The sequence below is a fragment of the Pimephales promelas genome, chromosome 4, assembly GCF_988280905.1.
Source record: "Pimephales promelas chromosome 4, fPimPro1.hap1.1, whole genome shotgun sequence".
Lineage (NCBI taxonomy): Eukaryota > Metazoa > Chordata > Actinopteri > Cypriniformes > Leuciscidae > Pimephales > Pimephales promelas.
In genome coordinates, this window is record NC_142772.1 from 32137703 (window position 1) to 32280515 (window position 142813).

Consider the following 142813-nt stretch of genomic DNA (forward strand, 5'->3'; position numbering starts at 1 on the left):
CATGTCGGACTCAGTTAGTGAATCGATTCCTCCTCAAGGTGGACCGAGCCAGACAGCAGCGATCACCCAACTGAAGAGTGGCTCTCCTGGTCTCGAGGAAACCGCAGACACTGACTGGAGGAAAGGGGAGGAGGGACACCGGTTGACAGATTAAAGCCCTCTCTTTCTCTCTGTTTCATTCCCTCCGAGTGAGGAGAGACAACTCTAGGAATTGCATGCTGTAGTCACACCGCTTCTGTGTAATTTGCTCCTCTCAATTACTTGCCCTTCCTACACTGCTGCGGTCTGAAGGAAAGGCACGATTCAAAAGGACTTTGCGTCTCTCTCTCTCTCTCTCAATATCTCTCTCTCTCTCTCTCAATGTAAGTGGAAGGTGGGATTGGGGGGAGTGAATTAGGGAGTGAGGATAAACCGTTGTGACCAGCTGGAGAGATGGGCAAATCCAGCAGTAAACTGAAGCCTGAAGTAGTGGAAGAGCTGTGCAGAAAGACCTACTGTGAGTACTGCTATTTAGTCCTTTCTGTCATGTCTTGTGCTGGTTAATTGCATGTTATTTCTACTTTTTACTTTTTTCCATCTCCAATTTAAAGTGGAAACTACCCGGTTTTTGTATCTACTTTGGAACCATTTAAAAAAAATATAGGTGTGTGTGTGTGTGTGTGTGTGTGTGTGTGTGTGTGTGTGTGTGTGTGTGTGTGTGTGTGTGTGTGTGTGTGTGTGTGTGTGTGTGTGTGTGGTGCATTTAGGCTATGTCCTTCCTGCTTATTATGTTCATGTCTCTATAAATCTAACGGGATCATTATTTCATCTCTGGGGTCATTGATTTTCCCCTGTCACTAATCATATAATCATTAAGGCTCGCACCTCTGTTGTGAGATGTCTACATGAACAGCTGGCAGCAACTCTCACGTCGAGTCAATAAGGTGTGGGGCTAACTGAAAATTGCATTGTAACAATCCTTTCCTGATCCGAGGTGGAGAAAACCTATTAGCATTGTCACCATTGTCACTATAACATCAACTAGCTTTGGCTTGATTTAGATTACTGAAATGAGATGAGGCTTTTTAGACCTTTAGAATAATGCTGATATTCATAGTATGAAATAGGTGAAGCAAATTTTAGAGGAGAAGGTATAACAGCGATGACATAATTAAATCTACATGACTGGGTTACCAAAAACGGTTTTTGTTTTGTTTTAGTGTATGTCACAGACACTAGAGTAGACCTTGTTGTGTTCAATTCATTTGCATTACACATACGAACAGAGAAGAGCAGAAACACAAGCACATGTGAAGAGGTTTTGTTTAGTCTCGTCACGCTATTTAGTGAACAGTATATTTTGTCGCGCACTAGGTCACATGTTTTTTGTTGGTCACAAATAATACATTTCAAATGTCAAAATAAATATACCATCTATTCTAATTTCTTGCAGACCTTCAGCTTTGATGGTTGTAATCTTTAAGTTCAGCCATTCAGCATAAACATTCAAAATGTGAATGGAAGTCAATGAATGAAGCTTGATGGATTTCACATATTAACCTTCTGGCTCAATACAAATTTCAAAAATACAAAAGCTGCATGCTTTGCATTGTTGCTGGAAAGTGTAGTAGATCAATATATTTTATTTATAATTTACTAAAACAGATTCCATAGTGTCCCCATATCCATATTTGTTCTTAATGTACTTGGATTAAAGGTACTTGGATTGAGGTTCACTCAAAAATGTAAATTTTATTATCATTTACTCACACTTCATTCCATATTATCTTCTGTGAAACATAAAGTATATTTTGAGATTTTAGTTTTTTGGTCAATAGAATGGTAGTATTTGGTCAATAAAGTTAGCTTGGTTACCAACAAAATATATATTTTTTTTGTTCAGCTGAAGATAGTAAATTATGACATAATCTTTACTCTGGAGGGAAGTACCTAAGTTGAACCTAAATTCATAAATTATGCATGTTATTAATTGTAATAAACCTATTTTCCCTCTTAATACAGCAGTTATGTCATTATCAGCAGTTAGAATGAAACAGTGGTACTAAAGAAACAAATTTCTCTCTAGGCCTACCATTTAACATTTTTAGTTTCCTGGGAAATTGTCAAAGATCCACTTGGTACAGGTACTGTAGGTATCTTGGTTAACATAAGTTCTCCTAGCCTGGATACCAGCCCGAACTCCGCCCACAACATTTTTTGGTCAGGAAGTTCGGTCTGGACTTGACCCATTGAGGAGTAATTATGATCAGTCAAAAAATGATAAAATAAATCGACAGCGCATTCATTTTAATAGACAAACAGAGAACTGCAATCAAGGCATTTGTCGATCGGAAAGATATTTTTGGCGTCCTTCCTACATGATTCGGGAAAAGTGTAACTTATCAGCTGGCTCTGACGGTCGTTAAGAAGATGGGACGTAATGAAAAGCCTGTGGTCGTTGTGGTTTCTCCTTTGGTGGCACTCATGGAGAAGTAAGTAAAAGAAGCAACACTCGTTATTTAACTTCTAAAATAAATAAAGTTAGGCTACGTTCTGTATTTGAAAATTGCGCTATGCAAAGGAGTTGACTTACTGCTTTGCTCTGATTGGTTGTAGGTCTACTGACTATCCAATTGAGTGCAGAGGTTGTTTTTTTTTTTTTCCTGGTTCGGTTACGACTCGCCTCATAATCAAAGCCCAATGGAGGAGTTTCAGACTCATATTCTCTCTTGAATATGAGTATGACGAAGTCATGCTAAAGTTCTCCTTCAAACTTTAATGGAATTTAAGCACATTCCCAGCGGTAGTGAACCATGTTTAATGAGCATCTTCAGAGGTTGGTTTTGTGCACAACGGGGGGTAAAGCAGGGCTGTCAGGAAATAATTTCCTGCTCATTCGCTGCAGGGTTAGATTAGTGTGTATGGGAGCAGTGCACAAATCTAACAGGCTTTCAATGAGACCATGTCTGGAAAACAAGCATCAAAGACGCATGCCGATCACTATTCAGACAACAAGTGTTAGCAAGTGACCTGAAGATGTTGTTGTTGTTGTTGTTTTCGGCATCATTTCTTTGAAATTGTTAAAGTTTATTACTAAGAGCAAATGATTGAAAGCAGCCTGGTCTAAGCTGAGATCCATTTCAACACTCTTTTTTTCTGTACTGTGGGCTAGTGTGGTCACTGTTTGTGAAATTTTGAAAAATCAGAATGTTTTAAAGACTTTGATTTTATGGATGTCACCCTAATATCACATCACATAATCCAAAGTGTGCTGAGGAAGATTTGGGTTGGAGTTGCACTTCTCTTTGTGGTCTCTTTCCAGTTTTCCAATGTTCAGCTCATTATAATGAGCCGCTGAACAGGATAACCTAATCAAAGTCAATTCAATGCGAATTGATGTCTACATCTGATTTTCTTTCCTTAATCTTAGATGATGCATTTATTAATACAGCAGGGTATAGGGTATGACTTGATTTTGGAATTGATTGAATGGTAAAAGTTGGCTGTTTAATACAATAATTTGCCAGATAATTTGCTACAACAATACCTTAAATGTCATTTGGCTATCTGTGAACATTATCTGTGAAGTAATGTCAAGCAGAAAAGAAAGGTTACCATTTCTACATTTTGTTTAAAAGTAACAAGGAGAAAACTATTAGGTTCTGTAAAAAAAGAAAAAGGAAAAAAAGTGCTCTGATGATTTGCTTCCATTGTGTAATCCCAGGAATATGCAATAAAATGTTCATGAAGTAAAAGAGTTTAAAGTCAGTATACTGAATTGGATTTTGTTTTGGAATTGGTTTTCTAAATGCATGTCATTGATCTTATTGTTAAGGATTCGTCCATGTTTATTTATTGTTTTGTCATGACTCGATTTTTACGGTGAATCAGCAGATTTTTCTGATGCTGGACTTCTCCAATCATTTACTTGATCTCGCCCTTTCTTAAAATCGACTGCAAGCTTGCATTCAGATCTGCCTCCATCTAATCTGACAGATAGGACCAAGTCCCTGCCCTTTTTTTTCTTTTTAGATAATCTGTTCACTTGCATTTATGTCACTCACAACACACAAAAGAAAAGAGCTGTCATGACTTGCTACATTATGAATTTGTCTATGTTCATATGAATGTATGCATATCTGCCTAAGCAGCAGCTTGTTTTCTCACTCAGCAGCATGTGTAAACTGTATACGGTTGTATTGTATATTTCTTCCATTAACTTGTGTGGGGTGATAAGTTGCTTTACACATGTATAGCAATGCTCTCTTTCAGCTGTGCTCCAAAATCTAAAGCGGCTGAGAAACTTCTGAGAAAAGCGGCTTTCCCACTTTTCTCATGTCTTATCTCATGCTTTGCTGGAGGGTTATTTAATGTATGTTACATGTGCAGCAGCAGCATGTGCTCACAGTAAATGTACTGGCAGTAGCAAGTCTTGGTTTTTGCTCTGCAGCAGCATGCTCTAACAGTTGTCATGACAGAATACCAGTTATTTCAGTATTAAGAGTGCATGCAAACATTAAAATATTTGCTTTGCCATAACAGATTTATGTACATGCACAAAAACAAACAAGGAAGCTATAATCAACAATTAGTCTTGTATCCTCTCTCTTCTCTCTCTCCTTCTCTTGTCACATTGTTTTTCAGTTTTTCTCCACTCCAGTCCTCTCTTGTCTTTTCTCTTTCAGCCTGGTTGCAGCTTGTCTCTTCTTGTTCTCTTTGCCTAGTGTCTACACTGTCTATTCCACTCACCTCTCAATCTTTGTGTCATTACCAGTGGTTTCACATCAGCTATGTTCTCTTGTCCAGAAATGTAACCTTTGGGTTCTCTTGATTGATTCACTTAACTTGTAGCAGACCAACAGCTGCCTGTTTCGCTTAACACATCCGCAAGCTCTGTGTAATATCATAATATTTTACTCCGTTTTTACTCCATTTCACCATGGCAATGAGGGAATCCAACCCGATCTCACGGCAGTTCGTACAAATTTTACGAGGTGGCTAATTCGTAACAATTCATACGACCTCACTCTGAAACCAACCGCCAACTAGGGTTGGGTATCGAGAATCGAGTATCGATTGGAACCGGGACTAACTTTTCGTTTTTCCCGGAATCGTTCAAAAGTTAAAATTTCAATTCCTAGTTTCGATATTCACAGTCCGCCGAGCGGAAGAATAAACCGCTGAACAACACCAACGAAGAAGCGTCTACCGGAAGTGTTGGCATAACCACGCGAGTCGAACATGAGTACCTTACGTCGGCGGTCCAAAGTGTGGCTTCACTTTTCTAAAAATTAACGAAATCTCTGCAAAATGCAAAATTTGTGACAAGTATTTGTGACAGTAGGAGTATTTCCTTCAGAAAGACCGTTGGTTAGCAAGGTTAGCTAAATTTTTTTGACCCTGCCTCTTAAAAGAATCGAAATCGAGAATCGTTAGGAACCGGAATCGAAACAAGGAATCGGAATCGGAATCAGAATCGTTCAAATTCAAACGATACCCAACCCTACCGCCAACTCACTTTTTCTCAATCGTACATATTTTACGAGTTACCCAATTCATATGAAATCGTACGAATGATATACCCCTGACCCCGCCCCTAAACCTACCCATCACATGGTTTTAGACAAATTAGCCACCTTTTAATCACTCTCAAATCACAAATTCGTACGAATTGGTTGTGAGATAGCGCTGGGGAATCCATTGTTCCATTTTAAAGAGTGCTATTATGTCTTCCACAGCAATGGATGAATGAGGCATTTATATAAGAGGTGTTAGGTGGAAGAGGTGGAAGGTGTGTTAGTGTGGCCAGCAGGGGGCGCTCACACTGTGGTCTGTGTGGGTTCCAACGCCCCAGTCTAGTCATGGGGACACTGTACTGTCAAAGAGCACCGTCCTTCAGATGAGAGGTACAACTTAGGTCCTGACTCCTGACTCTCTGGTCATTAAATATCCCTTGGCACTTCTCATAAAAGAGTAGGAGTGTAACCCTGCCTGGTGGTGGCGCTATTGTACTGTGGCTGCCGTCGCACTTTGGCTGCCGTTGCATCATTCAAGTGGATGATACTTACTGGTGGTGCTTGAGGAGAGATACATTTATATGATTGTAAAGTGCTTTGGGTGTACAGTTGTACATATTAAAGCGCTTTATAAATGCCTCGTTCATTCATTTATTCATGCATGTATGTTTGTTTTTATAGCATTAAGGCCTTTTCACAATAAGACAAATATTTAGAAAATGCAGTGCAATAAACATTTTGGAAAGTTAATCCTGTTTGTAAGTTATTGGTATGACAGGTTTTTTTTTTTTTTTTTTTCACAAAAATGGTAGTTGCTTTTCCATCAGTCTGTGAAGAAAACTGACCAACCAATAATATTTCTGCTTTTATTACATGCCAGAGCTGCTGCTGTTAAAAATAAAATAATAAAAAATAAAAAATTGGTGGCACTCATGGGCGGACTATTGTACTAAGTGACAGTGATTAGAAGTGGAAATGTACAGACAGTCTATTGTGTCTTTTATTTGGTGTTGTTTAATAAACACCAGAATACATTATTCTGAACTGCTGCTTGAAAACATGTAAATACTTTTTGACTTTCTTGAAAATCGGGTGTCAAAAATGAAAAGTTGCACAGAAATTGGTGGATTGGTGGAGTTATTTCTGCTTTTCTATCCATTATTCATTGTAGAAGTAAGATGTTTTCTGTAAACGTGCGAGACTTCTGATTTATTAGCCGCTTTAGGGAAATAATGAGAAGAATATTTCAAAGTACAGTATAATTAAGACAATACATAAAACTTTGCAATATCAAGCAAGCAGCATAACAAGCTGTTTTGTACAGCTAAAAATAACTAGAAGCAAATTACACCGGAATCCAGACATATAAAAATTACAAATGGTTACTCCCGTGCTTCCCTAAAAAATAAGTTCCACCTATTATCAGGGAGTAAATTTGCATTCAGCCAATCTTCTGGTTGTTGTTTTTTACACATTGATCTGAACAGATAAATCAAGTGCAAAATTTTGACCAAATTTTCATGTCAAACATTTGTATTGGTGTGAACCTGGCCTTTTAGAGGCACATATATGACAGATGATTCTTTCATTGCCCCATGCTGTGCCCTCTGTACATTGTGTACATGTGTATTGTGCGTCAAGGAAAGGCATCTGAAGATCCAGAAAGAGACAGACAGGATAACCCAGTAGTGGTGATGCCAGTCAGTCTCCTTCCCTGCCTTCACATTGAGTTTATGTCCACAAATAGCTTAATCAAATATAACAGTGGGTGGCCCAGGAGAGGAAATACAACAGGCGTTATGTGGAGGGAGATTTACCAAGAGTCTGCTTCACAGAATGTGGCCCACACAGGCAGCCTGCCTGGGAATGTCCTCTGATTCACATGATTTCATGAGATGTTTTTATTAATGGATTGACTCAGTGAGTCCTTTAACTCGCTTTAGTCACAGACACTATTGTATGCAAGTCCAATGGCACTGATATCTCGAACTTAACTCCTTATTCCTAGTGCACTAACTTTTGTTAGAAACCTGTGTCATAATTGTTGTTGGTGCTGCATTGAGGAGAGGAATGCTGCTGTTGTTTTATGGTAGGCTAGCCTGTTTTAAAGGTATTGTGTTCATGAAGTCCTTAATCAAATTGCTTTCTGGGGCTGTATGTCAGAAGTGAGAAGGTAGGAATTTAAAGAGGAAATTAGTGAATATTTCTCAGGTCAGACCAGCCTCGAGCCTCAACTAATAAGGAGGATGTTGCAGATGTTACAGCCAACATGGCTATATGAACTGTGCCACTCCAAATTTAAGGGGTTGGAGATCCACTACCACCACGAAAAAAGAGACCTAAAGTAAACTGGATGCATTGAGAAGGCTGAGGTAATTGCTAAACAATCTCTTGATTCTTATATCAAAATAATATAACAAAATAGGTATAACAAAAATGATTTTACAACAAAAGAACCATTTAGAGCAGAACTTATCGAATTCAGTGGTATTCTGGCTGTAGGGTTACTGGCTGTAGGGAACAGGAACAGACACCGGCTCTGGAGATACTGGTTTGGCGGTGGTCATCTTGTCCGTAGACACTGGCTCAGTGGCAAAGTTAGCAAAAACAAAAAGATGCATTTTGCTTTACCACAATAGTCCAGGTTAGCATAATTATACAGTTTATGTTCAGAATTGGGACTGATGTTTTGACATACTTTGATTTCGTTTATGGCTCCTCTCAAGGTACGAACAAAAAACACCTCAAACATCTTGCAAACGTCTTGCAATCATTTGAGTTGACATATGAGACCTATAAATGGCTCTGACTGTGCATTGGCTCCCAAGGCACCAGATTGTTCATTATTCTTCGCCTGTCTCTGTCTTTTACTCTTGTCTTGCTCTTTACTTGTCTTAATTTGCTGCCATGGCCCATGCTAGCTGACAGTGAGGAGGAGAGGCATTGTAGAATGAGTCGAATTGCCCTTCAGCGTGACGGGCAGATTAGATGAGATGTTTTGTCGTTTGTAACGGGCTGGGTTATAATGGTTTGTGAAGTTGCAGAGTATCTTATATTGAGTATCTTATTAATAAGATTTTTGATGGAGAAGGATGTTTTTCTTTTGTTTTCTCTCTCTCTCTCTCTCTCTCTCTCTGATATTCTTTGTTGTAGCAGATGCATTGGATGCTGGATGAAGTCATGTTGGGTCATGAGTGCTGATGAGACACACCTGTGTTACCAAGTGCTCTCTGCCCTCTCCTCTCTCTGTCCAGACATATTTTTGTCATTCCCACTGTTTACATTCATCCTTTAGTAATGTAAATATTTAATTCCGTTATTATAATATTTCAGCTAGTGTTCTCACTCCTCAAGGCTTGGTTGTGTCATAAATCTTTTTAAAGAATTATCTTTCTCCTCACCCCTAATCCTTTTTTCCCCTCTCAACCTTTCGCTCTACATTGATGCACATAACTAATCTTGGTAACGACTACACTCCTGCCCCAGACAATGAGGTCTGTGTGTGTGTGTGTGTGTGTGGGGACAATTGCACACCGTACTCAAGAGTATTAAGATGTAAACAGTAAACTAACACAAACTGCAATTAGCATTTGAGCCAATGACATAGGCTTATTGATATTATCAGGTCAGTAAATGCAAAAGTGTTGCATCAGCCTCTAGTGTATCATCTTACTGGGGTATTGTTCAAAGTTTTAAAAATAAGGGTTCTGTGCTTATTACGGAAGTTGATTCAGATACAGCGAGATGCAAATGCCAAACACACCTGTCTAGTATAGCGCGTGTGTACCAAATTTTTTTTAATTTTTTTAATTTAATTTAACCTGATAAAAGTGCCAAACAAATAAATATAATGTATAATGTTCTCGGTTACTAACGTAACCTTGGTTCTCTCTGGAAGAGGAAACGAGTACTGCGTAATATCTTACACAAGGGGAAATCCTCTTTTATATGAGAGATTTTGAATTACTGTAAAATGCGTTGCGGCAGCATGCAGACATAGGCAAGGCGGCTCACGTTCCTATTGGCTGTCCTGCGGCAACTGCAGCAGCCTATCGAGAGAGGCCTTTGATGACGTCAGATCCAATGGGGGCGCTTCGCGCGGTGTGGCCTAGGCCTATAAATACAGTTCGATGGGCTGATATAATCTGTTTTTTCATTGCCGAAACAAATCAGAGTGTGTTGCAGTCACGGCAAAGATACGCAGTACTCGTTCCCTCTCCTAGAGAGAACCAAGATTACGTTAGTAACCAAGTATGTTCTCTTACGAGAGGTTCTCTCGTACTGTGTAATATGTTACGCTGGAGGAACACAGTGTAAAACGTTGTGTGTGTGTGGTGGGATCCAACACCAAAGTCCCAAGGGCAGGTGCCCCGGGCTCATATAGTGCATAATTACCAGGGACTGACAGAGAGTCTGAGAAGAGAGGCTAGAAGCGCCATTTCCAATAAGTAGCATCCTAAGGGAGATAATCACATCAACAGAGGACCACACAGTCAGGGTGAAAATATTCTGCCTCAACTGGGTAACAGTATGTGTCTTACTCATTGCCCATGCGATGCGGTGCTCAAGCAGTTTCAGGATTCTGAGCCGAAGCAGCGGGGCAGACAGTACTAACCTTTAGACCGAAAGTAGTTTAGCCTGTAAGGCGGGACCCTCTAGGATATAAGGAGAAGTCTTGGGGACCCGCTGAGTATGGCGCTTTTTACAGCGCGGCACTATAGCGGGCAGTGCAGTCTCTGAGAAAAAAAGCCGCCGTCAGCGAGGGCAAGAGCTGCATGACCCTTATCCAGGCAGGAAATGCAGATTAAATGGTGGTCCTGTCGCTGAGTGCGGCTGGGCGCGACCCACAGGAACGAGGCATCTTTAAAAAGACGCTGCTCTTTTAGATAGCGAGAGTGTGAAAAATGGACATATACGCCAGAAAGCGGCTTTTTCTCAGACGACGTGGCTTCTTCACTCCAGTCCAGTGCCCCCATTGGGTCTGATGTCACCAGAGCCTCTCACGATAGGCTGCTGCAGTTGCCGCAGGACAGCCAATAGGCATGCGAGCCATTTTGCCTAATATATCTGCATGCTGCTGCAAAACGTTTTTCATTCATTCAGAATTCAGGATGTTTTTTGGCTTCAATATCTTGTGGATAAGAGGTTTTGCTCTAGCGTAAGATATTATGCAGCACGAGAGAACCTCTCGTATGAGAACTATACATTTAATTTATTGGTCCACTTACTGTAGCAGTGGATCTTAAAGTGTATATCTGCTTATGCGTCTGTATGAGCCATAAATCTTTGTGAAAAAGCTCTCTCTGCGATGGCTCAGAGGCTGTCAAATAGTGTGACAGGCCTGATGTTAGTTGTGTTGGCATGGCAGTCTGCCTCTAAGCTGTGAGAGACAGATATAGCTGTTCTCCTGTCAGATTTCCACGTTTCCCTGTCTCCATTCAGCTACTCAGCAGCAATATGGTATCTACTAGAAACGCAAAGAATAAAAAAAGTATGACTGGTTTGTTTCATAAAAATATTAAGCTGCACAGCTGTTTTCAACATTGATAATGATAAGAAATGTGATCTGCATTGCTATCACAGGAATAAAATATATTAAGATAGAAAAAGTTATTTTAAATTGTAATAATATTTCTCAATACAACTATTTTTACAGTATCTTTTTTATCAAATAAATGCCTTGTTGAGCACAAAAATTATATATATATATATATATATATATTATTTATATTCTTTTAGCAGCATGTCCTTTATGTTATTTTAACTAAGCTGAACAAATTATTGTATTTTCTCAGTAGCAGCAGCAGTGTAGCAGATCTCGTCTGCCAGAATAAAGCATGTATATTTCATGCCTCATGCCAATAAATGCTGGTTAAATAATTCACTTCGGGAGTTATTTATGAATTGTTAAAGGCTTTTCACACCTCAAGACTTTTTATTGAAACCTTCAAAATTAGGGTATGACAAACCATTCAAAGATTGTCTTGTCAAATGTTATTTTTCTTGTAAAAAAAAAAATTACGCTTCACAGTTCTACACATTTGTTTAATCTAAAGTCATTTTTTTCTCTACTTCCTTAAATTCAAATTCAATTTACTTACCTCATTTCAAATTTAATTCTTCATTCAACCATTAGTGGTTACATTGGTCCATCAGCTAGACCAGGTCCAAATCAGCATTACCCAGCACAAACCAGTCTGGACTAGTTTTCTCACACTTGCATCTAGTTTCTGTAGTTTGAACAAAAATCTTACTATTTTCTGTACTCTGTTTTGTTTTGCAGTCACTGAGAAGGAAGTTCAGCAGTGGTAAGTGTGCTCTTTATGTCCTCTTTCTGTGAACATTCCTCTCTCGCACATGTCATCATCATGAGTTCAACTGAGAGATCAAAATGAATATCAATCAATCATTTAAAATCTCAACAAAGATGTTGTTATCCAATGTTTCCATCCTCCTCCATTACTACCAATAGTGCGAGGTATTGTTTTCTCATCCACACTGAATGCATAGTTCTAATTTACCATATATGAAGTGCAAGTGTATTTTTGACAAAATATTAATAGATAGGAGAAAAAAAATGGCACACATCATTCTGACTGCAAACAATAGCCGTACCTCTCTTTACAACCCAGACTGGCTCATTTTGAAAATGTCTGCCACTAAGGAAGGGGATGTTGTTAAGTACATCAGTGTAGATATTCAGTGCCTTTTCAGAGCACAAAATCCCCATAAATTCTTAATTTCACATGCCAAAATCCATATGGCTGCTCTATGCCTCTCATGGCAGATGGGGAACGGTTGACTCTAGGCAGGGTGCCCAGTAGGGAAAGAGAGAAGGATGAAGAGAGAGCGAGTGAAAAAGCAAGAAAAAGGAACTAAAATCATGGATCAAAGAGTGACACTAACAATCCAGATATAGGCAGTTAACAGTAAAATAGTTTGGAAAATAGTTTTGATGACATTTACAAAGGTGGGCCAATCTTCTGTGGCTGTTCAAAAAGCCTTGTATTTTTATGTTTATCTGTTAGAGCAAGGAAATATACAACCTACCTTGACTTCTTGCCTTATTATTGTACTCACAGATGATGTACTGCACTGTACTTAATACACTGGCATTTCACTGGGGACAGCTCTGTTAATGACAGGCACTACGGTCTTGTGTTGAAAGCATAGCCCTGGAGCTCAGTATAGTGCTAATCAGATCGCAAAGCAGCAAGCCTTGACATGCACACAAACACATGCGCGCGCGCACACACACACAGCTGAAGGTGCGCATCATTTTCTTCTTCCATTTCTCTGATGATATTGAAGTATGTTTGTTGACACCAGAAGTAGAATTGCCTTTGAACTATCTTATCGAGTCCTCAGAGGATCAGTATGAAGCCTTGGAAAGGCAATTTCAGAGTATTCCAAGGGAGGTGTATCAGACACACAATTTTTTTCTGTTCCCTTGTTTAACAATACATGTACTGTACAGCAGATTAAAGTCGTAAACTTTTGACAGTTTCTTAAGCAAAGTGGCTGAATTGTGCTTTTGATAAAGAAAACAAGGATTTGCTCTCACATGGAGGGTCTTGTGGATTATAGCTGCATTGTTGATTTCGTGTCTTTCCGATTTAGTTAAAAATAGACATTTGAATCTAGAGGTAATTTGAGTTGGGAACTGAAAATGGATTCCAAATCTGGAATCGGATACTTAAGCTGAGGAATTGGATACTTTGGATAACTTTTACTTGGATAAATTTTGATTCCTCTTATCTTATCGACACATCCAAACCGCACTCATAGAAAATGTGATTTTATAAAATTTCCATTTTAAAACATGCGCACAGAAAATGTATATAGTGCTAAGTTCTCTTCCACGTCTTTTTGCACTTAAATGGACAAATACATACAAAAATGTCAAAATATGTGTAAACAGAACGTAAAACAGTTGACAAAGAAAGCGCATGTGTAACAGTCTAGTAGTTTATTGGATCCGTGCAACTTGGAAGTGACAGCAACCTAATATTTCTTCTGCCGTGTCCTTTATAATAACGTTAATCAAACAACAAAAGACAAAGCGAAAACCAACTAACTCTTCTTGACTGAATAACTTTTGTAACTACAATTTTAAACAATACCAAACCCTTATTTTTAATGGACTGTCAGTCATCCTGAATACATTTATTTTATGATAATGACTGACTAACTACACATTGTTTTGTGGCTAACAAGTAAATCCTTGTGCATTAAATAGTGATTTGAGTTTAGATTATTATCATGTGAAAGGAAAGAAGGTGTGGAGGGAAACATATTGGTTGCGGAAGCAACGGTCGAATATGCAATTTTGAAAAAAAATTCACCAGACAATTCTGCAAAGTATTCCAGACAGTAAACGTAAATAAACGTAATAATTCATAAATAAACGTTCAATAAACTTAATAATTAGGTCTGAAACGTTTATTTGACTGTATAACAGTTGTATTATGGAATATATTCCCATCTGAAACACAATTTAAAAGATTTTCTTGAGCTATTTAGTTTTGATCATTTAAAGCACTGGTTACTTATTAAATTGTGCTGCACATATGTTGTGACAGGATTCTGTCATCACTCTACTGTAAATTAGCATAATGTGAAAAATGTCTCTTTGAAAGCCCCTCTTAGGAGGTAATGAACAATTAGCTAATCAAGTATTTTAACCCCAACGTGCTGGAGATTTTTATAATGATTGTGAGGGCCATTTTGTACAATGACTTAAACTGACAAGTAATGAAAAGACAATTTTCTGTGAATACGTGTTTTTAAAAAGTGTTTGCATTTTACATGCTAAGTATTAGTATCAAACATTTCCTAAAATGCAGAATCCAAACTGAGGTTCCTGGAAATTCATTTGCAATTGAAGACTGACATGCACTGTAATATCCTGGGCAACAATTTCACCCTTTGCCCCAAATTGCCCGGAAATGATCCTAAATGATAGTCCTCGTATTTTTCAGGGATCAATTAGCATACAGAAAATAAACTGCGCTGAAGTGTTGTTTCTGAAAATTACAGGATAGAGTGACAGAGGTTCAATTTGTCTTGAAATGTCCTGACCACATGTTCTGTAACACTGCTAGCACTCTAACACTGCTATCAGTTTATCTTCACAGGGGAGGGAAGTCTGTGTTTTGTCTTTGGGTTCAGTCTTGCATAATGAAAGTCTCTCTTTTTTTTTCTTTCCCACTCTTCCTATCATGTTTATTTTTCCTGTCCTTTTGGCAGGTATAAGGGTTTTATTAAAGACTGCCCCAGTGGTCAGTTGGACGCAGCTGGCTTTCAGAAGATCTACAAGCAATTCTTCCCCTTCGGCGACCCCACCAAGTTTGCAACCTTTGTCTTCAACGTCTTTGACGAGAACAAGGTAACAAAATGCTGAAAAAGGAAATATCAATAAAAGAAAAGCACTGTTATATTAGCCTAGTGGGGCTTTTTAAAGTTGCAGTTTTACAATAAAAGTTTTGATATGCACTGTTTTGATTTCTAGTCTAGTGGCGAAAAATATACACCACTAGAGTCTCTCCCTGAAGAGATGTTTGACTAAACAGCAAAATAAAGTGTGTAAACACTCACATTCACTTTCATTTACTCTGCGACAGGGACATTTATGCATTTCCATTTTAGCTGTAGAAATGAGTATTTGTTTATGGTTAAACAATTTGCTTATGGCAAAAAGATGGTGCATTTAGGAGCTTTATAGAGAATATTACACACACTAAACAAAGTGTGACAGACAGACAGACAATGTCCCTGTATAGTATTCTCAGATGTTTCTATACTCCCAGTGGGACTGCGTGCTACAATCTTTTTAGACACACTTCAGAATCACTGTTAAAATGACATTTCCAACCTTTTGTAAGCTGGTATTAAACAACAGGTAACATAACAGCCTTCCCTGCTGCTTCTTTATTTAACCCTCTGGGGTCTGTGGCGTTTTTGGGGTCCTTGAGATGTTTTGACATGCCCTGACATTTGTGTTTTTTTTTTTCTGTTGCTTATAAACATATTAATGCCACAGGTGAAATTACACTCTGTTTAGCAGAAACAGGGCTACCGTCATATGTGAGCAAGATGTATGTATTTTTGAGAGAATATTGTTTATGCATGGTTATTGAAAAAAACTAAAAATGAAAGTTTCTGAAATAAGGCCACAAAACACATACTAAATATCTGTCCACAAATTTTTTGACAAATGGATGTTGTCGCCTAGAGTTTTTGCTTAAAAATGATCTGAAAGTCATCCTGCCTAATCATTGGCAATATGCGTGAAAGGGTGAATGAATAATTTGGTGGTTCACACCTGAGAAGCCAAAGACCCTTAATAATAAGCCTTTCATTTAGGTGTGTCACACAAGAAAGAATGCAAGGACTATATATGTATAAATACATGCGTTGGAACAAACACTATAACAGCTGATTAGTTTAGTTTTGATAAAATATACTATATATTTAACATATGAGCAGAAACTGTCTAACAAAGGCTTATTTGATGTCTATTTTATAGTAAAAACTACAGAATAATCTATCCAAAACTAGTCGACGAAATGTTGTCATTACAGATACTGTTCTATATTGTGATTAGAACAAATCTCAGTAGGCGATAGCAATATAGTTTGGATGTGTTCATGTAAAAATAATGTTTATTAATGTAGGAGTGAGAGTGAATGAATGCACAGATCCGATAGACAGCAGTAGTAAATAATATCACACCGTTCATTCATTCATTCCTTGACAGACACACAATTCATATTTAAACAGTCTTTGTGCAGTTTACAGACACTATTCAATAACGCGATTAGAACAAAGCACGTACGAATAAATTACTTAGTACATCAGCTGAATCCGTGCTCCTCGAAATGAAACTACCAGCACTTCTGAGGTAACTTTTCTAGGATTATTACGATAGTATTATTCATCACAGCCCAGTAAGACGAGGTAAAGTACAAGATTCTTATTAAACTGGATGTTGTTTTTCTTTTTCTTATTAAACTGGATGTTGTGATTCTTATTAAGCTGATGTGGGCATTGGCATGGTTTGCCTCAATATTTGCGTTTGAATAGCGCACATTTTCAGTGGCCAGGGTCACATTAACAAGCTATAATTAGCTGAAAGGAAAAAGACTGACACCTCTCTCTTTTCATACAGATTACATAAGCTGACAATATTTGTTTTTTATATAAATTACTTAATTTAAAAGAAGAGAATTTCAGCTTCATGACGAAAAATCTTTTGTGCCTGTGTGACAAGTATTGACTGAGTTACAGTTCATTTTTTATGAAAGCATTTCAGAATGAACTTCACTGACAGAGAGAAGGCAAAATTTGCATCATGTTTATTTTTCTTTATTTTACAAAAAAACACTTTGTTTTTATTGTGAATATCCACAAAAAAGAGAAACTTGACATGATCAAATGATGTACAACACTTATATGTAAGATCAAAATCAACAGAGTAATTTGAGTGTCTTTTGCACTGATAAGGAAAAAAGTGAGTTTGTCGCGCAGGTGCGATAGCCGACTCCAGGCAGTTAACTGCTGTTTTTTTGCTGTGTCACTCTGCAGTTGTTTTGCCATCTTTGCTGTCTCTTTCATTTTAGGTCTGAGCTGTATAAAATCAAACCTTGCTTGTTTTTAATCCTTTTTACATTTCACCTATCAGCAGCTCCCATGCCGTCTTTCTGTTGTGTATCCACAGGATGGACGCATTGAGTTCTCAGAGTTTATTCAAGCTCTGTCTGTCACATCTAGAGGAACACTGGATGAAAAACTCAGATGTAAGACCAGAATTTCTTTATAAATCTCATAATGTCGTCAGAACCTCAAGGCTTTCTTGTTTCTGCACCAGATATGTGTTTATTTATCTGCAGAAGACTGAAGACTGAGTAACATTTCAGTGTCCTATATTAAGACGGCTCTTTCCCCACACTGAATGCACTAATAGATGATCTGAACAAGTTTGTCACTCCATTTTAATTTATCATCTTGTCTAATGAAAAGATGATCACGGCAAATAATCAATAGGAAAGTCTGACATTAGTTTACGAATGAGAAGCTACACTATTGTTGTCAACTCTTTTGAAGAAGATGTGGCAGCTAGAGAGAGATAGAGAGAAAGTTGTCTTAATCTGCTTGATTGTTGCTATCACAGGGGCCTTTAAACTTTACGATCTTGATAATGATGGCTACATAACCCGAGATGAGATGCTGAACATCGTAGATGCCATTTACCAGATGGTGGTGAGTCATATGCTTCTCACTGAACTGTAACTTTCTATTTCAACTGAGTAAATGAAATTGATTTCTTGGAAGGCCAACATGCAACGATTATGAGCATCTGATTGATGAAGAGACTGCAATGACTACCTTTGCAAACACTAGCTTCCAGGAAGCTTAATATCATTGTGTGCTTTTTTTGATCACACAAGATGTTTTCACACGGTTCTGATCATATACAGTACAATTGGCAAAGAGGCCTGATTACCTGTGCTGTAAAATGAATTACAGGTGCCATTAATTTCTTTGAGGACATATGAAGATGAGATATTTTCAGTAGATTTGTTTTTTTTTTAAGTAAAACCATTTTTCTTTCATTTGAATGTATATATCAGTGAAGTGTAGTGGTGTTCTGAAATTAGGTTATATGTATGTATGCATGTATATATTATACATACGGTATATATAAAATGAACTGAAAGAACTGAGGGCTTAAATACATAGGGAGAACAAAACAGGTGTGGGAACTAATTAACAACCAGGGAAACAAATGATAAATGGGAACTCGGCCAAAACAGAACATAACAGAATGTACATGTTACAACAATATGTTTTTTTTTTTTTCAGATTAACTAATATATAAAACATTTACAAGTACTTTTTTCATAAATTACCATTAGTAAATAAATCTTGTTCATTGATAGTCCATTATCAAATACATCAAATAATGTTATTGAACCTTATTGTAAAAATCCATTTACAGCAGACCACTGATTTTTAAATTTGGCCATGTATTGTGTTTTACCTTTGAATGCTAATGAATTAATAGAATTTGCCATATTTTAACTGCTGAAATCGCTTACGTTGGTCTCCGTTAACCCCCCCCCCCCCCCCACCCTTCAACTCGGGTCTAACACACACAGTTAGCTTATATTTATTGCTGTGTTCTTTTTATCTATATAAAGAGTTTGTATTATTTTCCACATAAAGAGATGAATGGGTAACATGTTTCTGACTGAGTTTGTTTCTTATCCTGCTGTGAAAGGCCAGATGTCCCAGAAGTTCACATCTTTATGTCTTGCAGGGGAACACAGTGGAGTTACCTGAGGAGGAAAACACCCCAGAGAAAAGAGTCGACCGCATCTTTGCTATGATGGATAAGGTTAAAATGCAGTATATTATTGTCTAACACTTCCTTATTTCTCCCATGCACATCATTACTTGTAGAAATAGTTGTCTTTTTAAAAAGTAAACATGGAAAATGTACTGCATTTATAGTGAATTGCACTTTATGATCATTTTCAGTCATTGTTTAACAGTCCAATCCCATGACTTCCTATGACTAAGTATGCATAGCTATAGGCTCAATACAATGGCTTATTTTTGCTGTGATTGTCAGGAGAGCTGTCCTTTGTCAGGCACTAGAAGCACAGAAGGCACATCACATGAAAGACGCGAAATTGAAGCTCTTCTAGAGGCTCTCGGAAAGCTTTGATAAAAGAACCTTTGACAGAACGCGAAGCTCTTGAGAGAAAAAAAAGATTTGAATACATTATTAAAAAAATGTCTCTACCTGATTCCCTGCATTATATTCTGCCACCAACTGGAAGCATTTAATACCTAGTATTTGTGGTTGAAAACAATGATTTGACTTAAGACTAACTCTATTTCTTTTGTCAACAGAATGCAGATGGGTTGCTGACGCTGCAGGAGTTTCAGGAGGGCTCCAAGGGGGACCCCTCTATTGTACAGGCACTCTCCCTTTATGATGGCCTGGTGTAGGACCATCTCAAAGTGGAGTTCAGTGAGTCCCATTTCACATTTTCCCAAATGCTGATAACAGCAATGTACCAGCCTGCTTACTACAATGAAGTTCATAAATGAACACATCAGTGTTATTTTAATATATTTTATTAGGAGCCAAGCACTGAAAGAGCGTAGGCACCTATTGAAATCGTTGGCGTTCCTATTACTTTTCTTCCGCACTTCAAGTTAATGGCAGCCCATAGACCCGCTTGCGGGAAAAAATAAGTTAAGGTGTAGAAAGAAAACTCTTTTCCCCTCTTATTCTTTAGCTCTATGTAAATGTAAAGTTTCTGTCTTTCATTCCTATCTAGATAATCAATACAATACATTTACAATACATTATTCTGCTGGCACTGTGGAGGAAAGCTGACCTATCACCAATCTCTTTGGCCTGCCAACCCGAAGGTGCATTGTGGGTGCTGCTCTTGAGAGAGGATCAGCTGTCAATCACTCATCTCAGCTGTCACTGGAAAACCAAAAGCCGCTCTAGACAATGTGAACCCTTCCAGAACTCATTTTGGAAAAATGATGTGAACCTATGAGGTCTGATGGGTTCAGTGCCCTTTTTGTAAAGAAAAAGAGACAATCACGCGAAGAGTGACTTAGAGGGTGTCCACATCAGTGTTATTAAATGTATAACTCAAAGATCCTTAACACCAATGAATGAGTTCCTTATATTGCTGTGGTCTTTGTCAGAAGTGGGTGGACCTAGCTGGATTTTAGTCTAGTCTTCACTACTACATGAAGAACGAAGATGAAGTTGCACTGCTCCACAGAGCTTCAGCCAGCACTGGCATTAAATAACATGCTTTCAGTCGTATTTATTTATAAGAGCTGTCTATGTAAATCAGCAAACTTCAACAATAAACAAAGTCTGATCATTAGTCCTTATGAAACTCGAACAGCCTTATGAGATTCTGACAGCCATGATATTATATTGAACCTGTATCTACTGCCACGCTTGACCCACAGGCAGTCACTGTACACCTTGTGATGTTGAATGCAACTTTTCTACAGTATTGCATATGACTGTTGTGATGGTGTGGGCAATGCATTCAAAACTGGCAAATGTGCTCTTTTCAGACAGCTTAGCTTGTATGAAAGAATGAGATTCATGTTGTACAATAGCATTTATAGCATTCAGCAGCATTACACATGCCCACAGTTTTCGGAGGTCTGTACGGTGTTGGTATATATATTTAGATTTCAGGTCATGTTGAAATGAACAACCCTTATGTATTTTTTAAAGCTTAACATTTCATATTTCTAATATGGTCATCTCAAATGTTACAAGGTCTGTCTGCTCTCCACTTACAAATGCACTGTAATGTCACACACTGCAGTAAATGACATAGAATAATGTTAATGAAATATAATGTTAATGGGGTATCTTTAAATAAACATTTTTAAGAAAATATCTTGCTCTACAGGAAGTTATTTCGCACGTTAGATAATAATCACAACAAGGTCATGTTTTAAAACTACAGTCTTTGTTAACCCTTTTTCAGTAACAGTTGTTGTCTGTATTATTGTTTTGTCAAAAAGACTTTGTCAAATTTATCCCTTACTCCACCATCCAATAAAAACGGCTGTAATAAACATGCAGTATGAAAAGATTCCAGACTAAAAGGACCAAAAATGGAGATGGAAAGTTTCAAGTTGGCAGACAGAACCTCACTGCTTGCATTTCACAAATGAAACACTTGGCATTGTTCAATAATCATTTAAACCAACCAGATGTTAATCATGGAAAATATCAGTGCCATGATTAACGGAAGCTGGTTCAGAACACGAAAGGCACTAGAAAAGAGAAAATATATTAGGCCTTTTCACATTTGGTCTGACTTCTGTACTGTCCCTGTTACAGTAATATTACTAAACATCATTATCATTACTCAGTGCAAACGCTACTCCCAGTCAAAGCTCCCATTGCCCATAATGAGAACTTTGAGGACTGATTATACCAGATATCTAGACTTTCTTGCTATCTGGGTTCAGCCTCACCTGACATGGCATCCATTTTAATGGGCTGCTTGGAATGTAGGGTCACCTCGCTTTTGTCATGTCATGCCTCGGTGGACATGTTGCTAACAGCAGTTGGTAGGTATGGGAGAGGAGCGTGGTACTGTTTTGTGTTTACATGCAGCAGAGAGATCTTTTCAACAGATGCACAGCCATTCTACTAAAACTCCTCCCTTGTCACTTGATTGAGATGCTACCATATGTCCCACGTAGGCTATACAAAAAATAAAAGGGTTATTGGGCTGTTCAAAGTGTCATATACTATAAAAGAGCATGCAAAGCAACAGGAAAATAATAGAAATTAACACAAAAACCTGTCTAGTGCCTAGTTCACACAACACTGATGGTGAAACATGATTTAATATAATATACTCGGTTACTGTAACCTCGGTTCTCTCTAGAAGAGGGAACGAGTACTGCATAATATCTTACGGTAGGGGAACACAGTGTAAAACTAAAAATTAAACATAATTTTTGGCTTCAATATTTCGTGGAAAAAAAGGTTTTCCCCTAGCGTAAGTTTTTACGCAGAACGAGAGAAGCTCAATACAAATTTACGTTGCATTTACAATCCTGTGAAAACGGGTGCTGCACCCCACTTCCTGCGCTCCTGGTTAAGACAAAACTAATAAGTATTTGAACACCCTGTTATTTTGCAAGTTCTCCCACTTAGAAATCATGGAGGGGTCTGAAATTGTCATCATAGGTGCATGTCCACTGTGAGGGACATAATCTAAAAAAAAAAATCACAATGTATGATTTTTGAGCTATTTATTTGTATAATACAATTGCAAATACGTATTTGAGCACCAGAGAAAATCGTTGTTAATATTTGGTACAGTAGCCTGTGTTTGCAACATGGCCTCGGTCATCCTCTCCTTAATACAGTGCAGTCGCCCTGTCCCATGTGCAGAAAAATGCTACACAGTAGGGATGATGTTCTTGGGATGGTACTCATCATTCTTCTTCCTCCAAACACGGTTAGTGGAATTATGACCAAAAAGTTCTATTTTGGTCTCATCTGACAACGTGACTTTCTCCCATGACTCCTCTGGATAATCCAAATGGCCATTGGCCTTGACATGTGCTAGTTTAAGCAGGGGAACCTTCCGTGCCATGCATGATTTCAAACCATGATATCTTAGTGTATTACCAACAGTAACCTTGGAAACAGTGGTCCCAGCTCTTTTCAGGTCGTTGACCAGCTCCTCCATTGTAGTTCTGGGCTGATTTCTCACCTTTCTTAGGATCATTGAGACCCCAAGAGGTGAGATCTTGCACGGAGCCCCAGTCCGAGGGAGATTGACAGTCATGTTTCATGCTTCCATTTTCTAATGATTGCTCAATCAGTGGACCTTTTTTCACCAAGCTGCTTGGCAATTTTCCAGCCTTGTGGAGGTGTGCAATTTTGTCTCTAGTGTCTTTGGACAGCTCTTTGGTCTTGGGTATGTTACTGGTTGGATTCTTGGTCTTTAAGGGTTAGAATTCTAGCTGATAGACAGGTGTTCAAATACTTATCTGCAGCTGTATCATACAAATAAATAGTATATTGTGGTTTCTGGATTTATTTATTTTTTAGATTGTCTCTCACAGTGGACATGCACCTATTCAGACCCCTCCATGATTTCTAAGTGGGAGAACAGGGTTCCTCATATCACTGTTTTCATAAAAAAACATTAAGCTGCACCATTTGATACTCATATTTTTGAGCAGCAAATTGGCGTAGTAGAATGATTTCTGAAGGATCATTTGACACAGAAGACAAGTATGAGAGGATGCTGAAAATCCAGCCTTGCCATCACAAAATTAAGTTATATTTCAATGTATTACGATAGAAAACAGTAAACAATATTTCACAATATTCTGTTTTGTAGCCTTGTCATATAAGAGAACACATTTAAAAAAACATCAAATATCTTACCGACCCTGAACTTTTAATATAGAACGAGTAGCTATCCGAATTACGAGTAATTTGGGTTTACTAAAACCGTAAAATTAGCTATGAAAATTAGACGTAGCTACACTAAATTTGTCTGTTTGTTGGCATAGTGTGCCCCCTGTTGACCACCGAATGATGCGCCACAATAAACACTGTGTGACTTTAACTCGATTAAGATTTTTTAGCTACAGCATCATATGATGCTTTTGCATATGATTCACATCATTTTTGCATACAGTTTTTAAGGAATGCAAACTCATTCCAAGTCATGGTTTGAAAAAGTGACAGGCGGCGGACACTCCTCCTGACTTCCTCCCGCTCGTGTCAAATTGCTCATCCTGCAACTTCCTGTCGCTGTAATTCCTCGTTGCTAACGGAGGCTTCCTATCTTAGCCTATCCAGCTAACTCCAAAAACAGAAAAATAACCCACAACAATAATGTGCATTAAATTAACGTATGATATTACGTTCCGGAAATGTGAACGGACAGATATCGAATACATTTAAAGTCAAAGCGTTTTCGTTAGATTCATACTGTATTGTATGTTATAATGCTAGCTCAGGACTCTAGAGATTTGTTTGATGTCAGTTAGCTTGGAGTTTCGCCTTTTCTTTGTTCGTCGCTTAAATTAAATGTAAGGCCAGACTGTGAGTCAACCACAAAAACGAAAAGTTTCTTTTTTGTAGAGCGATATCGATTTGTGTTGACACCTGTTAGCTAGCGCGGCTAGCTAGCGCTCTCCACTGACTGATTCTACTGGAAATGGTGATTATTTCTGCCCTACTCTATTGTATATTCACCGTTAAGATTGTGTTTTTAATATGTATTGTCTTTGAATATCTGCTGGCCGTGTTATTGAGATTATTTAGTAAACATAAATGTATATACCGGTGTGTGTTTAATTAAGTCTCTGACCTGCTAGCTAGCGACTTTTTGTCAACAAATGTGTTTGGAATCCAGAGAGCTGCATTTCAATTACATGACATCCTGTCAGATTCAGTCAAGTAATTGTCTCAGTCTTGATTTACCGTTATATCTGTTCCCTCTTAGGTTACTGGTAGGGTTAGGTTTATGGTTTGACAGTCCATATGAAGCATAGGAGGAACACAGACTTTGAAACATCACCGTCATGGTTTGTTCTTCAGAAAAATGAGTAACGTTACTTTCACATCATGTTTTATATTCTGTGAAGCAATGTTGATGGCATTTATATTATTCAAAGTGTCCTTCAGAGTGGAAAGGGTTTTTCTCTGATAGACCTCCATTATCTAATCTGAATGTGTGTTTTTTTTTACGTTTTTTTTCTTTTCTCTTGATAGTTGGAATAGCCTTGTTTTTACTCCGTATAAAAGACACTGCTTAAATGTACATCATTGTTTGTTATATGCACTGCAAAAAGTATGTTTCTGATGTTAACCTGCTGTTATCTGTCAACAGGTTGACGCCCTCATGTGCCCATGGAGAAGGCGGCTTTCGAGAGGTGGCTGGAGTCGGTTTCCACCTCTTTCCTGGCGCTAAGCGACCAGCAGCGCAACCAATCGCTGGACCACCTCATCTCACTGAGCGGCGCTGCTCAGCTGCGACACCTGTCCAACGGGCTGGAAGCGCTGCTGAAGCGGGATTTCCTCCGCCTGCTGCCGTTAGAGCTGGCATTTTACCTGCTCCGCTGGCTGGACCCCCAGACCCTGCTCACCTGCTGTCTGGTGTGCAAGCAGTGGAATAAGGTTATCAATACCTGTACAGAAGTGTGGCAGAGCGTGTGTCGAGACCTCGGCTGGCGCATCGATGAGTCCATCCAGGATGCGGGGCACTGGAAGGGTGTTTATCTGAAGGCCAAACTGCGCATGAAGCAGCTGAATGAGGAGGATGCGTTTGAGACTAGCTCTCTGATTGGACACAGTGCTCGGGTATATGCTCTCTACTACCGGGATGGGCTCCTCTGCACAGGTGCGGAACCTTTTATAGAGGTTGTTTTTCCTGGTCTTGTGGTTAAAAGGAGATCCAGTCCGCATGGAAATTCATCTAATTTTTAAATGCATCTTATTGATAATTTTTTTTTAATCTAATTTTTTTAAATCAAATTGTCAAAGCGTTTGACATTCAATTTGACTTCCCTTACACCAGAGGGAAGTCACTTTCTGGTGTAATGTATACCAGACTTCTCCAATCTTAGATCCCATACCTTTGCATTCAGATCTTTCTTTGTCTTATGAACAAGCGATAGATAGAAAGTAGCCACTGCACGATTTTTTTTCTATAATCCATTCAAAAATCGTAGAAAAGATTACTACTTCTGTTACATCACGACATTAAGTGCTAATTTTCCCTTTCATAAGTTCAGTTTTTAATTTTAAATGTGGAAGAGAATGAGTTATAGTGCTCCTTATGGATTCTTGTTACATCCTGGGGTCATTCAAAATTATAGAACATGTTCGTCTGAAGGGCATTGAATTGTTTTATGTCTTTTCATAGATTGAACTCAATAAAGCCGTAGTTTTATTTTTACCTAGCAATATTTGCTCTTTCGCACTAAACTAACACTTTACATTGAATCCACATAATCATAATTTATTTTGAATTTAAATAGGAATGGCTGGTGGTTTACTGGTGGTGAAACATGGAGTTATTGCATGTTTTAAATGAGGATCACATTTAGTAGCTCCCTGATTGTAGATGTCCTTCCACTTAGGTTCTGATGACCTGTCAGCCAAACTATGGGATGTGCGTACAGGTCAGTGTGTCTATGGCATTCAGACCCACACTTGTGCCACTGTCAAATTTGATGAGCAAAAACTGGTAACAGGATCTTTTGACAACACCATTGCATGCTGGGAATGGAGCACTGGTGCCAAAATCCAGCAATTCCGAGGACATACTGGGGCAGGTTGGTGCCAAGCTTTGTTGGCTAATAGCACAAATTTTGCTTGTGATTTAGGTTTTGTCACTGCTGACCTTTAAGGTAATGTAATGTCAGCAAGACATTGCATATGCGTAAAAAACTGTTTTACTGTTGTTGCAGTATTCAGCATAGACTACAATGATGAGCTGGACACCCTGGTCAGCGGTTCAGCAGACTTCACTGTAAAAGTCTGGTCCCTGTCTGCAGGAACCTGTGTCAACACTCTTACTGGACACACAGAGTGGGTCACTAAGGTAAGACTTATTTTGACCAGATCTCATTGTGGAATGAAGTGTTGTAGTCTATTATTATTTAGATGTACTCTGTACATCTGCTCTGGTTTAGGTGCACCTTCAAAAAAGCCAAGTGGAGTCCATGATGCACAGTCCTGGTGACTACATACTACTGAGTGTTGACAAGTATGAAATAAAGGTAATGAAAATCACTTGTGCAAGTATTTTTCAGTCTCTATTAATGTCTTTCAAATTGCTGTTCAGTCTGAAGTTTGTCCAGAACAATTAGAGGTTACACTTTATTTCGATATTCACTTTAGACGTTCTACTAATTGTAAGTAACTTTTCAACTACATGTCAAGTAACTCTCATTGGAGTATTAGTATATTATTGTAGACTGTCTGTAGACAGTTATGGTTAGGTGTTAGGCTTTGGGTTAGTTGAATAAGTTTACTTGTAGTCGCCAAGTTACTTATAGTCAGTTGAATGTCTGTTGGGGGACCAACAAAAATTAAGTGTTGGAAGATATTAAGCTGACAGTCTACTAATAGTATAATGACAGTTTGTTGACATGTAGTTGAAAAGTCACTTATAGTTAGTAGAATGTCTAAAGTGGACTATCGAAAATAAAGTGTTTGTCATTACACTTAAAATAAAGGGTTTGCCCTGTCATTATTAGTAAAAAAAAAAATACTATCAGTAAATTTATTCTTGAACTTTGTTTATTGTTTTCTCTCTTTTTTTTTCTGGAATGAATCACATTCAAATCCTAAAAAAAACCTAACATTGGATCCTTAACTGTACAAAAAAAGCATACAAAAAGAACTTGCAGTTGAGCCAATATTGTGATATTCTGACTTCATAGGCATAATATTTGTCTGTTTCGGCCTCTGTTTCTTCATAGGTGTGGCCTATAGGGTGTGAGATCAACTGTAAGTGCTTAAAGACCCTATCCGTGTCAGAAGACCGCAGTGTCTGCTTGCAGCCACGATTACAATTCGACGGCCGGTACATTGTCTGTTGTTCAGACCTGGGGATATATCAGTGGGACTTTGCAAGTTTTGATGTCATCAGGTACATTCATTTCAGCCCCTCAATTATTTAGCCAAGCTGCTAATAACCATTTGAATCAAATGCTTTTAAAGGTATAATTCACTTAATTTTTTTAATTTAGTCATTTTTTTATTTATTTTTTTTTCATTTTCTTCACCCTCATGTTGTTTCAAACTTGCAAGAAATTTCTTTCAAACCTAAAGTTTCTTTCTTCTGTTGAACACAAAAGAAGATTATTTTAAATAATATTGGTAATCAAACTGTTTTTTCCTACAATGGAAGTCGATGGCTACCGTCAACTTTTCAGTTTTGTGTGAACTATCCCTTTAAGTTTGAATATTTTTATTCAATGCAGGCCATGTAAAGTTAAAAGAACTTTATATAAATATCTTGAGACTTTGTGGAGTTTTAAATAGATAAAATAACTAAATTGTTTTTTCATTATTGTTTATGCAATTTAAGAATTGATATTTGATTTGAACGTTAGTTTAACTGACATCACTATTTTTTGCTTTTTTTGGAATATATATTGCGTAATAAAAATTATTACACCAGATGAATTAAGTGCATCTGCATAGAAACTAATAAACAGATTACGAGCATTAGATAAATACAATAGAATAAAGATACAAATAAAACAAACACTATGTTTGTCTGTTCGGTCAAATAGCATTCTGGCATAGAAATTGAATAATCTAAACCTTGTAGTCTTCACTGTATAAATTAAATATAATTAATCTTTGTTAAAGCAGCAAAAGTGATTTTGGCCAATGTAGTCCAAGATTAACATGGCTTCCTGTTCGACCACATCCATGAGTGTTAACTCAAACGTAAACGCAAAAGGCGAAGCTTGAATTAACGGTTATGTCCCTCTTTGGCTAATGTACTTTCAAGATGGAGGGGCAACATGGCGATCGACATTAGAACCCGTATGTATTTTCAATGGCATATTATACACTCACGGGAATACTTTATTACTTGAACGAAGTAAATATACATTAATGTGGACATATTTTTTGAAAAACTAAGTGTTTTTAGCTAAGAATAAACTAAAAGAGTTACACAGTGTAGCTTTAACATTACAGACAGCAGCAGGAATATATTAGGCTAGTGTCACTTTAAGACCAAATGAATGGATCCAATTTACTGATGCATCTGTTTTAGTTGTTTGTAGTTTCTTAAGACAAAAGACAAAAAAATAGTTTTAATTAGAGATGCACTAATTACAGTTTTGATTCCGATTCCGATTTTTCAGCGTTTGACCTGCCGATACCGATTTTAGTCGATTTTTCGAACCACTTTACAGCACACACAAATGTTTATTTCCTCTCTTTTCTTTAGTAGAACATTATAAATTTTGCATAGAACATTTTTGAACAGTAATCACTATAAAATCGGACTATATAAATTACTCCTGGTGTGGGAAATTCACACACATCTTAAGTGCAGTGTTATGGAAGAACCGTTTCTTTCTTTTCACATCCAATATCCAACTAAAAAAATGTTCATTTCAAAAAGAAAATTCATTTTCTTTTCTGACGTATACTCCAGTTCTTGTTATAACACAGCAGACATGCAAATTTTGTGCATTTTGGGCACTTTTGTGTGAATTCATATTTATTTTGTCCATCAAAAGTGTGCTTTCACTTTTCAATAGTGAACATCATTTTAGTATGAGCAGTGCAGCAATAGATTGCGCCGAAATCCGCACTTCCTCTTCTCCTGCAAACGCTCGATTATTATGCTGGCCAGAAAGAGTGCGTGCTGCTCACATTTGCTGTGTGAAACGGCCCTAATTCACAATGTGTCCTACATGTGCGTGCCGTGTGCATGTGTGATACTGATGTTGCGGGATGTCAATCATGTGGCGCCCGAGTGCATTTGACCACCATTAAATCGGCATACGTCAGACTGACGATCATGGCCGATCACGTGAAAATTGGCCAATTCCGGTCACCTGCTGATCAATCTGTGCATCTTTAGTTTTAATATAAGGCGGCTTGTCTTTATTTTTTACTGATTTTTTTCGTTTTTACAGAGTTATCAAACCACAGCAGGAACCCTCTAGCCTCTCTCTGCTTGGTTTCGGAGATATCTTCGCTCTGCTTTTTGATAACCACCACCTCTATGTAATGGACTTGAGGACTGAGGTAATCGTGGGCCGCTGGCCACTGCCAGCCTACCGCAAATCCAAACGTGGCTCTAGTTTCTTACCGGGCGTCACCTCCTGGCTCAACGGACTGGACGGCAAGAACGATTCGGGCCTGGTGTTCGCCACCAGCATGCCCGACCATAGCATTCATCTGGTTCTTTGGAGAGAGAACGGCTAGAAACACAGAGGTGGTGAATACTAGCCCTGTGCTCTGAAATCAGGCAAAACTTTTGTGAACACAACAAAAAGAAAAAAGGGTGCTCTCAATTTGAGAAAAGAAATGACAGCCAACCAAGTTAAGTAATGCATGGACCAAAGTGTTTCCACCCCTCTTTGCATTTGTTTCCATTCAGATTAGGAATTTACTCTCTCTTATTCACTTGCAAGCTTCTACTTGTTGCGATTTCTAGAAAAGGAGACATCTGAAGATTTGTAGTACAGACCATAGCTTCTCTCCATTTTCCAGGTTTTCGAGAGAGTTCCTACTGACATTCAGATTTCAGCTCGTTTTGTTTTCACACCCTTGAGAGGTAGTGAAATGCTACAGCACATCTGAGCACAGATCGCTTCACAGCAAGCATGAGCAGTAGAGCTGGCTTGTTTAGTTTTTTTTCCTAGCACAATCACCAAGATTGACGATGAATTTTTTTGGGTTTTAACTTTTCAACGAATTTGCTCTATTTACAACATCAGGAATTTCTCCTGTAGATAGAGAAATGTTGCCTTAAATCTATGATTTCCTTTTGAAGAATTTCAATTTGCAGACCTCTGTGTCTGTAGGCGCTGGCTTGCACCCCAAACATCTGTGTTGGTCATTTTTCTGAGTTTAAAAAAGAAAAAAATACTCTTGATAAAATGCAGCCTGAAATTTCTTTTATATGAAGGTCATTCAGAGGTTGGATCTTGCTGTTACTGACCCTTGTTTTTTTGATTCAGTTAATTATTCATGCATTTATTTTAACACTTAACCCTTTGCATTTACAGTGTCACATTCTGAAAACCAATCTTACAATCCTCCCTCAATAAGAGAAAAATGTTTTATGCTTATTTTTTTAACCTAATGTAATGGACTTTGTAATAATTCGTCTTACCACTATTTAGCCAGACTAGATTGCACAAAAATGTTTCTTGTGAATGTCATGGAATGTTAATTTTTAATCTTTATTTTTAAAGACTGATCTTATTTTTTTGCATAATCCAGGGCTAACCAGCCTTTGTCACTTTATATAGCTGCTTCTGTAGTTCTGTATATCCTACTGGAACATTAGAACAATGAAACGTTTTATTTTCCCGAACCATCAAAACAAATCGGAATATGTGTTTTTGGGTGGGAAAGGGGGGTTTATAGTTGAACGTGTAACTCACCATGTTGCTCACACACATTTCAGTGGATAGATACTGGGTAAAAATATGATTATCCGAAAATGTCATTGGGGAGTTGCGATGTCTGTATGCACTGGTCATGTGTTACTTCACTGAAATGCCATCTTCACAGACAGTAATGGCATCCATCCATCATTAGCAGAATTCAGGTCTGTTGTTTGTATAACAAAATAACATGCTGTCTTACAAATAAATGACAGTAGCTAATGATAGAAGTTGACGTTCTTTTGACTCCTTATGTGGAACATCCAGTTATGTTCTCTTGTATGTGCTGTATCAATTTAATCCAGCTCTTAGTCAACAGAACCTCCAGGTTGCTGAACCACAATGCAAGTAACAATCGTATTATAAGATTAAAAATTATAAACCAGAATAACAGGAGCTTTTCTCGAAAATGCTTTTAAACTGTTTGTACACTAGAGGGCGATGCTGCAACACGTATAATGTGTTGTTGATAATGTAAATCATCCAATAGGAGGTGCTTTATATTTACCAAACCTGTTCATTGCAAACTGTCGATTCCAAAGACGTTTATTACTCATGTCAATCACAGTGTTGATCGCCTACATGCTACATCCCTAAACCTACCCTACACCCTAACCTTACACTGGTTTAGGGGGGGAGACTGTCAACTATGTATTGGATTTAATGCAGTAGGCTACATCATTGGACTACACAGGTTGTAGCGAGGACATCGTCTGGCAATAAGAATTAAATATATATAAAATAAAATAAAAAACCTATAGGAGAGTATGTGAATGATGAATTGTTCTTTTTGGGTGACTGTCCCCCTTGATTTAAAGTAGAAGTGTATAACAAAATAATTAAACGTAAATGTTAGTGTCATTCCCACAGTTCAACACTCTGCGTACACTCGGTCTGATCTCAGTTTTCCCTCTTGCTCAATTGTCCCTCAGCTAATTTATATTCCCCGTCTTCCATTCTTTGCCTTCTTTTTCTTCCCCCAAGCACCCCCTTGCGCTCCTCCCTTTAGCCCCTCCAAAGGTCATTGGAAGGAGTTAAAATCAGAAGAATAACATGGCATCTCTCTCTTATTACCTGTCTCTCCCTATCAATCTCAGTGCAGGATTAATAGGCTGTTTGGTTTAAGGATTAATATGGCGTAAACCCAAAACTTTCAACAGTTTACACAAATCCAATTAGTTATTCATTTTGTCCTTATGAAAAACATAGGATAGGACAAAAAATACTTGAAAATATTGTTTATAAAGCATCAAATTAGACTCCATTTTATTATCCACTTCAAAGAGTACCTTGAGAACTGATTTTTCATAGTTTTTAAGTCAAAAATTGATAATATACATTGTTATTATTCCTGGGAGAGGGACTCAGTCAGATATGAACTATAGCTGAAAGCCATTTTGGTAACTACAATATAAGGTTTCATTAGTTAACATAATATAGAATGAACAATGTTTCTTCAGCATTTGTCAATCGTGGTTAATTAAAATCCAAAAATGTATTATTTTTTAACAGTAGTTAATGCACGTTGAACTATGAACAAACAATGAGCTTTATTTGTATTATAGTTTTTCTCGATTGCTTAAACATATTTCTTGAAACTATGCCTCATATTCTTAAAACAGTAAACACAAACATCCTATTTTCAGGTCAAAACGAAGCTCTACACTTTTGCTGAAAAACCAAACTTTGCCCTCAGACATCACACACAATACATGGCAGACTTTTATTCATTCATGTACTAACTACACAGTACAGTGTTTTACTCTCTTTTTTAAAATCTCTCCTCTAAAATAAAAAAATACATATATTTACTTACTGTAAGATGTGTGACATCATCATATGACCATAAGAGAGCACTCACACAACCTTATTCTAATATGGAATTGTATTGTAATGGTTAAGAGTATTGGTACTTGACAGGATTGCCTCTTCTCAAGAATACAAGAACAAGAATATTTCACGTATTGTTGAAATACCATCATTGGCCTAAAAAAATAACATTCTTGGAGTCAAAACTAGAAATGAGAGGGATGCCTCTCATTTCTAGTCAACTAAATTGGCTTGAATTTCATCCGAGACTGCTTGTCCCCGTCCCCTCCCTCCTCTTCCTCCTTCTCCTCCTCTCCCTCCCTCATCGACTTCTTCATGTCTTTCTGGATCCATTGTTCCAAAACTCAATAAACTGACCTGGGCCCTTATCTATTGAAGGATCTGATCGATGTGTGTTCAATTTTGACTCTTAATTAGTGTTTCCACTTGGATAATTGTGTGCTAACTGAGCTGAAGCTGAGCTGACTTGAGTGAACAATATCGAATACCAGTGCTTTCTAAATTACCACATGGTCTAGGCAATGAGAAATGAAGGGAGTTGTGTTTTTGAAATCTGACTCGTGTGTCAAAACCAGGGAATAGTGTATATTGGCATTGACATTTTAGTTCAAAAGCCTGGTTAGTGTTTAAGCAATCGAGAAAAATATGGAACTAACTAACTAAATACTAATATTGTAACAAATGTATTGATCAGTGAGTTCATATTATTTTATACATTACTGCTGCAATGAGACCTTATGTGTTATCATCATTTTAAATACTAACAATTAATGGCACAGTACAAAATTCTTGAAGTTGTGAATTTAGTTGTGCATCCATATTACAGTTTAAGTAAATTATTATGAATTCTTATTATTTCAGAAATGTTCCTTTAATACTGCTATTAAAACAGTATTTGCGGGAAATGTTGCTTGAATGCTGATATTCAGCCAAATTGATGTTTTGTTTTGTTTTGTTTTTAATAAGTATTTGATCAATAACATTCCAGTACAGGAAGGATCAGGGAAAGCTGTTACCCACCCCAAACGTTGAATTATGAAAATGAAACAACAAAGATGAATTTAAAATGCTCAGAACATAAAACAACATAAAACATTTGACTGTCTTTACACTAAGACAGTGAAATGTTTTGTGTTGCTGTTTCAGTGCAGAAGGTCTTCCCATTCCCAAGACCACCCACATAAAAAGATTTATATCAATATGCTTTTCAAACACAAGCAGGACCACTCTGATGAACTCCATATGCTTAAAATCGCAAAGGTCATTCATTGGCAAGCACAGCATATTAAGTCTTGATGAGATGCGTTTCTTCTAACCCTTTTAATGATTAAAGAATGTTCAATTATGAATGCTCTAAACATATTGAAAAGGCATGTCTGCACTGTTTCTATTATGGGATGAGAGAACACCACACACACTGGTGTTTATTTTCACCCTGTCCGCAGACCAAACATGATTACAAGTTGTACAGTCAATATTTAGATATTGTGGTTAGGCCCTCAGCCATACTTTCTTTTCTCTTCCCCTCATCAGACAGGACATTCCCACTTTTACTGCACTCATCTCAGTAGGCTTATACTGTGTTCGTCTGGAGCATTCATTGTAATGATTAAAATACATAATATGTTCAATGGATCTGCAATAGTTGTCAGTTTATGTGCTCTGAGAAGTTATACTGCAGTGCTCATGCAGGTAATGCAAATTTGAATTTCCCAATCCAGTAATGATACGAATGCATATAAGTATCTTAGAGTATAGCAATAAAAACAGTTCCTAAAAGTTCATAAAAAAAACACGAGTATATAACTTTTGGCGCTTTAGCATATACATCTTGCTGAAGAACAATGAAGCCAGAGCTACTCTGGAATTAACAATCACGAAGCCACTAGAATTAACAATCTAATAACTACTATTAACAAAAAAAAGTTTAGTAAGTAAAAAATTAAAAATTTAAATTTAAATTAAAAAAATTAGTAAGTAATAGCGCACAGATGACAGTGGTACCGACTTCTATGGGAATTACTAATTATTTGGATCCGTATTCTAAAATAAAGATCATGGGAACTAACTAGTAATGATTCAAGTGTTACTACATGATTTAGTCACTATTTGTGCAACCAAACACAAAAGTTATTTGAAGCATTTGAGATGTTTGGTGAACTTTTATATAGTATACTTTTAGAAAATTTCTTTAGAAGTATGTTGTAAGTAACACTTTAGTCATTACTAGTTAGTTCCCATGATCTTCACTTTAGAATACAGATCCAAATAATGAGTAATTCCCATAGAAATATGTAGTAACACTTGAGACATGACTACTTTGTTACCATGATTCTTACAGTATATGAAAAGCCAATAGCGTGTAGCATCTTCTAATCACTCACTAGACAAGATATGCACTCTCTCTCTCTCTCTCTCTCTCTCACACACACACACACACATGAATAAGCTAGAGGTCAAACATAAAACCTTTTTTTGGGGGGGAGGAAGGTTAAATAATAAAATAACTGTATATGGTATTTGGGTGGCTGATGACTCAATATGCTCCAGTACTCACTATGACTCTATTGATTCAATGCCAGTCCAGAGGAATGATGTAAAATTGGCCACAGGACAGGTAAGGTCCCGACAACAGCATTCCCAAATCATAAGTCTGCTATGCTATTCCACATAATGTTAATGTAGTCCTAGTAATTTGTCCTGCATTGGTTATTGATTAGTTTTGCATGAATTATGAAACTTTTGTAATCCCTCGGTTGTAATGAGTAGGGTTGGGTATCGAGAATCGAGTATCGTTTGGAACCGGGACTAACTTTTCGTTTTTCCCGGAATCGTTCAAAAGTTAAAATTTCAATTCCTAGTTTCGATATTCACAGTCCGCCGAGCGGAAGAAGAAACCGCTGAACAACACCAATGAAGAAGCGTCTACCGGAAGTGTTGGCATAACCACGCGAGTCGAACATGAGTACCTTACGTCGGCGGTCCAAAGTGTGGCTTCACTTTTCTAAAAATTAACGAAATCTCGGCAAAATGCAAAATTTGTGACAAGTATTTGTGACAGTAGGAGTATTTCCTTCAGAAAGACCGTTGGTTAGCAAGGTTAGCTAAACTTTTTTGACCCTGCCTCTTAAAAGAATCGAAATCGAGAATCGTTAGGAACCGGAATCGAAACAAGGAATCGGAATCGGAATCAGAATCGTTCAAATTCAAACGATACCCAACCCTAGTAATGAGTGATTATTTCAGTCAAAGTTGCTCTTCTATCAGCTTGAATCATAATAATTGCATTCATGAGATATTGAACAGGTGTTCCTAATATTCATTTAGGTGAGTGTATATATATATACACTCACCGGCCACTTTATTAGGTACACCTGTCCAACTGCTCGTTAACACTTAATTTCTAAGCAGCCAATCACATGGCGGCAACTCAGTGCATTTAGGCATGTAGACATGGTCAAGACAATCTCCTGCAGTTCAAACCGAGCATCAGTATGGGGAAGAAAGGTGATTTGAGTGACTTTGAACGTGGCATGATTGTTGGTGCCAGAAGGGCTGGTCTGAGTATTTCAGAAACTGCTAATCTACTGGGATTTTCACGCACAACCATCTCTAGGGTTTACAGAGAATGGTCCGAAAAAGAAAAAACATCCAGTGAGCGGCAGTTCTGTGGGCGGAAATGCCTTGTTGATGCCAGAGGTCAGAGGAGAATGGCCAGACTGGTTCGAGCTGATAGAAGGGCAACAGTGACTCAAATAACCACCCGTTACAACCAAGGTGGGCAGAAGAGCATCTCTGAACGCACAGTACGTCGAACTTTGAGGCAGATGGGCTACAGCAGCAGAAGACCACACCGGGTGCCACTCCTTTCAGCTAAGAACAGGAAACTGAGGCTACAATTTGCACAAGCTCATCGAAATTGGACAATAGAAGATTGGAAAAACGTTGCCTGGTCTGATGAGTCTCGATTTCTGCTGCGACATTCGGATGGTAGGGTCAGAATTTGGCGTCTACAACATGAAAGCATGGATCCATCCTGCCTTGTATCAACGGTTCAGGCTGGTGGTGGTGGTGTCATGGTGTGGGGAATATTTTCTTGGCACTCTTTGGGCCCCTTGGTACCAATTGAGCATCGTTGCAACGCCACAGCCTACCTGAGTATTGTTGCTGACCATGTCCATCCCTTTATGACCACAATGTACCCAACTTCTGATGGCTACTTTCAGCAGGATAATGCGCCATGTCATAAAGCTGGAATCATCTCAGACTGGTTTCTTGAACATGGCCTCCACAGTCACCAGATCTCAATCCAATAGAGCATCTTTGGGATGTGGTGGAACGGGAGATTCGCATCATGGATGTGCAGCCGACAAATCTGCGGCAACTGTGTGATGCCATCATGTCAATATGGACCAAACTCCCTGAGGAATGCTTCCAGCACCTTGTTGAATCTATGCCTCGAAGAATTGAGGCAGTTCTGAAGGCAAAAGGGGGTCCAACCCGTTACTAGCATGGGGTACCTAATAAAGTGGCCGGTGAGTGTATATATATATATATATATATAGGGTTAGGGTCAGTCTGAACATTATTCAGTTCTCTGATGTTATTGATAAATTATAATAAATCATTGTCCAAGTCATTGATTTCCAATTTGGTTTTTTGAAAATTGAATTTTTCTTTTGATTTGGCAGTCTTTCAAACCCGTTCCCTTGCAATTTTGTAATGATCGGACCAAGAACTAACACAGATGCAATAAAGGTTACATAAAAAATCTCTGATTTTTGTCTGTACTCTTTTCCCTATTCAGAAACTCACTGTGTCATCTGTGATAGTGGTGATTGGTGAACTCAAAGTCCAAACAATTCCACTCTCCTCCCCTCCAGCGCTCTATGGACAGACAATGGATCATTCACACAGCCCTGCCTTCATGCCACTTGATTGGCTTAAGGTAAAAAAAAACTAAAAAAAAAACAGTCAGGCCTTGTGGGAACTTTCCAGCCGAGAGGATAATTAGAAGGGGGAGGGAATGGAGAGGGACAGATACAGGATACAATAGACAACAGAGGCCTTATTTACATCTCATATCCCCTCCCTCAACAAATCAACAAAAACATGGGCCTAATGAAGGGACAGAGCTGGTGCCATTACACTCACTGCTGATGTTAACTGCTTTACTTTGGCATTGGATCACATGTTTAATGCACTTTATAATCAATGCAGCTCATAGTATAAAATGTTCAATTGTTTTCAAAGACCATCAAAGAAACCGGTAGGTTGTAGTATAGGCCAGGGACAACGTGAGCTTTCATTGTGCAGCCCCAAAACATTTGCCATTTCACGCAAAAGTTTGATTTTGATAATGCTATGTGTAGTTTTGTTGCAGTGCTTCATTTTGCAGGATATATGTGGTATTTTGCAGGTTGGGTGTGGGGTTTTGTGAATTGTGTTAAGTATTTTGATAAAACCAGACTAGTTTGCAAAATTGTGTTCGCAATTGAAAAAAAAAAAAAAGTAAAATCACAGAGTGCAATTGCTGTGCCTCTGAGAGCTTCTTGACGAGGGAGGTCCTGATGAATATGTTTTTGGCAATGAGGTTTGAGTGTGTGTAATCAGTTGTGACAGTGGTGGAGACGTGAAGACTGAGACTTCTGGAGTGCTGAGAAAGCCATTTATATTCTTACCAAAAAAAAAAAAAAAACCCCTTAGCATTCATATTCTAGAGTTATGACTTATTGTCATTGTGGGAATCCATACAAAAAAAAAGGAAAAGGAAATGCTGAGTTTTTTATTTATTATTGAAATCAACCATTACAGACAGAAAACATTGAGCAGGCAAGCCTAAAACAAATATAAGATACAGTATTCATAAATTATGAGAATGGATGAATAAATGCATGAATACTAATTTAGAAAATACTATTAAATAATCCACTAAATAAATAAATAAAGTAGAAAAAAATAAGCTAGGTTTCCTGCACATAATCTTTGTTTTATTCAAAACTGTGAAAAACGTTTTTATTTTTGTTTTTTACATTGTAGTTTATATCTTTAAAAGTACGGAGCTGGTTAGAGTTAAGAAGGACAGATCTGTCCGTTCATGCCTCAGAATTCATCTGAGAGAAAATTTGGCTCGCTTCATTTCTGGTCTGCGTCCAACACGGACATGATTCACACTGGATTCCAGCAGCATGCGTGCATTAAAACAGCTAAAACTTTTCTAGAACTCAAATTATACAAATAATCAGACTAATCTCTGATCCAGGTTTTTCCACTGAAAGTTCTTTTTTAGTTTGTCCCTTGATCGCAAAGCCTGGGCTACTTTACAGCAAATAATGATAAACAGGTCTGACGGCTTGGCAAGAGAGAACAACCGACTCCTCAGAGAGATTCTGAATACATTTCACAGCAGTTCTCTCTATAAGAAAAGGAAATGCCAACATCTTGCAGTAATAGTCTCACCAGATTGAACAATTTCATCCTTTGTGAGGAGTGAAGCCTTAACTCTGGAGTTGCTCAGAGTTCTCAGTGTGCGTATGAAAATGTACTGGGCTCATATTCTGTTTTCTCACTGTGTTGGGTGAGCAGTTAAATTGCTTGTTGTGTTATAGTTTTGGGATTTTAATGTGATGTGATTGATTATTATTTCAAATATATCCATCTGAATAAATACAAAGCAAAACTACAGCACTTTTCTCATTACCCGTTCAAAACAGCATTGGGAATCTCACGGTATAGACATGTGTCACTTCGACAAAAACATGCTTATGAGAAATGGATTTTTGCTCCTTTCCTCCCAAATAGGCCATCTAATCTCTCTAATTGGGTAAAGGAGAAAATGCTGAAAGGTGGGGTATAGGGTTAGGGGACATTTTTGGCCAGCTGCCCAAGCTTTGTGGTTTGAGTGCAGAAGTGTGATAGGGTCAATGTAGCTTGGATAACACAGTCCGCTCTGTTCTCCAAAAGCTGCTCCTTCTCTTTTTGCAGATCTAGGCCAAGTGATGGTTATAATCAGTCGCTTAGAGATGGAAAGCACAGTAGTTTTTATTATTATTATTATTATACATGAATGTGTACATGAGCTGTCAATTTAGTATATAACATACAGTTCATCTCATTAAACTTTACAAAATGCAAACCTGCTACTATTTGGACGTTGAACATTTTCAGACCAGGCATTTTGTATAATGCTGTTGAGGAAGCTGAGAACAGCTTTGGGTGTGAGAACAGAAGAAAAAAAGTTGTACTGTAAGTTGTAACAGCTGCTATTTTGCTCCAAACCAACCAGAAAGGATCAAAGGGTTGTTCATGCAATCCTGACCCTTATTGCAGACCAAATGGACTGTTCAGGGGAAGTTGTCACATTAAACACCTTGAACTGTCTACAAGTGTTTGTAATGGTAATTCTCCAATAGCGAAATAAACAACTGTCAGCAAAATGCTGCCTTGTTATATTTATCATGGATTGTGTGTAAACATGAGACTTGAAGAGTCATAAACCAATGTAATTAAAACATGTAAAATAGAAGAACACAAAAACCTGATGCTTTCTTAAATAATGGACATTCAAAACAAACTTGACCTAATCATTTTACCTGGAAAATTTCAATTTCCTTCTTTGTGAGAAATGGAAGCAAAGGATCAAAATATTTCCAGGAGAAAAAAAAAATTATAAGGTTATTCTATTTTAAATAAAACAAAATAACACATTGGTTGTATTTGATTAAATTGTGTTAAATGATAAATGGTGTTAATATAATAATTGCACACTATTAGAACTGTGAATATAAGTGCTGTGGGTGCTGAGGTTTGGGCAGAGACATCGGATGAGATGTGCAATGCACATTGACAGCCAAAATATTCTTGCACTGTGTCAAGGACAGGGACTGATGCCTTTTCAAGTATAAATTACGACCCGCACCCTCTCCACATTCTCGACCTTCAGACCTCCACCCTCAAATGACGTCAGAAATCACAACAACTGATCGGACCAATAGTGTGCTGCTGCATGCATTGGCTAGTGGCTACGTCTGGGTCTGGGTAACTGAACAGATACTTCCAAGACTTCTTCTCAGAGTGAATTGGACTTTTTCCAGATTTGTAATTTGAACACGGTGCAGTGTGAGATCGCTTTTGGGATGTTTCGCGATGTGATTTATCAAGCGTTGATTTATCGCTGGATTACTTCAACCAAGAGCAGCGAGGAAACGAGTCGACGCGCATCAAGATGTTGCTGCGCGTTTTGCTCTCGCGGCAGTGAGCAAATGTGATTCGTTCCAACCATTTTTTAGTTTTGCCCATGGATACATTTCGATGCATGTTTCTGTGGATAGTGAAGGAACACATATGAGTACACTTAACTAAAGTTGTCAACAAAACGCGGGCATGGAACAAGGCGAGTTGTTCATCTCAATTTCTGGTAAGAACAGAGAAACATTATGGATTATGGGACAACAAATGAAAACCCTTGACCCAATAAGTTAACTTTTACGCTGTTGCATGAGGGCACATCAAGGAATGGCACAGTCTGGAAACCCAGCAGTCACTCTACGGCTGCAGATATTGATTTTGTCCATCGGCTGTGCTTTTATATGTTTTAGTCGTTTATCCGCCGCCTCACCAGCACACAACCAGCGTTTGATATGCTGGCAGGCCATCATGAAGTGCCAAGGAGAACCGGAGTGCCACTACGCGTATACTCAGTATCTACACGCGTGCGGTTCGGTGATAAACGGGAACAGGAAGAAATGTCCTAGCCACTGCATTTCTTCCATCATTCAGCTGAACCTAACTGTGAACGGTCCGGCACTGGAGGACTGCGAATGCTCCTCGGACACTTTGTGCAAGATGACCAAGCGAGCCATCGAGCCCTGTATGCCCAGAACCAGCCACATGGGCTGCACCGAAGCCCGTAAGCAGTGCGAGATGGATCCCGAGTGCAGCACCGCCATGAGGGACTATCTGTATTACTGCAGGAAACTGTTCGGAGGAGAGCTCTGCTCGGACGATTGCCGGCTGGTCATCACGAACATGCGCTCCATTCCCAAAGCCCAGCTCCTGGACACTTGCGTTTGCGACGGCACAGAAAGGGCCATATGCGAGTATGTCAAAATCAGCATGAAAAACTTTTGCTTTACCGACAGATATGGCGGTAGTGGCTTCTCAGACACCGAGTACGACCCGGAAGACGACTACGAGATGGATTACGAGGACGAACACAGTGATGCTTGGGAATTAAGAGCACAACAGTATTCGATTGTGGTGTCCACCATTTTAACACTTTTTGTATTAAGATAAGTCATGTTTTTAGAGTTCTGCTAGCTGCATATTTGGCCTGGGTGGAAATAATGGGAAAAGACAACCTCGTCTTGTTTTTAAAAGGCAGAAAATGGTGGAAGAATATAGCGTACAGCACATTGGTCAAGTTGTTGTGCTATAATAAAGCTGAGTTGAGTTGATGAAGAAAACCCATGAAAGTTCGTGTCTATGGCACGAATGTCTTTTCTCGTGGCATTTATACGCCAAAAACAGTTTTTGCGTGTATTTGGCACGCGATTTTCGCGTACATATGATACGCACTTTTTTGCGTATAATACGAGATGGTCCTCGCACGAACTCCCCACCCCCCTCCCCCCTAAACCTAACCCAGGGTTTTTTAGTGCGTACCATATACACGGAAAAAACACTTTTGGCGTATAAATGCCACGAGAAATGACACTCGTGGTATAGATACGCATCTTCATGAGACTGTGTTGAGAAAACCACACCATGAAAAGTTGTTTTTGATGTCAAGAAAATATATTGGAAATATGTGCTCCCATATAGGCTTTTAAATTATTATGAACTATTGTGGAAACTTATATTCAAATAAATACAAAAAATAATGAATACTGAAAGTTTATTTTTGTATAAAAGATTGGTTAGTGTAAATTACGAACAGCTTGATTATTGTAAATGTATATGTTTTGTATCATATAATTGTGTGAATAATGTTGATAAATAATACCATGTAATAGCTGTTTATAATGTTCATAAAGATTGCTTCAAAGTTATTATAAAACCTTTTTTTAATAGAATTGTTTTTTATTTTGCAAGTACAAAGAAAAACAGAGAGGCAAGGCAACAAACAACCTGGACACCTGGAGTCTATCCAAGTATTAACCAATACTAAACTACATCCTCTATGCAATAGGGGAAGAAAAAAATAACAACAAAACAACAACAACAATGCTCATTCCACTTCACTTAATACTTACTCCTTTCTTTTTTTACAAACAAGACAAGAGACACAAGGCAAACAGGACAAACTGGCACACATGGCACAAGTCTCGCTAACCAAAAAAAACAACAACAAAGTAATAATAATATGATGTCTCATTTACACACACACACACAAATTACACTGGTGACGCTCCTTGAGTGTACTGTTGGGGAAAACAAGTTAAGCAGAGCTATAGCTTTGGGCTAATCACAGAGCGTGAAATATTGGTTTCCACGCAGAGTTGCTGTTTTTTTGTTTATTTTTGTCCACTGACAGTTTTCTTTATGATTAGTTCATATTTCATTACTGTCAGTTTCTTATAGTCAAATGAAGAAAATATGAATTGCCATCCTATATGATATTTCATTTTTGTTACTTTTGTGTGGATACAAATTCCTGCTTAATATTAGAGAGCCATCTCTTAATGACAAACCAGGTTTTCTTTATTTTTTCACATCAGTACCAAAATGAATAAGTGAGATAGTCACTATACCGCACTTTAGGGAGGATGGGTCCCCCCACCCATGCATGCATCAAACTTACGAATTTTGTCCCTACTATAATAAATTCTGGTCATGTAGAGGCCAAGCTCACACTTTAAGCCCCTGAGATGCTTTCCCTGGAATTGAGTAGTTGATGCACTTTTACCTTTAAAGTTGAATGAAAGTCCAAGTCATCTTTGCAGTTAAAACCATGAGTTCGGTTTATTTCCATCATAGCCATATCCAGACAAACTTCATTGCGCACATTTGACTTTGTACTGCTGTGTGTCTGTGTGGTCAAAAATGTTCTGTGCTTCCGGGTCACATCTAAGCAACCAAAGACTGATTCCTATTTATGGTAAGAGCGCTAATTGGCTCTTACAGGTCATATATTGAATCAATCTAGATTTTCGTTGCTGTTGGCTTTATGTTAGATTTAAGCACTCCTTCCATTTTGTTTTGGCATTGAAATCCTTTATATCTCTGTCCCATCCTTTATATATTTTACTTAGCAGATTACAATTATTTACGACAGTATTGAGATAATTATACATAACACTTGTACATTTTTTCTTTTCCTTAATTTGTTCCAAAGGGGTGTTTATTTTTTTCCGGAGCATCAGTTTATGATAAGTTTAAAACACCAAATTATTATAAAAGCATTTGACCTTTTTTTGTGTCTGGTTATTTCATATACATACAAACCAAAACAAGTGCTGGATATTTTTGTTAAAACAGCTTAAATACCTGTAAAATAATTGCACATGTATTTAACTTAAATATAGTTTAATAACATTTCCCGTCTGCAACTAGATTTTAATGATTGTTTTATTTATCAGTTGTGCAACAGCTCTCTACTAGTCTTCATGCCCATCATGAAAGATATGGACAAGTAAATTGTGTTAAATTTCTACTGAGAGCAGATGAAATTTTAACTTACCATTCAGAATATCAAAATGAGCATTAAACATCACACGTCTAGATTTTATTTTTTGAGATTTGAGTAGATTGTGAGTAGATAAGAAGAATAGTGCAAAGCTTGTCATAAAATGCTTGTTTGTTTTTTTTTTTCAATTAAGTCAATATTTCTCTTGGGCTGTCGTCAAAAAAGTTTGAATTTCCACCTGATACCCATTACCAAAGTAATCTACTAATAAAACAGTTGTGCTCTGTCTGTTCCTGCACTTGAACTTGTAAACATAAATGTTTACAGAGGGAGTTAGTCTAAGTTCCCAGAGACTCAACATCTGAGGAAACAAATGAGATTGCCTTTGAATGGGATCAGAGTTGAACATGAACCAAGTAAGGACTCAACTGGCTTATTTGTTCAAAGCTTGAGTGTTTATTTAAAGTCTTCACTCAGGCTGAAAAAGCGGTGAATGAAGTAGCCATCACAAACACACTCAGTTTGCTACTGTGTGTGTGTGTGTGTGTGTGTGTGTGTGTGTGTGTTTAAGTGGGCTTGTCATTGTTTAAAAGAGTTTGCTTCTCAGTGTGAGTAGCACTTATTGTACAAATCCCTCCTTGGATTCCAAATGCCTTTTTTGTTCTGTGAAGTTTAATATAACAATACAGCTTGATATTGTTAGCGTTCCAAAAGGGCAGAAAGTTATTATCCCATAATAATATAATCAACACCTAGAATACCAGACTCTCACTGAAATGAATCATTGGGAAAATGCTGAATTTTAATGCCTATGTTTATAAGAATTCTAGAGATCCAAGATGGTAGCTGTGACCCCTCATTTCGAGGCAGATGCGGGACAGGCTCCTCAGAATTAATGAATGAAGGAGAAGTCGAGTGGCACCTCTGTCATGCTAATACTAAACACACAATAGAGGCAGCATACAATGACCAGGCACTTCATTCTGTCTTCTGGCTGACACCTCTAGAAAGAGCAGATTGAACATTCTTGAGAGAGCAGAAGGAGGAGATAGTACAATGTAAATTATGTTAATCTGTCTTAAATTGAGGAGTGGAGGAGGTTACTTTAAAAAAAAACAAAAACAAAACTGTGTCCCCAATGATATGCACTTATGCATGTACTCAACCTTGTAGTGTATGAATGTTATACGGTTATTTTGTCATTGATTCAACATCAGTGTTTTATTGCTCCTCCTGCTACGCAATGTAATTAAAGCTGCAACAATTGAGTTGCCTATAGGAAGTGTCCAACATTCCACACTAGCTAACTGAGTGCATCATTCATCTGGGTATTTAAAGTACACTTTTTCTATTGGGAATTTTCAGTGTGAATGCACTATACTCACACTATTTATACTAATGGCATAGAATAGTGCACAAGTATGCAAATTTGGACCCACCTTTTTACACCTTATTTGCAAATAAAAACGTTAGTAACCCATTGTACTAGAAAAAGTTAAATTGTAAATATATTATTTGGGGGAGAGTCAATATTTTGCATAAATAAACAGTATTTTTTTACTATTTACTATTTTTGTGATGTAAAACCTTGTCAGAAATATGTATTGATTGATAGTATGGATTGTAGCCTAGTTTCTAATATCTGTGTGATATTACGGAAGCCCTGAACCGCAACGTAAAAACAAAAAAAAAACCCAAACAAACAAAAAAAGCTTTTAATTTAAGAATTTAAAAGACTTTAATCTCGAAATATTTCGACTTTAATCTCGAAATGCTCGTTTTTTTTTATGTTGCGGTTCCTGGCTTCCGCATTAAATATTAAATAATATTTTAGAAAGGCTAAAAATGTAATTTCATGTAACTTTTGGTGTTGTCCTGTTGTGTTCTCTCTCTCTCTAAAGCAATTCTTTTCTGCAGGTTTCATGTTGAAAGTAATTCTAAAGACTGCATAATGACTAACTAAACTTTTCTGCTTGGCTGTTTTCTCTCAGAAGTAACAAGTTGAGGTAAACTGACTATTCATCCTCGTCAGGTGAAGGGCCCCACTGGGACTTAGTAAAAGGAGAGCTGTTTCTCAGATCAGACATGCTGTGTTGAACCTGTCACATTCAGTTTTTCTTGAGAACAGTCCCCTTTTAAAAGTGACAACACTGCATAATCCAGTGAAAGAAAATGAAGAGTTCAGATGCAAAAGCCTCTAAATGCCATTTGAAATTTTCTTCTAAAATTACCATTTTTGTCAAGCTTGTATATTTAAGTTCAGTAATTTCACTTAAATGACAATTAATAGGTAATCTTCATTGCCATTTAAGTGAAATTACTGAACTTAAATATACAAGCTCGATAAAAATTATCATTTTAGAAGAAAATTTCAAATGGCACTTAGAGGATTTTGCATCTGAACTCTTCAAATGTTACCAATTTAGTTTCCAACATTCTTAAGTTCTTGTGTATCTTGTGTGAATAGCTGGAGTTTGCTTTGATCTCAGATTCAGCATGCAATGAAAATTCACAACTTTCCTTTCAACTGAAAACAGTTAATCTACATCATGATTTTACATAAGCAATTAGATAAGGAGAAGTTTCTCTGTGTGGAAATGTTGCCCCTGGCACATTTTATCTGTTGACTGGGGCATAAACCAAGCGTGGAAAAAAAAAAAAAAAAAAAAAAATGGAGCGGGGAATACGGGAGAGGGGTGAGGTTCAGTTGTCAGTGGATGGGAAGAGGGGGTTGTTTTTTTTAAAGGGATTCTTAAAAGAAGGAATTTGGGGGAAGGGCAGGCAGTAAAGAACCTTTTCTGAATGACCCTATGAACAAACTGAGGACCCCCTCCACATCATCAGCATACTAGTCTGCAATAGTGAGCTGGACTGCATGAGCGCATATGACTTGATTGCATTTCTATGTCCAGTTTTTCTTCCATCAAGGGGACGGAGAGCAGTGAAAAGAGTGAGAGAAGAGAAACAAAACTATGCTGACATGGGGCATAACTTAATTTTCACGGTGCCGAGACAGATGGGAAAGGTAATGTGGCGTGGCAGCTCTTAGAAACTTCAATGGATGCCATGACCTCATGGAAGTCAGAATCGGACTGCACTGGGATGTTTCATTTTTTTCTTTGGGGGTGGAGCAGGAGATGCACCTTTCAGTTCATTGCTTTGAGATAGGCCTATTTTACTTTTCTCTCAGAAAAACAATGGCTCGATATTATTATGTGTTAGAAAGAATACTTGAAAAGTCCAAGTGTCTTGGACACTTGCTTTATTTCTTTGTAATTGCCCCTGTGTGCACTCTAATTTTTTTGTTCTTGGTTTGAAGTGTTGTTTTTAGAGGGGGTCTCAATCCAAAGCCATTGCCGCCACAAGTTGACTCATATTGAAGCTGAAAGGAGCTTCTCAGAGGCTCAATAAAGAGTTAAGAGTGCTACTCTATTAACCTGACCTCTAGAGGCCCAAGAAGAGTGAAAAGTGAGCCATCTACCTCAACATCACATCTATTCCTCATCCCATTCCTTCTTTGTGTGGCCCAAAACACTAATTCTTGTAAAAAAAAAAATGCCATGTCAGCATAATCATGCATACAAAAATAGGTTTAAAAAATGTTTTAGTTTAATTGCATATATAAACTAGCCTATATATTAAAATAAGTTCATGATGCTGACATGAGCAGTAAACTAAAATTCAATGAAGGCAAATCATACAAAAATAACTAAATAAATAGAAAATGGGGATGGTAAAATATGTATTAGTGGATTCTAGTCAAATCCTTAAATGAATGTCTTGTTGGCAACAATGTGATCTAGGGTGCATAAATCACGGAAACATTTTTTGAATTTTAGATTTGTTTCCAAATCTATCTGGTATTTTTTTAAACACATTGGTAAATTATTTTCAGAAGTACCATGGGATCGATCAGTTTGTGATGCCATTGCCTCCGTGATGGGCTGTGTTATCAAGCAATGCAAACTATGGGATCCACTACCTATTTTGACCACAAGTCGGCAGTGTTGTCAAAAATGCGTGCTTTAATGTCATAATGAGAGTAATATGTAAAAGTACATGTAATCAAACCAGTTTATTTTCTTATTTTGTTCACAGCATTTTTAATAATAGGCTACGTGATTAGTTGTGACTCTGATTCCTAGCAGTAGTCTTCACTGGTTGTATCTCCTCTGCAGATTCCGGTTGGTACACCTCGAGTATTGCAGGTGCGGGTCCGTTTGCGACGCCCTCCTGAGCAGTGGGACCAGGAAGACCAACAGCCCCAGTTCCCCAGTTGTTCAAAAGACTTTACTAAATGAGTGAATAGAGACAGATGGAACGCTCAACTCAAAGCAACAGTAATGAAGGGTATGGAAGTTTTACAGAACGTTGCACTCAGAAACACACACCTTTCATCATTTCCATGTCAACGATCTGACACGCGACACCTTCAGTCCCAGGTGAGCACATGCATTTACACTCCCCGTCTATCTGGATAACAGTGCCACCATTTTGGCACGGCTGGCACTTACACACGCTGTACTCGGCCATATAGTCATCAAGGGCTCTTCTGAGATTGTCCCGCCTCGGCTGAGCATCAGGAAATCCCAAAGGGATCGCATTGTAGATGGGTTCAGGCTGCCGAACAATGACAATTGTGTTCCAGTTAGAGCAGTTAACACACATGCGCTTTCAATTGTAGGCTAAAATGAAGGTGAAGTGTCTCACGTCACTGTGAATGAGAGCAGGTAGAGCAGAGACGGTCTTTGCCCATTCCACAAATTGACTGTAGTCTAGAATGCCATCTTTTGTGAGTTGAGACTTCATGGCTACTGCTGAGGCTGGACTACCCCCTCTCACTACGCTCAGCACCTTATCAATAACCCCCCTCTTGTTCTTGTCATCTGGTGATCAAGGTTGTGAGCAAAATATATTTTTATCAGAAGGAATGTGTCTGTTGATTTTAAAGGGAAAGTTCACCCCAAAATTAAAATTCCTAATGTCCTGTCTCTCATGTAACACACACAAAAAAAGATATTATTTTCAAAAGAACTGTTTTTGGTTGTACAAAAACAACTCTCGTCCTCCTAACTAACTTTTAATTTATGGACAAAAATATCTTCTTTTTTGTGTATTTTGAGCGAACTATTCCTTTAATATCTTACTATTAAAATGAGCGTACACACATACACACCTGTGGGTTTGTCTGTTAGAGTATCACACTTGTTTACAGGTTTAACGTGTCCTCCTCCCTCTCCTAATTGGGAAAACTGTACATTGGCTCTAATTCCAAGCTCGAAACAGTCCTTGATCGTGGATTCAGTGATCTCTGTAGTTAGATAAAGTTAAACCATCAAATAAAGTCAAGTCATAATCCTTCAATGAGGCTTTCGGCCTGAAAAACTATCCTTCCCATTAACACATTTACATAAAGTCCCCGTGAAATCAAAATTGAACCTATTTACTTTGTTAGCGCATATTACTAGTCTTGTGGTGAACAATTAATCCGTGCAAGTAAATATATATTAGAAAAAATGTTTTACCTTGGTAATCTTTAATCAAAATCTGAAAAGTTACTTCCGGTCTGGAATGGTTTCTTTTTCTGATGACGTAGGTTTCACAGCTTCACAGGGTGGGAAAATGCTTAACCACTCCCCTCAAACCGTTAGTTTGCCATGAGCGAGAGATGGAGAGGAGGAGCGCTAGAGTAAAACCCTGCCCTCTGTTCAATATTCCGTTTCACTTGGAAATACGTCACAGCACTGGAGAAAAATCGTTTGCAACTTCCGGTTCACGGGGACTTTAATGGGAGTCATGTCATACAGTCTCTTTGAATATCTTTTGGAATTACAATAACGTGTTGTTATGTTGCCCCAAGGTCTCCAGGCTTTACAAAAAACTTGAAATGTTATTTTAAACCCACCTTTTAGTTTGAGGATATCGTCATTCATTATGTAAACAAGCTCATATTCTCCACCGGACTTTCCATTCTTGGTGAAGTGTGTTCCATAGTCCTCCAAGAAGGCAAAATACTGTCCCTTCTCATACGTAAGTGGCAGGGCATCCACGTCATCCAAGAACGTTGAGGATACCTCCAGCCCTCGCTGTCTCATCCTGTAGGTGGCCAGCTCCACTCTGCCTTTCACTCTCATGAAGGTCTTTCTCTGAAAGAGAACACATACTAGTAGAAAGAGGCAACACATATGTTGCAGATTTGAGAAGGTGGTCTTTATTATTTCTTTTCATACTCAATGTCTATTTATTGTGAATATTTTCTTTTGTTTTTGTTCAGTTTTGAATTTTAGTCTGTTCCATGAACAGCCTGGCGATGTGAATTACAATAAAGTTGAAATGGGTAAGATAGCAATACAATGAATAAACCTGAATCTCACTCACCTTGGTCGATGTGATTTCTGACAGCTGTTTGATGATATTTTTATTTTCTGTCTTAGCGTCAAATCCTAATGATGCACTTAAACCCATGCCAGGACCAAGATTTTGGCCTCCACCAGGCATGATACCTTCACCGCCATCACCCAAACCTTCGACTTCACCGCCACCACCAGGACCTTCAGCGTCACCGCCCACACCAGGACCTCTGGCTTCACCATCCTCACTGGGACTAGCAGCTTCACCAGTCTCACCGGGGCTGGCAACATCTCCACCCTCACCAGCACTGCCAGCATCACTGCCAGCACCAGCACTGGAGGGCTCAGTAGGTGTAAACTTAAAGGTTACGCCCCCTTCAACAGATCTGGATGATTCTCTAGTAATCTCTTTTATTAACGAGTGAATGTCCTCGTACATCTCTTTGGAGCTGCTCTCTTCCACTTTTGTCTGAAGATAAAGAGACAAGGGTCAAGACTAAAAATAGTATTTTTAAGAAGTGTGTCTGTCAGAATTTAAGTGCTTTTACTTGTTGGTTTGTTTGTCTTGCAGTCATTTTTAGGAGATTTTTTTTACTGTTGCTTTTTTTTTTTTTTTTAAGTTTTGCTCTCAACAAATACCCAAAACCTTTGTTAAACAACAGTTGACATCATGTAAACTGAGAGACCCACCTCATAGTTGAGAACTCCAACATTCCAGGGTAGTCTGTTATATTCCAATGTAGATGGATCTCTGATCCGATTACATTGGCCATTATATAATTTGTTGTTAAAGGGATTCATCCGAGGTCCAGATCCCAGAATATTTATTCTGTTGAGAGAAGATTTTCGATTCGATTTAGTGAAAAATTTTCACTGGCCCCATCACCACAAAAAATTTAATAAATAAATAATACAGATTTAGTTGTTTTTGACTAGAGCCAGACCGATATATCGGCCGTCCAATATAATCGGCCGATATTAGGCATTTTCCAAAATATCGGTATCGGCAGTTTTAATGGCCGATAAATGAATATTTAAAAAATAAAATAAAACGGACGAAACACGCTTCAATCATCTCTCCTTGGCCTGTTATATTGAAAATGTATGTTTTACAATTTGCAGTATGATGTTATCTATTGCTAAATTATGGCTCATCATAGACTAGCTAACCATAAAGCTATAGCTAATGCCACTATCATCAGTGGAAGACCGCTAACGTTAACATTAATGAGCTTGGAAACCACAATGAACTTTTTCTGCCTAAATAAAGTAATTATTACTGTATTTATAACTAGCATATCTCTAGTTACAGTCCCTGCATTGTAAAATGTAAGTTATACCTGCGAGGAGTAAACATTTAGACATAGAGAAAAAGTATCAAACGTATCTTGTGCAAATAAGTTAGCTTTTCTTTTACACGTGTGTGAAATCCAACAATATTTAATAAAAAAAAATATCGGCCGATATATCAGAATATCGGATTTTAAAACCTAAAAATATTTGTATCGGTATCGGCCTCAAAATCGCTTTATCGGTCGGGCTCTATTTTTGACCCATGTATCCTTGACTTGTATTGTATCCTTGTAATTCTCGATTCCAATTTTAATACCACTGCTAAGATCCATTTTGAACATTATACATTTTTTATTTATTTATTTGAAAAAATACAAATTATTTATTCAGCATTTTTTTTCAATTTATTGGAAAAGTTAAAAGTTCATTTCATTTGAAAAGTTACAAAAGGCTCTGACCCGTATCCAGCTTGGAGGGCTATGTCAGACTCAAATACAGCCGTCCTGCCGCAAGGTGTCCTGATGACGTCACACTCGTCTTCATCGGACGTATCTGTCTCTCCACAGTCGTGATCCCCATTACACTTGAGATTTTTGTTTATACATATTCCTGAGGGTAAAGTTATACTTAATGCTGAATATTGCTTAGCAATTTACCCTACAACTAAATATCTACTGGCCACAAAACAAAATGCCAAAAAAAATAAATAAATAAAAAATACTGACCTGAAGCGCACTGCCATTGAGAGCTTTTGCAGACAGGTGGAGGGTCCATCTGACATTTGGTAGAAGGTTTACAGGTTCTCCGCTCTCCAATTGGGTTTATGCACCTAGAGCCTTTAAACTGCCCAAAGACCTCAATACCTCTAGAGCGATGCTGTGTTACACAAGCACATGTGAACACATTTCTTCAAAACATTAATTCAGAATGATTTCAGATGACAATTTTTAAACAACATTATTTATAGAGAAAGTGACAGAGAAGAAAAGTTACTCCAGTACCGTGGTATTAGTGCACGGGTCACAGGATGTCCACGGGGTCCAGGCACTCATTTTGCAGTCGATTGATGCAGGATCATTAATTTCCCGCACCTCCCGTCTGGGCCCTCGCCTTTGAGAAAGACAATGATCGCCATTATAATAATAACTTACAATTCCAACTCCATTTTGATGAAATTGTGCATACTTACATGTGGTCTGTTATGCTCTTTCCATTAGCCTGATAAAAAAGGCAAATAGTTACACATAAAGCAGCTAAAGCCTTCATGGTGAAGCTTTGGACAGTCCTTTGAGTGTGTGTTGAAATGTGTACACTTGTATTTAAGCATTGATTTAACGTTAATAATTAAGCTTTTTAGAGTTGAAGGGATTTGGAAATGTGTGTCTCCAAAAGTTTTGTGTATATCACTGTGCTTTCCCTTAAATCATGTGACGCCACAGCATTTACCGCAACTGTCTAATGTTAAACTTTCCGACCTAATGAATTGCTATTTACCGGAATTTTTGTACGTCACAGAATCTATATTTTCTTATAGAACATTTCTTCTTTTAAGTGCTTTAGCATTCTATATAATATTAAACAACAGTAAGAGTAGCCCATGTTTATGTTTCTAGACAGATGAGGAATGTATCTCCAAATAAAATATTTGAATGTTACCCAATCCTTGAGTGTTCTATTTCTTTTATATATTTCAAATTGTATTTATTTTTGAAAATACAACAAATTCTATAAAACATAAAATTAGTTAAGTGATTCCTATGTTTTCTCACTTTAGTTTAAACTAGGTTTTTCTGACCATGAGAGCCTTGATTTCACAAACATGCTGAAATCTCAAACAAATTCTATTGACATATCAGAAGTCCAGAGTTTTTTTTTTAAAGTTAATCTTAAAGGGAAAGTTCAGGGAAAGGGAAAATCTTTTGGGTGAACTATCCCTTTAATGCACAATCCTATAAGGATCTGCGTGTTATAAGACACATTATTATTACTTCTATTTGAAACCTTTCATATAAATCATAAACACATGTATTTTATTTTATAAGTGTAGATTAACATTTTTTTTTAAGTGACCTATCAGCAATTTGTGCTAAGTCAGCTGCCTTCTCCACTCATCAAATTCAACCATGCCACAAAACAATACAGCTCTTTGTGCAGGGTCAAAGAGGAACTTTGAGCTGTCAAAGTGAACATAGATCCTGTCCTGTAACACAGCTATGTGCTGAGAACACCACTTTTTAATGTTTCAGACGCTTCCCCTCGGCTCACTCAGGAAGGTGGATCGGACATGAACTGCACTCCTCTCCTCTTTTCCTGTTTTTTGGGGCACTATTACTGGAAGATTAGTCCAATTGCAATTCAAAAACTTCAGACGTCACTCAGTTCTTCAGCTGAGTCTAAAACATCTAGACCTGCTTTGTCAGATAATCTAAACTCATAATATTCTTTTTTTCTAAATCATACTATTATTCAATCCTACAACATTATTAATATTATAAAATGAGCAGAATTTTCTTTTTAGTTTAAGACTTCATATGCAAATAGAATGACACTTAGTTCATTTCTGAAGCAAACTTTACATTCAGAGCTGTCAGAATTTAGTAAATAGATTTTGCTAATTTCTCATCCTTACACAATGCAAATACTAAAATCGCTATGGAAAAGCGGCCTTCTGCTCTTCCCTGCCGGAAGCTGAGTAAGTGAAATCTTTGACACATACCACACACCAGCTCTTGTGTACAACTCTTACAACTGATATTGCCAGCCAAATACGTTTCATAGAAAACGAGGAAAATCTCAAATGATAAATCAAACATACCAATGATCCCTGAATGATGACATCAGTCACACGTACATGCTCAAATTTTTGAGTGAAATGCCCTAAATAATCATTATTCCCCCTTAAAAGATTCACATATCAGTAATAAAACAGAAAAATAAATGCCATGGTTGTACGGCAGCTGAAAGTCCTCAGTTGTCTTGTCCGTCAAGTCCATCAGGACGTGTTGCCCTGAGATAACTGATAGTCATTTCATTTGTGTTGTTTTGTTTCAATAGCCAACACAATTCCTTTAGAAAAAGAGAAAAAAAAGAGAGACTGCATTGACCTTTGTTAGTTTTCTCATCTCTTTTAAACCCTTTCTCCCTTTGCCAAGCTCTTATACTGCATGTCAGCAGTGTCCGCAGAGGAAGGGTAGTGAGGAAGGAAGGATGAGCAGAGAACAGAGAGCTGCATTTCTTTACTAGCTTTCATAACGTTCGCTGGCTTAATGCAAAGGAAATCTGCACAGTTCTATGTAGGCTAAGTGCGGGCCTATGTAAACTGTCACTTTAATAGGCCTAAATCTTTCAAGAGAGATTACCTTATTAATTTAAAAACAGTGTTCAATTCAAGGTTAATCAATCAGTGGCATTAGCAGCATTGTTATAAAGGTCAAGGTGCGCGGTAACCTACATGTGGGAGGGGCTCAAGTCTCCGCCAGTGTGGCACTCGGTGGCGAGCGAGCAGTTTGAGGAGGAGGACCGCCTGTTTGGAGTAAGAGTGGTTTGGGTTTATACTCATTGCAACTTTCCACGGCGCTCATCAGCATTGATTTGAGTTTGTTATCAGTTTTTCAGGTGTGGAGTTCAAGAATGCATCATTGCGGTAAGTTACAAAGGCACTTGCGCGGCAACCTCTAGTGTTAGCCTACCTGTGGCATTTTGATAGTTGACTGTCAGTGCGGCATGTGTTGGTATTTAACTTGATGGCATTATAAAGGAAACGTTTCAATGATGAGTTTTATTTAAAAAATATATAAATTACTTGACATGATTACAGAAGATTTTGAATTTGACCACGTGTCATTTAAGAGCGTCAACTTTTTATATTTTAAACAAGTGAATTGGGTAACACTTTATTTTGATGATCCCTTTTGAACATTCACATTCTGTTGACTAAGTAACTTTGCAACTACATGTCAACTACCTCTCATTAGAGTATTAGTTGACTGTCTGCTTAATATCTGACAGCTCTTTATTGTGATGCTCCAACAGACAATCTACTGAATATAAGTAGCCTAACTTTGCAACTACATTTCAACTAGCCTACTATTTATTCTATCCCTAACCCTACCAGTCTACTAATACTCTACTAACACTCTAGTGAGAGTTAGTAAGTAGAGATGTAGGTGCAATGTTAGTCAACTGATTATGTTAAAGGGACAATCCAAATAAAGGGAAATTGTGAATTGTTTTAAAAGGGGGAAAATACTGAATACACACAATCATATGCTACAATTTTAGAAGTTTACTATGTAAATTATAAAAATAATTATAATAAATATTAGTGTAGCCCAGCAAGCCTAACATGCATTTTCTCAGGCATTACAATCCGTGCTTTGTTTACAGAATGTCTCAACCAGGAAGAATTACAATCAAGTTATAAATTGCCTTCCCAAGTTCATAGGTCTCATTTAAGAGACCCCCCCCCCCCAAAGGTTAATTTGTGCATGCTTGTGATACTGCTGAGGTGGAATTTTGCCAGTTTATGAACACCCTCCACTGTTGCTGAATCATCTGTTTTAATGAAACTTAACTGTTGTGACTTTTGGGTTCATCTAAGTTACTGAACAGCCAGGGCCACGAGACTAGTCCTCATGGTATAAACAAGAAATTATAGGAATTTCACTGAAAGGTGCTCAGTTTTAACACAAGGATATCCCAGTTTCAGATAATGGACCTTAGAAGTTCTAAAAACAGCCAGGAGGAAGTTCTAAATAAAAACAATTAAATAAGTTCGAATTCAGAGACTTTTCTAAGCTTGGTCCTCCATCTTGTCTACCTGGCCTATCTAGGTTAATGTGTAGATGGTCACAAGATTCCTTGTGTCTCAGAATATTCAGTCATTCAGGCCATCACAGAATTTCTGAAGCATCTGTGCATTCAGATGGAAAAAATGTATCTTGACTTCTCAATTACATTTATGACTTAAATTGAGAAACTAAACAAAATCTACGAATTGGCAGGCAGAAGACAGTTCTGTTTAATACTGTTCATAGTGTGCTGTGATATTTTTAACTAGATGCCATTTTTCCCTTCTCTGATCAGCTGTAAGAGATGTTTGAAGTATGAGCATTGTGATTTTTATGAATCTGTTGCCGTGCATAACCCTTGTTTAAAAGTAACTTTTATGCCTGCGTTTCACAGCTAGAAAAAAGTGAACTTTTTATCACAATTTTATTATGTGCTTGTGCTTGTTTGAAAGCATGGAGATTACCTACTTGGGTGCTTGTAAAGCAGAAAACACAGAATCTTCATTTTGCTTGCCACTCTTTTATGGTTTTATGGTTGCCTGTATTACAGGCTATTATGCACTGTATGACCCTGGATATGCAGTAATGAGAATTCTTACAGCCATTCTGCCACTGTTTTCCACTCTTGATAATCAACTCCGCTGATAAACTTCTCATATATCTGGCTCTGTCAGCTGTTTAGTGTCATAAAACATGACTCTTCTAGTTTTGTCATTACTCTTGAAACGTATTTGATTTGCGAAGTAAATTTGTCTGAATTCTCATTTAAAGTGTGTATACATAAAAGTATTTCATCCCTAAGGCATTATAGTAGTTTCTTTTTCCTTTTTTTTTTCTTTTCCTGTTGTAAAGGTCAAAAAGATGCTCATGGTCATATGACCTAATAATACAACTTTGGTTTTATAAAACCTTAATAATTTTATGATGCCAATTTTCTTTCATAGTCTGTGTGGACATAATTGGAATGGACCCTAAAATATTTTCTGCTCCATTTTGTCATCTTGGTACTGCTTTGGGCTCCTGCTGCATTGATTATGTAAACTCATAAACTTGCGCTAAATATTGGTCATGACATCTTCATGTAAGATAAAGAACAGATAATCTGAGTGCATCAGACAGATTTTCTTCTCAAATTTAAACCGGGAAAAGTAATTCTGCCCCAAAACCTGTGCTGAAATGAGAACATTTGGGTAATCTTGAGAATCATGGGATTAGAGCTGTGTTTTTTTTTTTTTTTTCCCCCGGCTGATGAGCTGCTGGAAAAGGATTAACAGATTTAATTGCTCAACCTTTGGTCTGCCCACCTTTGCTCTTGCTTGCTTTTTCCTCTTTCTGCTGAAAAGTATGCAGCTAAACATTATTGGCTGCTCGTAAGGTATGTCTTTCAGAATATTTGATCATCTTTTCTTTCCTTTTGTTGACTGAGACGTTTCACCTTAACTGATTAATATCTGTGGAGATGTTTATCCATCTGTTGGGGGATCTTGTATGCGTGAGACTGTATTTTATGGTTTAGATGAATGGTCTTTTCTTTAGTCTCTGAAATTAGTTCATAATGATTACTTGTATCCATTTTGTTTCTAAAGGTTACCTTTTTTTCAGGATTTTGGGAAAACTTATTTGTCACTTTTTCCCCCACTTTTTTTTTGTCTACTAAGCAGGAAGTGTTTTTTTTTTTTTTTTCTAATGCCGTTTCCTCTCCTTCCTGTCTTTTTTTGTTGTTGTCACTAATAGAATCTATGGCCCAAGTAAAGTTAGTTGGCAGAGTTTTACATTTCTTGATGTGTATGTTTATGTGATGCCTTCTGAATTTAAACAATTTAGTTGGTTGTACATGTAGACACATGGTTCTTGTTAAAGGAGTAGTTCAGGATTTTGGACATTAGGCCTTTTTCTGAGTTAGCCTTTGTTATTTATCAGTGGAGGCAGTTTTCCCAGTTGCATAGTTTGCTGGTGCTAGGCTAGTGCGAGGCAATGTTAACCGCTAGCCTGGCATTAAAAACCGTTTGTTTGTACACCAAAAGCAAATTTATAATGCCAGACTTTCGATGTAAATGTCTGTTATATTTGATAAATGACACTAAGGCTAACTCGAAATGAGGCCTGATGTCCAGTTCTTAACCACCCCTTCATATTTGAATAAGCAAAAAAAAATCAACTGACAGTGTCATGAATAAAAGAAATACACATCACATTTCAATGTTCTCGATGATCAATTTCATTCATCTTGGTTTTTCTTTTTTCTTTGTCCAGGCGCAGTGCTGAGAATGTGTGTTTGCTGAATATCCTACCTGGATTTTTTTTTTTTTTTTTTTGCGCCTTCGCCTGGTTTTGTCCCCCTCTTTCGCTTCCAGTCTCCTGTAACGAAGCACCCATCATGTCGCAACCATCTGATGCTGAGCCAGTTACTGTGGTACCAGCAGAACCAGCATCAACCACTGAGCCAACATCTGTAACAACACCCACTGCACCTGTGACCAGAACTTCATTCTGGAGGGAAAGGAGAAAAAGTATAGTCTGGCAGCTTTAAAAAAAAAAAAAAAATTAAATGCGTGGTTGCCACCAAACGCATGCAAATATTTTTTTTCCCTCTCTTTGTGTGTGTAATGCATGCGCACATGCTTATCCTGTTCCTCCACAGTCCCAGAGAAGACAGATGAGTTTCTGCTCGCCAGGTTTCAGGGTGATGGAGTGAGATACAAAGCCAAGCTTATTGGTGTGGATGATGTCTCAGAAGCAAGAGGGGATAAAATGTGTCAGGATTCCATGATGAAACTAAAGGTGCATTTCTGTTGTTGTTGTTGTTGTTGTTGGTGTGTATAGAATAGAAAGAATGAAGGGTTCAGATGCAAAATCCTCTAAGGGCCATCTGAAAATTTCTTCTAGAATAAATATTTTTATCAAGCTTGTATATTTAAGTTCAGTAATTTCACTTTAATGACAATTAATTGGTAACATTTTCCCCTTCTCATATGTATGCGTGTATAAATGAGAGAGAAAGACAGTAAGTCCTTCAGATCTTACAGTGTATTGTAATGGCTTTATTTTAAGCTGATATTTAATAGTAGCAGGGTTTGTGGTGCACAGTGTGAAGGCAATATTATTATATTCTGTTATTGGTGCAGTTATTGTTGGTAGGAACTGTACTCCGCTTTTGTTTGTCTACAGGGCATGGCAATAGCTGCTCGTTCTCAAGGCAAGCACAAGCAAAGAATATGGGTGCACATCTCTCTAACTGGAATTAAAATTATTGATGAGAGAACTGGGGTGAGTAGTTTTGTGGATGCTTAAAGGAGTAGTTCACTTTTGATGATAATTTACTCACCCCCATGTCATCCAAGATGTCCATGTCATTCTTTCTTCAGTCGAAAAGAAATTAAGGTTTTTGAAAACATTCCAGTATTGTTCTCCATATAATGCACTTTAATATAATTCACTTTGTCCAAAAGACACTTTCAGTACAAACTGCAAACTGTTCAAAGGGCTTTAAACGATTCCGGACAATGAAACAAGCAAAACCTCGCTCATTTAAAAAAAAAAAAAAAAGTATACGTTTTATAAGCTCAAATGCTCGATGCACATTTGCGACTCCTGTTTGAACTCGTTCATCAAAATGAAAAAATCTTTTTCCGAGTCATTTGGTTCATTCAATGAACAAAACGAACTCTGGAAAAAATTGACTCGGAAAAAGACTTGTTCATTTTGATGAACGAGTTCGAACAGAAGAGTCATGAACGCGCATCACATAACAGAGCAAGGCGAGCATTTAAACTTATGAAACTTAAACTTTGTTCTTGTGGTTTTTTTTTTTTTTAAATTAACGATCATTTCGCTTGATAAAACCCTTATTCATCGCTTGAAATCGTTTAAAGCCCTTTGAACAGTTTGCACTGAAACTGTGTTTTGGACCTTGAATCGTTTGATTACCAGTAAGGTGCATTATATGGAGAAATCCTGGAATGTTTTCATCAAAAACCTTAATTTCTTTTCGACTGAAGAAAGAATGACATGGACATCTTGGATGACATGGGGGTGAGTAAATTATCAGCAAAAGTTTTTTTTCAAAAGTGAACTACTCCTTTAAAGGGTTAGTTTACCCAAAAATTATGTCATTAATGACTCATGTTGTCCCAAGCTCATAAGACCTCTGTTCATCTACGGGACACAGTTTAACATATTTTAGATTTAGTCTAGAGGTGTTTATGGAGATTTGTACCATGTATATATTTTCTGTCCCTCCATGAAAATGTATACATGTCCTTGTAGAAGGGAAATAAAGACATCATCAAAGTAGTCCATGTGACACCAGTAGGTTCGTGAGAATGTTTGGAAGCGTTTAAAATGCATTTTGGTTCAAAAATAACAAACTATGACTTAGTTCAGCATTGTATTGTCTTCCGGTTCTGTTGTCAATATGCATTCAGTGACGCTGCTGGTGATCATGTGTATCTGGTGGGTCTGTGTATTCGGGTTCAAATAAATATGGCTGGGCAAAAAAAAATGCAAGTCTTCCTCTGTGTCAGTCCTTAAACATGTTTGCAAAGATTGGTTTGTTTACAGCGTGCATTTCCCTCAGACTGTAAACAAGCTCAATCGCACCAGATAACACGTCCGCAGTGCCTTACATCATTGGCGTCACTGAATGCGACTTCACAACAGAACCGGAAGACAATGCAATGCTGAAAGTTGTAGTTGTTGTTTTTTTTTTTTTGGACAAATGTATTTTCGATGCCTAACTAACCCACTGGTGTCACATGATGGACTACTTTGTCTTTATTTCCTTTCTGCACAAGTACAGTATATCGTACTGGGACAGAGGGACAGAAAGCTCTCGGACTAAATCTAAAATATCTTAAACTGTGTTCCAAAGATGAACGGAGGTCTTGCGGGCCTGAGGGTGAGTCATTCATGACATTATTTTCATTTTTGGGTGAACTAACCCTTTTAAGTTGATGTGTGAAACTAATTACTGGTCATGTCATAAATATCTGACTTTATAGCATGCTCTCATCTCGCTCTCTCTCAGGTGATTGAGCATGAACATGTGGTGAATAAGATCTCTTTCATTGCTCGTGATGTCACTGATAACCGGGCCTTTGGATATGTTTGCGGGGCAGAGGGGCAGCACCAGTTTTTTGCTGTTAAAACAGCTCAGCAGGTCGGTGTTTGTTCAAACACAGAATTCTGGATAATGGAAGGCTATGTTTGAAACCTGGTGTAAAATAATTATTTTGCCATTCTTTTAGTTGTCGCTTAGAAAAGACGCAATAATAAATAAAAAATATTACAACATGGATGGAATGTTATCTCCAGTGTAAGCAGAGCACTCATGTATTCTGTTGTCAATTCCTCTCTTTCAGGCTGAGTCTCTGGTCACTGATTTGAAGGATCTGTTTCAACTAATCTTCAATATGAAGAAGAAAGAGGCTGATCCACTGAAGGTGATGTGAATATAATTTTAATACTTTAAAACAAAAGCATTTACATTTTATTTAGGTTTTTTTTTTATTACTTTTGTCTAAAATATGAGGAACGAGTTTGGTAGTACCAAGATTGTAGGCTAGAGATTTGTCTATTGGTGAACAAAGCGATTGAGTACTCAAGACTTTAATTTTTTTTTTTTATAACAGCTCTCAATGGTTGACTGCTTTTCAAACTGAATATGCAGTTTTTCATAAACTGTGGTTTTGAGAACATGTTTTCATAAACATTTTTAACCTTTTTTCCTATTGTTCGATTAATTTTACTTTACTGACTGAACCCTTTAATACTTTGCAGGGTGAAGGAAATGGCACTGTGATTGAGGTGGGTGTAAACCATTTTTGGGTGATGTTTTAATGTCATCTTTCATTCGTGTCTTAAAGGTTTAGTTTACCCAAAAATGAAAATTCTCTTTGACCTTCGAACACAAACGAAGATATTTTTGATTAAACCTTAGAGCATTGAAATCTTAATATTATGAAGCGACTAGAATTTGTGCAAATCCTAATGCTCCATGCTCGTACCATGATAATGTTACATTTGTGGTGTTATCTAGCTTTAGGTATTTCACTAACTATTCGTGTATCTTTCACAATCAGCAATGTCAACATAGGTGAATGTATATGATAACGAAAACGGTTAGTGAACTAGACTGAACAATTTCAGTGTAACAGTAAGATTTTAGGAAGTAACATTACTGTACTGAACATGTCTGGAAATGTGTATTATAAACAATATGATAGTAGTGGGATGAGTGATGTTAGACAGTGGATCTAGTACATAAAATAAGTTGCATTCTAAAGCACCTACTTTTTGTTATTCTAGAACAGTCTTTTGTATTCATTTCATGTCTCATGTTGTGGTTTACCTTGCTTTTTCATTAGTTTATGATTATTTCAGGATATCTGAAAACTTATTTTATAAGTGTAATTTATCACAATAAAAATAATGGAGGTCTCTCCATAATTCAAACACTCTGCCGTGTTGATCTGTGTCTTCACACTTTTCTTACAATGACTCCTTCACACACAGGCAATAAAAAAGGATTAATTTTAGAGAAGTTACATATAGCACCTTTAATGGTGTTTCTACTACCTTTCTGGGCCTTGAAGTTGCAATGATGTTGCTGTAAATTTTCATATGTTCCGAAGATGAACATAGGTTTTACGGGTTTGGAATCATATGAGGGTGAGTCGTTAATGACAGAATTACAATTTTTGGGTGAACTAACCCTATAATGTTTGGTCATCAGAATGGTGGTGGTGGTGCTTTACTCAACCTGGATGAACAAGAAAATGCTGTAAAAGTAAGTGCTTTTATACAAAACGGCAATTTTCATACAAATTAGAAAATTGTGGAAAAAAAGAGAACAACCCCCAAATGGACCTTGGGAATCCTCAAATAACCTAGTGGTGTCACGTTTTGTTATTCTCAGACCGTAGAGCAGATGGACCTGTTTGGCAATATGTCCACTCCACCTGACATTCACTCTCCTACGGTAATGACCCTACAGTATGCATTTGGCAGTGGTTCTGCTGTTGACATGTTTTAAGTGATTTATTAAATAATTCCTTTAACAAATATTCCCAGATTTTATGGAAGCACATGGGTAGCAATATTCAATTTGAGTTGTATTTTTTTATTTATTTTTTTTCAACATCTCAAAACACGTAACATAGCCATAACATGTTATGTTTACCTGTTGTTGCCGAGCCCCGCCTTGATGCAGTGATTGACAGGCCAGGAGGGGGCGGGATCAGCTCGGAAATGCGTTTTCAATGTGCACATTGAATTTTGCTACATTCATTGTGGGACATTTCATGAAAATGCAATCGCAAGTGTCTTGGCTGTGTGTAAATGCAATTAAGAAAAAAATAACATTTGAATGATCATTTTGCCACAGTTTTTGCTTGAACATGTTGCATATATCTAATCATTTCTGTAATGCATTTGAATGTTAATTTTGCCACTTATAAACCATTTCAATATGCATATTGAAACTAGTGTATGAAATGGCAAATGTAAATTATGTAATTTAATTTTGCACCAAACGTTGCTAGAATGGTAATGTACATTTAAATACAGAATGCAATGCCATTTTGCATATTACATTTCAAATTGAATATTGCTAACTATGTGCTTCCATACATGTTTAGAATGAGCATAGAGTTTGCCTTGCATGTGGCTAGATTTCTTGTCTTATTTATTTCTTCCCTAAATATAATCTTCCCTGTCCTTTTGAGTTCTTAACATACTAAAGTATTTGCCAGTATCTTCTGTTAACATCTAACAGTCATCCGTCAGCCCTCTTTTCTCATTTAAAGGTCCCAAGCGTTTGCTTTTTTTCATGACCAAATTCTTTTTTACTGCTAAATGCTGTTGAGGAAAGTCCCATTGGCCAGTAGATGGCACCCAAGCCCATTAAATGAGAAAAGAGAACTTCAATTACTGGTGGTTAAGATGCTTTCTATGGAAACTTTCATGTTATATGATGCTATAACTACCTTCCTATTTTCTTTCAGTATTTTTCATGGTCTATTTGACAATTATCTTTTTTTTTTCCTTCTAAAACCAGCCTGAGAGTGTTCTTCTGCTTGACTTTGCTTTGATTGATGGCAAACAAGAAAATCCTGTCATCTGCTACCCATCTCCTCTCTCCAATAAATTAGACGACAAACCGGTTTCCTTTACATCAGATCTTTTCCCAACTCCTAGTTCCGATCCCTTCAGTGATGATCCCTTTTCTCCCTTGAATGATTTCACACAATCAGATTCCATGTTTTCTTCCAATAACAAGTCAGATATTTCTAGTTTCCTCTTAAATGGATCAGACTTGCAGCAAAGCCTGAGTAAAGACTCCACTTCACACAGTCAGCAGTTTAATGGACTGTCCGGTGCCCAGTTGTCCCATGAAAGTCAAAATGCACAATTAAAGCAGCTTCCTTTAAGCAATCTGAACAGTGACGGCAATTCCCTCTTTAGCCAGAATCCTTTTTTGAGCACCTCAATGAACAACCCGTCTATCTTAAACGGGGTATCCAAATCAGGTCCTCCTGTCTTCCAAAGTCCTCTCTTGTGTAATGAATCAAGTCAATCACTGGCATTGTTTCAAACCATCACGCCACCTTCTGTTCAAAATGGAGGCTTGTTGGTCCTTTGCCCCCCACCCCAAAGTTCGAGGTCCAGATGCATGCGGAGGAGAGGGAAGGTGAACATGTGGCAAGAGAACCCCACCCCACCCCCCCCCTCTACAAAGCTCTCTGTCTGTATTACTTCACATACCATTGAGAGGGACTATAAGGGCTGTGTTTTATTGCATAAATGGCATAATGTAATCAGTATTTTAAAATGATAAAAGTGTGCATCTTTACTTGAATGTAAAGATGTTCACGTTGTCTAAATGCTTTGAGGCTTGAGAAAGAATGGATGTTTAAATGATTATGATTTTAAAAAGTCCTTGTGGTCTCAACTCATTCACTGATAGATTTATGGTTTAGGGTGTTTTTGTTTTTTTGTTTTTTTCACATTGGAAAAAATTGGACGGAAACCCTCACATTATTAACTTGTGTTGAGGGACATGGCATTGTTGTCCATGTACTGCAGTGTCTTAAATTGATTATACTTTTTGCTGAGAAAGAAAGCTACCAAGTTTTATGCTAATTGACTGGTCCTTTTTCTCTATTCATTTGTAGAAGCTAGATGCATCCATACAAAATGGTTCATTTTAATTAATTAATTTTTTTTTTTTTTAAACCTAACTTAATTGTGTATGTACACCACAATGTCATGGGAATCCCTGAAAGCAATACTGCATGCTTCATACCTTAGTTTAATTTTGCAACGGGAAAATGTATTCGAGTAAACCATCTACAGATATACGGTGTGTGTATCAAACTTGGCTGACAACCTTTGACACCTTTGGTGATTTAAAATTGGTCTCTTTCTCAGTGGCAGCATTCCACATCCATTTTTCTTTTTTTTTTCTTTTTCATCTCATTTGGCACTGTAATTTTACTTAATTGCAGAGTACTAATTTTTTTTTTTTTTTTTTTAACCACTGTGCCTTCACAGTCACCTGGAAATGACATGTTTGGAGCTGAACTCTTTGCTCCACCAACCCAGGAGTCTCAGTCCTCGAATCAGAATTCATCCATTCCAGCGGACTTATTCAACAACACGCCTTCCTCCACCATCAATGCTCTTGGTATAATGCATGCTTTATTAGTGTAACTAAATTGGCTGATCTAATAATTACATTTGTTTTTGTTTTTTACTTCAGTTTTATTTTTTCTCTTTATGAAGAACAACTGGTATTTATACTGTGTGAAGAAAACTATCAATTGTGGTATTATGCAGGCAATGTAAAAAACAAACAAAACGACTAAATCTGCATTTAGTGTAAATCAATATACAGTATGTGTCATTGTAGATCTTCATTTTCTCTTGTAGTGCCCCTGGGGTCTGCTGAGCATGATTTAGATTAAATTTGTTTTGTATTTTGTTGCTTTTTGGTTTTTCTCTGTAGGTTCATTGTCTTTAGGTCCTACTTCTGTCACTCAAACTCCTGGGACAGCTCCATCTCTATGGGGTCAAACACCCACAATGTTTCCTCCTCAGAGCGGTTTTCCTCAAGTAACGGTTCCAGGACAACCAAATCCTCTTCCTCAACCATCTGCTTTTGGAGGCCTGCCTGCACCTGCATGGGGGCAGCAAGGGGCTTTGTCTTTTGGTCCATCAGCTGCCTCACAATCCTGGGGTCAACCGGGAATCGCAGCACCTGTTGGGGCCTGGCCCACTGCTTGTCCTGGGGTCAGTCCTTTCCAAGCAAACCAATTTGCTCCCATGATGCCTCCTAATGCAATAATGAGTATGCAGCAGGGTGCAGTTGTTCCTCCTCGCCCTCCACCACGTCCTCCAGTGAAAGAAGAACCCCCAGTGGTCAAAAGTGCCTTTACAGCTTTGGACCCCCTTGGGGAGAAGGAGAAGAAGACTGGAAAAGACATGTTCAAAAATTTCCAGATGGTTAAGCCCCAGAAAGCAGAACAAGAACCTGGTCCAAACACCAATGGCTCATTTGACCAGTACTTTTCCAGTAAGGTTGGCCTGGCTCAGGAGGTGGCAGATTATGATGACTTTGACATAAACCAAATCTCCGTGAACTCGAATGGTACACATTTAACTATCAGCTGCTACTTGTGATTAAGACATGCAGCCTAGTCATTTTGATAGTTTGATCATTACAATTCCCCATTTTGTGTCCAGGGACTTCCAAACTTGCTCCTCAGCAGTCCCCTGCAACTGTTTCCAGTCTGACTCCGGTCCCAGCCGCGGGACTTTTGGACGCTACCTTCACTCCAAATCTAGTCCCTGCAGGCTCAAACCTTTTTGATGACACTTTTGGAACTAACCCTTTTGGAGCACCACCTATAAATACCGTACGTGACACCATACGTTTATACTGTGTTTTTGGGATTGCAAATTTGACTTTCTCTTTTTAACGCATTTATATTGTGAATGGGTTTCGTTGTCTTATGTTTTTGTTTGTTTTTCACAGAGCACTCCAGCCACTCAGACTACTGCTCTCGCAGATGCTTTTGGGGACCCGTTTGGGGGAAATCCTTTTGCCTGAGAAACTTTAGCACTGCTGGTACAGAACTACACATATTTCTTAATGTTTGGCAATACATGGATCATATTTCTTAAAGATTTCAAATTAGCTTGTTATGTCAATGCATTGCAAGGCTTTGTTTTATTAACATAAATGCACCGAATAATGCATGCTTTTCATGTATTTTATTTCAGTATACACCCACTGATCCAGTGCTGCTGAGCCCGAGAAACACAAGCACTGTAGAGTTGCTATCAGCATTCTACTACATTTCTATTCTGTTTGCATTCCCACTGTATATCTGTTGTAGCCTTTCTTTCTGTGACTTTTCAACTGAACACAGCCCTTTGTCTTCCAGCCCATTCAGATCAACCATTTAAATTTCCAGTCACTTATGAAATAAGATGCACAGTAAAGTAGTTGAAGGAGGGTTCTTCTGTAGAGTGTAATGGAGAAGAGCGAATAAAAGATGATCATGTTTGTGTAAATGATTTCTCTATGCAATTATCCTGAGCATTTATGAAGTTAAATATGCTTAATCCTAATGATTTGTCATTAAAGAAAGTTAAATAATATCTGGCTCTGTTTTTCCCCTGTGTTAACATTTAAAATGATCGTTTAGCATCTTGTTTAATTTAGCATAGTAGAATCTGAGCAATTATCAGTGTTATTTAATGTATCATACTACGTACTATATCTGACTCTAAAAGTTGTTTACAAGAATTCTCTAAAGACTGTAAGTGCATACTAGTGTACAACGGCATCCGTTACCATAGTAAAAGAAAAGCACTAAGATGTGACCAGACTACAGAGGCCATTAATGAAAAAACACTATTGCCAGTGTGCCCATTGTCATATGCCAAGAATTTGCCATTACCCCTTTAGTTCTATTTATACAGAAAGGATGGCATCATTCTGTGTATGTCCGATTGTAACACAGAGGTGAAGGATTTGCCAAGCCTCTTTGTTAACTTTTGGGACTGGATGATTTGGGATGAATATTTAATAGACAAGAACAGTATAAAAGAAGTGAGTGGCAACTTTCTGTAGCTTTTTGCTAGTCTTCATGTCAGCTTTACTGTTGCTATATTAGAATAAGATATTCAAAGCTCCAAAACAAATGGTTTAGAAATTAAGTTTAAAGATGCCTCGTCCTTTGTTTTACCGTAATGGTTGCTGGGACCCTCTTCAGGAGGGAACACAAAAAAACATTTTCAAGCAAAACACCGACCTCCCATGTTTCCTTGAGCCTGATGAGGTTAGCTGGATAGATTCAGCCAGGAAAAGATTAGCCACATCAACCTGGCCAGGATCTATGCGTTCACATCTATTCAGCTCTTTGTGCATGGAGATTCCTCCTAAATCATGTTTTGGACGTGAAGGACGGGATTCTCAACCCGTGTGTGAACAAAAGAAAGGACAGCAAAACTGGAAAGTCTGTCTGGATGTCAGTCCATATTCTCCAGAGGATATAAGCATCAAAACCAAGGAGGGATATTTGGAGATAACAGGTAGGATGACCTTGATATGTCTGGCTTTGGTCTATTTATAATGCACTGCATATATATGTTGCTAAAAATAGCACATACGACAACCACATTCTGCAAATCACATTTCATTCAGATGGCATAGGCATGTTTCTTTAATATCTGTTTTCATTCATAGGTAATCACGAGGAAAGGCATGATAATCACAAATTGATCTCAAGAAGCTTTACAAGAAAATACAAGTAAGGGAGCTTTTGTTTTATTTTGTTGTTGATTTGTGGTCTCATATTAGCTCGTACTGTATTTTAAAATGAAAATTATTACAAAAAATATTTTTTTTTGTTTCCAAGCTGAACTGAACTGGAAATGATGCTGTTTTTAATACTGTATTTTTGCATCACATAATTCAGCTTTAAATAATGTAATGCGTTACTCCATCTTTACTCATGGCTGGTTTCATTTTCCTTGTGTAATTCATTAGGCTTCCAGCTGACTTAGACCTAAAACTGATCAACTCCATGCTGTCTCCAGATGGTATTCTCTCAGTTGAGGTCCCATTACCTGGCTCTAATACCAGTCTCCCTGGAGAGATTGTCATCCCTATTCACATGATGGATAAGCAGTTGCCAGCAAAGTAGTAACTTAGTTACTGGTTTATATGCCCAATAAAAGTATTGACTGAGTTTTCCAAACCTTTTGTTTTTGATGGTTAACCAAGCACTGACGTTGCAAGAGAATATTCATCATATTTTGAACCATTACCATATTTCAAACATCACTGTGCAGACAGCTAGCAATACATAATTTGTGCTTCATCTGATTTCTTCTAAGATTTATTACCAGTAAGACTGAAGAGAGATCAGACCAGTTCACTCTTTTTCAGGCTGGAATAAAAATGTTTGAAAAGGGTTTCATACTGAGGCTGGTGTCCTACAACGGCATGGACAATCTGTTTGATTTTGAGAGACCGTTTTACTAAATGTGTACCAATAACACAATACAATCATGTAAATATATTTAACAAGAGGACACTGAAATGTTGATCTCTAATGAATAATTAGGCAAGCATAACTCTCAGCATCATGCAGCCGAGTATGCTTCATTGTCACATCCTATATGGTGCTATTTAAAGTTGTAGAGTTCACACCAGATTCTGTGTCCTGTGCTTCACACAACCACACTGCTTGCAGCACGTGTGGCAGTTATGTAACCCAAAGCCTTCCTTCTTTGGTCCTTCTTGGAGATGATCAGAAGTATGGAAATAGGTTTCTTCTTACCTCTACAAGCTGTACCTTGACTATTTTTGGATGTGTTCCACAGCTTTCATCACCTTGGTCAGAAGCAGTGATCAAATGACATGTCTCAGTTACACTATTCATGGTAAAAACAGGAACATGTTACCATATGAGTCAGTATTTTGTTCTATTATCTCTGAATGATTCAAATATTTCTCGGACTCAGTTACTTATAGAATGGAGTGCCAATTCAAGCATCCACAAAATGACAAAATACTTTAGAATAGCAATATCTAGGTTGCTGACAATCAAGCATTTGCCCAATGCTATAAATCTACAGAAGAGCTCCATTGGCAACGTTTATTTGATACGTTTTCTTGATTTCTGACTATGAATTTTATTTAGAAATTATTCCACAGAGTTAACTGAAGACTTTAGAGTTCATTAGGTTGTAGACAGTGTAAGAGTGCAAAGTACACACATCATTTATTTCTATCCATATCTGTCAGAATTTAATTGGTTGCTTAAGGCACAAACAACTTCCTCTAAGTCATTCCTACAAGTTGTCAAGAGATCAGTATGTGCGCATATAGATTTTACACAATCAAATGTTAAAAATCAATTAGCGCAAATAAAAACCTATGTATCTATTTCTTGCATCAATAAGTCAATTAAAAGACCAATGAATGTGCCATCAGTTGTAAACTGTCTGAGCCTATTAAAATGCTTGTGATGACTGTTGTTGGAACATGCCAGATTAAATTGTGGGTTGGAACTGAGCCTGTAAATATACACCATATAACACAGCGGCATGTAGAACTGCCACTTGGCACCATCATTTAACTTACTGAGTGCACACATGGTGGACATGCCAAAAATACAGCACTGGGGATCTCCAATTACATGACAAGCCCTAAGCTATTCAGCAGGAAGGAGGGTGTTGAAATAGTGAGAATGTCACCGAGCTCCACAACGACCACTCTCTGTCTGTGGAATGAACATGTAATGAGCAAATAAAGATTAACGACTCAATAAATGTTTCATTTGTCAACATCTTCACATTTCGGTGGTACATGCACAACATAAATGTGTGAGCATAAAGGAACAGTTTTGCTCAGGAATACATCTGTTATTCACATTTAACGTTTTCTTATGTATTGAAGAAGCTTCACCTAGTATACATCTTTGTGTTAAGAAAGAAAGAAAAAAAAAGATCTTGAATGTTGGTCTTTGAAAATTAATCTTGTTCTTTCCAAAGATTGTTAATAACATTATAAAGTATGTTTCAGGACAGAGTTTCAATAATAATTGCAATTTAATATTATTTCATGATCATCACTGGAAGTACAGTTTTACTTTACAGAATGTGCAATGTAATGCTGTAAAACTTGCATTTTTGGTTGCCTTTTAATTTGATTGTTTATCTTGGCTTGTATCTCTTTTAATCACTTCCCAAACCTACTAAAAGCCATGCATGCTAAGAATGTGCAGGCTCAGTGCTACACTCATTTGCCCTGCTATAAAAAATCAGGCAAATGTTATGCTAGTGTTGACATTTGTTTTTGAATGAATGACTGAGGCATATCAAAATATGCTTCAGGTGAATGTTTGAGGTGATTTTGCAATATTGTTAATATTTAATATCACATGCTTGTGAAGTATGATTATACGATATACGATATTGTCCTTATACTGAAAGAAAATAAAGACATCATCAAAGTTCATATGACACCAGTGGGTAAGTTAGAATGTTTTGAAGCATCGAAAACACATTTTGGTCCAAAAATAACAAAACCTACGACTTTATTCAGCATTGTACTCTTCTGGTTCTGCTGTCAATCCGCATTTAGTGACTCAAAGCTCTCGGACTAAATCTAAAATATCTTAAACTGTGAAGATGAATGGAGGTCTTACGGGCTTGGGACGACATGAGAGAGAGTCATTAATGACATAATTTTCATTTTTGGGTGAACTAACCATTCAAACAAAGTGAAGTTAGTTCTGAGAGATGGCCTAGATGGCATCATCTGTTTGGCAGATGAAATTGTTTCTAATGCAATACAATTTATACAAGTGTAACTTACAAGTCCCTAACTTTTCTGTTAGATACAGTAGACATTGTATAGTGCAATACATTGTTATATTGATGAATTGTTATAGGCCTATTGATGAAAGTAACATGCTTCAGGTCACAACATCTGCAAAGTTACAATGCTCAAATTTCTAAGCAAAGGAAGATATTAGCTTTTAAAGAAATACTTTTTTAAGTAGGCTATACTACAACAAACGACTGCAGGAACTTTTTTTTTTAATTGAAACATTTTCAAAGAAAACAATCACAATATAGAACAAATAAACAGAAAAAAATACAAAAACAAAACAAAAAATACTACAAGACAGGGGTATATAACTAATCAGAAAAAAAATACATAGGCTATCAACGACTGCAGGAACTACACAACATTCCTCCAAGGTAAGTGACGTCACACATCCATTTTCTCACGCAGAGAAAAATCGCGAAGGAAAAAGAGGACAAACTGACTCCTCCAATGGAGAGGTAACTTTTGATGTGAAACAACTTCTCAGCTCACAGATTCTGTCAATTTTATTTCGAAATTCAAACAATAAATACCGTTTTGGCGCTGGAAATGTGACGTCGTTGTAGCGCCTCAGTTGCTGCACGTGAACCAATCATAATTAATAAACACGAATGAACAGGTATGTTGAAAGAGACAGTAGCCTACAATTTACCGAAATGTATATGGCCCATAGATAATTTCGATCAACCAGTGTTTTTCAATCGCTGAAAGAGGTCGATAAAACAGCAGGAGAACATAACCTTACCGCAGTAAAGTAATTTAATGACCACAGCACGTTGGCTAGAAAAATTAGCTGCTATAGAGTTGAGAGAAGCTATTTTGCTTAATATGTCCACTATATTACATTTTTACTTAGGCCTATATCATTCAAATATTATAACGTTGTTTTTACAATAAAAACCGCATTATATTGCGCTATATTATATATATTGAGTTATTTTTAAACTTTATAATACCAGCTGTTAGGGCTCTCTCTGTAACATTATGTGTTTTTTTTTTCTTGAGAAAAATTTGTTTGTATCTACTGTAACGTTACCTACTATATATCCAAATTAATCTATATTGAATTAAGATCGGAATAAAATCACAAAAATTGAATTGAAATTGTGAAATTTGTGTTCATCAGCAACATAAATGAACATAAATTCACAATACACGCCCTGTTGCATTCTACATGTTGTCACTTCTTCTTGAATCTCTTCATGATTTTCCGACTCCAGTTTAAACATAAAAGGCATAACAGTTTCTGACCTCTTGAAAACTTTCCTCTCTGTGCCACAGCAATTCTTTTGCATTTAAAGGGACACACACAAAATTACACGTTTTTGCTCACCCTCAAAAAGGGAAATGTAAACATGCAGTAAAAATAATCGGTGGGGTATTTTGAGCTAAAACTTAAGATAAACAATCTGGGGACATCGGACACTTATTTTACATCTTGTAAAAGTGGGCATTATACCACCGCTTTAAGTCTAACATTTTCCACAGGAAAAACAACAAACCCACATCTCTAGGTCTCTCTCTCTCATTTAAAAAAGATCACAACAGAATTTATATCGAGACTAGTCCTGAACATAAAATGCCCATTATATAATGACATTTTGCTTAAGAGTTGTTCTAATTACAATACTTATCTTGAAGTCAGAAAAATCTACTTGTATTATCCAGTAGGGATGCTGCTGCATAGTGATGACAAAGCCAAGCAGTTCAACATAATTCTCCTTGACATTAACAAGCAATTTAAATATGAACTAATCCATGTGTGACTAATCTAGTCTTGGTTTCAGAGTCACTGATGTATCATAATACTTCTGTTGACATTACATGCATCTTTACAGTAGGATTGAATGTCATTATAACTTATCAGTTATAAATGCTATTGCTATATCAAACAAAAGTATCTCTAAGACAATAAATAAATAAATAAATAAATGCAACTAAAAAATGCAAACCTAGTATTTACGTTCTGAAAAAAAAAGCAGTACAGTTATTTCCATCTTCAGAATGATTGTCAGTGCCAAGTGTTTCACCTGAATAACTCACTGACTCCCATTTGTGACATATTAGATATTAGTTAGCCATATTTAGCTTCTGCTTGGCTAGCAGAACAAAATCAATATAAGGCAGTACATGGACACACCCTGAAGTCAGTTGGGGAGACAACAGAGTGTGTGATTGTGGTGAGAACTCTACTTTCTTCAAGCATTACTTTTTGAAATTAGTTGTTACAAATACACTTACTATAGATGATGATTAGAGAAAATAGAGAAAAGGGTGACTATTCAATATTCTGGATGTCTGTTTGCATTCAAGTTGTTTTGTTTGATAATTCAATTAGAGGAAAATGTAGAACAGAAAGGTCATGTGAATTTTAAACCTATTAAAGGGCTGCTGGAAAAACTTCACCAGTGGGAAGAGAAAAAGAAAAAGTTAATCCATATTTATCTTGGTAATAATTAAACAGCCATTTCTCATTTGTAATCCATGGATAGTTCATTTATTTAATTCATTTATTTTTGGCATGTAGTAGTGCAATTGAAATGTCATGAATATTTGTTTTATATTACACTTGGTGTATAGATGATGACAATTGTGTAATTTTAACTTTAAAAAGTGAATGATGTATAGTGATGATTTCATGTAAATTAAACTTCAGTTCACTTCACTTCAGTTCACTTCAGTAAGCCGCCACCATGAGTACAGACGCGGAGATGGCCATTTATGGCAAGGCTGCCATTTACCTTCGTAAGCCTGAGAAAGAGAGAATTGAGGCTCAGAGCAAACCATTCGATGCCAAGTCTGCCTGCTATGTGGCTGATGAAAAAGAGTTGTACCTCAAGGCAACAATCAAGAGCAAAGACGGTGGCAAAGTCACAGTTGAATTGCTTGACACTAAGGAGGTGAGTTTTAATTTCCATTTCACGCATTACTCATTCAAATACTCATTACATTGTTTTCTTTTATATCTAATGTCTAATTTATAAAATTCATAGGAGAGAACAGTAAAGGAGGGTGACGTCCACCCAATGAACCCTCCCAAATATGACAAGATTGAGGACATGGCCATGATGACCCATCTCAATGAAGCCTCTGTGCTGTATAACCTCAAAGAGCGTTATGCTGCATGGATGATCTACGTAAGTTCTGAAAACAGCAAACAAAAGCATTTAAGTTATTTTTGTCTGTGTTGTTTCAATCTGTCCACTTCTCTGCTCATTTCAGACCTACTCTGGACTCTTCTGCGCAACTGTGAACCCCTACAAGTGGCTCCCAGTGTATGATGCAGAAGTGGTGTCTGCCTACAGAGGCAAAAAGCGTATGGAGGCCCCACCCCACATCTTCTCTGTCTCTGACAACGCCTATCAGTTCATGCTGACTGGTAAGATCTGATTTAGGAGATCTGAATTAAATATAAGCTGAAATTCACATCCATATTTTTTTTATATAAAACAATTGCTAAAACATTATTACCCTTTGAATTAACAGACAGAGAGAACCAGTCTGTCCTGATTACGTATGTATCAAGCCTTCAGTTAGAGTTGTTGAGAACAGTCATATTTTCCTCTTGTGGAACTTCCACATGTCTAACATCCTCTGACTTCTGATTTCTCATAAACCAGTGGAGAATCTGGTGCTGGAAAGACTGTGAACACCAAACGTGTCATCCAGTACTTCGCCACAGTTGCAGTGTCAGGTGGTGGTGACAAGAAGAAAGAGAGTTCTGGCAAAATACAGGTATGAGATATAAAACTACTTGCATATTATTTTCAATGATGGTGGTTTACAAGATTAATTTAATTGTGAAATGCCTATAAGTAATGTTTAGTCATTAAATAGAAAATACATGAAAATAAATATAATTATAACTGAAAACCCTTCAAACATTACAGGGCTCTCTTGAGGACCAGATCATTGCTGCCAACCCTCTGCTTGAGGCTTATGGTAATGCCAAGACTGTGAGAAATGACAACTCCTCTCGTTTTGTAAGTTAACCACTTTTTATTTACATGTAGTACAATTATTCAGTTGTGTTGGATTTTTCAGTAAAGATACTTTGTTTTATTATCATTATTATCATTAATAATAATAATAATAATATTTTGTTTTAAACAGGGTAAATTCATTAGAATTCACTTCGGCACAACTGGAAAACTGGCTAGTGCTGACATTGAGACATGTAGGTGGACATGATTTCACTGCTCCATCCTGAACATTTGTCTTTATCTGTCACTCTTCAGATGATTGTGACTCAAGTACATTCTTTTAACAGATCTGCTGGAGAAGTCTAGAGTGTCATTCCAGCTTCCAGATGAGAGAGGCTACCACATCTTCTTCCAGATGATGACCAACCATAAGCCTGAGATCATTGGTAGGTGCACATATTTAATTCATTTAATGTTTCAGATAATATTGTAAGATGCTCTATCATAAATGCTGTGTATTTTACAGAAATGTCGCTCCTCACCACCAACCCCTATGACTTCCCCATGTGCAGTCAGGGTCAGATCACAGTGGCCAGTATTGATGATAAAGTTGAGCTGGATGCTACTGATGTGAGTCATTGCTATTTGAATATTGACATGTTTTATTTAAATATGGCAAATCATATATTTTATTCTTCTCTGTAATTTACAGGATGCTATTGACATTCTTGGCTTTAGTGGTGAGGAAAAGATGAGCATCTTCAAGTTCACTGGAGCTGTGCTTCATCATGGCAACATGAAGTTCAAGCAGAAGCAGCGTGAGGAGCAGGCTGAGCCTGATGGCACAGAGGGTGAGACTACATTGTACTATTGTGTGTTATGACATGCAGTGCTTTGAATGGAGAGATCCTTATTTTTTATTTTCACAAGGGGGGGTTGGCCTTTGGTAGTTTTCAAGGCAAGAAAAGGGATGGATTTTTGTGCAACTTGTTTAATTGCAGAGGCTGACAAAATTGCCTACCTTCTGGGTTTGAACTCTGCTGATATGCTGAAGGGTTTGTGCTACCCCAGAGTCAAGGTCGGAAATGAGTTTGTGACCAAAGGCCAGACCGTGCCACAGGTATAGTAACATTTCCATCATGCCATGTGTTTAACCTAAAATTTAGGCTAATTATTGCAGAACCAGAATACAATATTCACTCTTCTACTTACAGGTGTACAACTCTGTTAGCGCCTTGGCCAAATCTATTTATGAGAGGATGTTCTTGTGGATGGTCATTCGTATCAACCAGATGTTGGACACAAAACAACAAAGAAACTTCTTCATTGGTGTGCTGGATATTGCTGGCTTTGAGATCTTTGATGTAAGTATGATTATGTTATCTCTTGTTATGTCAAAATGAATGATATTCAGAAGTCAGTAAATGTTTCTGTCATTGTTTGTCCTCCAGTACAACAGCATGGAGCAGCTGTGCATCAACTTCACCAATGAGAAACTGCAACAGTTTTTCAACCACACCATGTTTGTGCTGGAGCAAGAGGAGTACAAGAAGGAGGGCATTGTTTGGGAGTTCATTGACTTCGGCATGGACTTGGCTGCTTGCATTGAGCTTATTGAGAAGGTTTTTACCGTTTTTTGAACTTATTCATTTCCACTTTTTCATTATCAAAATCTTACATTTTTAGTTATTAAACAACATTCTTTTATAAACAGCCCATGGGTATCTTCTCCATCCTTGAAGAGGAGTGCATGTTCCCCAAGGCTACAGACACTTCCTTCAAGAACAAGCTATATGATCAACATCTTGGCAAGAACAAAGCTTTCGAGAAACCAAAGCCTGCCAAAGGCAAGGCTGAAGCCCACTTCTCCCTGGTTCACTACGCTGGAACTGTGGACTACAATATCTCAGGCTGGTTGGACAAGAACAAGGATCCACTGAATGAGTCTGTTCTGCAGCTGTACCAGAAGTCTTCTGTCAAACTGCTGGCTACTCTCTACCCACCTGTCGTTGAGGGTAAAAAACTGAAGTGTTAACATGATTATATACATAATTTTAACAAACTTTGATTCAGGGTTGCACTCTTTTCTTGTTTTTACATTATATTTGTTCTTTTGTCTCTTTATCTGAATAGAAACTGGTGGCGCCAAGAAGGGAGGCAAGAAGAAGGGTGGCTCCATGCAGACTGTGTCTTCTCAGTTCAGAGTATGTGTTTGCTAGAGAGCAGATGTGAATAATGATGCAATTGAAAGGAATTAAGAAGCAATGACTGTACATCACCTTGCTTGACACTAGATCAACTGAGAGAATGTGAGTAAGAATGCTAAATCTTTTCATGATTAAACAGGAGAACTTGGGCAAGCTCATGACAAACTTGAGGAGCACCCACCCTCACTTTGTGCGTTGTCTGATTCCCAATGAGTCCAAGACTCCAGGTAAAGTAATAAAGGACTCACATATATTCGCATTTTAACACAATATTTAATGTTAATGTATTTAATAACGCTAATGTTAATTTACCAAGGTCTCATGGAGAACTTCCTGGTTATCCATCAGCTGAGGTGTAATGGTGTATTGGAGGGTATCAGAATCTGCAGAAAGGGTTTTCCCAGCAGAATCCTCTATGGTGACTTCAAACAGAGGTATATATGACGCCACATAAAAATACCGTTTCCTGTTGGAGATTATTCATTAGAAGATATAAAGCATTTTGATAAATCTTACCATCTTCCACAGATACAAGGTGCTGAATGCCAGTGTTATCCCAGATGGACAGTTTATGGATAACAAGAAGGCCAGTGAGAAACTCCTGGGATCCATTGATGTTAATCATGATGAGTATAGATTTGGGACCACAAAGGTTAATATTTACCTTTACAACTTTCAACAATTCAGTGATCATGGTTATTTAGCTTAAACAGGTTAATCAATATGTTTAAATGTACTGTTTTAAATTAATTCAGGTGTTCTTCAAAGCTGGTCTTCTGGGTGTTCTTGAGGAGATGCGTGATGAAAAACTGGCTGCTCTAGTCACAATGACTCAGGCTCTCTGCCGAGGTTACCTGATGAGGAGGGAGTTTGTGAAAATGACGGAAAGGAGGTGAGGAATGTTCTCAAACTCCCTGATTAAAAAAAAACAAAACTCAATTCAAATATGTTTGATGCATAAAGTGAAGGAAATATTTGTATTGACTGGTTTAAAAACAAGTTCATTTACCAATAATTCTGCATTTGAACATCCAAATTGTTTCATAAGGGATGCAATTTACACCCTCCAATACAACATCCGCTCATTCATGAATGTCAAACACTGGCCATGGATGAAGGTTTATTACAAGATTAAGCCTCTGCTGAAGAGTGCCGAGACTGAAAAGGAGCTGGCAACCATGAAAGAGGACTTTGTCAAATGCAAAGAAGCTTTGGCTAAGGCTGAAGCCAAAAAGAAGGAGCTTGAAGAGAAGATGGTAGCACTGTTGCAAGAGAAAAATGATCTGCAGCTGCAAGTGCAATCTGTGAGTATATTTTATAGTTAACTGAATACTGGCTCCATTAAACATGAGTAAGGTTGTTTCCAATGAAATAGCAATCTATTTTACTAACAGGAATCTGAGAATCTCTCAGATGCTGAGGAGAGATGTGAGGGTCTGATCAAAAGCAAAATCCAGCTTGAAGCTAAACTCAAGGAGACAACTGAGAGACTGGAGGATGAGGAAGAAATCAATGCTGAACTGACAGCCAAGAAGAGGAAACTGGAGGATGAGTGCTCTGAGCTGAAGAAAGACATCGATGACCTGGAGCTCACCTTGGCTAAAGTGGAGAAGGAGAAACATGCCACTGAGAATAAGGTTAGATATTGAGTTGGTTTAAGATTTAATTTCATCTCTATTTACAGTAATATGTTGATATAGAAAAAAATAAGCTTATTTGGAACAAAAATCATACAGGTCAAGAACTTAACTGAGGAAATGGCAGCTCAGGATGAGAGCATTGCCAAGCTTACGAAGGAGAAGAAAGCCCTCCAAGAGTCACATCAGCAGACACTGGATGATCTCCAGGCCGAAGAGGACAAAGTCAACACCCTGACCAAATCCAAGACAAAGCTTGAGCAGCAAGTTGATGATGTAAGTTTCTATTTAAACATGTAATTAATTAATTAAATCAACTACCTCTTTTGCTTTGATCAAAAATGATATATTTTGTATATCATTGTCCTGTAGCTTGAGGGTTCCCTTGAACAAGAGAAGAAGCTCCGCATGGACCTGGAGAGAGCCAAGAGAAAGCTTGAAGGAGACCTGAAATTAGCTCAAGAGTCCATCATGGACCTGGAGAATGACAAGCAGCAATCTGAGGAGAAAATAAAAAAGTAATTAAAGCATGAAATCTTTTAAAAAACATTTTTAAACGTTACTGTTGTGTAATGTTTTTTTTTTTTACAAACCACTTGTTGAACACCCCCAGGAAAGATTTTGAAACAAGTCAGCTGCTTAGCAAGATAGAAGATGAACAATCTTTGGGTGCTCAACTCCAAAAGAAGATCAAAGAGCTTCAGGTTTTTTTTATGATATAAATATATATATATATATATATATATATATATATATATTAATGCTTGTCAAAGGTAAAGGTCAAATAAAGACTAGTAAGATTTCATGAATAACTTTTCAACATAGGCTCGCATTGAGGAACTGGAGGAAGAAATCGAGGCTGAGCGCGCTGCTCGTGCCAAGGTTGAGAAGCAGAGAGCTGATCTCTCCAGGGAACTGGAGGAGATCAGTGAGAGGCTTGAGGAGGCTGGAGGAGCCACTGCTGCTCAGATTGAGATGAATAAGAAGCGTGAAGCTGAATTCCAGAAGCTGCGTCGTGATCTTGAAGAGTCCACCCTCCAGCATGAAGCTACTGCTGCTGCCCTCCGCAAGAAGCAGGCAGACAGTGTGGCCGAGCTGGGAGAGCAAATCGACAACCTGCAGCGTGTCAAGCAGAAGCTTGAGAAAGAGAAGAGTGAATACAAAATGGAGATTGATGATCTTTCCAGCAACATGGAAGCTGTTGCCAAAGCAAAGGTTTGAGAACTGTTTCTAAAATATTATTTAGAAAATATATCAAATGTTGTTAAGATTCTTCAAAACGAGTTAAATGTGTTTACAGGCTAATCTTGAGAAGATGTGCCGCACACTTGAGGACCAACTTAGTGAAATTAAGTCCAAGAATGACGAGAACCTTCGCCAGTTAAATGACCTTAGTGCTCAGAGAGCAAGACTTCAAACTGAGAATGGTAACAAGTGGCACAATATCTCAAAAATTTTAATTTCCTCCACTATCAAATTACTTATAAACAATAAACACAGAGCTAGTGGCAAAATTGTTTACACACTGGCATTGGCACACATTAAAGAGATAATGTTAGATATGCTACTTTTTTGAGAGGATTTTAAGCATGTTGTGGTTTAGTGTGATGCAGTCATCCATAAATTAGATTGATAGCAGTGCACTAAAAACCTCTCCAATTAATTTATTAACTGTAAAGAATTGGCACTACTGTCAAAAAAACAGTTCTTGTTTCCTCCATTAATATAAATATAAACCATTTTCCTCACCATCATTACATCTTACAATTTATTTTGTGTATATGTAAATCTCAATAGGTGAGTTTGGCCGTCAGCTGGAGGAGAAGGAGTCTCTGGTTTCTCAGCTCACCAGAGGCAAACAAGCTTTCACTCAGCAAATTGAGGAGTTAAAGAGGCAAATTGAAGAGGAGGTTAAGGTAATATAGCACAATCATGCACATAGTTGTCAATTACTTTACTGTAGATAAAAGCTAATATTATGTGACTGTCTCCTAGGCTAAGAACGCACTGGCCCATGCTGTGCAATCAGCCCGTCATGACTGCGACCTGCTCCGTGAGCAGTTTGAGGAAGAGCAGGAGGCAAAGGCTGAGCTGCAGCGGGGAATGTCAAAGGCTAACAGTGAGGTTGCTCAGTGGAGAACCAAATATGAAACTGATGCCATCCAGCGCACCGAAGAGCTTGAAGAGTCCAAGTATGTATAATATTTCCAAATTCCACAGCTATTTTATAGATTTGAATTCAAAATAATATGTATTACTTAACAGGAAGAAGCTGGCTCAGCGTCTGCAAGAGGCAGAGGAACAAATTGAGGCTGTGAACTCCAAATGTGCATCTCTAGAGAAGACCAAACAGAGACTCCAGGGTGAGGTGGAGGACCTCATGATTGATGTGGAGAGAGCCAATGGTTTGGCTGCAAACCTTGACAAGAAACAGAGGAACTTTGACAAGGTTAAAAAAAAGTCTTTCTGTGACATGATATTAACTTCTAAATGTAGTCTGGTCTTGTTCAGCATGCTAAAAGTTAAATTAACCTGATTCTGAAATATCTCCACCAAAGGTCCTGGCAGAATGGAAGCAGAAATATGAGGAAGGTCAGGCAGAGCTGGAAGGTGCCCAGAAAGAGGCTCGTTCACTCAGCACTGAACTGTTCAAGATGAAGAACTCCTATGAGGAGAGTCTGGATCAGCTGGAGACCCTCAAGAGAGAGAACAAGAATCTGCAGCGTAAGAATGAAACCGTCAAAATAGAAAAGATTTTAAAATCTTTTATTTTTTTAATTAGCTTTACAAAGAAAACAGATGTGATTTTTTTCTTTCTATAGAGGAGATTTCGGATCTGACAGAGCAGATAGGTGAGACTGGTAAGAGCATCCATGAGCTGGAAAAGGCCAAGAAGACAGTGGAGACTGAGAAGGCAGAGATTCAGACCGCCCTGGAGGAGGCTGAAGTGAGTATTTGACGATCAATATGGATATCTTTCTAGAACCATCATACTGTGTTGTTAATGAATAATTTTGTTCTGATATTTAAATGTTGCTTCATTTGTCATAGGGTACACTGGAGCATGAGGAGTCCAAGATTCTTCGTGTCCAGCTTGAGCTAAACCAGATCAAGGGAGAGGTTGACAGGAAGCTTGCAGAGAAGGATGAGGAGATGGAGCAGATCAAGAGGAACAGCCAGAGAGTCATTGAATCCATGCAGGGCACTCTGGACTCTGAAGTCAGGAGCAGGAATGATGCCCTGAGAATCAAGAAGAAGATGGAGGGAGATCTTAATGAGATGGAGATTCAGTTGAGTCACGCCAATCGCCAGGCTGCTGAGGCCCAGAAACAGCTCAGGAATGTTCAGGGACAACTCAAGGTATTTGACTTTTGTTCGACTTTGGGATGTATTAATATGTTTACATAATCTAACTTTTGTTAGGGTATGGTCACCAGAAAACACATTGAAAGCTTATTCTATTATTGTTATGTTCAGGATGCCCAACTGCATCTTGATGATGCCCAGAGAGGACAGGAAGACATGAAGGAGCAGGTGGCCATGGTGGAGCGCAGAAACGCTCTGATGCAGTCTGAGATTGAGGAGCTGAGAGCTGCTCTGGAGCAGACAGAGAGAGGCCGCAAAGTGGCTGAACAAGAGTTGGTGGACGCCAGTGAGCGTTGTGGGCTGCTGCACTCTCAGGTAAGGTTTTTTTTTGTTGTTGTTGTTGTTTTACAATGAAATGAATGAAATTGAGAGCACCATTTAAAGTGTCCAAAGTGCTGCTTTCTATTTTGTAGAACACAAGTCTCCTGAACACCAAGAAGAAGCTTGAGGCGGACCTTGTTCAGATCCAGAGTGAAGTTGATGACACTGTACAGGAAGCCAGAAATGCAGAGGAGAAGGCCAAGAAGGCCATCACTGATGTGAGCAACAGTAGCTGCCGAATGTTTCTAAAGATACTTGTGTACTTGAAAAAATGTGGATCTACTGACTTTATGTATTAATGCAAAAGGCTGCAATGATGGCAGAAGAGCTGAAGAAGGAACAGGACACCAGTTCTCACCTTGAGAGAATGAAGAAGAATCTGGAGGTCACAGTGAAGGACCTGCAGCACCGTCTGGATGAGGCTGAGAATCTGGCCATGAAGGGAGGAAAGAAACAACTCCAGAAACTGGAGTCCAGAGTAAGATTGCCTTTATTCTGATGTTAATAGTTATGATCTGAAAGGTATAAATTGTGTACTGCTTTAATACTCTGGAATATTTCAGATAGTCTATAAACATGTTTTCATCGCCTGTAATAATTGTACTAATATCTCCCACTAACTAAAGGTCCGTGAGCTTGAAGCTGAAGTTGAGGCAGAGCAGAGACGTGGAGCTGATGCTGTTAAAGGTGTCCGCAAATATGAGAGGAGAGTCAAGGAGCTCACCTACCAGGTACAAAAAATGTGTAGTAAAATTCAGGTCACTATAATCTGAGTATGTTCTAGTCTGATCCTTGTTCATTATCTGCAGACTGAGGAGGATAAGAAGAACCTCAACAGACTGCAGGATCTGGTTGACAAGCTTCAGCTGAAGGTCAAGGCTTACAAGAGACAGGCTGAAGAAGCTGTGAGTATCTCATTTGAGAACTGTAAACGCCTTGTGAACTAAGTTCCTGATCTAATCGTATGTGACTTTGCAGGATGAACAAGCAAACGCTCACCTGTCCAAGTTGAGGAAGGTGCAGCATGAGCTGGAAGAGGCTGAGGAGCGTGCTGACATTTCTGAGTCTCAGGTCAACAAACTTAGAGCCAAGAGCCGTGATGCTGGAAAGGTAATTTATTTTTCTGATGTATGTATTTTCAAACTTAAAATGTATTGTGTTTTATTCTAATCATGTATTTGTTCACTCTCTATTTTTTTCAAGGGCAAAGAGGCAGCTGAGTGAAAAACATGTACGCATCTCTGAAACTGAAACTAATAAACCTTGAAATTTAGCATATTACTTTTTGTCTTTTTTCTTTCTTTATTAATTCACTCACTCATTATTGAATGCTTCATGATATTTATAACACTTAATAGATAGTAGATATGTATACAGCTCAACAAATAGTTTATGAACTTGATGTACTTGATTTAAGCAGCATATTTTTTATTTATTTATAGCTACATTAGCTTTGAAAATGTGTTAAACTATTTAAATTGCACAACATTGCACAACATTTCATGTTAAAAATACATTTTTTTCTAACCCACATGTTTAAACAATTGCCTGATGGGCTGAATGAGCCCTTCCCTGATCACTGCGATTGCCTCTATAATCCTGTACAGTAAAACTTTTGGGATTCGGGATGGAATTTAAGACTGGGTGTGACGTTACGTGTGTTCACGCTCACCTGGCTATGCTTGGCTGGTTTGTGTATTCGCCGTTGTCAATACACAATACACTACACAATACAATACACTGGATATGTTAACAGGAGATTACAGAGCAAAACTGAAAATGATCATTAAAACCTATATATAAACAAAACTAATTTCAATGATGAAACCACAAACATGGTCCAGACAGTCTACTTGGTTAAGTTCTTTTTACAGTGTTATTTTTTTTTGCTTTGTTTTTTAAACTCTGCAGAAGTTGTAAGTTTAAATTATTATTCACAACAATATACAGTACACTCACCTAAAGGACTATTAGGAACACCATACTAATACTGTGTTTGACCCCCTTTCGCTTTCAGAAGTGCCTTAATTTTACATGGAATTGATTCAACAAGGTGCTTAAAGCATTCTTTAGAAATGTTGGCCCATATTGATAGCATAGCATCTTGCAGTTGATGGAGATTTGTGGGACGCACATCCAGGGCACGAAGCTCCTGTTCCACCACATCCCGTTCCACCATGCTCTATTGGGTTGAGATCTGGTGACTGTGGGGGCCATTTTAGTACAGTGAACTCATTGTCATGTTCAATAAACCAATTTGAAATAATTCGAGCTTTGTGACATTGTGCATCCAGCTGGAAGTAGCCATCAGAGGATTGGTACATGGTGGACATAAAGGGATGGACATGGCTGTGGCATTTAAACAATGCCCAATTGTCACTTATGGGCCTAAAGTGTGCCAAGAAAACATCCCCCATTACACCACCACCACCAGCAGCCTGTACATTGGTGACAAGGAATGATGGATCCATGTTCTCATTCTGTTTACGCCATCTGAATGTCTCAACAGAAATTGAGACTCATCAGACCAGGCAACATTTTTCCAGTCTTCATGCATCCAATTTTGGTGAGCTCTTCAAATTGTAGCCTCTTTTTCCTAATTGTAGTGGAGATGAGTGGTACCCAGTGGGGTCTTCTGCTGTTGTAGACCATCCACCTCAAGGTTGTGTGTATTGTAGCTTCACAAATGCTTTGCTGCATACTTTGGTTCTAATGAGTGGTTATTTCAGTCTAAGTTGCTCTTCTATCAGCTTGAATCAGTCTGCCCATTCTCCTCTGACCTCTAGCATCAACAAGGCATTTTCTCCCACAGGACTGCTGCATACTGGATGTTTTTCCCTTTTCACACCATTCTTTGTAAACCCTAGAAATGGTTGTGTGTGAAAATCCTTAACTGAGCAGATTGTGAAATACTCAGACCGGCCCGTCTGGCACCGACAACCATGCTATGCTCATAATTGCTTAAATCACTTTTCTTTCTTATTCTGACATTCAGTTTGGAGTTTCAGGAGATATGATGCGTCCCAATTTGCATTCTATCCGTCCTAAATAGTATTTGAAAATAGAATTAGTACATCCCAAACCGTTGTCGTTGAAATAAGTGTTCCAAAGAGACCCGGACGGTCTACTATATCCGGTCAGAATCCGAAGTGCAGATCAATGCACACTCTAATGGCTGATATTGCCCACAACCCATTGCGCGTTGTACGAGGATTCGGTTAGAACTACAAACACAAGTAAAAAGTGTTAAAATGGAAGCTTTAGCGTTAAGTTCTGCCAGGAAGACTCAATTGTTGCGTCACTAATTACCTTCTCATCTATCCAATCGCGTCTAATACTTACGGTATAAGACCGGTAGGCTACTTACACGTGTTTGAGTTCGAAGATGCTGACGCTTCCATTGATGCTCTCGTTCAGTCGCCAGCCAACATGTTCCAGGTAACGCATATTGTTTACAATTATCGACATAGATTACGACGATGTCCCGCCCTACCTCCTGCTGCACGTCGAGGTTCCCGCGTTCAGTATCGCATCTCCCCGTAGGCACAGCGGTCTTCGGAGAGTATTGGTCAGCCAAGGCCTTCATGAGAAGTTCTGCTCCTTAGACTGGTGCCATTTATCCCGCAGATCACCAATCCACCGACATTAATTACTATGCAAATCACGAGACGATCTCTCACTGGTTCAAGTTCAAACTCCACTTCCAAGTTGTTTTTCAATTTTTGGTAGGCGCTTCCAGCAGCCACTGTTAATGTCTCCTCTACAAGATTAAACTTCATTCAGGTAAGTATTTCTCCGTCGCTTCCTACACGGCTGAGTTGAAATTGGCGTTCACGATGACGTGGCGTGTTCTGATTATTATGGCTGATCTGCTGACTGCAGGAGAAGGGTATTCCTGCACAACCGGAGGCTGCAGTTCTAGGACCGAAGTTTTAGGACCCTAGGTTTTCGTGTCAGCGCCCCCCTATCGAACTGGATCACCAATTCAACACCAATCCAACAGTGAGTACTGTTCAGTTAAGTTTTAATTTATAATGTTTAAATGAAGCAAATTTTACATAGCCAAAGTTAGAGCTGCTAACTCTAACTTTGGCTATTATTAGAATTAATAAAGTAATTCCAACGAATTTAAAATTCGTGTTCTTGTTAAGTGAACTACTACGATGTTCTTAATTCATGGACAAGCTACAATACCTAATATTTTATGCGCTATAGGTCGCTACATTCAAAACAACAACAACGGCTTTGCTTGATGACGACGTGGAGGAACGCGGAATGATGGGAACTGTTGTTTTCAACTCCACCGTGGATAAATCAGTCAGACGGGAATTAATTCGAAAATTAGTTGTCATGGATGAGGTAAAGTTTGATTTCTATAAATGTTGCGTTTAATGACATGCTTGTTTTTCATTAAACTGAAATAACCGCAAGAAAAGTCAGGTTTAAAAGTAAATTAGTTATCACAGATGTTACTGTACGAGTCACTGGACGAAGCTATGGTGGAGAGGGTTTGAATGGGCATTCCAGGTCTCTTGCAAGGAGTTGATGTGGCTGGTCCTCCTTTTTGGTACCTTTATAAAAATAAAAAAACTCTTAATGTACATTTGACACATCTTTTCATGTCGTGTAAGTATTCAACCACAGCTACAGTTTCACAAAATTAACGTTAAGGTGGTCGCACACCGAACGGCTCAGGACCGTGTTCAAAATCCTGCTGCACCACAGAGTGCCATTTACATAGTTTTATATAAAATTTTAATTATTTGTGTCTCAAATCGTTGCTAATGGATCCATGACTTCGCCCTATGCTGCAATATGCATTTAGTTTTAAATTAATTTACAGAAATCAGCTGCTTGAATGAATGACAATTACTGATGTTATTAGATTTTCATGTGAGATTCTCAATTCATTCAGTTAACGGATGCTCTGAGGTAAAGTTTTCAGAATGCAGACTCAGCAATGATTGTATTTAATTGTACAGTACAATCATAACATAGAACAGACGTTATCTTCCTTTCATGTCATTAAACATAACAATATTGCTGGCCGCATACACTGATGAGAAAGTGCGCGTCCGGTGTGCGATACCTGGAGTTGTAACGGGATTTTGGTTGACCCGTTCGTTGACGTTTGCGTTTATGAGACTTGTCTTTGTCGACAGAACCAGGTGCAATCGCTAAAGAATAATTGTGCTCCATTCCATAACAAATGCGCGAAACAAGCTGACATTTGTTGCTTGACGCTAACGCACAACTACAACTTCCACATTTGTCCAGGAATACGCGCAGTACGAGCGGAAACCGAGGTAATGCGGATATGACGCGATTGACTGGCGACTCCCAGCTCACCCCTGCTCACACGCCCCGTTTCCTTGGTTAAAATCTCAATAGAGAGCCTAAGTCCCGCCCCTCCGCTTCCGGCTCATGGGACCTTATTTCGGAAAAAATATGAATGGTAGTCAATGGCGAGAGACAACTTATCTTTTTATTCCGTCTGAACTGTGCCCTCAATTACACATATGATGTTTGTCAATTTAAAAGATAATTCTGAAAGCCAAAAACGTCGCAGTTTGTCATACAACAGAAGAGTAACATTTAGTTTTATGTGAAAATCGCTCTATGAACTACATCTCCCGGGAAGAGAAACGAGATCCGCTGCTCGTGTGTGTGTGCAGTCTGGTACAAAACACTCAGGTAGGACGGCGTAACGTTACGATTATAACGCAAGACTGTAGAAACAATGACAGACAGCCTCAGTAAAGTTAGCTTCATTCATTGGGAGAAAATGTGTGCCTTTGGGGTTTGTAGTCTTTGTAATTACGTATTTTCACAGTCTTATACCTCAACGGTTTTACATCAAACTGCGACTTTCTTTACTTTAAAATGTATCTTATAAATTGACAAACATCATATGTGTAATTCAGGGCACAATTCAAACGAGATCAAAATATTTGTTGTCTCTAGCCATTGACTACCATTCAATATTTTTCCGAAATAAGGTCCCATGGTGGTCGACCGGAAGGGGAGGGACTTAGGCTCTCTATCCACAAGTTTCCGAGGGGCGCTCCTGTAAAAAACAAAGTGGGTGAAACTTCCGGTTACACGGCGGAAGTAGCATTCCAATGGTATTTTGTGTGTTAGTTAGCGAAGAGGCTAGCTGTTTTTCTGAGAATTATTTTACTATTTAAAGACGCAAATCTTTATGAGAGATGTCGTTACGGAGCTCAGGGACAACATGTGCTGTTTACGGTTGTATGTATAACCGGACTAAACTAATTTAGTGGCTTAAACGGGATCGTTTTTAACATAAGCTGAAAACGAAATCAGAGTGATCCTGCCAACGACTGTAGTTTCCATCACCTCCCAAAAGATGACGAATCTTCCTGTGTACATTTGTTTAAATTCTTAATGTTCTATAAACTCTATCAGCATGTGTTTGGCTGTTCTCTACTGATGTTACAGCTAAACTCAGGATCAAAGCCTGTGTTGACAGAATACCAAATGTGCCAGTTAATGTATTCAAGCAGCACATTCATTTATAATTTTGAATAAACTCCAAAGCCCAATGACTAAGTGTGTATTTTTTATTTTAATTGTTTGTCAGCTCGCACAACTGTCTGTCACCATGCCTTGATGAGTATTGATTATTAATAATGTTATTATAATACTCCCAATCAACTACTGCGGAGGGTAAAGGTACTGTTATTTCACCCTTTTGAATTTCGTTGAGGTTGTGTTCCCACATCGTTAGCTAGTTTGGATCGCTATAACTTGAATGACTGTCAACTGTTGAATAAACGAGTGTCAAGCATGTCAAATCGCGCTTTGTTTACTTCCAACCGGAAGTCGCGCCCACTTTTGACGCAAGGCCTCATGGGGCGTAGGAAACTTGTGGATTGACCTTATGCACAGCTTCACTACTTCCTGAATTTCAGCCAGCTCCTTAGCTGTGTCTGAAATCACTCCCTATCCACTATATAGTGCACTATATCGGGTGTCGGACATTTTGTAGTGGTGTCCGAATTCTGAGTGAACGACATCATTCCCTACATTCATTCACTACTTTTACCCACAATCCTCTCTGAATTCGAGTGTACATTCGATGTACACTTGCTGAAGCCCTATTTCCCACAATCCAATGCGGAGAGAACTGAGCGCGCATGAAAGTGTGGCGTGAGCAAGTTTAAACCAGAGATTACATTACATCCAGTGGAGGATTTGAAAAATATCCGTTAATCGTCGTTAAGAAGCGTATTCATTTGAATATAATAACGGTCGCCGGAAGGCGCTCGACGACACGTCATCTATGAACGTGAGAGTTACAATTTCAGTCGATGAAACTCATAGACATATACACTAGACCTCACCTGGGGGTTCTAAGCATGCGTCAAAACCGCCGCCATCTTGGAACAGGGGTCTTGTCATAGGAAGTAGCTAGGTAACGCTGCTATCTCTGCCTTTACTTCGAATTCATTGATGGTGGCGGACTTTTGTGCAGCGTATGAAGTTCATGGATGAAATCTGAACTAGGAAGAATGTTTAAAAAAAAAAAAAATTCTTTCTGGAATCAATGATAAATACATGTCTGACCGTTGGAACAAACCAAAAAAACAAGAAAAATCGCATTCATGATAATTTATGGTGATTTTATTTGCGTTAGACCTGTGTCTACTACATTGACGCTGATGCATTAAAGTGGAGGGGCTCCCCTGTTTCAAGATGGCGGCTCTATTGACGCATTCGTTCTAATGAACTGCCGTATCCAAGGTGAGGTCTAGTGGATATGTCTATGGATGAAACTAAGCTGGCATGGAGGTATATAATTACAAAATAAAGTCATTATGATTGTTATTGTTAATATTATTTTATAAAGTAGGTAATGTAAGATAAAAGGAGTTTTATCAGTACGCGTGACGAAGCCTTTACTGCGACAGCTCCAACTCTCCGACGCACAGTGTAAACGTCAGCGTCCGAATTCACTCACTTCATCTCGTTCACTCCTTGCAGATATAGTGCACTCAAATGCCATACACTATATAGGGATTAGTGAATGAGTGAATGAGTGAGCGGTTTCAGATACAGCTCTTGTTTCCTGTCTGCCATTATTGGACACATTGATTAATTCAGGTGTGCTTGACCTCAGTAGTCATGGCAACAATAATCAGACACACCTGAATTAATAAATTTTGCCCAATAATGGCAGACAGGAAACAAGGAGCTGGCTGAAGGTCAGGAAGTAGTGCAGCTGTGCATAAAGCCCATTTTCTCGCGATTTAAACATTGTTTGAAACATTTGGAATATTGTAAGTTATCATCTTAACTAAATATATAGCACTGGCCTTGTGATTTTGGGATATTTTAATGCAGAAATCGTAGGTATTCCACCTTGTTGAGTTTTATAATAAGTAAATCTAGCCAGCACATTAATTAAACTTAAAAAGAGGACATATGCATGTAAATGAGTAAGATTTACCTGTAGCTTACTGTATTAGTGTGAAAACTTGCTCATTATTTTACCATATATTAGTATGTAATTAGTATTAAGATTAGTATTAAGTATTATTGTTAATTAGTATTACATTATTAAGTATAAAAAAACACCTTTCATAATTAAACTGCCTGGTTGCACTACAATATGTGTTATTAGTCTGTCGTTTTCAAGTTGTTTTGCAATCATAAATGAGACGTATGACAGTTTTAATACAGTAGTTTGTTACAATTCTAAAAAGTCCCAGCCCACATTGAAGCTGCAGAAGAAAAGAGACTGGTGGACGTTATTGTAAAATTGCAGGGATCCGAGGAGCATTTGGTGGTACTTCAACAATGTTAACATTTATTTTACTATACTAACTCATAGTAAAAATTCACCAAGGGCCTTAATTAGGGAAAACATTAGCATTGTTTTCTAACTATGCTGCAATTTATTGTCTCTTTATCTTAAATGTATCAATTCCTTAAAAATAATTGTTTTTGTTCCATGGTTTTCCCACAAGGTGTACTCAACGGGAAGCCCTCAAAGTGGTTACTTACTTAAATAAGTTAACCTCTTGCCGTGTGCCTGTCTACCTCGACAGTGAGGAACAACAGGACATCTTGTTCTCATATCTGAGAGGACTGCTGGATAGGACACAAACACAGTTGAGCTTCACAGATGAAGTGCCGTTTATCTGTGGTGTTCTTTTTCCAGAGGTATGCCGAACCATGTAATGTGTTTTTGTGTCCTACTCCTGCACTTACAAAATGTAGGCTACTGTATAAACTGCGTACTAGCACGGCTCGTGTATGGACCCCTGTATAATGGCTTGCTGTTCAGTAGTGGTAAAATAGTATATTTATATTAACGTTTTTCATAGGCCATCATATATGCCCTGGCTATCCTCCGGAATGTCTCCTTGCAGGAGGCTGGGCAGGTCTTCCTTTCTGGTCCGGATTATCATTACAGGTCAGAGTAGATTATGAATTATTTTTTGCACAATTCCCAGTGCACCCTTTTCTTACTGATGTTTTTGTTAACACAACAGTGATTGTTCTCTGATCACTATTTCAGTGAAGTGGAAGAATTTAATAGAAAAATTGACAAACAGTTGAGGAAAGAAGGGAGACCATGCAATTGGTGGGTATTGCTCTTATATATTTACAAATTTGGAGTTTGGAATAATACGTCAGTAACATGAATATTCTGTTTGGCATTCTCTCTCTACAACTCCAACGAGTGTCATGACTCTGACCGTTCTGTCTAACATTAATCCTGGCCTGTCCCTGCTCTCTTGGCAGCATAGCAGGCTCATAATTGTATGGCTGTGGTCCTCCATACAAGTATGAACAATTTCCTCAGCGGATGAAATGTCATTGCGATCCATTGTTTTCCTGTTTGAATCGACCGCTCTCCCGCCTGTTACATCACGCCCGCCACACCCATTTTCAGACACGGAAGTAAAATTTTCTCACAAAAACAACTTCTTAGCATACTTCTGTAGCATATTTATAAGTATTTTTTAAAAGAAAATCTAGTTACTTCGTTATTTCGATACATTGACTCGTTGGGTCCTCTAACCTGCAATATGCCTTTTAAGTGTGTGACGGAAATGTCATGCTCCTTACCATTTGGAACATCAGCTACCAAAGAAATAATTACAGGTGATAATGTCGGTACTAAAGTTATCAATTCAAGCCAGAATCTGATCTGGAAAATGCAAATGACCAACTTTCCCAGCATGACTGGACCAGAAATTTATTTTGATAAGGTTGTATTTTATTGGGGACATAATTACTGATTATAGTGACTGATAAAGCATTTTTATCTGTCGCACTACGGGGGGGAAGAACGCTTTGTAAACACAAAACCATGTTTGCATTTGTGATCGTAGAAACGACAAACAAGTGCTGCTCAACTCACTTCCAAATTAGCAAATTCTTGAAATATGAAAACATACTTGCAGGCTGTGTCTGTGATTTAAGAAGCGCCAGACTGTATTTGCAAAGATGGAATACAGTGTCGAAGTTATGACGTCACTTTGTAGGTCAAAACACAGAAAGTGACTTAGCATTTTAACACTTCCATTTCCCTCTATGGGTTTTTTGAATGAGTTTTTGCTAAATCGCCTGAAATAAGGTCTGTGGTTAACAAAGCCTCTAAATATTTTCACATTTTGATCTATGACATAAAACACACCAGTTATAACGTGCTTGTGATTTTTTTTTTTTTTAAACTTTATTGTGTCTTCTTGTTGTTGTTTTTTAAACTTTATTTAGGCTTCAAAATGTATACATTTTGGATTATTAACTTGTAAAGATTATCTTGATAGACAAAACGTGCAAGGGTCACAACTCTTTGTTGAACACAGACCTTATTTTTTAGAGATTTTCCAAAAGTCCATGGGGAAAATGCATAGCTTTTTGATCGAAGGAACCCATGCACTGCTAACTTCTGAGTTGTCCTACAAAGTGACGTCTTAACTTTGGCACTCTATTGCCCCGGGTTTTAGAATCAGCCTTTGTGCACAGCCGGCCTTGTACTCTTCCGGGTTCTGGAAACAGTCCTCCAAAAAATGCACAGCACACAGTTGAATATTTTTGTTGTACTGTTCTGGAACAGTGTTGGAAATAAATCTTAACCACTGATTCCTAATTGCGTCCACTTTCGGAAGGCCAAATAAAGTGCTGCTTTTGCTATCGCATAGAAACATCCTCTCATGATATGGAGTTGACAACACTACAAAGAACACCGTATGCCTTTTTTTGCATATGCATTTGGGCGGTATTATGCAAATATTTCCACAGTGAAATGTCAAAATCAAAACATGTTCAAACTGTTGCTTTCCATTTTGTAGAACACAAGTCTCCTGAACACCAAGAAGAAGCTTGAGGCGGACCTTTGTTCAGATCCAGAGTGAAGTTGATGACACTGTACAGGAAGACAGAAATGCAGAGGAGAAGGCCAAGAAGGCCATCACTGATGTGAGCAACAGTAGCTGCCAAATGTTTCTAAAGATACTTGTGTACTTGAAAAAATGTGGATCTACTGACTTTCTGTATTAATGCAAAAGGCTGCAATGATGGCAGAAGAGCTGAAGAAGGAACAGGACACCAGTTCTCACCTTGAGAGAATGAAGAAGAATCTGGAGGTCACAGTGAAGGACCTGCAGCACCGTCTGGATGAGGCTGAGAATCTGGCCATGAAGGGAGGAAAGAAACAACTCCAGAAACTGGAGTCCAGAGTAAGATTGCCTTTATTCTGATGTTAATAGTTATGATCTGAAAGGTATAAATTGTGTACTGCTTTAATACTGTGGAATATTTCAGATAGTCTATAAACATGTTTTCATCGCCTGTAATAATTTTACTAATATCTCCCACTAACTAAAGGTCCGTGAGCTTGAAGAGACGTGGAGCTGATGCTGTTAAAGGTGTCCGCAAATATGAGAGGAGAGTCAAGGAGCTCACCTACCAGGTACAAAACAATGTGTAGTCAAATTCAGGTCACTATAATCTGAGTATGTTCTAGTCTGATCCTTGTTCATTATCTGCAGAGTGAGGAGGATAAGAAGAACCTCAACAGACTGCAGGATCTGGTTGACAAGCTTCAGCTGAAGGTCAAGGCTTACAAGAGACAGGCTGAAGAAGCTGTGAGTATCTCATTTGAGAACTGTAAACACCTTGTGAACTAAGTTCCTGATCTAATCGTATGTGACTTTGCAGGATGAACAAGCCAACACTCACCTGTCCAAGTTGAGGAAGGTGCAGCATGAGCTGGAAGAGGCTGAGGAGCGTGCTGACATTTCCGAGTCTCAGGTCAACAAGCTTAGAGCCAAGAGCCGTGATGCTGGAATGGTAATTTTACTCAAATAAATGTTTAAACACACTTAAAATTGAAAGCTTTTATTTTACTAGAAATTGTTTGTGTATACCTTTTTTTCCAGAACAAAGAGGCAGCTGAGTAAAAACCTTCGCATTAACTGTTACAAGCTCCCATTTGTCTCTGGTCAAAATGTGCAATATGCTCTATGCACGAACCCTGCTAATGTATGTCCAAAAGAATCTCAGCCAGCTTCTTTACTTCCGCAAGCGCGTTCTGCAGGAAAAGTATGTTGCAGCAAAACTTAAATAAAATTCATTTTCTCAGAAACAAGGTCAACGATTTTAGAAACCCATTCGCTAGTCGGATTTGGCATGATATGAGAGAATACTGACCCTCAAAGTTGTTGATATAGCTCGAAATATATAATTTAAATAACTTTTCTTTTTTACTCTTATGTGTGACTGCCTCACAGTGTTGTTAACATCATTCACGTTAACCACAGAACGTTTTTGTAAACAGCGAGTGTAATTTGAGACTATCTCCACCTAACGGCTTCTGACGCAGCACCGGATGTAACTGGGCGTGCTAAGACAAACCCGGAAGCGATCGTGCATAGAGCCTATTACTGAATAAAACATTATATCAATCAACTTCTCTTATTTCCATTGCTTTTTTTCGTGTTTATTACAGTTTTTCTCGATTGTTTACACACATTTCCTGCAAGTATGCCTTATACTCTCAGAACTCTACACACAAATCTAAAACACTTACACAATCGGCAAAACCCTTCAATTCTAGTGCAAAATGAAACTTTACATTCAAAACAATGTTATATATTCTCAAAATGGTATTTTGTTTTCAAATGACACACACAAACCATCATATGAATAGACATTTATAAGAACCAGTTGAATACTGTGCTCAATGTAAAACACTATGATCAATGGAAAACACTTCTTCTCCATTCAGATTGGGCCTTTTTTGTTCAGTGTTAAACTTACTACAGACAGTACATACATAAGTGTGTTGTAAAATATTTGAGAATATTGCTTTTATACCCAGAACACAAATACACGGTAACAAATATATTTTATTTTTCCCACAAAAAACAATGGAAGATAGATCGCACATTTCGTACACCCCAGCAACACAAATTTGCACATACAGTGGTCTACATACAAAACAACAGAAAAAATTTATTGTATACAGTTACTGTAAAAAAACAACAACTATGCTGCACCCTCTTCTGTTTTGGTCTTTTATGCTAAAGCTCTGATTGCTAATTGTAAAACTGTGACATGCGTTTGCCCATGTGATGAGTCGGTGTGCATATCTGAATGGCAGTGTGTTCCTCGTGAAAACAAGAGTTCTCTTTCGAGAGGTTCTCTCATATTGCGTAAGCTAGCTTACGCTACGGGAAAGATTAATCTTTGCTGAGAAGTTGAAGCCAAAAAATGATTCCATAATTTTGCAATCATTGTCAACGCAGTCTCTTCTGAGGCAGACCATGAGCGGGCTAGCTAGCGGCTCATTGGTTCGCTCAGAGAGAATGCACGAACCTATGGGAGAGCGGCGCTGAGTCCGCGGCCAATGAGCGGACGGCGCTCGCTCACTGCGTCACAGCCCGCCAAAAGGGGCGTGGCTACAGTGTATAAAGGTAGCTCTCCCAGGCTAGTTCGTCGATTCTTTTTCATTCAGCGAGCTACACGCATCCGCTGTCCTGGGAAGAAGCCGTCGTCGAGAAGGCACCTTCTAGCGAGCTCCGGAGTCTGAGGAAGCCGGCCGTCTGCCACCTTCAGCCGCCCAGCAAGCTAGCGCCATCCGACGCGTATCCTTTTATTCCATTTCACTAAAAGAGCCGAGCGTCTTTTTAAAGATGCCTCGAATTTCCTGCGGCTCATGCCGCTCTTCACTCGAGGAAGGAGACCGCCACCCCATCTGCGTTCTCTGTCTCGGAGTGGATCACGCAGAGCTCGCCCTCGCCAACGGAGGATGCGACCACTGCGAGGACCTGCCTCTGTCCTCCCTGCGGGCACGACTGCAGGCGGTCAAAACCGCTCCCGCGCCGCCTCTCACTTCGCCGCGGAAGAAGAAACGCCGCTCCCAGAGGCCGCCGGAGCCCCCTGCGGATCCATGCGGGCCGCTGCCGCCGCCCACCGACCGCTCTCCCTCTCCGCCCCAGCCGGACATACAGTTGCCGCCGAGTGGCCGCTCTGTCGCCTCCGACGACACCGCGGATGATAAGGACTCCTGTTCGCTGCACGCTTCTGACAGCGAGGATTGGTCGTCGATCGGCTCTTCGACGAGAGAGTCTGCGGGGACCCGCGCCGGCATCGAGGAGGAACTAACGCGCCTCCTTTCACAGGCCGTCAACCGCCTGGGTCTCGAGTGGTCTCCTCCCCCCGAGCAACCACCGAACCGCATGGATGGGAAGTTCCTGCACCGGCGCCCGGCCCCCGCCTGCAGCCGGGCTGCACCATTCCTGCCTGAGCTACACAACGAGCTCACGAAATCCTGGAATGCCCCTCTTTCGGCTCGTAACCGCTCCGATGTGTCCGCTTCGCTGCGCTCAGTGGACGGAGCCGCCGAGAAGGGTTATACTGCCATGCCGCCCGTCGAGGACCTGGGCGCCGCTCATCTTTGCCCGCCCTCTGCTAGATGGCGTTCTTCCCCTACGCTTCCTTCTAAAGCGTGCAGAGCGACCTCTAACTTTCATGCCCGCGCCTATGCTGCCGCCGGACAGGCCGCTTCATCGCTGCATTGCATGTCAGTCCTCCAAGTGCTCCAGAGCGACATCTTGTGCGAGATGGCGAACAGCGGTAGGAACCCGCCCATCCTCTCGGATCTGAGAAGCGCTACGGATCTTTCCCTTCACGCCACTAAAGCCGCCGCACAAGCCCTGGGAAAATGCATGGCCGCCCTCTGTGTCGCTGAGAGACACTTGTGGCTCACGCTTACCGACATGGGAGATTCAGAACGCGCCGTGTTCCTCAACGCGCCTATCTCTCCGACCGGTCTCTTCGGATCTGCCGTCACGGGCATCGTTGACCGCTTCTCCGAGGTACAGAAAGCGACTCAGGCCATGAACTTGTTCCTGCCCCGCCGCGCTAGCTCTTCGGCAGGCCGCTCTCACGAGCCACCTGCCAGAACCCCAAATCAGCGCCCGCCTCAGCAAGCTCAGCAGCCCCAGCGTAGACAGGGCGGACGCTCTCGCTCTGACAGCCGCCGCAGACAGCCTCCTCCCCGGGGGCCTCGACCCAAGATCGCGCTGAAGCCCGATCAACAGAAGTCTGCCTAGCACAGCTGAGAAAAAAGGCGGCTCTCTCCCGCTGCGGCCGGACCGCCGTCAAAGCTTCGCCCACTGTTAGTCCCCGTCTCATCGCCGACTACAGTAGAGTTCACCGCCACAATCAAGCCGGTTTCCCTGCCCGCTTGCGAGCGACTAAAAGCTGTTTTCACGGCTACCCAGAGAGTTCACAAAAAGAGCATAAAAGCCTCAAGTGTAAAAAATGTGCCCACAAGCATGTGCTCACGTATACACACAAGCACCCTATGCCCCGGGTCTCACACAGAGCCCATTCTCACGGAGCGAGCACTATCCGCTCCAGTAGCAGAGAACATAAACACGCCCACGAGCCCGTGCGCGTGTCCCCCCTCTGCCCGCTCTCTCACACGGCCCATAAACTCCTCTCTGAGTGTAAGTCCCGTTGCCAACCACATTATAAGCGCGCCCACACCCAGTGCCCAGCCCGCTATGTGCAGCAATCAGGGCGAAATCGCCATTCAACCGCTAGCCGCATGCTGCGAAGCGTGGGAAGCCATCCCCGGCATCTCCCCGTGGGTTTTAAGCATAATAAAGAATGGCTATCGATTACAGTTTCGTCGCCGCCCGCCACGCTCGTGCGTGCGGCTCGAATCCACTGTCAGCCCGGCTGCTATGAACACGCTTCGCTCAGAAATAGCCAAGCTACTGCAGAAGTGCGCTATAGAGAGAGTCCCGCCATCTATGACCGAGTCGGGGTTTTAGAGCGAGGATGCGTTAGCCCAGGATTGGCCCCGCCGCCCGCTCTATGCTTTCCCCCCGATTTCTCTGCTACCGCAGGTCATTCAGAGAATCAGGGACTCACGCCACTCGGTGCTCCTCATAGCCCCGCGCTGGGAGAATCAGATTTGGTTCCCGGAGCTTACGCAGCTGTCACAGACAGCCCCGTGGCCCATTCCAATCAGAGCAGATCTCCTCACTCAAGCCCGCGGCTCGATCTGGCATCCCCATCCACAGCGCTGGGCGCTTCATGCATGGGTGACCATCGACTACGTGTCGAATTGCCAGAAGGGGTTCTGAACACGATCAAGCACACCAGAGCGGATTCTACCAGAAAGCTCTATGCTGCAAAATGGTCTGTGTTCTCCAAATGGTGCACCGACAAAAATTTGGACCCACGGACGTGCGAGGTTTCGTCTTTGCTCGTGTTCCTTCAGGAGATGCTGGATAAGGGCAGGTCCCCATCCACTCTTAAGGTTTATGTGGCAGCCGTCGCGGCGTTCGTTGAACCCCGGCGCGCCCAGTCTCTGGGCAAAGACGAGCTAATCATCCGCTTCCTCAGGGGAGCCAGAAGGATGAACCCCCCTCGCCCCCCTACAGTGCCGGTCTGGAAGCCCCGCCGTTTGAACCACTCGAGTCCGTGGAGCTAAAATACCTCTCGCTAAAAAACGTTATTCTGACGGCACTCGCCTCAGTAAAACGAGTGGGGGACATTCACACGCTGTCTTCGAGCGCCGCGTGCCTGGAGTTTGGACCGAATGACTCCATAGTCATTCTGAAACCTAGACACGGTTATGTTCCGAAAGCGATTGGTACCCCTTTCAGGGCGCAAGTGATCTCTCTATCGGCGCTGCCTGCATCCGATAGCGAACGTGACGCTGATCGCCTCTGCCCGGTTCGGGCTCTCAGAGTGTACACTACACGCGTTGCCGCGTTCAGACGCTCAGAGCAGCTGTTTGTGTTGTTCGGTGGCCGCACCAAGGGATTAGCCGCCTCGAAACAGACTCTATCCAGGTGGATAGTAGACACGATTGCCTCTGCTTATGCCGCTAAAGACCTGCCTTGCCCTCTGGGCATCAGGGCTCATTCCACCAGAGGCATGGCCTCATCGTGGGCATGGTCCTGCGGAATTTCCATTCACGACATTTGTGTGGCTGCGGGATGGGCCTCCCCCTCCACTTTTGTCAGATTTTATAACCTGGAAGTTCCAGCCTCACAGGCTAAAATTCTGGCGGTCTAGTACTATACAGCTCTCCTATAGAAAGCCGCACTATCGGGAGTTCCATCACAACCGGCTCACCCCTTGTGTTCCCCTATGTGCTTATGCATTATACGTCACGGCCCGCTACGCCGGCCGCCTTAGGGCGTTTTGCACTAGATGATAACGGGCGCTATGCTGGCCGCCTTATTATCTTCATCCACTTAAAGATTCCCCCGGTGTTTCCCCCCTGGGATGCTTAGTGGTTACTTAGCGCACACGGCGTTGACCAGGTGTTCCCGTAGCGTAAGCTAGCTTACGCAATACGAGAGAACCTCTCGTAAGAGAACGAATCGGTTACCTAACGTAACCTCGGTTCTCTCTAGATGAGGGAACGAGTATTGCGTTCCCGGCCGTGCTTGCGCCACCAGCGTTTCGCTTCATGCTGACAGAATCGACGAACTAGCCTGGGAGAGCTACCTTTATACACTGTAGCCACGCCCCTTTTGGCGGGCTGTGACGCAGTGAGCGAGCGCCGTCCGCTCATTGGTCGCGGACTCAGCGCCGCTCTCCCATAGGTTCGTGCATTCTCTCTGAGCGAACCAATGAGCCGCTAGCTAGCCCGCTCATGGTCTGCCTCAGAAGAGACTGCGTTGACAATGATTACAAAATTATGGAATAATTTTTTGGCTTCAACTTCTCAGCAAAGATGAATCTTTCCCGTAGCGTAAGTTAGCTTACGCAATGCTCGTTCCCTCATCTAGAGAGAACCGAGGTTACGTTAGGTAACCGATTCGATTTTCTGCATGAAAATTGTGCCAAATGCAGAGAATTTGTGTGTAATGTTTTGAAAACAGTGTGTTTTAGAACTGCAATTTGAGTGTAAAGCAGGAATTGTGCTTGTAGTTAAGCAGAATTGGTTCAGGGGTTTGGTGAATGAGTTACATGTTGTTGTCATTGTTTCTCAAGTACCAGAATTTGTGCGTAAACAATTGAGAAAAACTGTAAATTACATTCATAGACTGTAATCACCTTGAATTTTTATATATCAATTGGGGGCAAATACTTTTTTTCCCTGGGAGGCAGGGGGTGGGTAATCAAAGGATTTAAGGGAATTAACAAGAACGGCAAAAGTTCCAAGTCTAATACAGTTATGTACAGTTAAGTAATCAATTTAAACTATTTGCAAATAATATTTTATTTTAAAATGGATGCAAATTCCCTCATGCCTAATTTGTAAAGAACGCAAAATATTTCTTGTCACGTTTAGTTATGAATTACATGAATCATGCAAATAATAGCATATTTTCAATTCCAAATGGTGACATTTTCATAAAGTTTCAAAATCACTTGTTATTACAGTTGGTCACTGTACACTGGATTCTACAAATGTCACATCTTACCACAGACTCTTTCACTGTTAACTTAAGTGCTGCGTCAGAATTCACACTTGTTTTCTTTGAACAGTAAGGCCATCTCAATCCTTTTAACATTGACAAGCACAAGTCAAGTCAAGTCATATTTATTTACATAGCGCTTTTTACAATACAGATTGTATCAAAGCAGCTTCACAGTCATAACATGAAAATAATACAACACAGATCAATAATTTTGTTATTAAATGTTTACAACAAACTTTTATCACAACCTTTTTAAAAAAATTACTTTATTTTTCATTACAAATAATTAAAATAAACCTTTGGTGTTTAAATGAATAATTTTAGAATTATTTCACAGTATATAGTAGTGGACCTTAGGTTAGGTGCATTTTAGTTGCAAAACACCTTTCGTGTACAGTACACATACAGTAACATGTATGTTCTGTTCAATTATGTAAAAATCTTTCTTTTACCTCGCCAACAGATAAAATTCATTTGACATGAGTAATTATACCTTGAAGATGACAATACATTCATTTGAGTAAACAGTAGCAGTATGCAAGTGCTTTTCCATCTGTGAAACAATGGAAAAACATTTTTAGGTCAAATCATATTTTATATTCATATATTGTGATCTTCATTTTTAGCTACATCAGAGAATTTCAATTACTAGTTCATGTTATTTGAGCCAAATAATTTAGTTAACTTTTTTAAAAAGTCTTTATAGATGCTTTTAAAGATAGCCAACAGTAAAGTCTAATTATCAAATGCACAGTTTACACATTGAAGGTTCTGCATATGCACAACATGTAAAAACTATATACATGTATAAAGGCAAATTAAGTAATAAGTCTTTATTTAACTAAAAAATAAAATAAAAAATAAAATAAAAAGTAGGCTATTTGAATTATGAGGGACTTTAGGGAGACTCAGATTACAGACATTGAAAGAAATGCACACATCAAAATACTTATTTAAAAATCAGTAGCGGTCATGTGAGCTCCCTCACAGCCTGACCATGAACTACATTGGTGCCATAAATAGTTCTTTACAGGGACAAGCACCAAAGGCATCTCTTGATGTCAGCACAATCTTGTTTACTGTATATGGCTGTGTCAGTCTCAAGTAATAAAAAAAGAGGCAATTAACAAAAATAAACCCAAGCACAAACGGATATTATAGACGAATGAACTGGCAGGTTTAATATTATGGCATAACAACCTATTGTTTATGTGAGCAAATCTATCTCACTCACTTCCATTAACTCGTTTTTCCTTTACTGAAGCGTGTGACTCTCCTGTCTTCGCAGGCTTTGAAGGATCATCCTCATCCATTGGTTGGATGGTGATCAAAACTAAAATTAAATGTAAACGAGAGTAGGCAGGTCACTTTATCCAGTCAAGACGAACAGTTCTCACTTGAGACATCTACGAGATCGAATGCGGATATCGCGTGACTCTATGTGTTTGTTGCTAATAAATTGAATGTAATTTAAACTGTTATATGAATATGAACAAGACATGTCAACAATAACGTTAACTCGTACATGGATTGCACGATCAGTATTTGAGTACTTAAACCAATGAGGATTGTCTTCATAAATTTCCCATAGCTACCTTATCAGGACCTTTTAGAAGGGAGACAGCAACTTCGCCCGACTGCGAAATCTGACTCGACAAGAGAGTTTTTGGCATACATCGCTCATGATCAGTAGTGAAAGCTCAAGTACAGGTTTCTACGGAACAACAAAGCAGGGGGCGTTTCCCAATTTCGAGGAGAGGTGTTTTTAAGCCTAAAAGGCCATTCATTATTTTATTTTCTTGTTTTCTCGTGGTCGCAACTAAGATCACGAGAAAATAACTTTTGTCAAGATCATGAGAAATAAAGGTATTTAGCCGATACAAATGCTGCATGCTTTTAGGACTTCCATAAAACAGGGAATCGTCTATAAAGATCTGGAACACATTTGCTTAGGAAGAGCAGTATTACAAAGATATAAACTCGGAATTGGGAGGGAAAAAACTGTCAGAACTGTGAGATATAAACTATCGAGTCCAAATAGTGATATACTTTATTCCTTACAATTGAGTCAGAAGTCACTTAAAGTAAACTGTCCTATTGAAAGATAGTGGGATAAAAATTATAACTATATATAACTATACATATAACTATAACTATATATATAACTATAACTATAACTATATATATATATATATATATATATATATATATATATATATATATATATATATATATATATATATAATGGCCAATAGCTTTTCAGTAAATACTAAACTGCTTTAATATTGTAAATACTGTCAAAAACAGGCATTTAGTTACACCTCAGCCTATATTAGATTAGCTATAGGCTAACTTGAAAATTATTTTATTTTATATAAACCAGAACAGGAAAGCTGAATTCTCTTATCAATGGAATGCAAACCATGCAAATAAAGCAATAAAATAAAAATAAAATAATATACATAATAAGGAAATAAGTTTGCCCCTTTAAGATATTAGATCTAAGAAGAAAAATCTAAAACACAAAACATAAATGACTGTTTAGTAAATTTATACCATAATTGGTATCACACGATATTGCACATTATTTAGTATAATGTTTAATAGCTAAACTTGATATATAGTGGTTTAATAACTTATTGTTGTTGTTGTTGTTTTTTTTTGCTTTTTTTGCATTCCATTGTTATATACATTATAAACATAATTTATCTAACTTTTTAGCAATTGAAATAGTTGAAAAATCATGTGTATTTATTAATAATGTTGAAGCATTTTACACCATACATAAGGATCTTCACACATAATAATGTATTCAAAAAAATGTATGGTCCAGTAAGCCTAAAAAAGATTCAAAGTGTTACCCCTGCTTCGTGTCATATGTGCCAGACATGTTCTTGTTCATGTTCATGATCTCAATGTAAATCTCTTAAAACAATAGATACAAATTACTTCATAAATTATTTTACTTGAAGATAAAAACATGTTGTACACAACAGCTGTTGGTACATATTCTGCTAGAGGTTAGTGAAATAATTTTCTTTAAAGAACTCTAAAAACAAATTAGCAACATATCCAAAAGGGGAAGTTATTTATTTACATCTTCACTGTTTCCATTTTCGCAAGCACCAAATGGTTTATCTGATTGATTCCTTAACTTAGATGGACTCAAGCCATATTTGGTGTAAGCCATATTTAACTTTTGCATTGCTGGCACAGCAAATGCAGTATAAAAACCAGGGGCAGGAGGGGAGACCGTTGCATTCAGAAGACCAGCCAGGTTTCCGTTTGTGGTGAGATGGTCATTCATTTCTTAGCGGGGAGCATGCAGTGATTACATTAGTTTAGAGAACCATGTCATGTCTTTCTGTAAAATATTTCTGTGGGCATTTTGCATAGAAAAATAAATTAAGTGGAATTTAGATTTTCAAGTTGAACGTAATTAAAATGAAAATATTTAAGATACTTCTAAGTTGTTAGTAGTTTATGATAAATCTTTAATCACAGCTTTCATTTTCAATATTACAGGGTGCAGTAAATTCATCAGTACTTGTGGAAGATTGGAAAGGTAACTGATGTTAATGACTAGATAAAACACTAGCTCAAACATTCAAAATAGTAAAAAAAATCTAAAGCAAAATCTGTTCAGAAATTAGGAATAAAAAGGATATTGTTTTTGGATTCACTGTAGGTAACCGCAATAATGGGGATTATAGAGGAAAAGGCCACTTTGATGTTATAAGAGTAATTTTTTCTCCTGATATTTAAATTTCAGAAGTAAGCCGCCACCATGAGTACGGACGCAGAGATGGCCATTTACGGCAAGGCTGCCATTTACCTTCGTAAGCCTGAGAAGGAGAGAATCGAGGCTCAGAGCAAACCATTTGATGCCAAGACTGCCTGCTATGTGGCTGATGACAAAGAGTTGTACCTCAAGGGAACAATCAAGAGCAAAGAGGGTGGCAAAGCCACAGTTATTTTGCTTGACACTAAGGAGGTACATTTTAATAGATGTTCATATTGCACAAAGTCCTACATATTGTTTTGTCTATCTATTATCTGATTGATCAAATTCATAGGAGAGAACAGTAAAGGAGGATGACGTCTACCCAATGAACCCTCCCAAATATGACAAGATTGAGGACATGGCCATGATGACCCATCTCAATGAAGCCTCTGTGCTGTATAACCTCAAAGAGCGTTATGCTGCATGGATGATCTACGTAAGTTCTGAAAACAGCAAACAAAAGCATTTAAGTTATTTTTGTCTGTGTTGTTTCAATCTGACCACTTCTCTGCTCATTTCAGACCTACTCTGGACTCTTCTGCGCAACTGTGAACCCCTACAAGTGGCTCCCAGTGTATGATGCAGAAGTGGTGTCTGCCTACAGAGGCAAAAAGCGTATGGAGGCCCCACCCCACATCTTCTCTGTCTCTGACAACGCCTATCAGTTCATGCTGACTGGTAAGATCTGATTTAGGAGATCTGAATTAAATATAAGCTGGAATTCACATCCATATTTTTTTTATATAAAACAATTGCTGAAACATTATTACCCTTTGAATTAACAGACAGAGAGAACCAGTCTGTCCTGATTACGTATGTATCAAGCCTTCAGTTAGAGTTGTTGAGAACAGTCATATTTTCCTCTTGTGGAACTTCCACATGTCTAACATCCTCTGACTTCTGATTTCTCATAAACCAGTGGAGAATCTGGTGCTGGAAAGACTGTGAACACCAAACGTGTCATCCAGTACTTCGCCACAGTTGCAGTGTCAGGTGGTGGTGACAAGAAGAAAGAGACTTCTGGCAAAATGCAGGTATGAGATATAAAACTATCTACATATTATTTTTAATGGTGGTAATTTTCACTCATCTCATACATAATATTTGAATTGGTGAAATTCCTATAAGTAGTGTTTAGTCGTTACATAGAAAATAACTGAAAACCCTTAAAACATCACAGGGCTCTCTTGAGGACCAGATCATTGCTGCCAACCCTCTGCTTGAGGCTTATGGTAATGCCAAGACTGTGAGAAATGACAACTCCTCTCGTTTTGTAAGTTAACCACTTTTTATTTACATGTAGTTTAAATATTCAGTTGTGTTGGATTTTTCTATAAAGATACTTTGTTTTATTATTATCATAATTAATAATAATAATATTTTGGTATTATGATTTAAACAGGGTAAATTCATCAGAATTCACTTTGGCACAACTGGAAAACTGGCTAGTGCTGACATTGAGACATGTAGGTGGACATGATTTCACTGCTCCATCCTGAACATCTGTCTTTATCTGTCACTCTTCAGATGATTGTGACTCAAGTACATTCTGTCAACAGATCTGCTGGAGAAGTCTAGAGTGTCATTCCAGCTTCCAGATGAGAGAGGCTACCACATCTTCTTCCAGATGATGACCAACCATAAGCCTGAGATTATTGGTAGGTGCACATATTTAATTCATTCAATGTTTCAGATAATATTGTAAGATGCTCTTTCATAAATGCTGTGTATTTTACAGAAATGTCGCTCCTCACCACCAACCCCTATGACTACCCCATGTGCAGTCAGGGTCAGATCACAGTGGCCAGTATTGATGATAAAGTTGAGCTGGATGCTACTGATGTGAGTCATTGCTATTTGGATATTGACATATTTTATTTAAATATGGCAAATCTTTTTTTTTATTTTTCTCTGTGATTTACAGGATGCTATTGACATTCTTGGCTTTAGTGGTGAGGAAAAGATGGGAATCTACAAGTTCACTGGAGCTGTGCTTCATCATGGCAACATGAAGTTCAAGCAGAAGCAGCGTGAGGAGCAGGCTGAGCCTGATGGCACAGAGGGTGAGACTACATTGTACTAATGTGTGTCATGACATGCAGTGCTTTGAATGGAGAGAGCCATATTTCTGTTTTGACAAAGAAAAAAAAGGATGGTTTTAGTTTAGTTTTCAAGGCAAGAAAGAAGATAAAAAAAATGTTCACGCAACTTGTTTATTTGCAGAGGCTGACAAAATCGCCTACCTTCTGGGTTTGAACTCTGCTGATATGCTGAAGGGTTTGTGCTACCCCAGAGTCAAGGTCGGAAATGAGTATGTGACCAAAGGCCAGACCGTGCCACAGGTATAGTAACATTCCAGCATGCCATGTGTTTAACCTAAAATTCAGGCTAATTATTGCAGAACCAGAATACAATATCCTCTCTATCCTACTTACAGGTGTACAACTCTGTTAGCGCCTTGGCCAAATCTATTTATGAGAGGATGTTCTTGTGGATGGTCATTCGTATCAACCAGATGTTGGACACGAAACAACAAAGAAACTTCTTCATTGGTGTGCTGGATATTGCTGGCTTTGAGATCTTTGATGTAAGAATGATTCTTTTCTCTTTTTTAATGGCACATTGAGTGATATTCAGAAGTCAGTAAATGGTACTGTTTTGTCCTCCAGTTCAACAGCATGGAGCAGCTGTGCATCAACTTCACCAATGAGAAACTGCAACAGTTTTTCAACCACCACATGTTTGTGCTGGAGCAAGAGGAGTACAAGAAGGAGGGCATTATTTGGGAGTTCATTGACTTCGGCATGGACTTGGCTGCTTGCATTGAGCTCATTGAGAAGGTTTTTACTGGTTTATGAACTTATTCATTTCCAATTTATATACTTGAAATCTTAAAATTGTAATAATTAACAACATTCTTTTATGAACAGCCCATGGGTATCTTCTCCATCCTTGAAGAGGAGTGCATGTTCCCCAAGGCTTCAGACACTTCCTTCAAGAACAAGCTATATGATCAACATCTTGGCAAGAACAATGCTTTCCAGAAACCAAAGCCTGCCAAAGGCAAGGCTGAAGCCCACTTCTCCCTGGTTCACTACGCTGGAACTGTGGACTACAATATCGCAGGCTGGTTGGACAAGAACAAGGATCCACTGAATGACTCTGTTGTGCAGCTGTACCAGAAGTCTTCTGTCAAACTGCTGGCTACTCTCTACCCACCTGTCGTTGAGGGTAAAAAACTGAAGTGTTAACATGATTATGTACATCATTTTAACCAAACTTTGATTCAGGGTTGCACTCTTTTCTTGTTATTACATTATATTTGTTCTTTTGTCTCTTTATTTGAATAGAGACTGGTGGCGCCAAGAAGGGAGGCAAGAAGAAGGGTGGCTCCATGCAGACTGTGTCTTCTCAGTTCAGAGTATGTGTTTGCTAGAAAGCAGAAGTGAAAAATGATGCAATTGAAAGCAGTGCCTGTACATGAGCTTCTTGACCATAGGAAAATAATTAATCAATAACTGAGAGAATGTAAGTAAGAATACTAAATCTTTTCATGATTAAACAGGAGAACTTGGGCAAGCTCATGACAAACTTGAGGAGCACCCACCCTCACTTTGTGCGTTGTCTGATTCCCAATGAGTCCAAGACTCCAGGTAAAGTAATAAAGGGCTTACAGATATTATCACATTAAGGCAATATTTAATGCATGTAATAATAACAACAACAACAACGTTAATTTAACAAGTTTATTATGTAAAATGTTAATTTTAGGTCTCATGGAGAACTTCCTGGTTATCCATCAGCTGAGGTGTAATGGTGTATTGGAGGGTATCAGAATCTGCAGAAAGGGTTTTCCCAGCAGAATCCTCTATGGTGACTTCAAGCAGAGGTAAATTGGACCATATGAAAATATACATTATATACATATACAAGAGTAGGAAGCTCTTTATTAGAAGATATAAAACATTTTGATAAATCGTCCATAGATACAAGGTGCTGAATGCCAGTGTTATCCCAGAGGGACAGTTTATTGATAACAAGAAGGCCAGTGAGAAACTCCTGGGATCCATCGATGTTAATCATGATGAGTACAGATTTGGGACCACAAAGGTTAATATTCAGCTTTACAACTTTCAAAAATCCAGTGATCATGATCATTTAACCTATACAGGTGAATTAATATATGTAAATGTACTGTTTTACATGAATTCAGGTGTTCTTCAAAGCTGGTCTTCTGGGTGTTCTTGAGGAGATGCGTGATGAAAAACTGGCGACTCTGGTCACAATGACTCAGGCTCTCTGCCGAGGTTACCTGATGAGGAGGGAGTTTGTGAAGATGATGGAAAGGAGGTGAGTATTGCATGGACACAGGTGACATCCACAATAACTGTAAAAACTGTGAACTGGTTATGCCATTTAATGATGAATTATTCACAGGGAGTCTATTTACACCATCCAATACAACATCCGTTCATTCATGAATGTCAAACACTGGCCATGGATGAAGGTTTATTACAAGATTAAGCCTCTGCTGAAGAGTGCCGAGACTGAAAAGGAGCTGGCAACCATGAAAGAGGACTTTGTCAAATGCAAAGAGGCTTTGGCTAAGGCTGAAGCCAAAAAGAAGGAGCTTGAAGAGAAGATGGTAGCACTGTTGCAAGAGAAAAATGATCTGCAGCTGCAAGTGCAATCTGTGAGTATATTTTATAGTTAACTGAATACTGGCTCCATTAAACATGAGTAAGGTTGTTTCCAATGAAATAGCAATCTACTGTATTTTACTAACAGGAATCTGAGAATCTCTCAGATGCTGAGGAGAGATGTGAGGGTCTGATCAAAAGCAAAATCCAGCTTGAAGCTAAACTCAAGGAGACAACTGAGAGACTGGAGGATGAGGAAGAAATCAATGCTGAACTGACAGCCAAGAAGAGGAAACTGGAGGATGAGTGCTCTGAGCTGAAGAAAGACATCGATGACCTGGAGCTCACCTTGGCTAAAGTGGAGAAGGAGAAACATGCTACTGAGAATAAGGTTAGATATTGAGTTGGTTTAAGATTTAATTTAATCTCTATTTACAGTAATATGTTGATATAGAAAAAAATGCTTATTTGGAACAAAAATCATACAGGTCAAGAACTTAACTGAGGAAATGGCAGCTCAGGATGAGAGCATTGCCAAGCTTACGAAGGAGAAGAAAGCCCTCCAAGAGTCACATCAGCAGACACTGGATGATCTTCAGGCCGAAGAGGACAAAGTCAACACCCTGACCAAATCCAAGACAAAGCTTGAGCAGCAAGTTGATGATGTGAGTTTCTATTTAAACATGTAATTAATTCATTAAATCAACTACCTCTTTTGCTTTGATCAAAAATGATATATTTTGTATATCATTGTCCTGTAGCTTGAGGGTTCCCTTGAACAAGAGAAGAAGCTCCGCATGGACCTGGAGAGAGCCAAGAGAAAGCTTGAAGGAGACCTGAAATTGGCTCAAGAGTCCATCATGGACCTGGAGAATGACAAGCAGCAATCTGAGGAGAAAATAAAAAAGTAATTAAAGCATGAAATCTTTTAAAAAACATTTTAAAACGTTACTGTTGTGTAATGTTTTTTTTTTTTACAAACCACTTGTTGAACACCCCCAGGAAAGATTTTGAAACAAGTCAGCTGCTTAGCAAGATAGAAGATGAACAATCTTTGGGTGCTCAACTCCAAAAGAAGATCAAAGAGCTTCAGGTTTTTTTTAAATGATATATATATATATATATATATATATATATATATATATATATATATATATATATATATATTAATGCTTGTCCAAGGTAAAGGTCAAATAAAGACTAGTAAGATTTCATGAATTACTTTCCAACATAGGCTCGCATTGAGGAACTGGAGGAAGAGATTGAGGCTGAGCGTGCTGCTCGTGCCAAGGTTGAGAAGCAGAGAGCTGATCTCTCCAGGGAACTGGAGGAGATCAGTGAGAGGCTTGAGGAGGCTGGAGGAGCCACTGCTGCTCAGATTGAGATGAATAAGAAGCGTGAAGCTGAATTCCAGAAGCTGCGTCGGGATCTTGAAGAGTCCACCCTCCAGCATGAAGCTACTGCTGCTGCCCTCCGCAAGAAGCAGGCAGACAGTGTGGCCGAGCTGGGAGAGCAAATCGACAACCTGCAGCGTGTCAAGCAGAAGCTTGAAAAAGAGAAGAGTGAATACAAAATGGAGATTGATGATCTTTCCAGCAACATGGAAGCTGTTGCCAAAGCAAAGGTTTGAGAACTGTTTCTAAACAAAAATAGGAAATATAACAAATATTTAAGATTCTTGAGAATCAAATCAAATGTGTTTACAGGCTAATCTTGAGAAGATGTGCCGCACACTTGAGGACCAACTTAGTGAAATTAAGTCCAAGAATGACGAGAACCTTCGCCAGTTAAATGACCTTAGTGCTCAAAGAGCAAGACTTCAAACTGAGAATGGTAAATATAAAAAATATCAAACAAAATAATACAGCATTTTATTTTCTCCTCTAACAAATGCAGATGAAGAATTAGTATAAGTAAATCATCCTCCATTTAACATATTAGGTTACATTGACGATGATTTACTTACACAAAGGATGAGATCCTTTGACCTCATCCTCAATGCTCATTAATTATGTTTTTATAAAATAAATGAAGGTAATCTATCGTTTCCTGCTGGTATTGAGAATCAAACCAGTGACCTTTGGGTTAAAAGTCATGTAATCAATTTCCCCAGCCTAATTGTGTAGCAAATGCTTTTCTCATAATATTAAATGGTTTATTTTGAGTTGAACGGACATGGTGAACATTTTAACAGGTGAGTTTGGCCGTCAGCTGGAGGAGAAGGAGGCTCTGGTTTCTCAGCTCACCAGAGGCAAACAAGCTTTCACACAGCAAATTGAGGAGTTAAAGAGGCAAATTGAAGAGGAGGTTAAGGTAATATAGCACAATCATGCACATAGTTGTCAATTACTTTACTGTAGATAAAAGCTAATATTATGTGACTGTCTCCTAGGCTAAGAACGCACTGGCCCATGCTGTGCAATCAGCCCGTCATGACTGCGACCTGCTCCGTGAGCAGTTTGAGGAAGAGCAGGAGGCAAAGGCTGAGCTGCAGCGGGGAATGTCAAAGGCTAACAGTGAGGTTGCTCAGTGGAGAACCAAATATGAAACTGATGCCATCCAGCGCACTGAGGAGCTTGAAGAGTCCAAGTATGTATATTATTGTATAATATTTCCAATTTCTACAGCTATTTTATAGATTTGAATTCAAAATAATATGTATTACCTAACAGGAAGAAGCTGGCTCAGCGTCTGCAAGAGGCAGAGGAACAAATTGAGGCTGTGAACTCCAAATGTGCATCTCTGGAGAAGACCAAACAGAGACTCCAGGGTGAGGTGGAGGACCTCATGATTGATGTGGAGAGAGCCAATGGATTGGCTGCTAACCTTGACAAGAAACAGAGGAACTTTGACAAGGTAAAAAAAAAGTCTTTCTGTGAAATGATATTAACTTCTAAAAGTAGTCTGGTCTTGTTCAGCATGCTAAAAGCTAAATGAATCTGATCTTGAAATATTTCCACCAAAGGTCCTGGCAGAATGGAAGCAGAAATATGAGGAAGGTCAGGCAGAGCTGGAAGGTGCCCAGAAAGAGGCTCGTTCACTCAGCACTGAACTGTTCAAGATGAAGAACTCCTATGAGGAGAGTCTGGATCACCTGGAGACCCTCAAGAGAGAGAACAAGAATCTGCAGCGTAAGAATGAAACCAACTGAGAAACAAAGAATGAAAAGACTTTAATGTTCTAATTCTAAATTGCTCTTTAAAAAGTAAACATATGTGATTATGATTACACATAGCTAATATTTTTTTCTTTCTATAGAGGAGATTTCCGATCTGACAGAGCAGATAGGTGAGACTGGTAAGAGCATCCATGAGCTGGAAAAGGCCAAGAAGACAGTGGAGACTGAGAAGGCAGAGATTCAGACCGCCCTGGAGGAGGCTGAAGTGAGTATTTGAAGATCAATATGGATATCTTGCTAGAACCATCATACTGTGTTGTTAATGAATAATTTTGTTCTGATATTTAAATGTTGCTTCATTTGTCATAGGGTACACTGGAGCATGAGGAGTCCAAGATTCTTCGTGTCCAGCTTGAGCTAAACCAGATCAAGGGAGAGGTTGACAGGAAGCTTGCAGAGAAGGATGAGGAGATGGAGCAGATCAAGAGGAACAGCCAGAGAGTCATTGAATCCATGCAGGGCACTCTGGACTCTGAAGTCAGGAGCAGGAATGATGCCCTGAGAATCAAGAAGAAAATGGAGGGAGACCTTAATGAGATGGAGATTCAGTTGAGTCACGCCAATCGCCAGGCTGCTGAGGCCCAGAAACAGCTCAGGAACGTTCAGGGACAACTCAAGGTATGTGACTTCTTTTCGACTTTGGGATGTATTAATATGTTTGTATAATCTAACTTTTGTTAGATTATGGTCACCAGAAAACACATTGAAAGCTTATTCTATTATTGTTATGTTCAGGATGCCCAACTGCACCTTGATGATGCCCAGAGAGGACAGGAAGACATGAAGGAGCAGGTGGCCATGGTGGAGCGCAGAAACACTCTGATGCAGTCTGAGATTGAGGAGCTGAGAGCTGCTCTGGAGCAGACAGAGAGAGGCCGCAAAGTGGCTGAACAAGAGTTGGTGGACGCCAGTGAGCGTTGTGGGCTGCTGCACTCTCAGGTAAGGTTTTTTTTTTTTTTTACAATGAAATGAATGAAATTGAGAGCACTATTTAAAGTGTCCAAACTGCTGCTTTCTATTTTGTAGAACACAAGTCTCCTGAACACCAAGAAGAAGCTTGAGGCGGACCTTGTTCAGGTCCAGAGTGAAGTTGATGACACTGTACAGGAAGCCAGAAATGCAGAGGAGAAGGCCAAGAAGGCCATCACTGATGTGAGCAACAGTAGCTGCCAAATGTTTCTAAAGATACTTGTGTACTTGAAAAAATGTGGATCTAATGACTTTCTGTATTAATGCAAAAGGCTGCAATGATGGCAGAAGAGCTGAAGAAGGAGCAGGACACCAGTTCTCACCTTGAGAGAATGAAGAAGAATCTGGAGGTCACAGTGAAGGACCTGCAGCACCGCCTGGATGAGGCTGAGAATCTGGCCATGAAGGGAGGAAAGAAACAACTCCAGAAACTGGAGTCCAGAGTAAGATTGCCTTTATTCTGATGTTAATAGTTATGATCTGAAAGGTATAAATTGTGTACTGCTTTAATACTTTATTTCATTTTATTTAATAAATATATTAATATTTATTTATTAATATTTTGGACAGTCTAAACATATTTTCATCGCCTGTAATAATTTTACTAATATCTCCCATTAACTAAAGGTCCGTGAGCTTGAAGCTGAAGTTGAGGCAGAGCAGAGACGTGGAGCTGATGCTGTTAAAGGTGTCCGCAAATATGAGAGGAGAGTCAAGGAGCTCACCTACCAGGTACAAAACAATGTCTAGCAAAATTCAGGTCACTATAATCTGAGTATGTTCTAGTCTGATCCTTGTTCATTATCTGCAGACTGAGGAGGATAAGAAGAACCTCAACAGACTGCAGGATCTGGTTGACAAGCTTCAGCTGAAGGTCAAGGCTTACAAGAGACAGGCTGAAGAAGCTGTGAGTATCTCATTTGAGAACTGTAAACACCTTGTGAACTTATTATATTCCTGATCTAATCGTATGTGACATTTCAGGATGAACAAGCCAACACTCACCTGTCCAAGTTGAGGAAGGTGCAGCATGAGCTGGAAGAGGCTGAGGAGCGTGCTGACATCGCTGAGTCACAGGTCAACAAGCTTAGAGCCAAGAGCCGTGATGCTGGAAAGGTAATCTTTCTCACATGATTTTTCAAACATACTTGCATCTTAAAGCTTTTATTTGGCCATAAATTGTTCCATTTTATATTCATACAGATTTTTATTGTTGTAACTTTTTTTTTCAGAGCAAAGAGGCAGCAGAGTGAAACTCTTCACATTCACTGTCACAAGCTCCCATTTGCCTCTGAAAAGGTGCAATTGCTCAATAAAACGTAATATTCTTCAACATCTTTCATTTCAATTGTTTTTTGTCATTCTCTTCTCCATATCCTAATGGATTTTTTTATGTGTATTATATTTATTTTCATATACAGCAATCTCCTCAATAGTTATAGCTTCAAAAAATAATTTTAATTGAACAATGAGCTTTTAACCAGTATAACTACTTATTGCACTAGTTAACTTCCACTAGTTAAATACTGTTGTAAATTATTCTCAATAACTCAACCATTAAAAATGGAAAAAACAGACAATAAAAATACAACTTGAATTATTTCTTACCACTGAATTGCACAGTGCAGAGATGGACATACCCCTTTACTTTTTAGTTAGTAAACAAGCACCTTTGGGTTACAAATGCTAAAATTATGCTTCAATTATGTCAGATCTTTCTATTGTGAATCACTTTTAAATTATATAAGCTCTCACATTTAGACTGATATGAAACTCTTCTTGCTACCCTGGTTAAAATTTTTGATCAAATAGAACATTCTAGGATCTAGGTCAAATATTGTGATCTTTCTTTTTTAAATAGCTGTATGTCAACAGAGAGAGAGAGAGAGAGAGAGAGAGAGAGAAAACGAGTCCACTTTATTTGAGCCAAATAAGTAATTTTGTTTTTAGTCTTTAAAGAGGCTTTTTAAGGTGTAAAGTCTAAAAATAAAATGTACAATTTTGAAATTTCAGATTACTTAATATGCACAGCATGTAAAAGCTTGTACAGGCAGATAACAAATTATGAGACTCTAATAAATTATTAAACTAAAAATGTACGTATGAGTTTAATTAGTACGAGTACAACCAAAGACTTGTCACTTTAGAACAATATGACTCAGTTTATTTCATGATAATCATTATATGGTGAGGTTGAAGCAAGGAGGAATCAGGATCCAAATGCAGCACATTTATTTAAATACTCACAAAATATAAAGACAAAAACAGGGCTTAAATACAAGGCCAAACAAGCTAAACAAGATAACAAAGGGGCGTGACTAATCTAAAACATCTGGGGAGACTAAGACCCCAATTACACCTGGTATTAAAATGCGATCTGTATCAGAGCCATGTATTGAGAGAGTTGCGACACGCTTTGATGTCGCCGCAAGGCTGTCACGTGGTTCATGGAAGCCCCAATAGTTCCAAAACAGACGCGGGCTGTCATGTTCTTCAATGGAAAGACAGCAGCGATTGCATTATTAAACGGTAACTATAAAACGCACAACAAAGTACTTTTTAAGCTTTTATTGCGTTTGATTAATGTCAGTGTTGCATTTGGAGAGGCAGGGTGACAAGTTAGATGTTTTTTAGGCTATATTTTTGGAGGGAAAAGCTTGTGTTCATGTTCGCATTGGCAGATGAAGGTTATTGATTCCCGTGATCTTGCTTATAAATTCCGATTCAGCCATTAGCCTACCGTGATCACACAAAGACCCGTGGACCGGTGGCCCGTTCAGGATAACAATAATAATAATAATAATACATTTTATTTAACAGTGCCTTTCTAAGCACTCAAGGTCGCTTTACAAAATAAAAACAGGGAACACAAGAGTATAAAACAATTGGACAAGGACAAGAACAGTGTATTTACAAATAAGCAAGCTGGAACAGGTGGGTTTTGAGTCTGGTTTTAAACAGGGGGAGAGAGTCAACACTGCGGAGGTCAGGCGGGAGTGAGTTCCAGAGCTGATGGTGACAAGTTGAGCAGGGGGTACAGTGAGGTGAATGGAAGAGGAAAATCTGAGGGAGCGGGATGAGGTGGCGATGTGGAGGAGGTCAGATAGATATGGAGGAGCAAGGTTATGGATAGCTTTGAAAGTATGAAGAAGGATTTTAAATTGCATTCTGAATTGAACCGGGAGCCAATGGAGCTGTTGAAGGACAGGGGTTATATGATAAAAAGAGGGGGTTCTGGTGATGACACGAGCAGCTGAATTCTGAAGAAGTTGGAGTTTATGAAGAGATTTTTGAGGGAGGCCAAAAAGAAGAGAGTTGCAGTAATCAAGGCAGGAGGTGATGAGGCTGTGGATAAGGATAGAGGCAGTGTGAGAGGTAAGGGAGGGACGGAGGCGGTTAATGTTGCGAAGGTGGAAGTGTGCAGACCGGCAGATGTTATTAATGTGTGACTGAAAAGATAGGGAGGAGTCAAGGATTACGCCCAGACTCTTGACCTGAGGGGAGGGGGAGACCAAGGAATTGTCAATGGGTAATGTGAAACTATTAATTTTGGAAAGTGTGGATTTGGTGGCAACAAGAAGGAGTTCAGTTTTATCACTGTTAAGTTTTAGAAAGTTTAAGGTGAACCAGTCTTGATTGTCGTGAACAATCACGACAACCAACGTAAAATATAAATAATTACGCTGTGCATGTACAAATGAATGATTTAGGAGGGATATAGACTGCTCCCATGACGTAGCAATGACCATATTTACAGTAATGTTCGGTAAATTTTAACTGTTAGGTATCTTTTCTATTTTGAATGTACTTTGTTTTGTATAGTGCTATGGACCATTTAATATGTATGTCCTGAATAAAGATATGATGGATTCTGGAATGGATTCTGATGGATGATGGAAAACTCTGGATTCTGATAGAGGGCCACGAGACTTTGACCTGAGTGCAAAAATGGAGGATCTAGACCCTTCCAGTGCTGAGATATCGAAATTCAAAATTTCGACCCGAAAAAAACGACAGTGTTACCCCTTTCGGTTTTTTTTTCATTTTCGGGCGAAAAATTAAGTTTCTCCAATCTTCTCAAAACTCTGGATTATGATAGAGGGCCACGAGACTTTGACCTGAGTGCAAAAATGGAGGCTCTAGACCCTTCCAGAGCTGAGATATCGAAATTCAAAATTTCGACCCGAAAAAAAAAAACGACAGTGTTACCCCTTTCATTTTTTTTCGTTTTCGGGCGAAAAATTAAGTTTCTCTAATCTTCTCAAAACTCTGGATTATGATAGAGGGCTGTTAGACTTTGACCTGAGTGCAAAAAATGAGGATCTAGACCCTTCCAGAGCGAAGATATCAAAATTCAAAATTTCGACCCGAAAAAAAAAACGACAGTGTTACCCCTTTCGTTTTTTTTCGTTTTCGGGCGAAAAATGAAGTTTCTCCAATCTTCTCAAAACTCTGGATTATGATAGAGGGCTGTGAGACTTTGACCTGAGTGCAAAAATGGAGGATCTAGACCCTACCAGAGCTGAGATATCGAAATTCAAAATTTCGACCCGAAAAAAAAACGACAGTGTTACCCCTTTCGTTTTCGGGCGAAAAATTAAGTTTCTCCAATCTTTTCAAAACTCTGGATTATGATAGAGGGCTGTGAGACTTTGACCTGAGTGCAAAAATGGAGGCTCTAGACCCTTCCAGAGCTGAGAAATCAAAATTCAAAATTTCGACCCGAAAAAAAAACGACAGTGTTACCCCTTTCGTTTTTTTTCATTTTCGGGCGAAAAATTAAGTTTCTCCAATCTTCTCAAAACTCTGGATTATGATAGAGGGCCACAAGACTTTGACCTGAGTGCAAAAATGGAGGCACCAGACCCTTCCAGAGCTGAGATATCGAAATTCAAAATTTCGACCCGAAAAAAAACCGACAGTGTTACCCCTTTCGTTTTTTTTCGTTTTCGGGCGAAAAATTAAGTTTCTCCAATCTTCTCAAAACTCTGGATTATGATAGAGGGCTGTTAGACTTTGACCTGAGTGCAAAAATGGAGGCTCTAGATCCTTCCAGAGCTGAGATATCGAAATTCAAAATTTCGACCCGAAAAAAAAAACGACAGTGTTACCCCTTTCGTTTTTTTTTTTCGTTTTCGGGCGAAAAATGAAGTTTCTCTAATCTTCTCAAAACTCTGGATTATGATAGAGGGCCACAAGACTTTGACCTGAGTGCAAAAATGGAGGCTCTAGACCCTTCCAGAGCTGAGATATCGAAATTCAAAATTTCGACCCGAAAAAAAAACGACAGTTACCCCTTTCGTTTTTTTTTCGTTTTCGGGCGAAAAATGAAGTTTCTCCAATCTTCTCAAAACTCTGGATTATGAAAGAGGGCTGTGAGACTTTGACCTGAGTGCAAAAATGGAGGATCTAGACCCTTCCAGAACTGAGATATCGAAACTCAAAATTGCGACCCGAAAAAAAAACGACAGTGTTACCCCTTTCGTTTTTTTTCGTTTTCGGGCGAAAAATTAAGTTTCTCCAATCTTCTCAAAACTCTGGATTATGATAGAGGGCCACGAGACTTTGACCTGAGTGCAAAAATGGAGGCTTTAGACCCTTCCAGAGCTGAGATATAGAAATTCAAAATTTCGACCCGAAAAAAAACGACAGTGTTACCCCTTTCGTTTTTTTTCATTTTTGGGCGAAAAATTAAGTTTCTCCAATCTTCTCAAAACTCTGGATTATGATAGAGGGCTGTGAGACTTTGACCTGAGTGCAAAAATGGAGGCTCTAGACCCTTCCAGAGCTGAGATATCGAAATTCTATATTTCGACCCGAAAAAAAAACGACAGTGTTACCCCTTTCGTTTTCGGGCGAAAAATGAAGTTTCTCTAATCTTCTCAAAACTCTGGATTATGATAGAGGGCTGTGAGACTTTGACCTGAGTGCAAAAAATGAGGATCTAGACCCTTCCAGAGCTGAGATATCAAAATTCAAAATTTCGACCCGAAAAAAAAACGACAGTGTTACCCCTTTCGTTTTCGGGCGAAAAATGAAGTTTCTCTAATCTTCTCAAAACTCTGGATTATGATAGAGGGCTGTGAGACTTTGACCTGAGTGCAAAAATGGAGGCTCTAGACCCTTCCAGAGCTGAGATATCGAAACTCAAAATTTCGACCCGAAAAAAAAAACGACAGTGTTACCCCTTTCGTTTTTTTTCGTTTTCGAGCGAAAAATTAAGTTTCTCCAATCTTCTCAAAACTCTGGATTATGATAGAGGGCTGTGAGACTTTGACCTGAGTGCAAAAATGGAGGATCTAGACCCTTCCAGAGCTGAGATATCGAAATTCAAAATTTCGACCCGAAAAAAAAACGACAGTGTTACCCCTTTCGTTTTTTTTCGTTTTCGGGCGAAAAATTAAGTTTCTCCAATCTTCTCAAAACTCTGGATTATGATAGAGGGCCACGAGACTTTGACCTGAGTGCAAAAATGGAGGCTCTAGACCCTTCCAGAGCTGAGATATCAAAATTCAAAATTTCGACCCGAAAAAAAAACGACAGTGTTACCCCTTTCGTTTTTTTTCGTTTTCGGGCGAAAAATTAAGTTTCTCCAATCTTCTCAAAACTCTGGATTCTGATAGAGGGCTGTGAGACTTTGACCTGAGTGCAAAAATGGAGGCTCTAGACCCTTCCAGAGCTGAGATATCGAAATTCAAAATTTCGACCCGAAAAAAAAAACGACAGTGTTACCCCTTTCGTTTTTTTTCGTTTTCGGGCGAAAAATGAAGTTTCTCTAATCTTCTCAAAACTCTGGATTATGATAGAGGGCTGTGAGACTTTGACCTGAGTGCAAAAAATGAGGATCTAGACCCTTCCAGAGCAAAGATATCAAAATTCAAAATTTCGACCCGAAAAAAAAACGACAGTGTTACCCCTTTCGTTTTTTTTTCGTTTTCGGGCGAAAAATTAAGTTTCTCCAATCTTCTCAAAACTCTGGATTATGATAGACGGCCACAAGACTTTGACCTGAGTGCAAAAATGGAGGCTCTAGACCCTTCCAGAGCTGAGATATCGAAATTCAAAATTTCGACCCGAAAAAAAAAACGACAGTGTTACCCCTTTCGTTTTTTTTCGTTTTCGGGCGAAAAATTAAGTTTCTCCAATCTTCTCAAAACTCTGGATTATGATAGAGGGCCACAAGACTTTGACCTGAGTGCAAAAATGGAGGCTCTAGACCTTTCCAGAGCTGAGATATCGAAATTCAAAATTTCGACCCGAAAAAAAAACGACAGTGTTACCCCTTTCGTTTTTTTTCGTTTTCGGGCGAAAAATTAAGTTTCTCCAATCTTCTCAAAACTCTGGATTATGATAGAGGGCTGTGAGACTTTGACCTGAGTGCAAAAATTGAGGCTCTAGATCCTTCCAGAGCTGAGATATCGAAATTCTAAATTTCGACCCGGAAAAAAAACTACAGTGTTACCCCTTTCGTTTTTTTTCGTTTTTGGGTGAAAAATTAAGTTTCTCCAATCTTCTCAAAACTCTGGATTATGATAGAGGGCTGTGAGACTTTGACCTGAGTGCAAAAATGGAGGCTCTAGACCCTTCCTGAGCTGAGATATCGAAATTCTATATTTCGACCCGAAAAAAAAACGACAGTGTTACCCCTTTCGTTTTCGGGCGAAAAATGAAGTTTCTCTAATCTTCTCAAAACTCTGGATTATGATAGAGGGCTGTGAGACTTTGACCTGAGTGCAAAAAATGAGGATCTAGACCCTTCCAGAGCTGAGATATCAAAATTCAAAATTTCGACCCGAAAAAAAAACGACAGTGTTACCCCTTTCGTTTTTTTTTCGTTTTCGGGTGAAAAATTAAGTTTCTCCAATCTTCTCAAAACTCTGGATTATGATAGAGGGATGTGAGACTTTGACCTGAGTGCAAAAATGGAGGCTCTAGACCCTTCCAGAGCTGAGATATCGAAATTCTATATTTCGACCCGAAAAAAAAACGACAGTGTTACCCCTTTCGTTTTCGGGCGAAAAATGAAGTTTCTCTAATCTTCTCAAAACTCTGGATTATGATAGAGGGCTGTGAGACTTTGACCTGAGTGCAAAAATGGAGGATCTAGACCCTTCCAGAGCTGAGATATCGAAATTCAAAATTTCAACCCGAAAAAAAAACGACAGTGTTACCCCTTTCGTTTTTTTTCGTTTTCGGGCGAAAAATTAAGTTTCTCCAATCTTCTCAAAACTCTGGATTATGATAGAGGGCCACGAGACTTTGACCTGAGTGCAAAAATGGAGGCTCTAGACCCTTCCAGAGCTGAGATATCAAAATTCAAAATTTCGACCCGAAAAAAAAACGACAGTGTTACCCCTTTCGGTTTTTTTCGTTTTCGGGCGAAAAATTAAGTTTCTCCAATCTTCTCAAAACTCTGGATTATGATAGAGGGCTGTGAGACTTTGACCTGAGTGCAAAAATGGAGGCTCTAGACCCTTCCAGAGCTGAGATATCGAAATTCAAAATTTCGACCCGAAAAAAAAAACGACAGTGTTACCCCTTTCGTTTTTTTTCGTTTTCGGGCGAAAAATGAAGTTTCTCTAATCTTCTCAAAACTCTGGATTATGATAGAGGGCTGTGAGACTTTGACCTGAGTGCAAAAAATGAGGATCTAGACCCTTCCAGAGCAAAGATATCAAAATTCAAAATTTCGATCCGAAAAAAAAACGACAGTGTTACCCCCTTTCGTTTTTTTTCGTTTTCGGGCGAAAAATTAAGTTTCTCCAATCTTCTCAAAACTCTGGATTATGATAGAGGGCCACAAGACTTTGACCTGAGTGCAAAAATGGAGGCTCTAGACCCTTCCAGAGCTGAGATATCGAAACTCAAAATTTCGACCCGAAAAAAAAACGACAGTGTTACCCCTTTCGTTTTTTTTCGTTTTCGAGCGAAAAATTAAGTTTCTCCAATCTTCTCAAAACTCTGGATTATGATAGAGGGCTGTGAGACTTTGACCTGAGTGCAAAAATGGAGGATCTAGACCCTTCCAGAGCTGAGATATCGAAATTCAAAATTTCGACCCGAAAAAAAAACGACAGTGTTACCCCTTTCGTTTTTTTTCGTTTTCGGGTGAAAAATTAAGTTTCTCCAATCTTCTCAAAACTCTGGATTATGATAGAGGGCCACGAGACTTTGACCTGAGTGCAAAAATGGAGGCTCTAGACCCTTCCAGAGCTGAGATATCAAAATTCAAAATTTCGACCCGAAAAAAAAACGACAGTGTTACCCCTTTCGTTTTTTTTCGTTTTCGGGCGAAAAATTAAGTTTCTCCAATCTTCTCAAAACTCTGGATTCTGATAGAGGGCTGTGAGACTTTGACCTGAGTGCAAAAATGGAGGCTCTAGACCCTTCCAGAGCTGAGATATCGAAATTCAAAATTTCGACCCGAAAAAAAAAACGACAGTGTTACCCCTTTCGTTTTTTTTCGTTTTCGGGCAAAAAATGAAGTTTCTCTAATCTTCTCAAAACTCTGGATTATGATAGAGGGCTGTGAGACTTTGACCTGAGTGCAAAAAATGAGGATCTAGACCCTTCCAGAGCAAAGATATCAAAATTCAAAATTTCGACCCGAAAAAAAAACGACAGTGTTACCCCTTTCGTTTTTTTTTCGTTTTCGGGCGAAAAATTAAGTTTCTCCAATCTTCTCAAAACTCTGGATTATGATAGACGGCCACAAGACTTTGACCTGAGTGCAAAAATGGAGGCTCTAGACCCTTCCAGAGCTGAGATATCGAAATTCAAAATTTCGACCCGAAAAAAAAAACGACAGTGTTACCCCTTTCGTTTTTTTTCGTTTTCGGGCGAAAAATTAAGTTTCTCCAATCTTCTCAAAACTCTGGATTATGATAGAGGGCCACAAGACTTTGACCTGAGTGCAAAAATGGAGGCTCTAGACCTTTCCAGAGCTGAGATATCGAAATTCAAAATTTCGACCCGAAAAAAAAACGACAGTGTTACCCCTTTCGTTTTTTTTCGTTTTCGGGCGAAAAATTAAGTTTCTCCAATCTTCTCAAAACTCTGGATTATGATAGAGGGCTGTGAGACTTTGACCTGAGTGCAAAAATTGAGGCTCTAGATCCTTCCAGAGCTGAGATATCGAAATTCTAAATTTCGACCCGGAAAAAAAACTACAGTGTTACCCCTTTCGTTTTTTTTCGTTTTTGGGTGAAAAATTAAGTTTCTCCAATCTTCTCAAAACTCTGGATTATGATAGAGGGCTGTGAGACTTTGACCTGAGTGCAAAAATGGAGGCTCTAGACCCTTCCTGAGCTGAGATATCGAAATTCTATATTTCGACCCGAAAAAAAAACGACAGTGTTACCCCTTTCGTTTTCGGGCGAAAAATGAAGTTTCTCTAATCTTCTCAAAACTCTGGATTATGATAGAGGGCTGTGAGACTTTGACCTGAGTGCAAAAAATGAGGATCTAGACCCTTCCAGAGCTGAGATATCAAAATTCAAAATTTCGACCCGAAAAAAAAAACGACAGTGTTACCCCTTTCGTTTTTTTTTCGTTTTCGGGCGAAAAATTAAGTTTCTCCAATCTTCTCAAAACTCTGGATTATGATAGAGGGATGTGAGACTTTGACCTGAGTGCAAAAATGGAGGCTCTAGACCCTTCCAGAGCTGAGATATCGAAATTCTATATTTCGACCCGAAAAAAAAACGACAGTGTTACCCCTTTCGTTTTCGGGCGAAAAATGAAGTTTCTCTAATCTTCTCAAAACTCTGGATTATGATAGAGGGCTGTGAGACTTTGACCTGAGTGCAAAAATGGAGGATCTAGACCCTTCCAGAGCTGAGATATCGAAATTCAAAATTTCAACCCGAAAAAAAAAACGACAGTGTTACCCCTTTCGTTTTTTTTCGTTTTCGGGCGAAAAATTAAGTTTCTCCAATCTTCTCAAAACTCTGGATTATGATAGAGGGCCACGAGACTTTGACCTGAGTGCAAAAATGGAGGCTCTAGACCCTTCCAGAGCTGAGATATCAAAATTCAAAATTTCGACCCGAAAAAAAAACGACAGTGTTACCCCTTTCGGTTTTTTTCGTTTTCGGGCGAAAAATTAAGTTTCTCCAATCTTCTCAAAACTCTGGATTATGATAGAGGGCTGTGAGACTTTGACCTGAGTGCAAAAATGGAGGCTCTAGACCCTTCCAGAGCTGAGATATCGAAATTCAAAATTTCGACCCGAAAAAAAAAACGACAGTGTTACCCCTTTCGTTTTTTTTTTGTTTTCGGGCGAAAAATGAAGTTTCTCTAATCTTCTCAAAACTCTGGATTATGATAGAGGGCTGTGAGACTTTGACCTGAGTGCAAAAAATGAGGATCTAGACCCTTCCAGAGCAAAGATATCAAAATTCAAAATTTCGACCCGAAAAAAAAACGACAGTGTTACCCCTTTCGTTTTTTTTTCGTTTTCGGGCGAAAAATTAAGTTTCTCCAATCTTCTCAAAACTCTGGATTATGATAGAGGGCTGTGAGACTTTGACCTGAGTGCAAAAATGGAGGATCTAGACCCTTCCAGAGCTGAGATATCGAAATTCAAAATTTCGACCCGAAAAAAAAAACGACAGTGTTACCCCTTTCGTTTTTTTTCGTTTTCGGGCGAAAAATTAAGTTTCTCCAATCTTCTCAAAACTCTAGATTATGATAGAGGGCTGTGAGACTTTGACCTGAGTGCAAAAATGGAGGCTCTAGACCCTTCCAGAACTGAGATATCGAAACTCAAAATTGCGACCCGAAAAAAAAAACGACAGTGTTACCCCTTTCGTTTTTTTTTCGTTTTCGGGCGAAAAATTAAGTTTCTCCAATCTTCTCAAAACTCTGGATTATGATAGACGGCCACAAGACTTTGACCTGAGTGCAAAAATGGAGGCTCTAGACCCTTCCAGAGCTGAGATATCGAAATTCAAAATTTCGATCCGAAAAAAAAACGACAGTGTTACCCCCTTTCGTTTTTTTTCGTTTTCGGGCGAAAAATTAAGTTTCTCCAATCTTCTCAAAACTCTGGATTATGATAGAGGGCCACAAGACTTTGACCTGAGTGCAAAAATGGAGGCTCTAGACCCTTCCAGAGCTGAGATATCGAAATTCAAAATTTTGACCCGAATAAAAAACGACAGTGTTACCCCTTTCGTTTTTTTTCGTTTTCGGGCGAAAAATTAAGTTTCTCCAATCTTCTCAAAACTCTGGATTATGATAGAGGGCTGTGAGACTTTGACCTGAGTGCAAAAATGGAGGCTCTAGATCCTTCCAGAGCTGAGATATCGAAATTCTAAATTTCGACCCGGAAAAAAAACTACAGTGTTACCCCTTTCGTTTTTTTTTCGTTTTTGGGTGAAAAATTAAGTTTCTCCAATCTTCTCAAAACTCTGGATTATGATAGAGGGCTGTGAGACTTTGACCTGAGTGCAAAAATTGAGGCTCTAGACCCTTCCAGAGCTGAGATATCGAAACTCAAAATTTCGACCCGAAAAAAAAACGACAGTGTTACCCCTTTCGTTTTTTTTCGTTTTCGGGCGAAAAATTAAGTTTCTCCAATCTTCTCAAAACTCTGGATTATGATAGAGGGCTGTGAGACTTTGACCTGAGTGCAAAAATGGAGGATCTAGACCCTTCCAGAGCTGAGATATCGAAATTCTAAATTTCGACCCGGAAAAAAAACGACAGTGTTACCCCTTTCGTTTTTTTTCGTTTTTGGGCGAAAAATTAAGTTTCTCCAATCTTCTCAAAACTCTGGATTATGATAGAGGGCTGTGAGACTTTGACCTGAGTGCAAAAATGGAGGCTCTAGACCCTTCCAGAGCTGAGATATCGAAATTCTATATTTCGACCCGAAAAAAAAAACGACAGTGTTACCCCTTTCGTTTTTGGGCGAAAAATTAAGTTTCTCCAATCTTCTCAAAACTTTGGATTATGAGAGAGGGCTTTGAGACTTTGACCTGAGTGCAAAAATGGAGGCTCTAGACCCTTCCAGAGCTGAGATATCAAAATTCAAAATTTCGACCCGAAAAAAAAAAACGACAGTGTTACCCCTTTCGTTTTTTTCCGTTTTCGGGCGAAAAATGAAGTTTCTCTAATCTTCTCAAAACTCTGGATTATGATAGAGGGCTGTTAGACTTTGACCTGAGTGCAAAAAATGAGGATCTAGACCCTTCCAGAGCGAAGATTTCAAAATTCAAAATTTCAACCCGAAAAAAAACCGACAGTGTTACCCCTTTCGTTTTTTTTCGTTTTCGGGCGAAAAATTAAGTTTCTCCAATCTTCTCAAAACTCTGGATTATGATAGAGGGCCACGAGACTTTGACCTGAGTGCAAAAATGGAGGCTCTAGACCCTTCCAGAGCTGAGATATCAAAATTCAAAATTTCGACCCGAAAAAAAAACAACAGTGTTACCCCTTTCGTTTTTTTTCGTTTTCGGGCGAAAAATTAAGTTTCTCCAATCTTCTCAAAACTCTGGATTCTGATAGAGGGCTGTGAGACTTTGACCTGAGTGCAAAAATGGAGGATCTAGACCCTTCCAGAGCTGAGATATCGAAATTCAAAATTTCGACCCGAAAAAAAAATGACAGTGTTACCCCTTTCGTTTTTTTTCGTTTTCGGGCGAAAAATTAAGTTTCTCCAATCTTCTCAAAACTCTGGATTATGATAGAGGGCTGTAAGACTTTGACCTGAGTGCAAAAATGGAGGCTCTAGACCCTTCCAGAACTGAGATATCGAAACTCAAAATTACGACCCGAAAAAAAAAACGACAGTGTTACCCCTTTCGTTTTTTTTCGTTTTCGGGCGAAAAATTAAGTTTCTCCAATCTTCTCAAAACTCTGGATTATGATAGACGGCCACAAGACTTTGACCTGAGTGCAAAAATGGAGGCTCTAGACCCTTCCAGAGCTGAGATATCGAAATTCAAAATTTCGACCCGAAAAAAAAAAACGACAGTGTTACCCCTTTCGTTTTTTTTTCGTTTTCGGGCGAAAATTTAAGTTTCTCCAATCTTCTCAAAACTCTGGATTATGATAGAGGGCCACAAGACTTTGACCTGAGTGCAAAAATGGAGGCTCTAGACCCTTCCAGAGCTGAGATATCGAAATTCAAAATTTTGACCCGAAAAAAAAACTACAGTGTTACCCCTTTCGTTTTTTTTCGTTTTTGGGTGAAAAATTAAGTTTCTCCAATCTTCTCAAAACTCTGGATTATGATAGAGGGCTGTGAGACTTTGACCTGAGTGCAAAAATTGAGGCTCTAGACCCTTCCAGAGCTGAGATATCGAAACTCAAAATTTCGACCCGAAAAAAAAACGACAGTGTTACCCCTTTCGTTTTTTTTCGTTTTCGGGCGAAAAATTAAGTTTCTCCAATCTTCTCAAAACTCTGGATTATGATAGAGGGCTGTGAGACTTTGACCTGAGTGCAAAAATGGAGGATCTAGACCCTTCCAGAGCTGAGATATCGAAATTCAAAATTTCGACCCGGAAAAAAAACGACAGTGTTACCCCTTTCGTTTTTTTTCGTTTTTGGGCGAAAAATTAAGTTTCTCCAATCTTCTCAAAACTCTGGATTATGATAGAGGGCTGTGAGACTTTGACCTGAGTGCAAAAATGGAGGCTCTAGACCCTTCCAGAGCTGAGATATCGAAATTCTATATTTCGACCCGAAAAAAAAAACGACAGTGTTACCCCTTTCGTTTTTGGGCGAAAAATTAAGTTTCTCCAATCTTCTCAAAACTTTGGATTATGAGAGAGGGCTTTGAGACTTTGACCTGAGTGCAAAAATGGAGGCTCTAGACCCTTCCAGAGCTGAGATATCAAAATTAAAAATTTCGACCCGAAAAAAAAAAAACGACAGTGTTACCCCTTTCGTTTTTTTCCGTTTTCGGGCGAAAAATGAAGTTTCTCTAATCTTCTCAAAACTCTGGATTATGATAGAGGGCTGTTAGACTTTGACCTGAGTGCAAAAAATGAGGATCTAGACCCTTCCAGAGCGAAGATTTCAAAATTCAAAATTTCGACCCGAAAAAAAAACGACAGTGTTACCCCTTTCGTTTTTTTTCGTTTTCGGGCGAAAAATTAAGTTTCTCCAATCTTCTCAAAACTCTGGATTATGATAGAGGGCCACGAGACTTTGACCTGAGTGCAAAAATGGAGGCTCTAGACCCTTCCAGAGCTGAGATATCAAAATTCAAAATTTCGACCCGAAAAAAAAACAACAGTGTTACCCCTTTCGTTTTTTTTCGTTTTCGGGCGAAAAATTAAGTTTCTCCAATCTTCTCAAAACTCTGGATTATGATAGACGGCCACAAGACTTTGACCTGAGTGCAAAAATGGAGGCTCTAGACCCTTCCAGAGCTGAGATATCGAAATTCAAAATTTCGACCCGAAAAAAAAAAACGACAGTGTTACCCCTTTCGTTTTTTTTTCGTTTTCGGGCGAAAATTTAAGTTTCTCCAATCTTCTCAAAACTCTGGATTATGATAGAGGGCCACAAGACTTTGACCTGAGTGCAAAAATGGAGGCTCTAGACCCTTCCAGAGCTGAGATATCGAAATTCAAAATTTTGACCCGAAAAAAAAACTACAGTGTTACCCCTTTCGTTTTTTTTCGTTTTTGGGTGAAAAATTAAGTTTCTCCAATCTTCTCAAAACTCTGGATTATGATAGAGGGCTGTGAGACTTTGACCTGAGTGCAAAAATTGAGGCTCTAGACCCTTCCAGAGCTGAGATATCGAAACTCAAAATTTCGACCCGAAAAAAAAACGACAGTGTTACCCCTTTCGTTTTTTTTCGTTTTCGGGCGAAAAATTAAGTTTCTCCAATCTTCTCAAAACTCTGGATTATGATAGAGGGCTGTGAGACTTTGACCTGAGTGCAAAAATGGAGGATCTAGACCCTTCCAGAGCTGAGATATCGAAATTCAAAATTTCGACCCGGAAAAAAAACGACAGTGTTACCCCTTTCGTTTTTTTTCGTTTTTGGGCGAAAAATTAAGTTTCTCCAATCTTCTCAAAACTCTGGATTATGATAGAGGGCTGTGAGACTTTGACCTGAGTGCAAAAATGGAGGCTCTAGACCCTTCCAGAGCTGAGATATCGAAATTCTATATTTCGACCCGAAAAAAAAAACGACAGTGTTACCCCTTTCGTTTTTGGGCGAAAAATTAAGTTTCTCCAATCTTCTCAAAACTTTGGATTATGAGAGAGGGCTTTGAGACTTTGACCTGAGTGCAAAAATGGAGGCTCTAGACCCTTCCAGAGCTGAGATATCAAAATTAAAAATTTCGACCCGAAAAAAAAAAAACGACAGTGTTACCCCTTTCGTTTTTTTCCGTTTTCGGGCGAAAAATGAAGTTTCTCTAATCTTCTCAAAACTCTGGATTATGATAGAGGGCTGTTAGACTTTGACCTGAGTGCAAAAAATGAGGATCTAGACCCTTCCAGAGCGAAGATTTCAAAATTCAAAATTTCGACCCGAAAAAAAAACGACAGTGTTACCCCTTTCGTTTTTTTTCGTTTTCGGGCGAAAAATTAAGTTTCTCCAATCTTCTCAAAACTCTGGATTATGATAGAGGGCCACGAGACTTTGACCTGAGTGCAAAAATGGAGGCTCTAGACCCTTCCAGAGCTGAGATATCAAAATTCAAAATTTCGACCCGAAAAAAAAACAACAGTGTTACCCCTTTCGTTTTTTTTCGTTTTCGGGCGAAAAATTAAGTTTCTCCAATCTTCTCAAAACTCTGGATTCTGATAGAGGGCTGTGAGACTTTGACCTGAGTGCAAAAATGGAGGCTCTAGACCCTTCCAGAGCTGAGATATCGAAATTCAAAATTTCGACCCGAAAAAAAAAACGACAGTGTTACCCCTTTCGTTTTTTTTCGTTTTCGGGCGAAAAATGAAGTTTCTCTAATCTTCTCAAAACTCTGGATTATGATAGAGGGCTGTGAGACTTTGACCTGAGTGCAAAAAATGAGGATCTAGACCCTTCCAGAGCAAAGATATCAAAATTCAAAATTTCGACCCGAAAAAAAAACGACAGTGTTACCCCTTTCGTTTTTTTTTCGTTTTCGGTCGAAAAATTAAGTTTCTCCAATCTTCTCAAAACTCTGGATTATGATAGAGGGCTGTGAGACTTTGACCTGAGTGCAAAAATGGAGGATCTAGACCCTTCCAGAGCTGAGATATCGAAATTCAAAATTTCGACCCGAAAAAAAAACGACAGTGTTACCCCTTTCGTTTTTTTTCGTTTTCGGGCGAAAAATTAAGTTTCTCCAATCTTCTCAAAACTCTGGATTATGATAGAGGGCTGTGAGACTTTGACCTGAGTGCAAAAATGGAGGCTCTAGACCCTTCCAGAACTGAGATATCGAAACTCAAAATTGCGACCCGAAAAAAAAACGACAGTGTTACCCCTTTCGTTTTTTTTCGTTTTCGGGCGAAAAATTAAGTTTCTCCAATCTTCTCAAAACTCTGGATTATGATAGACGGCCACAAGACTTTGACCTGAGTGCAAAAATGGAGGCTCTAGACCCTTCCAGAGCTGAGATATCGAAATTCAAAATTTCGACCCGAAAAAAAAACGACAGTGTTACCCCTTTCGTTTTTTTTCGTTTTCGGGCGAAAAATTAAGTTTCTCCAATCTTCTCAAAACTCTGGATTATGATAGAGGGCTGTGAGACTTTGACCTGAGTGCAAAAATGGAGGCTCTAGATCCTTCCAGAGCTGAGATATCGAAATTCTAAATTTCGACCCGGAAAAAAAACTACAGTGTTACCCCTTTCGTTTTTTTTCGTTTTTGGGTGAAAAATTAAGTTTCTCCAATCTTCTCAAAACTCTGGATTCTGATAGAGGGCTGTGAGACTTTGACCTGAGTGCAAAAATGGAGGATCTAGACCCTTCCAGAGCTGAGATATCGAAATTCAAAATTTCGACCCGAAAAAAAAACGACAGTGTTACCCCTTTCGTTTTTTTTCGTTTTCGGGCGAAAAATTAAGTTTCTCCAATCTTCTCAAAACTCTGGATTATGATAGAGGGCCACAAGACTTTGACCTGAGTGCAAAAATGGAGGCTCTAGACCCTTCCAGAGCTGAGATATCGAAATTCAAAATTTTGACCCGAAAAAAAAAACGACAGTGTTACCCCTTTCGTTTTTTTTCGTTTTCGGGCGAAAAATTAAGTTTCTCCAATCTTCTCAAAACTCTGGATTATGATAGAGGGCTGTGAGACTTTGACCTGAGTGCAAAAATGGAGGCTCTAGATCCTTCCAGAGCTGAGATATCGAAATTCTAAATTTCGACCCGGAAAAAAAACTACAGTGTTACCCCTTTCGTTTTTTTTCGTTTTTGGGTGAAAAATTAAGTTTCTCCAATCTTCTCAAAACTCTGGATTATGATAGAGGGCTGTGAGACTTTGACCTGAGTGCAAAAATTGAGGCTCTAGACCCTTCCAGAGCTGAGATATCGAAACTCAAAATTTCGACCCGAAAAAAAAACGACAGTGTTACCCCTTTCGTTTTTTTTCGTTTTCGGGCAAAAAATTAAGTTTCTCCAATCTTCTCAAAACTCTGGATTATGATAGAGGGCTGTGAGACTTTGACCTGAGTGCAAAAATGGAGGCTCTAGATCCTTCCAGAGCTGAGATATCGAAATTCTAAATTTCGACCCGGAAAAAAAACTACAGTGTTACCCCTTTCGTTTTTTTTTTCGTTTTTGGGCGAAAAATTAAGTTTCTCCAATCTTCTCAAAACTCTGGATTATGATAGAGGGCTGTGAGACTTTGACCTGAGTGCAAAAATGGAGGCTCTAGACCCTTCCAGAGCTGAGATATCGAAATTCTATATTTCGACCCGAAAAAAAAAAACGACAGTGTTACCCCTTTCGTTTTTTTTTTCGTTTTCGGGCGAAAAATGAAGTTTCTCTAATCTTCTCAAAACTCTGGATTATGATAGAGGGCCACAAGACTTTGACCTGAGTGCAAAAATGGAGGCTCTAGACCCTTCCAGAGCTGAGATATCGAAATTCAAAATTTCGACCCGAAAAAAAAACGACAGTTACCCCTTTCGTTTTTTTTTTCGTTTTCGGGCGAAAAATGAAGTTTCTCCAATCTTCTCAAAACTCTGGATTATGAAAGAGGGCTGTGAGACTTTGACCTGAGTGCAAAAATGGAGGATCTAGACCCTTCCAGAGCTGAGATATCGAAATTCAAAATTTCGACCCGAAAAAAAAACGACAGTGTTACCCCTTTCGTTTTTTTTTCGTTTTCGGGCGAAAAATTAAGTTTCTCCAATCTTCTCAAAACTCTGGATTATGATAGAGGGCCACGAGACTTTGACCTAAGTGCAAAAATGGAGGCTTTAGACCCTTCCAGAGCTGAGATATAGAAATTCAAAATTTCGACCTGAAAAAAAACGACAGTGTTACCCCTTTCGTTTTTTTTCATTTTTGGGCGAAAAATTAAGTTTCTCCAATCTTCTCAAAACTCTCGATTATGATAGAGGGCTGTGAGACTTTGACCTGAGTGCAAAAATGGAGGCTCTAGACCCTTCCAGAGCTGAGATATCGAAATTCTATATTTCGACCCGAAAAAAAAACGACAGTGTTACCCCTTTCGTTTTCGGGCGAAAAATGAAGTTTCTCTAATCTTCTCAAAACTCTGGATTATGATAGAGGGCTGTGAGACTTTGACCTGAGTGCAAAAAATGAGGATCTAGACCCTTCCAGAGCTGAGATATCAAAATTCAAAATTTCGATCTGAAAAAAAAACGACAGTGTTACCCCTTTCGTTTTCGGGCGAAAAATGAAGTTTCTCTAATCTTCTCAAAACTCTGGATTATGATAGAGGGCTGTGAGACTTTGACCTGAGTGCAAAAATGGAGGCTCTAGACCCTTCCAGAGCTGAGATATCGAAACTCAAAATTTCGACCCGAAAAAAAAACGACAGTGTTACCCCTTTCGTTTTTTTTCGTTTTCGAGCGAAAAATTAAGTTTCTCCAATCTTCTCAAAACTCTGGATTATGATAGAGGGCTGTGAGGCTTTGACCTGAGTGCAAAAATGGAGGATCTAGACCCTTCCAGAGCTGAGATATCGAAATTCAAAATTTCGACCCGAAAAAAAAACGACAGTGTTACCCCTTTCGTTTTTTTTCGTTTTCGGGCGAAAAATTAAGTTTCTCCAATCTTCTCAAAACTCTGGATTATGATAGAGGGCCACGAGACTTTGACCTGAGTGCAAAAATGGAGGCTCTAGACCCTTCCAGAGCTGAGATATCAAAATTCAAAATTTCGACCCGAAAAAAAAAACGACAGTGTTACCCCTTTCGTTTTTTTTCGTTTTCGGGCGAAAAATTAAGTTTCTCCAATCTTCTCAAAACTCTGGATTCTGATAGAGGGCTGTGAGACTTTGACCTGAGTGCAAAAATGGAGGCTCTAGACCCTTCCAGAGCTGAGATATCGAAATTCAAAATTTCGACCCGAAAAAAAAAACGACAGTGTTACCCCTTTCGTTTTTTTTCGTTTTCGGGCGAAAAATGAAGTTTCTCTAATCTTCTCAAAACTCTGGATTATGATAGAGGGCTGTGAGACTTTGACCTGAGTGCAAAAAATGAGGATCTAGACCCTTCCAGAGCAAAGATATCAAAATTCAAAATTTCGACCCGAAAAAAAAAACGACAGTGTTACCCCTTTCGTTTTTTTTTCGTTTTCGGGCGAAAAATTAAGTTTCTCCAATCTTCTCAAAACTCTGGATTATGATAGACGGCCACAAGACTTTGACCTGAGTGCAAAAATGGAGGCTCTAGACCCTTCCAGAGCTGAGATATCGAAATTCAAAATTTCGACCCGAAAAAAAAACGACAGTGTTACCCCTTTCGTTTTTTTTCGTTTTTCGGGCGAAAAATTAAGTTTCTCCAATCTTCTCAAAACTCTGGATTATGATAGAGGGCTGTGAGACTTTGACCTGAGTGCAAAAATTGAGGCTCTAGATCCTTCCAGAGCTGAGATATCGAAATTCTAAATTTCGACCCGGAAAAAAAACTACAGTGTTACCCCTTTCGTTTTTTTTTCGTTTTTGGGCGAAAAATTAAGTTTCTCCAATCTTCTCAAAACTCTGGATTATGATAGAGGGCCACGAGACTTTGACCTGAGTGCAAAAATGGAGGCTCTAGACCCTTCCAGAGCTGAGATATCAAAATTCAAAATTTCGACCCGAAAAAAAAACGACAGTGTTACCCCTTTCGTTTTTTTTCGTTTTCGGGCGAAAAATTAAGTTTCTCCAATCTTCTCAAAACTCTGGATTCTGATAGAGGGCTGTGAGACTTTGACCTGAGTGCAAAAATGGAGGCTCTAGACCCTTCCAGAGCTGAGATATCGAAATTCAAAATTTCGACCCGAAAAAAAAAACGACAGTGTTACCCCTTTCGTTTTTTTTCGTTTTCGGGCGAAAAATGAAGTTTCTCTAATCTTCTCAAAACTCTGGATTATGATAGAGGGCTGTGAGACTTTGACCTGAGTGCAAAAAATGAGGATCTAGACCCTTCCAGAGCAAAGATATCAAAATTCAAAATTTCGACCCGAAAAAAAAACGACAGTGTTACCCCTTTCGTTTTTTTTTCGTTTTCGGGCGAAAAATTAAGTTTCTCCAATCTTCTCAAAACTCTGGATTATGATAGACGGCCACAAGACTTTGACCTGAGTGCAAAAATGGAGGCTCTAGACCCTTCCAGAGCTGAGATATCGAAATTCAAAATTTCGACCCGAAAAAAAAACGACAGTGTTACCCCTTTCGTTTTTTTTCGTTTTTCGGGCGAAAAATTAAGTTTCTCCAATCTTCTCAAAACTCTGGATTATGATAGAGGGCTGTGAGACTTTGACCTGAGTGCAAAAATTGAGGCTCTAGATCCTTCCAGAGCTGAGATATCGAAATTCTAAATTTCGACCCGGAAAAAAAACTACAGTGTTACCCCTTTCGTTTTTTTTTCGTTTTTGGGCGAAAAATTAAGTTTCTCCAATCTTCTCAAAACTCTGGATTATGATAGAGGGCTGTGAGACTTTGACCTGAGTGCAAAAATGGAGGCTCTAGACCCTTCCTGAGCTGAGATATCGAAATTCTATATTTCGACCCGAAAAAAAAACGACAGTGTTACCCCTTTCGTTTTCGGGCGAAAAATGAAGTTTCTCTAATCTTCTCAAAACTCTGGATTATGATAGAGGGCTGTGAGACTTTGACCTGAGTGCAAAAAATGAGGATCTAGACCCTTCCAGAGCTGAGATATCAAAATTCAAAATTTCGACCCGAAAAAAAAACGACAGTGTTACCCCTTTCGTTTTTTTTTGTTTTCGGGCGAAAAATTAAGTTTCTCCAATCTTCTCAAAACTCTGGATTATGATAGAGGGATGTGAGACTTTGACCTGAGTGCAAAAATGGAGGCTCTAGACCCTTCCAGAGCTGAGATATCGAAATTCTATATTTCGACCCGAAAAAAAAACGACAGTGTTACCCCTTTCGTTTTCGGGCGAAAAATGAAGTTTCTCTAATCTTCTCAAAACTCTGGATTATGATAGAGGGCTGTGAGACTTTGACCTGAGTGCAAAAATGGAGGCTCTAGACCCTTCCAGAGCTGAGATATCGAAACTCAAAATTTCGACCCGAAAAAAAACGACAGTGTTACCCCTTTCGTTTTTTTTCGTTTTCGGGCGAAAAATTAAGTTTCTCCAATCTTCTCAAAACTCTGGATTATGATAGAGGGCCACGAGACTTTGACCTGAGTGCAAAAATGGAGGCTCTAGACCCTTCCAGAGCTGAGATATCAAAATTCAAAATTTCGACCCGAAAAAAAAACGACAGTGTTACCCCTTTCGGTTTTTTTCGTTTTCGGGCGAAAAATTAAGTTTCTCCAATCTTCTCAAAACTCTGGATTCTGATAGAGGGCTGTGAGACTTTGACCTGAGTGCAAAAATGGAGGCTCTAGACCCTTCCAGAGCTGAGATATCGAAATTCAAAATTTCGACCCGAAAAAAAAAAACGACAGTGTTACCCCTTTCGTTTTTTTTCGTTTTCGGGCGAAAAATGAAGTTTCTCTAATCTTCTCAAAACTCTGGATTATGATAGAGGGCTGTGAGACTTTGACCTGAGTGCAAAAAAATGAGGATCTAGACCCTTCCAGAGCAAAGATATCAAAATTCAAAATTTCGACCCGAAAAAAAAACGACAGTGTTACCCCTTTCGTTTTTTTTTCGTTTTCGGGCGAAAAATTAAGTTTCTCCAATCTTCTCAAAACTCTGGATTATGATAGAGGGCTGTGAGACTTTGACCTGAGTGCAAAAATGGAGGATCTAGACCCTTCCAGAGCTGAGATATCGAAATTCAAAATTTCGACCCGAAAAAAAAACGACAGTGTTACCCCTTTCGTTTTCTTTTGTTTTCGGGCGAAAAATTAAGTTTCTCCAATCTTCTCAAAACTCTGGATTATGATAGAGGGCTGTGAGACTTTGACCTGAGTGCAAAAATTGAGGCTCTAGATCCTTCCAGAGCTGAGATATCGAAATTCTAAATTTCGACCCGGAAAAAAAACTACAGTGTTACCCCTTTCGTTTTTTTTTCGTTTTTGGGCGAAAAATTAAGTTTCTCCAATCTTCTCAAAACTCTGGATTATGATAGAGGGCCACGAGACTTTGACCTGAGTGCAAAAATGGAGGCTCTAGACCCTTCCAGAGCTGAGATATCAAAATTCAAAATTTCGACCCGAAAAAAAAACGACAGTGTTACCCCTTTCGTTTTTTTTCGTTTTCGGGCGAAAAATTAAGTTTCTCCAATCTTCTCAAAACTCTGGATTCTGATAGAGGGCTGTGAGACTTTGACCTGAGTGCAAAAATGGAGGCTCTAGACCCTTCCAGAGCTGAGATATCGAAATTCAAAATTTCGACCCGAAAAAAAAAACGACAGTGTTACCCCTTTCGTTTTTTTTCGTTTTCGGGCGAAAAATGAAGTTTCTCTAATCTTCTCAAAACTCTGGATTATGATAGAGGGCTGTGAGACTTTGACCTGAGTGCAAAAAATGAGGATCTAGACCCTTCCAGAGCAAAGATATCAAAATTCAAAATTTCGACCCGAAAAAAAAACGACAGTGTTACCCCTTTCGTTTTTTTTTCGTTTTCGGGCGAAAAATTAAGTTTCTCCAATCTTCTCAAAACTCTGGATTATGATAGACGGCCACAAGACTTTGACCTGAGTGCAAAAATGGAGGCTCTAGACCCTTCCAGAGCTGAGATATCGAAATTCAAAATTTCGACCCGAAAAAAAAACGACAGTGTTACCCCTTTCGTTTTTTTTCGTTTTTCGGGCGAAAAATTAAGTTTCTCCAATCTTCTCAAAACTCTGGATTATGATAGAGGGCTGTGAGACTTTGACCTGAGTGCAAAAATTGAGGCTCTAGATCCTTCCAGAGCTGAGATATCGAAATTCTAAATTTCGACCCGGAAAAAAAACTACAGTGTTACCCCTTTCGTTTTTTTTTCGTTTTTGGGCGAAAAATTAAGTTTCTCCAATCTTCTCAAAACTCTGGATTATGATAGAGGGCTGTGAGACTTTGACCTGAGTGCAAAAATGGAGGCTCTAGACCCTTCCTGAGCTGAGATATCGAAATTCTATATTTCGACCCGAAAAAAAAACGACAGTGTTACCCCTTTCGTTTTCGGGCGAAAAATGAAGTTTCTCTAATCTTCTCAAAACTCTGGATTATGATAGAGGGCTGTGAGACTTTGACCTGAGTGCAAAAAATGAGGATCTAGACCCTTCCAGAGCTGAGATATCAAAATTCAAAATTTCGACCCGAAAAAAAAACGACAGTGTTACCCCTTTCGTTTTTTTTTGTTTTCGGGCGAAAAATTAAGTTTCTCCAATCTTCTCAAAACTCTGGATTATGATAGAGGGATGTGAGACTTTGACCTGAGTGCAAAAATGGAGGCTCTAGACCCTTCCAGAGCTGAGATATCGAAATTCTATATTTCGACCCGAAAAAAAAACGACAGTGTTACCCCTTTCGTTTTCGGGCGAAAAATGAAGTTTCTCTAATCTTCTCAAAACTCTGGATTATGATAGAGGGCTGTGAGACTTTGACCTGAGTGCAAAAATGGAGGCTCTAGACCCTTCCAGAGCTGAGATATCGAAACTCAAAATTTCGACCCGAAAAAAAAACGACAGTGTTACCCCTTTCGTTTTTTTTCGTTTTCGGGCGAAAAATTAAGTTTCTCCAATCTTCTCAAAACTCTGGATTATGATAGAGGGCCACGAGACTTTGACCTGAGTGCAAAAATGGAGGCTCTAGACCCTTCCAGAGCTGAGATATCAAAATTCAAAATTTCGACCCGAAAAAAAAACGACAGTGTTACCCCTTTCGGTTTTTTTCGTTTTCGGGCGAAAAATTAAGTTTCTCCAATCTTCTCAAAACTCTGGATTCTGATAGAGGGCTGTGAGACTTTGACCTGAGTGCAAAAATGGAGGCTCTAGACCCTTCCAGAGCTGAGATATCGAAATTCAAAATTTCGACCCGAAAAAAAAAAACGACAGTGTTACCCCTTTCGTTTTTTTTCGTTTTCGGGCGAAAAATGAAGTTTCTCTAATCTTCTCAAAACTCTGGATTATGATAGAGGGCTGTGAGACTTTGACCTGAGTGCAAAAAAATGAGGATCTAGACCCTTCCAGAGCAAAGATATCAAAATTCAAAATTTCGACCCGAAAAAAAAACGACAGTGTTACCCCTTTCGTTTTTTTTTCGTTTTCGGGCGAAAAATTAAGTTTCTCCAATCTTCTCAAAACTCTGGATTATGATAGAGGGCTGTGAGACTTTGACCTGAGTGCAAAAATGGAGGATCTAGACCCTTCCAGAGCTGAGATATCGAAATTCAAAATTTCGACCCGAAAAAAAAACGACAGTGTTACCCCTTTCGTTTTCTTTTGTTTTCGGGCGAAAAATTAAGTTTCTCCAATCTTCTCAAAACTCTGGATTATGATAGAGGGCTGTGAGACTTTGACCTGAGTGCAAAAATGGAGGCTCTAGACCCTTCCAGAACTGAGATATCGAAACTCAAAATTGCGACCCGAAAAAAAAAACGACAGTGTTACCCCTTTCGTTTTTTTTCGTTTTCGGGCGAAAAATTAAGTTTCTCCAATCTTCTCAAAACTCTGGATTATGATAGACGGCCACAAGACTTTGACCTGAGTGCAAAAATGGAGGCTCTAGACCCTTCCAGAGCTGAGATATCGAAATTCAAAATTTCGACCCGAAAAAAAAACGACAGTGTTACCCCTTTCGTTTTTTTTCGTTTTCGGGCGAAAAATTAAGTTTCTCCAATCTTCTCAAAACTCTGGATTATGATAGAGGGCCACAAGACTTTGACCTGAGTGCAAAAATGGAGGCTCTAGACACTTCCAGAGCTGAGATATCGAAATTCAAAATTTTGACCCGAAAAAAAAACGACAGTGTTACCCCTTTCGTTTTTTTTCGTTTTCGGGCGAAAAATTAAGTTTCTCCAATCTTCTCAAAACTCTGGATTATGATAGAGGGCTGTGAGACTTTGACCTGAGTGCAAAAATGGAGGCTCTAGATCCTTCCAGAGCTGAGATATCGAAATTCTAAATTTCGACCCGGAAAAAAAACTACAGTGTTACCCCTTTCGTTTTTTTTCGTTTTTGGTTGAAAAATTAAGTTTCTCCAATCTTCTCAAAACTCTGGATTATGATAGAGGGCTGTGAGACTTTGACCTGAGTGCAAAAATTGAGGCTCTAGACCCTTCCAGAGCTGAGATATCGAAACTCAAAATTTC

The 142813-nt window shown here is 38.8% G+C and overlaps 9 protein-coding genes across 10 annotated transcripts; 8 read left to right on the forward strand and 1 right to left on the reverse strand.

Moving 5' to 3' along the window:
* The first annotated feature begins 303 nt into the window (after window positions 1-303).
* On the forward strand, window positions 304-20024 carry ncs1a (neuronal calcium sensor 1a). Its single transcript, XM_039658897.2, has 8 exons — window positions 304-496; window positions 11779-11803; window positions 14745-14883; window positions 17215-17293; window positions 17668-17756; window positions 18817-18894; window positions 19416-19536; window positions 19850-20024. The coding sequence occupies exons 1-7, from the start codon at window positions 433-435 to the stop codon at window positions 19512-19514; spliced, it is 573 nt and encodes a 190-aa protein (XP_039514831.1). The 5' UTR covers window positions 304-432; the 3' UTR covers window positions 19515-19536; window positions 19850-20024.
* A 3832-nt stretch (window positions 20025-23856) lies between these two features.
* Window positions 23857-30673, forward strand: fbxw2 (F-box and WD repeat domain containing 2). The gene is made up of 7 exons (XM_039658881.2): window positions 23857-24265; window positions 24938-25447; window positions 26190-26384; window positions 26520-26653; window positions 26745-26831; window positions 27537-27706; window positions 29724-30673. The coding sequence occupies exons 2-7, from the start codon at window positions 24958-24960 to the stop codon at window positions 30013-30015; spliced, it is 1368 nt and encodes a 455-aa protein (XP_039514815.1). The 5' UTR covers window positions 23857-24265; window positions 24938-24957; the 3' UTR covers window positions 30016-30673.
* A 10117-nt stretch (window positions 30674-40790) lies between these two features.
* Window positions 40791-43084, forward strand: gas1b (growth arrest specific 1b). The gene has a single exon (XM_039658886.2). The coding sequence runs from the start codon at window positions 41532-41534 to the stop codon at window positions 42327-42329; it is 798 nt and encodes a 265-aa protein (XP_039514820.2). The 5' UTR covers window positions 40791-41531; the 3' UTR covers window positions 42330-43084.
* Window positions 43085-48721: 5637 nt separating this feature from the next.
* On the reverse strand, window positions 48722-53608 carry c9 (complement C9). The gene is made up of 11 exons (XM_039658870.2): window positions 53494-53608; window positions 53306-53414; window positions 53030-53180; window positions 52763-52913; window positions 51702-51840; window positions 51040-51480; window positions 50567-50807; window positions 49838-49972; window positions 49372-49547; window positions 49053-49281; window positions 48722-48954 (listed from the first exon to the last, which is right to left on the reverse strand). Exons 1-11 carry the CDS (start codon window positions 53568-53570, stop codon window positions 48803-48805), a joined length of 2001 nt encoding a protein of 666 aa, XP_039514804.2. The 5' UTR covers window positions 53571-53608; the 3' UTR covers window positions 48722-48802.
* A 2148-nt stretch (window positions 53609-55756) lies between these two features.
* Window positions 55757-68758, forward strand: dab2 (DAB adaptor protein 2). 2 transcript variants are annotated; one of them, XM_039658868.2, is made up of 16 exons: window positions 55757-55836; window positions 55912-55947; window positions 59348-59604; window positions 59736-59875; window positions 60263-60361; window positions 62121-62252; window positions 62455-62535; window positions 62873-62899; window positions 63828-63881; window positions 64011-64073; window positions 65151-65783; window positions 66647-66779; window positions 67101-67742; window positions 67838-68010; window positions 68130-68222; window positions 68378-68758. In XM_039658868.2, the coding sequence occupies exons 3-15, from the start codon at window positions 59472-59474 to the stop codon at window positions 68202-68204; spliced, it is 2385 nt and encodes a 794-aa protein (XP_039514802.2). In that variant the 5' UTR covers window positions 55757-55836; window positions 55912-55947; window positions 59348-59471; the 3' UTR covers window positions 68205-68222; window positions 68378-68758. The 2 variants fall into 2 exon arrangements, with proteins under 2 accessions (XP_039514802.2, XP_039514803.2); XM_039658869.2 differs by lacking the exon at window positions 65151-65783 and having other exon boundaries at window positions 55809-55947.
* Window positions 68759-69242: 484 nt separating this feature from the next.
* On the forward strand, window positions 69243-70362 carry hspb15 (heat shock protein, alpha-crystallin-related, b15). Its single transcript, XM_039658896.2, has 3 exons — window positions 69243-69694; window positions 69849-69912; window positions 70152-70362. Exons 1-3 carry the CDS (start codon window positions 69328-69330, stop codon window positions 70306-70308), a joined length of 588 nt encoding a protein of 195 aa, XP_039514830.2. The 5' UTR covers window positions 69243-69327; the 3' UTR covers window positions 70309-70362.
* A 3852-nt stretch (window positions 70363-74214) lies between these two features.
* Window positions 74215-85739, forward strand: LOC120469711 (myosin heavy chain, fast skeletal muscle). The gene is made up of 40 exons (XM_039658859.2): window positions 74215-75184; window positions 75676-75904; window positions 75998-76141; window positions 76227-76383; window positions 76491-76518; window positions 76625-76739; window positions 76895-76987; window positions 77118-77181; window positions 77275-77373; window positions 77454-77557; window positions 77640-77778; window positions 77929-78047; window positions 78142-78291; window positions 78379-78549; window positions 78642-78942; window positions 79061-79131; window positions 79274-79361; window positions 79451-79568; window positions 79663-79786; window positions 79890-80026; window positions 80183-80438; window positions 80529-80771; window positions 80871-81047; window positions 81144-81289; window positions 81385-81475; window positions 81597-81986; window positions 82072-82198; window positions 82569-82687; window positions 82767-82963; window positions 83037-83220; window positions 83330-83495; window positions 83594-83718; window positions 83823-84131; window positions 84249-84452; window positions 84551-84676; window positions 84766-84936; window positions 85085-85189; window positions 85268-85363; window positions 85437-85568; window positions 85662-85739. The coding sequence occupies exons 2-40, from the start codon at window positions 75698-75700 to the stop codon at window positions 85680-85682; spliced, it is 5814 nt and encodes a 1937-aa protein (XP_039514793.2). The 5' UTR covers window positions 74215-75184; window positions 75676-75697; the 3' UTR covers window positions 85683-85739.
* A 6502-nt stretch (window positions 85740-92241) lies between these two features.
* On the forward strand, window positions 92242-96964 carry LOC120469741 (myosin-8-like). The gene is given in 8 exon segments (XM_089130699.1): window positions 92242-92273; window positions 93452-93647; window positions 95789-95830; window positions 95832-95915; window positions 96005-96183; window positions 96333-96408; window positions 96488-96583; window positions 96657-96964. Coding segments are annotated over 8 exon segments (855 nt in total). The 3' UTR covers window positions 96807-96964.
* Window positions 96965-106914: 9950 nt separating this feature from the next.
* Window positions 106915-117300, forward strand: LOC120469712 (myosin heavy chain, fast skeletal muscle). Its single transcript, XM_039658860.2, has 40 exons — window positions 106915-106961; window positions 107169-107390; window positions 107473-107616; window positions 107702-107858; window positions 107966-107993; window positions 108100-108214; window positions 108361-108453; window positions 108583-108646; window positions 108740-108838; window positions 108919-109022; window positions 109105-109243; window positions 109404-109522; window positions 109618-109767; window positions 109850-110020; window positions 110111-110411; window positions 110531-110601; window positions 110746-110833; window positions 110952-111069; window positions 111167-111290; window positions 111394-111530; window positions 111618-111873; window positions 111969-112211; window positions 112309-112485; window positions 112582-112727; window positions 112823-112913; window positions 113055-113444; window positions 113527-113653; window positions 114015-114133; window positions 114213-114409; window positions 114493-114676; window positions 114786-114951; window positions 115079-115203; window positions 115308-115616; window positions 115734-115937; window positions 116025-116150; window positions 116240-116410; window positions 116595-116699; window positions 116779-116874; window positions 116952-117083; window positions 117200-117300. The coding sequence occupies exons 2-40, from the start codon at window positions 107184-107186 to the stop codon at window positions 117218-117220; spliced, it is 5814 nt and encodes a 1937-aa protein (XP_039514794.2). The 5' UTR covers window positions 106915-106961; window positions 107169-107183; the 3' UTR covers window positions 117221-117300.
* The last annotated feature ends 25513 nt before the right edge of the window (window positions 117301-142813 follow it).

Coding starts and splice junctions, on each gene's coding strand:
- ncs1a (XM_039658897.2), top strand. CDS start 433: ATGGGCAAATCCAGCAGTAAACTGAAGCCTGAAGTAGTGGAAGAGCTG. Junction 497..11,778: donor GCTGTGCAGAAAGACCTACT/GTGAGTACTGCT, acceptor TTTGTTTTGCAG/TCACTGAGAAGGAAGTTCAG. Junction 14,884..17,214: donor ACGTCTTTGACGAGAACAAG/GTAACAAAATGC, acceptor GTGTATCCACAG/GATGGACGCATTGAGTTCTC.
- fbxw2 (XM_039658881.2), top strand. CDS start 24,958: ATGGAGAAGGCGGCTTTCGAGAGGTGGCTGGAGTCGGTTTCCACCTCT. Junction 25,448..26,189: donor GGATGGGCTCCTCTGCACAG/GTGCGGAACCTT, acceptor CCTTCCACTTAG/GTTCTGATGACCTGTCAGCC. Junction 26,385..26,519: donor CCGAGGACATACTGGGGCAG/GTTGGTGCCAAG, acceptor CTGTTGTTGCAG/TATTCAGCATAGACTACAAT.
- gas1b (XM_039658886.2), top strand. CDS start 41,532: ATGAGGGCACATCAAGGAATGGCACAGTCTGGAAACCCAGCAGTCACT.
- c9 (XM_039658870.2), bottom strand. CDS start 53,570: ATGAAGGCTTTAGCTGCTTTATGTGTAACTATTTGCCTTTTTTATCAG. Junction 53,181..53,305: donor ACCCGTGCACTAATACCACG/GTACTGGAGTAA, acceptor TGTGTAACACAG/CATCGCTCTAGAGGTATTGA. Junction 48,955..49,052: donor TGACATGGAAATGATGAAAG/GTGTGTGTTTCT, acceptor TCACTCATTTAG/TAAAGTCTTTTGAACAACTG.
- dab2 (XM_039658868.2), top strand. CDS start 59,472: ATGTCGCAACCATCTGATGCTGAGCCAGTTACTGTGGTACCAGCAGAA. Junction 63,882..64,010: donor AACAAGAAAATGCTGTAAAA/GTAAGTGCTTTT, acceptor TGTTATTCTCAG/ACCGTAGAGCAGATGGACCT. Junction 65,784..66,646: donor GCATGCGGAGGAGAGGGAAG/GTGAACATGTGG, acceptor GTGCCTTCACAG/TCACCTGGAAATGACATGTT.
- hspb15 (XM_039658896.2), top strand. CDS start 69,328: ATGCCTCGTCCTTTGTTTTACCGTAATGGTTGCTGGGACCCTCTTCAG. Junction 69,695..69,848: donor GGGATATTTGGAGATAACAG/GTAGGATGACCT, acceptor TTTCATTCATAG/GTAATCACGAGGAAAGGCAT. Junction 69,913..70,151: donor AGCTTTACAAGAAAATACAA/GTAAGGGAGCTT, acceptor GTAATTCATTAG/GCTTCCAGCTGACTTAGACC.
- LOC120469711 (XM_039658859.2), top strand. CDS start 75,698: ATGAGTACAGACGCGGAGATGGCCATTTATGGCAAGGCTGCCATTTAC. Junction 80,772..80,870: donor AACATGCCACTGAGAATAAG/GTTAGATATTGA, acceptor AAAATCATACAG/GTCAAGAACTTAACTGAGGA. Junction 83,221..83,329: donor AACAGAGGAACTTTGACAAG/GTTAAAAAAAAG, acceptor TCTCCACCAAAG/GTCCTGGCAGAATGGAAGCA.
- LOC120469712 (XM_039658860.2), top strand. CDS start 107,184: ATGAGTACGGACGCAGAGATGGCCATTTACGGCAAGGCTGCCATTTAC. Junction 107,859..107,965: donor CTATCAGTTCATGCTGACTG/GTAAGATCTGAT, acceptor TTGAATTAACAG/ACAGAGAGAACCAGTCTGTC. Junction 115,617..115,733: donor ACGTTCAGGGACAACTCAAG/GTATGTGACTTC, acceptor TGTTATGTTCAG/GATGCCCAACTGCACCTTGA.